General features: G+C 44.1%; 12 protein-coding genes across 24 annotated transcripts; 8 read left to right on the top strand and 4 right to left on the bottom strand.

Annotated features, from left to right (window-relative positions):
* Positions 1 to 7560: 7560 nt before the first annotated feature.
* On the top strand, positions 7561 to 41862 carry cacna2d4b (calcium channel, voltage-dependent, alpha 2/delta subunit 4b). 5 transcript variants are annotated; one of them, XM_077517853.1, is made up of 42 exons: positions 7561 to 7688; positions 7907 to 7986; positions 13714 to 14211; positions 17037 to 17118; positions 17655 to 17771; positions 18424 to 18483; positions 18574 to 18736; positions 19048 to 19179; positions 19935 to 19995; positions 20383 to 20533; positions 20612 to 20686; positions 21134 to 21223; positions 21297 to 21410; positions 22490 to 22568; positions 22635 to 22768; positions 23902 to 23919; positions 24023 to 24100; positions 24693 to 24773; positions 24851 to 24925; positions 25197 to 25283; positions 25371 to 25442; positions 26127 to 26188; positions 26265 to 26332; positions 26412 to 26457; positions 27403 to 27500; positions 27582 to 27672; positions 27737 to 27829; positions 27901 to 28022; positions 28722 to 28790; positions 35190 to 35251; positions 35836 to 35850; positions 35944 to 35988; positions 36496 to 36558; positions 36824 to 36894; positions 37803 to 37881; positions 37981 to 38033; positions 38809 to 38864; positions 39282 to 39302; positions 39415 to 39532; positions 40495 to 40615; positions 40682 to 40759; positions 41303 to 41862. In XM_077517853.1, exons 3-42 carry the CDS (start codon positions 14123 to 14125, stop codon positions 41402 to 41404), a joined length of 3291 nt encoding a protein of 1096 aa, XP_077373979.1. In that variant the 5' UTR covers positions 7561 to 7688; positions 7907 to 7986; positions 13714 to 14122; the 3' UTR covers positions 41405 to 41862. The 5 variants fall into 5 exon arrangements, with proteins under 5 accessions (XP_077373979.1, XP_077373980.1, XP_077373982.1 ...); XM_077517854.1 differs by lacking the exon at positions 23902 to 23919; XM_077517856.1 differs by lacking the exon at positions 39282 to 39302.
* Positions 28605 to 35078, bottom strand: LOC144016571 (leucine-rich repeat and transmembrane domain-containing protein 2-like). 2 transcript variants are annotated; one of them, XM_077517860.1, is made up of 4 exons: positions 34875 to 35078; positions 32330 to 32425; positions 31310 to 31963; positions 28605 to 30674 (listed from the first exon to the last, which is right to left on the bottom strand). In XM_077517860.1, exons 2-4 carry the CDS (start codon positions 32376 to 32378, stop codon positions 30202 to 30204), a joined length of 1176 nt encoding a protein of 391 aa, XP_077373986.1. In that variant the 5' UTR covers positions 32379 to 32425; positions 34875 to 35078; the 3' UTR covers positions 28605 to 30201. The 2 variants fall into 2 exon arrangements, with proteins under 2 accessions (XP_077373986.1, XP_077373985.1); XM_077517859.1 differs by lacking the exon at positions 34875 to 35078 and having other exon boundaries at positions 32330 to 32574.
* Positions 41863 to 41904: 42 nt separating the features above from the next.
* On the top strand, positions 41905 to 55643 carry urahb (urate (5-hydroxyiso-) hydrolase b). The gene is made up of 5 exons (XM_077517861.1): positions 41905 to 42069; positions 53499 to 53593; positions 54489 to 54641; positions 55155 to 55290; positions 55363 to 55643. Exons 2-5 carry the CDS (start codon positions 53553 to 53555, stop codon positions 55450 to 55452), a joined length of 420 nt encoding a protein of 139 aa, XP_077373987.1. The 5' UTR covers positions 41905 to 42069; positions 53499 to 53552; the 3' UTR covers positions 55453 to 55643.
* On the bottom strand, positions 42639 to 51884 carry slc7a10b (solute carrier family 7 member 10b). The gene is made up of 11 exons (XM_077517858.1): positions 51769 to 51884; positions 49879 to 50083; positions 49642 to 49793; positions 47541 to 47666; positions 47287 to 47440; positions 46044 to 46167; positions 45606 to 45709; positions 45444 to 45540; positions 45206 to 45355; positions 44946 to 45123; positions 42639 to 43680 (listed from the first exon to the last, which is right to left on the bottom strand). The coding sequence occupies exons 1-11, from the start codon at positions 51848 to 51850 to the stop codon at positions 43553 to 43555; spliced, it is 1500 nt and encodes a 499-aa protein (XP_077373984.1). The 5' UTR covers positions 51851 to 51884; the 3' UTR covers positions 42639 to 43552.
* A 734-nt stretch (positions 55644 to 56377) lies between the features above and the next one.
* On the top strand, positions 56378 to 64979 carry dus2 (dihydrouridine synthase 2). Its single transcript, XM_077517847.1, has 16 exons — positions 56378 to 56504; positions 58464 to 58594; positions 58668 to 58713; positions 59161 to 59252; positions 59358 to 59401; positions 59535 to 59595; positions 60401 to 60448; positions 60553 to 60618; positions 61503 to 61573; positions 61659 to 61745; positions 62024 to 62192; positions 62895 to 63016; positions 63575 to 63721; positions 63798 to 63885; positions 63986 to 64059; positions 64479 to 64979. The coding sequence occupies exons 2-16, from the start codon at positions 58478 to 58480 to the stop codon at positions 64693 to 64695; spliced, it is 1449 nt and encodes a 482-aa protein (XP_077373973.1). The 5' UTR covers positions 56378 to 56504; positions 58464 to 58477; the 3' UTR covers positions 64696 to 64979.
* A 377-nt stretch (positions 64980 to 65356) lies between these two features.
* On the top strand, positions 65357 to 74450 carry LOC144016564 (nuclear factor of activated T-cells, cytoplasmic 3-like). Of its 4 annotated transcripts, XM_077517844.1 has the most exons (13): positions 65357 to 65383; positions 65722 to 65785; positions 66742 to 67009; positions 67296 to 67619; positions 68717 to 69067; positions 69568 to 69730; positions 70082 to 70287; positions 70867 to 71039; positions 71125 to 71265; positions 71437 to 71492; positions 71601 to 71928; positions 73079 to 73243; positions 73335 to 74450. In XM_077517844.1, exons 1-12 carry the CDS (start codon positions 65372 to 65374, stop codon positions 73192 to 73194), a joined length of 2202 nt encoding a protein of 733 aa, XP_077373970.1. In that variant the 5' UTR covers positions 65357 to 65371; the 3' UTR covers positions 73195 to 73243; positions 73335 to 74450. The 4 variants fall into 4 exon arrangements, with proteins under 4 accessions (XP_077373970.1, XP_077373969.1, XP_077373971.1 ...); XM_077517843.1 differs by lacking the exon at positions 73335 to 74450 and having other exon boundaries at positions 73079 to 73288; XM_077517845.1 differs by lacking the exons at positions 65357 to 65383; positions 73335 to 74450 and having other exon boundaries at positions 65390 to 65785; positions 73079 to 73288.
* Positions 72703 to 75457, bottom strand: pdcd2l (programmed cell death 2-like). Its single transcript, XM_077517848.1, has 2 exons — positions 74941 to 75457; positions 72703 to 74198 (listed from the first exon to the last, which is right to left on the bottom strand). The coding sequence occupies exons 1-2, from the start codon at positions 75386 to 75388 to the stop codon at positions 73564 to 73566; spliced, it is 1083 nt and encodes a 360-aa protein (XP_077373974.1). The 5' UTR covers positions 75389 to 75457; the 3' UTR covers positions 72703 to 73563.
* A 574-nt stretch (positions 75458 to 76031) lies between these two features.
* On the bottom strand, positions 76032 to 79816 carry immp2l (inner mitochondrial membrane peptidase subunit 2). Of its 3 annotated transcripts, none has more exons than XM_077517849.1 (6): positions 79647 to 79816; positions 78742 to 78902; positions 77861 to 77964; positions 77709 to 77774; positions 77146 to 77248; positions 76032 to 76376 (listed from the first exon to the last, which is right to left on the bottom strand). In XM_077517849.1, exons 2-6 carry the CDS (start codon positions 78874 to 78876, stop codon positions 76233 to 76235), a joined length of 552 nt encoding a protein of 183 aa, XP_077373975.1. In that variant the 5' UTR covers positions 78877 to 78902; positions 79647 to 79816; the 3' UTR covers positions 76032 to 76232. The 3 variants fall into 3 exon arrangements, 2 of the variants coding, with proteins under 2 accessions (XP_077373975.1, XP_077373977.1); XM_077517851.1 differs by lacking the exon at positions 79647 to 79816 and adding an exon at positions 78978 to 79639; XR_013282939.1 differs by having other exon boundaries at positions 76355 to 76376; positions 77619 to 77774.
* Positions 79817 to 79921: 105 nt separating this feature from the next.
* znf277 (zinc finger protein 277) lies at positions 79922 to 84655 on the top strand. The gene is made up of 12 exons (XM_077517974.1): positions 79922 to 79949; positions 80785 to 81007; positions 81615 to 81703; positions 81780 to 81862; positions 81946 to 82037; positions 82268 to 82378; positions 82452 to 82584; positions 83588 to 83655; positions 83735 to 83831; positions 83920 to 83962; positions 84039 to 84213; positions 84423 to 84655. Exons 1-12 carry the CDS (start codon positions 79922 to 79924, stop codon positions 84607 to 84609), a joined length of 1329 nt encoding a protein of 442 aa, XP_077374100.1. The 3' UTR covers positions 84610 to 84655.
* A 1045-nt stretch (positions 84656 to 85700) lies between these two features.
* On the top strand, positions 85701 to 103160 carry ankrd27 (ankyrin repeat domain 27 (VPS9 domain)). 3 transcript variants are annotated; one of them, XM_077517839.1, is made up of 28 exons: positions 85701 to 85996; positions 87969 to 88241; positions 89522 to 89632; positions 89709 to 90038; positions 90838 to 90897; positions 93154 to 93204; positions 93287 to 93352; positions 93451 to 93527; positions 94431 to 94552; positions 94686 to 94764; positions 95204 to 95336; positions 96062 to 96142; positions 96205 to 96326; positions 96634 to 96716; positions 97736 to 97851; positions 97976 to 98068; positions 98154 to 98351; positions 98519 to 98584; positions 98673 to 98789; positions 98852 to 98896; positions 99205 to 99312; positions 99863 to 100069; positions 100127 to 100246; positions 100620 to 100793; positions 100875 to 100968; positions 101192 to 101255; positions 101336 to 101399; positions 101604 to 103160. In XM_077517839.1, exons 2-28 carry the CDS (start codon positions 88140 to 88142, stop codon positions 102579 to 102581), a joined length of 3861 nt encoding a protein of 1286 aa, XP_077373965.1. In that variant the 5' UTR covers positions 85701 to 85996; positions 87969 to 88139; the 3' UTR covers positions 102582 to 103160. The 3 variants fall into 3 exon arrangements, with proteins under 3 accessions (XP_077373965.1, XP_077373964.1, XP_077373966.1); XM_077517838.1 differs by having other exon boundaries at positions 93151 to 93204; XM_077517840.1 differs by lacking the exon at positions 98852 to 98896 and having other exon boundaries at positions 93151 to 93204.
* Positions 103161 to 104050: 890 nt separating this feature from the next.
* tmed6 (transmembrane p24 trafficking protein 6) lies at positions 104051 to 107342 on the top strand. The gene is made up of 4 exons (XM_077517842.1): positions 104051 to 104335; positions 104933 to 105059; positions 105543 to 105697; positions 106509 to 107342. Exons 1-4 carry the CDS (start codon positions 104117 to 104119, stop codon positions 106740 to 106742), a joined length of 735 nt encoding a protein of 244 aa, XP_077373968.1. The 5' UTR covers positions 104051 to 104116; the 3' UTR covers positions 106743 to 107342.
* Positions 107343 to 108878: 1536 nt separating this feature from the next.
* Positions 108879 to 114782, top strand: LOC144016561 (uncharacterized). Its single transcript, XM_077517837.1, has 3 exons — positions 108879 to 110227; positions 110654 to 110682; positions 112611 to 114782. The coding sequence occupies exons 1-3, from the start codon at positions 110074 to 110076 to the stop codon at positions 113529 to 113531; spliced, it is 1104 nt and encodes a 367-aa protein (XP_077373963.1). The 5' UTR covers positions 108879 to 110073; the 3' UTR covers positions 113532 to 114782.
* The last annotated feature ends 453 nt before the right edge of the window (positions 114783 to 115235 follow it).

Genomic DNA, 115235 nt, shown 5'->3' with positions numbered 1-115235 from the left:
TGTGCATTTTTCTTTCTTTCCTCTTTTATTATCTGTGCACATTTATAGGCATGTTTCTTTTGATGCTTGTCATGTTGTTGAATAGGAACAATTATGATAGAAATATATATTTCCTTCTACTCCAACATGTCAAATATGGAAATTATTGGTGACAAATTTTCCTTCCTTCCTTTAAATTTGATTTTTATTATAACTTGGTTTTTTTTTGGTTATACTTGTATAATGTATTTATGTTCATGTTCAAAAGCAATAACTTAATCGATCCATTTTTATGTTCATTTTTTGATGGTCTTTGGTTCGAATTGGGGTTGAGGGTGCGAATCCACACCTCTTCCCATTTCAAATATCCATTGAAGTGGAATTTCCACAACGTTTACAAATATGATAAAAAATGATAATAATAATAATAATAATAGAGGCCTCAGTTGTCCTTTTTTGGGGGTTTGTTTTAAATTCTAAACACTTCACAGTGCACTCTCTTGCTTTCCACAAGAAAATGGTGTTGGCTCCCAAAACTACAAAATGTAAAAATAGATTTCAAAACATTTGGAAAGACAAAAGTGCGTGTTGGAAGTGTTTGGATGACGTTTATTTATTTGACATCGTTTAAATGAGAATAAGTTGCAAAATTCATATTATTGTCGCATAGAAAATACAGTTCAATATGAAAAGTCATTGAAGTATTTATTTTTTCCAACGATTGATTCATGTTGAAAGATTTCTACATGTTTGCATTCATGAAAATAATTCAAGCCAATTTTTCAGTTGAAATGTCTCAAATCAAGTTTAGAAAAACAAGAAATTCACAATGCCTTAGATGACGTCACCAAATATCAACGCAACGTGACGCTGATTTCGAAAAGAAAATGGAAAGAGTTGACATTTTTGACCGGGCCTCCGCCTGTGACGTCATCACCACCACGTGCAGGACGGCTGTGAGTTGCTGCCGCTGGGGGGCGCTGCTGAGACTCATTGCGGCGTCTGAACGCTGGCAAAAAAAAAAAATCCCCAAATATTTTTTTTCATTCATTTACAATATCCAAAATTTGGTCTATATTTTCAAAGCAGGAGAACATGATAGTCATATATATATAATATATATATAATATATATATATAATATATATATCAGTGCTTAAGTGGCTCAACGCCATCATTGGCCACAAAATGGCCCCCAGACGCACACTCGAATGTGGAAGAAAGGTGTGTGTGTGTGTGTGTGTGTCATATGACGTCAACAAACGCGTGCGCGCGTGTCATGTCGCGGTGGCGGGTGCTTGCTTGTGTGGTCTGTAACCTTTGAACCCCGCAGGTGACAAGTCTGTCGAGGCTGAGTCAACAGTAGTTCGGTGTTGCCATGGCAACGTGACGCTTGACCCTGTTGATCCTTTTTGAGTCCATCATCTCATTGGACGATTCGCTTCATGGAGCGTTTCGCAACAAACGGGCGCCATTTTGAAAATCAAATCGTTGACAATTTGTGAAATGGGGAAACGGAATTTTTTTTTTTTGTCTTCTGGATGATGAAACGCTGATGATGAAACGATGTTCTGTTACGATGCATCCAGATGTTGTTGCGCGTTGTAATTTCGCTGACTATGAATGAAGATGATGTTAAAACTGATTTAGAATCGATTAGAGACTGTTGAGCAACCAGTTGGCATGATGGTGCGTGGTGGATCCGGGTGGTGTTAGCATAGCATCTTAGCATAGCATGTTGGTGGTATATCCAGATGCCGTACAAAGGAAAAAAAACAAACCTGGATGCCGTTAGCATAGGATGTTAGCATGGCATGTTGGTGGCATTTGCAAATGGCGTGAGCATAGCATGTTAGCATAGGATGTTAGTTGGTGGCGTATCCAGATCACTGATCTGAATATATGACTGGATAGCCGATAGGGCCAATTGTCTTTTGAAGTGGCGAGGCCGCCATTTTGAAGATGGTGCTCGTCCGACCAGTTTCTCATGCGTGTGCTTGTTTCCAAAGTGCAGAGCAGTCGACTCAGTCTTGTCTGTGCCGGTGACCTCCAGTGACCCCTCGCAACATGACATGCGCCTCCACTGGATGCCAGTCACAATTACACGCACGCACGCACGCACGCACGCTCGCTCGCTAGCCGCCTTGCAAAACGCGCTGCGTTGGCAGCTGTTAGATGATTGACAGGTGGGGCAGGTGGGCCCATTTGTGTGTGCATGTGTCCCACCTGTTGACTGCGCATACAAATCAAGCTCGCTCGCTTGCTATCCCCCACCCCCCCGACCTGTGACCCCGTGACCAACTTCCTGTCCCCGTGGGCGTGGTTTGCACCCTCCACATGCACGCGTGCGATAGGAGTGTGTCGTCCCACCGCATGTTGCGTAACAGGAAGTGACCTTCTCACTTCCTGTCAGGTCAGGTCGCAACTACAAGATGGCCGCCAGCATGCCTGGACATTCGGATCCGCGAGGGTCATCTGTGTGTGCGTGTGCATCTGCTGCGTCAGTGGCAGGTGGCGATTGGAATGTTTTCTGTTGCCGCAAGAAGTTGACATGCTCTTTTTTTTTTTTTCTTGAAATGGACACAAAAGCTAGCGGGCTTCTCGACGCGACCACGCCTCACAACAATTGAACATGTCCAGATTGTCCACAACGTCAAAAAACAGTGACGTCCAAAAAACCAAAAAGTGCTGCACATGCACAAGAAAAATGAAAGAGGCGCCACCCCATGGCGCAGTACCACTGCCGATGGTTGCAGCGCGTGTGCGTGCGTGCGTGCGTATGCGTCTCCGGCGGGATTCTCGGGTTGCAGGCCTGCAGACTGGCTGGCACCCTCAAAGTAGCTTCTTCATCCTGGAGACAGCTGTTGTCTCCGTGACGACAGCGCCGGCCAATCAGGGGGCACCCTGTACGCGTGTGCGTGCGTGCGCAGTCAACAGCATTCCTTCAATCCCGCCGAGGCGCGACAAGTCTCAGGCAAGCTTCGGACTCCGTTCAAACTGTCGACCAATCACAATCCCCAAAAACGGCCAGCCGCAAAACCCGAGCGACCAATCTTAAGTTTGTCTCCAGGCTGGCGACCGGCCCGGAGCAGCTCTCCGCTCGCCCCAGGTGGTGGGCGGGGCTTGAGAAGCGGCAGGTGCGAGGATGACAAATGATTGGCCACACAGGAAGTCACCTTGCATTGACTAGCATTTATGTTAGCCTCAATGTTGCTAACACAAGCTAACAAGCCACACACACGTGCACATTGCGTACATGTCGTTACGTGAGTAGTCAGCCAAGAAGAAGTTTGAATGATTGGATGTTGTTGTAAACAAGTAAGTTGTCAGTGACGTCTGACTGCAAAATGTCAAGACAATCCCAGAACCTTCCTGGACTTGCAACTTCTTCTCGTGTTCCTTTTCTAGGCTGCCTTCCTGAAGATACGCTTGGCAAAATTGGAACAAGACTGGAAAAGAGGGCGGAGTCACGCTGACGACAGGACAATGCGAGCGTTGCGTTCACACAGAACGGAAGTTGCCCGTTTTAGCCACACGGAGTTTGGGTTAGCGGCGGCTATCGTGCGGGCAGCCAATCAAGCGGCGCCTTCACACGGTGGACAGGAAGTGAATTTGTCTCGTCTGTCAACATGACGGAGTGACGCGTTCAGAGGCGCCGGCTCAACGTGTCGCAGGCTGCTGGTGGTCCGAGGACAGCTGCGGGCCCGGCCGACCAATCGCGGCCGACCCGGCAGGCCGGTGACCAAAAATACACGCGGGAACTTACGCAAGCTTGGCTGACACGAGACCCCCCCCGAGGGGGCACCGAAAGCGTGCGAGGGGGAAACTCCAGCAGGAGTTAAACGAGCTGTCGTGTGTCCACCTGCCGATCCAAGTGGTCCATTCGTGTCCCAATAATTTTGAGCGGACGCTTGCATTTGCAAATATCTGTCCGTTCTGTTCATAGCACAAGCTAGCGTGCTACGTTAGCATACGTGGAGACATTGGAATGACGGCGAGCGATTTCATCCGGACCGCTGACCTGTATATATGCGTGGATAGCCGCTAGCCCGTGCAAGCTGTTGAAGTCACAGGGCGGCCATCTTGTGACTCCCACCTCACCAGCAGAGTACTGAACAAACTATACGCTATACAGATTTCTATTGTATATTTATTTATAGTAGAGAATTGCACATGATATCGTCACGTGCAATTTGATCAATTATTGATCAATTTTAATTGGTAAACGTATGCATTACTTTTTATTTTTATGACTTACTTTATTACTATTATTATTAAATTGATAAATGATTTGATTGATTTGATCAATTTTATCGTTTACGACATCTTAACATTTCGATGAAGAAGACGAAAGGGCGGCCATCTTGGATTTGTTTCTTGAAGATGAAAAGTCACGGCAGCTTCTTCTTGTCTGTCAACGTTACGTGTTCGGGGGGCCCTCTTTACCCCAAGGACCCCCCACGCGTCCTCGGGTGGACGGGATTGGGATGAGGGAGGAAACTTTTTTTTTTTTTTTTGCATGCGCTACTTTCCAGCCTCCCAAGTCCATGCGAGAGTGGAAAATGCGATTAGACGCAGCTCTTGGACTCAATCCAGCCAGAAGGAAAGCTCTCAGGGACGCGGCGGCATGACACAACAGCGCAAATATTTGCTGGCCGGAGGGAGACAAAAGCGCGGCCACGCTACAGCAACGGCTAGCTAACGGCGAGCGGCAGGTGTTGGAGGGCGCTCAAGTGCTGAAACCTGAAGCGACCGCTCCTCTCGCACGTCGACAGCGGTGCCAAAGAGCCCGACATGAGAGCTCGCTAATAACATGCGCGGCCCTCGCGTCGGCTCGCGCGCTCGTGTACGTTAGCCGGCATACGTGCGCTAACGGTCATTAGCAAGATGTCAGCTCGGGCCAAAGTCGAATGGCAAATTCCACAAAAAGGCAAACCGAATAAAGTCTCCACAGTCAACTATCACGTCTTGAGGCCTCACGACCAAAAGTCCACCAAAAGTCAACGAGCGCCGCTCCTCAGTGAAAAGGGAAGTCAAGTGTCACCTCTTCATTGCGTACGTCAAATAACACAAAGGACATCAACATAATACAGCTTGGCCAATTGATTAGGTACGCCCGGGATTCTCACCAGGAAATGCAACAGGAAGTGACCTGATTTCAACACAGAGTAAAAACAAAAACAAAACAAAAAAGATTTCAACAGGAAGTGGCCTATTTCAACAGGAAGTGACCCGTTTCAACAGGAAGTGATCTGATTTAAACAGGAAGTGTTTTCCCATATTGCCACGGGGCATGATATGGATTATACGGTAAGATGGCCGCCAAGGCACGTCTGCTTGCAGCACTTCCCGACGGTGAATCGATAGTTAATGGGGTCGATGCCACGGACTTGCGACTTCCGGGTTTCCACGCACCAGCGCCGTTTCCGGTCACTGCTGGCCGCGTTCCAACACTTGCACGCCCACCCCCAACCGCATGCTCCCGCCCAGGGCGTCGCAGGGACACACGACGCACTCGCACCCGAAGTGAACATCTCAGACATGATGCGCTTGACACCCTCCCTGAACTTTGACCCCGCCTAACGAAAGGGACGTCCCACGTCCCAATGCTGCTTTCGTTCTGGTGGGGTCTTAAGGGGTCGATGAAGGACACGGACTCTCGGTGATGGGGTCAGTGAGGACAGAGGGGGTTGTTTTTGCAGGGTGGGGCCAGTTAACCCCCCCAAGGGAAGCAGACCAACGTCAAGTGTAAACTTTGATGTTTTTCTTGTACTTTTCCCCAAATGATGTTTGCTTTCGAAATGGGAGCAGTGGGACTTTTGATGCTAGCTCGTTAGCATGAGAACGCTATCTCGCCATCCCTGCTCGTGCACTTTCTGTCCGATGGTTTGCCTGCGAGGGTCTCGTCCGGTCACGGCAGGCGTGGAGAGAAAGTGGGCGAGCGAGGGAAGCCACCACGCCACAGCTGGCGCCCGACACTTTGGCCTTTGAAACACGAGATGGCCGCCAGCCGCCGCCGGATTCGGAACAGCGGCGCGGACCACGAGCAGGACGAGGACTGGAAGGGGGACAAGCAGGAGCCGAGTTCACTGTTGGCCCCTGACAAAGGTTATTTCAGTTCACTAAAACTAACAGAAAACTACAACTAAAATTTAAAAAAAAAAGAATTAAATAACAAAAATTCTTTAAAAAAAACCAAAACTACTGAAGCTACATTTTATATTTACAAATGTAACTAATGATAGCAAAAATGAAATTCGCTTTCATCTAAAAAAAATCAATAAAATAAAAATTAAAAATCTAATAATTTAATACTAAATAATAATATAACATAAAATAAAAATATAAAAATGACTAAAAAATAAATAAAATAAAAATATTAAAATATATTAATAATTTAATAATATATAATTAATTTCATTATTTAATTAAAAATATTGCGTACAAATATTTAAAAAAAATAAATAAAACTAAAACTAAGCATTTATTAAATACCATTACTAAAACTAATAAAAACTAACAGAACCACCCCGAAAACTACTTAATTATTCAATACATTTTTAATAATAATAATAATAATAATAAAATAAAAAAATAAAAATAAAATAATTTAATAATAATTAATTATTTCATTACAAATATGCACAGGTAATACACATTTTTTAAAAACTATTACTGAAACTAACTAAAACTAAATAAAACTACCGTAAGCATTTTCTTAAATAACTAAAACTAATAACTAACTAAATAAAAAAAATCAAAACGAAATCAAAATGAACTCAAATGAAAATGATGATTATTATTATAAATTATTGTTATTTCATGATGATGATGAAGTATTAGTGCAGTTGCAGTAGTAGCAGCACATGTTCCAGTTTATCCTGAAGACTTTGAACTTGTGTCAGCAGGTCCAAAACAAAGTGGACCTCATGCACTTGCAAGAAGTACCAGAGGTCACGCCCACACGCCAAAACTACCCCCCCCCCCCCCCCCCCCCAATGATCCCGTGCAGATGTTGGTCTCAAATGTCATCCATCTAATTGATATGAAACGTGAGGCCAGGAAGCGCTTAAGCCCGTCTGAGCTGTCGGGTTCGCGCGTGAGGCGTTCACGGACCTCACGGTTGACCAATGGATGGAAGAGGAAGACGATCCCGGCCGGGATTTAATAAATTGAAGAAAGTCCTAATCCGGCCATCTGGACCCGCCCATTGTTTGATATTGACCTTGTTGTCTCTTCCATGATTCCTTCGTTTGTTTTGCTTTCATTTGCTGCTGGATCCTTTGCAGATGGACGACGACGACGATGATGATGATGATGATGATGATGATGATGATGATGATGATGATGATGATGGGTCATCTGATCACTTCAGGAACATAATTAGCAAAGGTGTAACGAACTTATGAAAGACTCTTGTTGATTATTTGACAAGCTTTTGAATTTCTAATGTCAATATCCTGCTCCCATATTCCCTCCATGCTTTATTTTTTAGTCATTTTTTATGTTACACGCTTTTATTTTGGCGAACTTCCGGCACTCCAGGAAGTGCGATCCACTAGCGGTGTTTCTACGTCTAACAGAAAGACGCTAACAGGGGCGAGGGAAAAAGAAAAAGAAAAAAGGTCTGTGATTCCAAATGGTTATTAACTGAAACGATGATTTATGGTTGTTGCTGTCTAAGCACCAAGCTGGAATGGGGATATGAAGGTATTTGTGGTGTTTTATTGGCATTTTCCATGACGTCAATTACTTGAGAAAAGGAGTTTTTGTTTGTGTTATTTTCATTTGAAGTGAAGCTAATGCTAATGTTTAATGCTCCTAGCTTAATGTTTTAGCCCTCCTTTTCATATTTATGACTACAATTTGTGTTGAAGGTACATTTGACAATTAGAATTTGACTGTCATTTCTGTTTGTTTGTTTACAGTTCTCGCTCTTGCGGTGTGTCAACAAATGGAACAAGGAAGGAATCAAAGTCTTGAAGGGCTGACACGACCTTTTTGCAAGGTATCAGGTACTCGCCAAGATACATAATAATAATAATAAAAAAAAATGCATTTAAGTAAGTCCTCCTTGTCAGTAGTTTGACACCAAATCAATTGAAAGCAAGAAATGTCTGCTGTCATTTACACAGATGGAAATTTTGGATGAAGTGATTGTTTGATTCGTACCGAAATAGTGCTGATAAAAAAAGGTTAGCATTCAACATTCAAATGTTTTTATGTTTCAAAATAAATGCCAGCAAACGGTACTGAAGCAGTGATTCTATCGCATGCCACTAGAGGGAGCCCATCGTACATTTTGACAATCACTCGTTCGTCCAATCAGATTTCAAAATGGCCACTGATGACATCAGCATGTTTCCCGTCCACTGATTGGTTGGTCACAGCAAAACTTGGATTATTGCAAACATGTTGCTGTTTTCGTCCTCAAATGATTTTTCACACAGTAGTAGTTCATATTTAAAAAACAAAACAAAACACATGACAACATTATGAGACAAGATAAAGATTAAGGCATTAAAAAAAAAAAAAAAGGCCAATTTTTTTTTCTCTGTTGTAAAATTTTGGTTAAGCCAAACCGTCAAAAGTTCTGCCAGCAATTAATTTCTTCATTTTTGTAAGTCACAGTTCTTTTTATTCATGATGTATTTTGTATATTAATTGGCCGATTAATCGTTATTGTAATTTTATCCTGACAAACGTCCCAAGAAAAAAAATCCATATTGGTTGGACCATCTAAAAATGATATTTAATAAAACTTTCAAACCCACCTGCTGCGTTTGGATTTGTTGGAGTGGCGTGTGAGTGTGGGGCTAAACCGGGACCCCCCCCCCCACCGTCATTAGAACCCCCCCTCGTCATTCCGAGCCTTTTCCCCGTAGCGTGATGGATGACTGTATGGCGCTATTTTGAGGCGGGTGGCGCTATGTGACCTTTGGCGACGTATTTGTCTTTAATGCGTCCGAGAGCTGCTTTGGACGTTGCGGAACATTCCGGCTTCTTGACACCCCCACAGGGGGCTCCCGTGGCCGATCCGTGATGGTTGAACGCTTCCTCGGGCTTCTTTGGAGTTTCTCTGTTTGAAAAAAAAAGGAGTGAACGTGAGTCGGGGTGGGAACCTGTGGGTATCTTACGATACAAGATGATATGCCATACAAGGCTCACGATAACGATGATTGCACGATATGATGAGACCGCAATTATCCATATATTGGTCAGGTCTTAAATCCACGATCATCGACGATACAAGTGTGCAAAAGTGAGTCCGTTACTGGACAGATAAATGTCTTCCACAAGTCAAAGTAAGCTCGTGAATCTTCTTCTTCTGTCCATTTCCCCGCCACTCTTATGAGGCGCTCCCCCTAGTGGCCCACCAAGTAATTGCTCAATAAGTCATGAACAATGGAGTCGTTTTAGTGGCTGTATATCAACTACAAATATTGTGATACTTGCGTAGGGTTTTCGATAATCTATCGGGAGACAAAATATCACGATTTATCGCGATATCGATATATCGTCACACTCCTAAACACGAGTCAACGTCTCGCTTCCTCACCTCATTTCTTCTTTTGCGGCTTCCTAATTTGCCGGCAATAACAAGAAGAAGCGTTTGAGCGCATGCCGGCGACGCCGTCCACGTGACGACTTAGCGCCGTTTTTTTTTTTTTTTTTTTTTTTAACAAATGAACGATCTGGTGAGCAAATCTTTTAAAAGATTCAAGTGGTTTGATTTATTGGTTTTGAACATATATGCGTGTGAACCAGTGACGTGTTGTTGTAATGCAGAATTTCAGCTGAGGGGGGCGCTAAACGTGAAGTTGAAGTGAGATATGAGAGGGAGGGTGGAGTCAAACTTTTCTTGTCGTCCAAGAGACAAAAAAGTGGAAAATTGTTTGTGTGATTGCAGATGTGTGTCATAAGATTTTTTTTTTTTTTTTTTTTGTGTTGCTCGAGCGGCCATTTTTTTTTTCTCCACTTGTGACACATTTGTTCACGCAGCTGAAGTGGAGCGCACAATTTCTCCATTCTTGCCCCAGTGAACAGCTGCAGTGTCAGTTACACGCAAGACGGGCCCCACTTCAGGGGGATTATGTGCACCGCCGTGCGTGCGTGCGTGCGTGCGTGCGTGCGTGCGTGCGTGCGTGCGCGTCTCCAGAGACGCGTGAACTCGAAATGTGGGCGACGACGTGGATCACAAAATATCGAGAGGTCTTCTGCTACTTTTTGGGACCTTCATCTTGCGACTTGTAAAATGATCGGATACTTCAAGATTTTTGGATTAGATTTGATTGACAAGATATAGAATACAAACAGCCGCACTTTGTAACACAATTGGGGATGTTGGATGCTATTTTTTTTTTAAACCAGTAGGAGTCTGTTAACTGTCGAGTAGTCTGTGGTCCTGATCGCAAGTACCATAATACTTTTCATACATCAAATTCTCCTCAAAGAAGAATGACAGATCATTTTAAAAATATATATCAATATGTGGCGTTTTTGTCTCATGATCTTTATTTGGCTTTGGGTTAAAAGGATACTTGACTCATTGAGCAATTTTCAGCAGTGAAAAGTTCATATTTTGTCCAGAATTAATTTGATAACGTCATTATTTTGTTTCCATGCGCAATTAATACCTTTTATTAAAAAGGATTTTTTTCTCCTGCTGTCGACTGATGATGACGTCACCTGCGCTGAGGAAGTTGGTCACGGCCCTCTGCTTCCTCAGCACAGGTGATGTCATCATCCGTCGACAACAGGAGAACAAATCGTTTTTAAAGGAATTAATTGCACATGGAAAATAATGAAGTCACTATCGACAAAATATGAACTTTTGACTGCTGAAAATGGTTCAATGATTCAAGTATCCTTTTAAGGTTAGTCAGCATTTTTATTGATTTCTTTTTACTGACAATATGTCGTTGCTAGCATGCACACCTTTTCACACTGCACTCAACCCTTGCACGCGTGTGTGGACTGGTTTGAAAACGGTTCTGCCTGCCAACAAAAGTGTCAAGCAGCTGCATGCATGAAGACCAAGCGGATCGGATTCTGGTACCGATTCTGATGAGAATTTATTCTCTCCTCTGCCACCAATCGGATCAAAAAAGCGCTTTTGGCATTTTTGCTTTACAATCGGCGCCGTTTCGATTCGTCATGTTGTTTTCTTGACTTTGCCCCCCCCAAAAAAAGAAGTTTCTTGCCGACAGTCGATTTGGAATTTGGTTGGCAGCTTCTGACAGGACATGATTGACAGCCACCGGCACATCCGAGCGGTTGGCCGCTGGCGAGCATGTCGTCGCCGGTGAGGCCCGCCGGGTTTTTCCCCCCTCACGGCCTCACCCATTTCCCCGTAATGCCCCCCCCCCCCCGAACCCCCAAGCACCTCCTCCAGATGCCCGCTGCTGTTGACAGTTGACAAACTGCTCCTTAGCGGCGCGTTTGTCAGCGACACAAGCCGCCCATGCAGCGCTTCTCCGAAGGGCCGCGTGCCGTTGCAACAGCTGCCGGCCGGGTCTATGCCGCTAACGACCAACACACACTGGCATCCCTCTCGGGGACCACTTCATGACCCCCCCCATCCAAACCACGCGGGCCAAACGTCTCCTCATTGCAACTGTTGTTCAACGCAGCTTCCATGTTGAACATATCAGGAACATGCACACGTTTGTCTTTGTTTCATCGTGCAGACTTCAAAATGCCTTTCCCAAACCTCAAGCATGAAAACTGATTGGCTGCCCCCCATTCCTTAGCCGAACCTCAACTCTTCTAATATAACCCAATTGAAAGCAAGTCTTGACCCTCAAAAAGTGGTCCAAACTTGTGGGGACCAGCAAAATGTCCCCACAAGTTTCACGTCGGTCCCCACAATGGGAGGTAAAGCTGAGGAAAACACAATGTAGCAAAGACAAACGCAAACTGCAAGAAAACTAAAATCATAACATAAACCAAAATGAAAAACATTGACAATAAAAACACAAATCAAGACAATGTTGACGTTTTGAAAATATTATTGACGCCAATATATTTTTTTCCACAAATGGAGTATTAATTCATTGTGGTCCTTAACTGCTGCATGGATAACTGGTGTGAAAAATGACCCCCCCATCGCCAAAGAAAATTTCTGCTGCTCCACGTCGAACGAAAAACGCCAATAAGCAATTAAATGATTGCTAATAAAAAGTTCGCATGAAATTACTGCCAATCATGTCATGTGAATACAAAACACTTGCAAGTTATTATTGGTCGTGTACCGCAAATAAAAACAAATCCAAAAAGCAACAATCCTCTTTCCAAATATATGTTGACTTGTAGTGGACTGCACAATATAAAAAAAAACAAAAAAAACCTAATTGAACAGAAGAACGGGGAAAATACAAAAACGTGTAGATGAGATCATAATCGTATATCCATAAACTAAAAAAAAGGAATCATTTGGTTGGAGGTGGCAAGAAGACGACATTTTGTCCTGTTTGGCCAAAGTAACGTTTGAATGTGGACTTTGTTGTCCTCTGGCGCCCCCCTGAGGGCAGCACGCGAAATGAAGGAAGGGCGAGTAACCAGGAGAGAAAGAGGGAAGAAAAAAAAACAAAAAAGAACAAGCAGACATCTCCGTCTGAGTTGGAAAAAAAAAAATCAAAAGTCACTTGCACTACGTCACGTGACAAGCTCCCGCGTGTTGCTGCAGCCTTGCTTGCTCCTCCTCCTCCTCGGGCGGTAACAGTTTGATTTTCATTTTTTAGTTCAGAAAGGAAAATAGGATATAGCAGGAAAAACAAATGGGGAGGAAAACGGCCCGCATTTTTGTTTTGGCTTGCCGGAAGTTGTCACTGCGAGCATTTCTCATACTGGCCAGAAGATGGCGACAACGTGGCGTCCGAAAACGATGTTTATTTAGTACGTCTTCTGTCATGATCCATTTATTATTAATATACGTACTCAATTCCACAAACGATAAGTACACACTTGGAGAGAAATGTTGGGCAACTTTTTATTTTATTTTATTTTTTATAAATAACTTGCATGGCTGCTGTGGCCCAAGTAATCAAGCCATTGTTTTACCACTATTCATTCATTGTTACGTCATTTTTTATTCCAGACCCAATGGGTCCATAATCACAAACTAAAGACAAGCAACAGAAAAGAAATGAATAAGAATAATGATGATAAAAACAACCTAATGAACTATATACCAATTCCTTTGCCAGTGATGACTTTCCAAAAAACAATGATGACGTCATTTGATGACCAGGATGCCATAACTGTTTCTACGGGTAAATGTTATTGTGTTAAGTTTTGGCATCTTAACGATGCATTCGGATGAATGGATGACGGAAAGATGACGTTTTTTTTAGCCAAGTTTGGCGTATTTATTGTGGAGCAAAACAAAGCACGTCTGCACTCAACAGAATTCAGTTCAAGGAAAAAGTTAAAGGAAGAGCAAAGAAAAGTGTTTGAGCGCCTCTCAGAGGCACAAGCGCAACATTACACATCACTGAGGACGTCACCTCTCAACATATTGATAGGAATTATTGTAGTGTCCAACGAGTAACAGACTTGATTCTTTTTCACTTCACATGCTTGTCATATGAAATATGAATGCGACACGTGACATGTTGGCGATCAAGCTGATCAAAAAAGACGCGTACGCAGGTGTGTTTGAATGTGAGGGGACATTTTTGGAAAAAAGTGTTTGTGAGGACATATTGCGTGTGCGTGTGTGTAATCCTCTTAGATGAAAGGGAGCGTCTGTCCAATGAGGCGTGGCCATGTCCCGTCTGGTCCCGCCTGGTCCCGCCTGCCGCTTTCCTGCCGTGGAGGAGGGATTTTGTTTTGTTTAATCCAAGTGGATTATGTGGCCAAATTGGGTTGAGCGGCCGCAAAATGTCCAGCGGGACGTCGGCCTCTCGCTGATGTGGGGAGGAGCAAGAAGAAGTTGGAGGAACCCGGAAGAAGATGCCAACGAGTTGATGATGATGATGATGATGATGATGATGATGACGAGGAGGAGGACCTCCAAGAAACAAAACGCCGATGATGAGCAACAAGATGGAGCCCACCTGAGGAGGAAGCGCCATCCGTCCCTTTAATTCCTCCTGAGCAAAAGCCCCCTGGTGGTGGTCGGTGGTCTCCACGCGAGCAAGATGGAGAGCGGCTGCAAAGCGTACCCGATTCTGGGATTCTTCTTTTTGTGGATCGGCGCTCAAGCTCAGATGAAGATTCCGCCAGAAACGTGAGTTGTTGTCGCTTTTTTTCCTTCTTCTTCTGTCCTCATGCCAATGAACGGAAATGGCTTCAAACTGGTTTCTCATGAAATGAAACCCTCAATGAAGGAAAACATCAGAACGGCTTCTCATGTACAGTAGACTGATCTTGATTTTACTGATGTGAACAGTCGCATGAACCTGGTTCAAACCACTTCGATGTTTCATACTGTTTCTGCAGCGGAAGAATACAATTCTAATAGCAATCCGACTGTCATGAAATGAATCTTGAATGAATGAACCAGGTTCAAAACTTGTTCTGATCTAGAGCTCAAATTTCCAAACGATAGATTCAAACTGGTTCTTGCCTGGACCTAAAAGTTGAATGAATAAAATCCTAACCCTAGCCCTGCTGTGACAATCAAGTTGAAACTGGTTCTGATCTCGATCTTCTTGTTGCTACTGTGGATAATTGAAATCCTAATCCTAAACCAATTGTGAGTCATCTAGCTTGAAAGTGGTTCTGATCGAGGTGTTCCTCATTCTTCGGTGACTGAAATAGCTTCCAACTGGTTCAAGACCTGTCGTATGTCCTAATTTTGCTAATGTAAATGAGCGAAACTGGTTCAAATCTGTTTGAGTCCAGATATTAATGTTTCAAAGTGGGCCTGACCTAGATCTTCTGGACTTGAAATGAATGAAACAAGTTCAAACTATTTCAGATTTTGATCTTCACGTTTCAACTGCAAGGATCAAAATCCTGATCCTGTTGGAATATGAAATGATTGCATGAAAAATGTTGAAGAGGTTTGTGATCCCGATCTTCTGGGTGTCTTTTTGTGTTACAACTGTGAATGAAACCTGGTTGAAAATATTTCTGATCTCGAGATTTGTGCTTCGGCTGCGCGCCGAATAAAACCGGTTTAAGATCGGTCTGATCTCGTTTGGACTGAGAACGATTGAACTTCGAACGCTCCCAGTGTGAAACTGATTGTGATTCCGATCTCTCTGTTTGTCCTTATGAGACATCAGCTGAACGTTTCTTTTGTTAGCGCCATCATTTTGTTGTCAGTCAAGGTGACTCTCGAGCGGGATTCGCCGATCCTGGTCCTGGAGAGCCGGAGAGTCCTGCAGGTTTTCAGTCTTTCTAACAACTGATTCCGATAATCGGCTGATCTGCAAGATCTACCGAAGCTTGATAATGATCTTCAGAATCAGGTGATTTTGGGGGGCAACCTGTTTGAGCGTGTCGGATGGGACTGAATCAGAAATCGATAATCTGCGTTGTGACCGACTCGCGTTCGTCATTGAAATTTCAAACGTCACAATGCTAATCATTTCAAGACGCTTTGGTGCGGAGTTTGCCGGCCACTTGCGCCGAGGCGGCTTGGGTGGCAAGACTCCGCCCCTAATGAGGTCAGTGGCCGTGATTTTGGAAGGCTGCGACTGTCCCACATATTTATCCGCCTCTGCCATCGTGTCCATTCGGCCCGCTAATCTGGTTAATCTGCGTGAGTGGCGCCGCCCGCCGCAATCTCGCAGCTTCACAATGTCCCGATCGTGCTCCAGATCGACCAGCCAACGTCGTGACATCTTTCCAATCCAGAATCGACAACAAATATTACACACACACCGTCGGAAAATATGGTGAGAAAATTCCACATGGTGCAGTCCAGCAACTCGTTTTCATTTCGTCAACCAAAACTCAACAAAAAATCATTTCGTCATCGCACGATTTTCACCCGACTGCAACTTGACTAAAACCCTGATTAATAAGTGGGACAAAATCTGTCTGCATTTTCGTCCACTGAATGAAGATGAGATGAAAATGGACTTCACTTAAAGGGAAACTTGACTTATTTCCACATTTTTGCCAGTCAAACATGAATATTTTGCCTATAATCCATTTGATATTGTCATTATTTTTCATGTGCAATTAGTACCTTTCAAAACTTGCTGTCGCCTGAAAATGACATCACAAGGGCTCAGTAACCAATCACAGCTCAGCTTGTGAATGTCACATGAGCAAACCTAGAAAACAGGTGAGCTGTGATTGGTTACCTGAGCACCTTGTGATGTCATTTTCAGTCGACAGCAAGTTCCAAAATGTCTTTTTAAAGGTACTAATTGTACGGGAAAAAGAATGAAAATATCCAATTAATTATAGACAAATATTATTATTTTTATTGCTATAAAGGGCTAAATAAGTGAAGAAACCCACTTGAATAAAAAGTGGACTCAAATCTCTGAACATTTTAGTTGATGAACAAAGATGAGACGAAAAATATTGTTTTGTCAAATCTTGTCTCTGCTAATCTGTCACTGTCAACCTGTCATGTGACACATAGTGACACGCCCCCTTTTCCAATGTACAGCTCGCGAGTGCAACATGCACAAACAAAATGATTTTTTTGCATTTGTAGTTTCTGAACAGTATATGATAAAATATTTCACTTTATTTTCCCGATGATGACTTTGTGTACTTGTTCTGGTTGTAATGTTTCAGTGGGGGGGGGGGCATTGATTGAAGTATTTTCTATTTATCAATAAACTTTGTCCTAATTTTGTCCTTTGTTTAAAAAGGAAACAACACAAAAACACTTCAAGGTTGACATTTGATTGCAAATAAGCAATTCAATTCTTTACAAAAGAAATGATATAACAATATTGAAAAAGTATCGCACGTGCGAGCGCAGGTGCTTGAACGAGCTGGTTGACCTTTTCAGTTGAGTGGAAAAGCACCTGCGGCTAAAAGCCAAACCGTTTGGACTCTGTGGGCGTGACGTCCGCAACCCTGAAACGATTGTGGAGTTGCGCAGATGTGACAAGCGTTTTTGGTGCTCTTGTGTTGCAGCGTGCAGCAGTGGGCGTCCATCTTGTCGTCGCAGCTTCGAGATCTTTCCACCAAATATTCCGGATCGCTTCTTCTGCAGAAGGTACAAGCAATCGGTCGCCATGGCGATCGATCCGAAAGTGAGCCGATGACTGGCGCTCGGTCATGTGACATCTGACTTGGCTGACTTGAGATCAGGTTTCACACAAATCCCCGTTGGCGCAAATCGACTCACGAAAGCCGATTAGCGTGCTTTGTTTAGCGCACTGCTAACTAGTAGGGGGGTGCCAAAAAAAAAAAAAAGGATTCTCATAAGAATCACCATTCTCATTTAGTACAATTCAGAATGGATTTGAAATGGATTTGATTTCAATAATTTGATGTGTGTTGGGAACACTGTTCATGTTGTACCCGATTTGGCCACTTAGGGGCAGTGTGGTTCCACACGTCCTGATCTTTTATGGCAAAAGTTTAGTCGCAAGAGTCAACAACCATCACCACAAAATTCCAAATTGGAGTGAAACATTTGGCGGAAAAATGTGACACGATACGGTGAAGTTACACAAATTGGAGCTTGCGGATGTGGAAGAGGGCCACAGGTGGTGGGGTGTGATGACTTTTGTGTGTGTGTGCGTTCAGAAACTGAAGGATGTGGAGTCCGTCATCAAGATTGTGGACGTGGACGGAAGCGACCTGGTCAAGGATTACGCCGACCAGATAGAACGCATGCTCGGCAGCAAAATGAAGTCTGTCAAGGTGACTCTTTTTTTTTTTTTAAAAATGCGCCCCGGAAAAGCCTCTAGGGGGCATTTATCATCAAGTCTGCCGGAAATTTTGTTGATGATTTTTTTTGTTCCTATTCAATTCCAGTCCTGATATGATTTGTGCCAAAAACATCAAATGGATTCTCATTTAGTACAATTCAGAATCGATTTCAAATGTCCTAAAATCGATTTTATTGAAAAGATTTCATGCTTTCTTGCCCTTGTTTGTGTTACTGGGATCGCTGTTTATGTTGTACCCGATTTGGCCACTTAGGGGCAGTAATGATACACAATGAACTTTGAGCCACATTAGAGAGTAGAAGGAAAAAGTCACCATGAAGTTATGCCGATCAAAGTTTTTTTTTTTTTTCATGTTGGTGAGTAATGTGAAGATATTTCTCTGCATACATTCCTCAAGCGTTTTTGTAGGAATCGTCGCTCTTTTGAGGAATTAAAAGTGCTGCGAGTAGTGCGCTAATTAGCATTAGCCAGTCAGGCTGGAGTGACTTGCTCATCTATAAAATGAAACACAAATCATTTTCAATCCAAAATCGAATCGCAGACCCAAAAATTGGAATCAAATCGAGTTGTGAGCCAAAGACAACCAAAAACGTATTCAGTCTTGTTTTTTTTGTGTCCCGCAGAGGTTAGCCGAGTCGGCGGAAGACGCCGACCTCTACCACGATTTCAACGCTTCCTTAGAGGTGCGTGCGTGCGTGCGTGCGTGCGCGCACATCCAATTGATCATAAATACCGACAAACGATTTGTCGACACGTTTCTTTCTGCCATGCAGTTTGACTACTACAACTCGATGCTGATCAACACGCTGGACGAGGACGGCAACTTCGTGGAGCTGGGCGGCGAATTCCCGCTGGAGGAGAACGAGCACTTCAACAAGATGGCCGTCAACACCCAGCAGAGCACCGTGCAGGTGCCCACCAACGTCTACAACAAAGGTCGCGCCCTCGCTCGCGACGCTCACCTGTATATAGCCCGTAGTCACACGGCGGCCATCTTGCTACTCCCACCTGACCCGTATCAACTCGGAACCTCTGGCTGCCTCACGATAACCGTGATCTATAATGGGATGGGATGGCGACAAACGTTTCTCGGGAGGAGCAATATGGCCGCCCCGTCACCTCAAAAGTCTCGGCCTATTGGCTATCCAGTCATATATATAGATCAGTGACTCACTCGCACGCTCGGGGGTGAAAAGGTCAGAACCCCCCCTGTTGGCTTTCCTCACATGCGTCCGTGCGTCCGTCAGACCCCAACATCGTGAACGCCGTGTACAACTCGGAGGCCCTCAACGACGTCTTCGTGGGCAACTTCCTGAAGGACCCCACCCTCACCTGGCAATACTTCGGCAGCTCCGCCGGATTCTTCAGGATCTACCCCGGTAAACACGACCATATGTTGCCCAAATCATTGATTGATGGATTTTCATTGATTGATTGTCGTCAACAAATGGGCCTGCTTGCATGGAGGACCAAAACTGACAAAATTCAAAATAAATCAACAACATTGAAAATGAAAATGGATATTGAAAAAATATCATTCAAAAATTGTATCCCCCCCCCAAAAAAAATAAATATAAAAGAAAATCCAAAGAACAAAAAAAATAAATACATATATACAAAATACATTTGCATTTCATTTTTGAATGAGATTTTTTATAGCTGTTTTTATTTTCACTTTTAGTCATTTATTTTTTTATTTTTTTGTTTTGAATTTTGGCAGTTTTGGTCCTCTATATGCTTAGATGAAGTAAAAAAAAAAAAGTATAATTAAAATAAAAGAATTAATTTTGACTTTTCATTCTGATGAATTGATGTCATTAAAATGAATCAAAAATAGTCACATAGTGAACGAATTCTGTTTTTTTTTTTTAATATTATCATTAATGGAGTAAATTTAGAGAAGTCGTTTTATCAAAATTAAGCAACAATATAATCACCCAAAAAAATTACATAAAAAAAATGTTTATGAATAATATTTTATTATTATTTTATTATGAATGATGAGTCATAACTAATCAACCAATTGTTAATGAAAACAGATTTGTGTAATACGATTAGCGAAATGAATTGTTCTATTGTTCTGAAATGTTGTCAAATAATGGAATTCTTATAATTAGCGTAATTGTCGTTGCAGGCATCAAATGGACGCCGGACAGCAACGGCGTGGCCGCCTTCGACTGCCGCAACCGAAATTGGTGACTTCTTTTTCTGCTCACTCCAATTCTCATTTGCCTCAAACGTTTTCATGCATTTCAACGTCAAAGCGCGCAGACGCAAGCGGTAAAAGTAGTGCTTTGCCGCCATCCTGTGGCACCAAATTATGAAATACTTTGAAGTGAGCTCCATTTAAAAGTAAGCAGCCACTTTGAGGCATCTTGTTGCCAAGGATCACAGTTGATGCGATTGTGAGGAGTTTCATTTCGACAAAAGTAGTGCTATGCCGCTAACTTATGTCGGCAAATGATTGCCAAAAACAACAGGAAGTTGAGGTGAGATGAAGAGTTTGACAGGCAAAAGTCCATTTTCTTGGCGCCGCTATCCACCGACGACCTTTTCACGTCGTGTGTGCGCGCGTGCGGCAGGTACATCCAGGCGGCCACGTCGCCGAAAGACATCGTCATCATGGTGGACATCAGCGGCAGCATGAAGGGCTTGAAGATGACCATCGCCAAGCACACCATCAACACCATCCTCGACACGCTGGGGGAGAACGACTTTGTCAACGTCATCGCCGTGAGACGCGCACGCACGCACGCACGCACACGCGCTCGTGCATCACCTGTATGTGTGTGTTTGTGTGTTTGTGTGTAGTACACGGATTACGTGCGCTACGTGGAGCCCTGCTTCAAAGGGACTTTGGTCCAAGCTGACCTGGACAACAGGGAGGTGAGGTCTTCATCATCATCTTCATCATCATCATACCAGTGATCATTTCGTTAACAGAACATTTTTCGCATAATTTTTGTCACAGGTTAGGGTTCGGGTGCTCTTTATTTTCGTCAACTAAAACTGTTCTTTTTTTGTTGACTAAAATTGCTCTTTGTTTTCATCGGCTAAATTTGCTCTTTTTTTCGTTGACTAAAATTGCTTTTTATTTCCGTTGACTAAAATTGCTCTTGATTTTCATCTACTAATTGTTTTTTTTTCAGCGACTAAAATTGGATTCAAAGTGAAATACAATCAGTTGACTAAATGATGACTAAAAGTTGAATGAATTTTGTCGTGAGACGAAAACTCAAAGTCAATTGAAATGTCTTTTGTGCAAATGATGACGTCACCATCCGACGCGCGACGTGACGTTTGCCCGTCGGATGTCGCGCGTGCGCGTGTCAGCACTTCAAGCTGCTGGTGGACGAACTTCACGTGAAGGGAGAAGCCAAGCTCAAGAACGCCATGAAAGAATCCTTCAAGATCCTCAATGAGGTTTGCCGTCTGTCACCTCACACCTTTCGCAAGTCGGACATTTTGGTGACGCAAAATGCGTGCGTGTGCGCAGGCGCGCGTGTTGGGTCAGGGCAGCATGTGCAACCAGGCCATCATGCTGATCACCGACGGCGCCATGGAGGACTTCGAGTCCGTCTTCGAGGAGTTCAACTGGCCCGAGCGCAGGGTGAGCCCACCGCCGGCCCCGCCCACTCCAAACTACTCTCCGTTCCGTCAACAAAAAACAAACCAAAATACGGACTCAAACTAGACGAGACTGGACAAAAAGACCTTCATTAATTAATAGTGATGATGATGATAATAATAATAATAAATATCAAAAAATAAAATAATGAACATCTAATAGGGGTGTGAATTGCCTAGTACCTGACGATTCGATTCGTATCACGATTCACAGGTCACGATTCGATTCGATACCGATTAATCCCGATACGAATGGTCACGATTCGATACCGATTAATCCCGATACGAATTTATAAGTCGATTGTTGCGATTTTTTTTCATTCATATTTAGAAAATACTAATCAGTAAGCTTGTAGAGTGTAAGATTTATATGAAAATGTATTATTTATTTATCTGAAATTTCAGTCTTATAGAGGTTGTAATCTGTTTCATGTTTGAACAGCATTAAAATAAAAATATTAAGGCTTAATGTGCCGTTCATATAACATTCTTCCATGCTCAAGGTGTGAATCCTAAAAAAAAAAAAAAAAATCGATTCTGCCGATTATTGAATCGATTCGAGAATCGCGCGATGTAGTATCGCGATATATCGCCGAATCGATTTTTTTTAACACCCCTAACATCTAATATATAAAAAAATACAATAAACATAATGTAAAAATAATAATAATTCATTACATTTGGAAGGTCCTCGAGGATGCTGCACAACAGTTAAAAATTAAATTTAAGCCAAAAGTTTTACAGATGAAATAGAATTATGACTCAAACAAGTAAAATAAAGGTGCAGTGTGGTTTCAAGTGTGTAGGCAATCTTGAATAGGTGCTTTTGAGTTTGTTGAAAATAAATCAAATCAATATATCAAATTGTAAGATAAAGACGATAATGTCTGATTTATAGTTGACTGAAAATGGACTGAATAAAAACAGGATGAGGTTGACAAACGATAAAAAAACAAAACAAAAAACTAACAAGCGTAATTGAAACTGAGACTCAATTTCAAAATGGCGGCTCAAACGAACAACGTTTTTCCGTGACGCGCGTGTGGCGTCCTCCTTTTTCAGGTGCGCGTCTTCACGTATTTGATTGGCCGCGAGATGACCTTCGCGCAGAACACAAAGTGGATCGCCTGCAACAACAAAGGTCAACGAGGCGCTCGCGCGTGTGTGCGAGTTGAGGTTTTAGTGAACGCGCGCGTGCGTTTTGCAGGCTACTACACGCACGTGTCCACGCTGGCGGACGTGCAGGAGAACGTGATGGAATATCTGCACGTGCTCAGTCGGCCCATGGTCATCAACCACGACCACGACATCATCTGGACCGAAGCCTACATGGACACCGTGGTGAGACCCCCGACCCCGACCCCGACCCCGACCCCGACCCCGACCCCTAACCCTTCATAAACGCACTGACCTGTATATATGACTGGATAGACGATAGCCCATCCAGACCAGTGCAAGCTGTTGACGTACAGGGCGGCCATCTTGCTCCTCCCACATCGCAAGCTATAAACTATACGTACACATGAGACATGTACAGATCGGAGGCAGTTCAACCACTATTTTTTAACAAGGACAAAAATCAAATAGTGATAATAATAAATGGATGGTAAGTGCTGCTTTGCTCTTTTTCTTTTATGGCTCATTTCCTAGACCCCAATATTAGATTTGGTAAAGGCATCTTTTGTTGAATTACACTTATTATTCTTCAATTCAAAAATCCAAAGTTGTAAAATGTCTGAAGTCCTATTCTTTATGTTTAATATAGAGATCGACCCATATGTTGTTGTTTTTCAAGGCTGATACCGATACAGATTATTAGTAGTCAAGGAGGCCGATAACCGATATTTCAAGCCGATATTCATTTGCGGTAAAATAGGGGGGGGGCGAAACGTTTTTTTTAAACTATAATGACACATTTGTTTAAAAAAAAATATGACAAAAAAAATGCAGGGGACTTCATTAGGCTAAATTTAAAAAAATAGATAAATAAAAATTAAAAAGCAAGTAAATAGATCCCTAAAGATTTCTACTGTAAATGTTTAAAAAAAAAAAAAAATTAATTCATAAAAAAAGTACGAAATTTAAATAAATAAATTAAAGTTTTATTTATAAAATCAACATAATTTCTTGTTGTATTTATTAAAAATTGTAGTAGGGAGTTCCTATTTTTTATAAAGTGGAATTTTAATTCGACCTATAAATAAAAAGTTCCCTGCATCTCATCACGGATTGACAAATGCATGCGAATGAAGCTCATTTGGTGTGTTTTGTTTTGTTTTGTTTTGTTTGGGTTCGTAAAATGTTTCAAGTTTCAATGTTTATAGAGTTCATGCATGAAAGGTAGGACGTGCTGGTGCGCCTCCGTCCCCCTTCATCTTCATCGTTCATGACCTCATGTTTTTTCATCTTCATCATCATCATCATCATCATCATCATCATCATCATCATCATCCTGTGGACGTCCTCATCGTCAGCTTCCCAAAACCAAGGAGGTAAACGTGCGTGTGCGTGCGTCAGGTTTATTGTTTGTTGACGTTTTCTCCCGTCCAAACAATCCAGCTTGTCGTTTGTCTTGTTGTTTTTGCGACACGTCAGCTGTTCAACACCAAGGCCCAAAGTCTGCTGCTGATGACGTCGGTGGCCATGCCCGTCTTCAGCAAGAAGAAGGAGACGGTCAGTCACTTGCGTCTTTACAGTTAGCTTCTCTTCCTTTTCAACCGATTAGGCTTGCAAATTGGACTTTTAAATGAGAGGAAGCGTTTCAAATTTAGGACGAGGATTTCAATTTAGGGTAACAGTTTCAAACTATGGTTAGGGTTCGTGCTTTTAAAGGGACGGCAACATGAAAACAAATCAACTCTTTGATCGCACACGCTGAAAGTGAGGATGAAATGCAGATTCATGTCAAACAATCCAAACTATCCCTTTCAAATATTGCAGCGTCATCCCTTTCAACTCCAATTTGGCTTTCATATTGGAGTTTTAAACGCGTGTTATTGTTTCAAGTGAGTTTTTCAAACTTTAGTTGAGTTTCAAGTTTGGCTGAGAATTTTGAACGAGGGTTAGAGATTCAAATTGGTGTTTCAAATTAGAGAAAGACTTTCAAAGTTAGGGTTTGTGGATTGAAACCCCAATTTGGTTTTCAAAGAAGGTTTGAAGGTTCTTTTTTGCTTTCAAATTCTGGTTTGGTCTGTGAAAGTAAATCACAATTGAGCTTTTCGAGTGCCAAAGCGTCTCATCCGTATCGTGCTTGTTGCGTGTGCAGCTGTCGCACGGGATCCTCCTGGGCGTGGTCGGCACCGACGTTCCCCTCATGGAGGTCATGAAGCTGGCGCCGCGATACATGGTGAGTCGGCGTCTTCATCCTCGCCGTCGCCTTCGTCATCTTCACGTCTTTCTTCTCGTTGTTTTGCGGCCGCTCAGCTGGGAGCTCACGGTTACACCTTCCTCATCACCAACAACGGCTACATCCTGGCGCACCCCGACCTACGACCCCTGGTGACCGCATCATGCACAATATAGATTATTCATTATTCATCATAGATAGATATATTTTATAAGTTATTTATTTATAATTTATTGAGTAAAAAAGATGAATTTGTCCTGCCTAAAAATAAATAAACATCAAATGTACTTTTGGCTTTTTAGTTGTATGAAAAAGTTCAAATGTCAAATAGTAATAAAAAGGAGGAAAATCGGCCAAATTGTTTCCAAATGATGTGCAAATATTTGAAAAGCAAACGTAAGAAATGCTAACGTTTTTTTGCAGTACAAGGACGGCAAGAAGCTGAAGCCCAAGCCCAACTACAACAGCGTGGATCTGTCCGAGGTGGAGTGGGAGGACGCCGACGAGACGGTAGGTCACCGTGGCGACGGGACGTCACCGTGGCGACGGTGGCGACTGACGGCGCCGCCTGTTTTGTTTGTTTTTGCGCGGCGCCAGCTGCGGACGGCCATGGTGAGGGGCGAGACGGGAAGCCACGCCCTCAACGTCCGTGCATCTGTGGAGAACGGGGTCAGCAATGCCGGCGTCTTGTTGCCACGCCCACCAACACGCCCAAAAACTTCAAATTGAAAAAAAACAAAAACAAAAAACAGGTTCCGTTGGACCAATCTATCCTATCCGCTCGTTATGTGTCCCACAGATCCTTTTTTAACTTTTCATATATTGTAATCACTTTGGATTAATACATTTATCATGCAAAAAGTTATCTATCTAGAGTAGACACTTCCATTTGAAACACTATCTTTTTAATATTTCATACGTTGTAATCATTCATAATTATCTACATTTACAATACAATAAAGTGATTCAATAAACGTATTTCCAAGTTATCTATCTTGACACACATTTCCATTTTTAATCACTAGAATTTGAATATGTCAGATAATAAATTGTAATCACTTACAATGATTAATAAATACATTTACAATACAATAAATTGATGCAATAAACATTTCCAAGTACACTATTTAGACATATTTCCATTTGTAAACACATTATTAAATCCCCAAAGAATAGTGGGACCGCCATTGACTTCACGTTAAATGTTGACGTGTTATTGAACTTTTTTTTTGTTTTTGGGTGTTGTGGCAGCAAGACTTCCATATTCCATATTTACTCAATTGTGTCAAGTGAAAAGCGATGACTCGTCTCGTAACCGATCGATTGGTCATTTGTTGTGTCCGACCTGAACAGAGGCGACCTCTCTTCCTGGCCAACGAATATTTCTACACCAACATCGACGACACGCCCTTCAGGTAAGATTCTTTCGCAGATCCACTAGAGGGCGGCGTGGTGCATCTTAACCATGTGCGTGCGCGTGCGTGCGCGCAGCTTCGGCATGGTGTTGACCCGAGGTCACGGCAAGCTGATGTTCGTGGGAAACGTGTCCGTGGAAGAAGGTAGGCCGGATTACCCACAATGCATTGCAACAACTCCACTCCTGCAGATGGCGCTCACGGTCAATTTTGACCTTTGCAGGGCTGCATGACCTGACCTCTCCTGACCTCAGCATCGCGTCCGAGTGGTACGATTGCAAATCTTTTATTTCCATACATTTATGGATTATTTGTTGAAAGAAATCATTTATTAGTTTCTTCTTCATAAATCATTCAATAAAAATGTTCATAGAAGAAAGAAATGAGTTGAATTCATCCCACTCCAAATGAGATGAAAGCTGTGCTAGCTTGATGCTAACCTGTATGGCAAACTGAATGGCGATGCTAACGCTTAGCTTAGCAAATGCGGTTAGCCTCGCAATTTGCTGTTATCGATCGTAAACATAAAATCACATTGAGCAGGAATTGCTTTTGGCGAAATAGTCTTCTTGCTGTCTTTGCTTTTCTGACTTGTTGTTTTTAGGGACGTAACGATAACAGCAATATGTGATATCGCAATATGATAACTGCCGCAATATATCTTCATGTATTAAAAACAACCACATCTGTTAAGTAAAAAAGTGGGGTTGATTTTAAATTTGTGCAGTTGTCGCACCCTTTGGTGGCTATTTATTGATTTTTTTTTATATTAATTTTCATTAGATATGTTTTGGCCCTTCTATGTTGCGAATCTATGCTAACCGTCAGTTGAATAATAAGTCATATGCTTGTCAATCAAGTCAATATGTGGATGAATTCAATGAGTGCGTGCACTGGCAAGGAAGTGCCTTGATATTTTTATATATCTTATATTTCTATATTTTGATATATCATAATTGTATCCTATTTTTCATTGCTATAATGTACAAAAGTGCAATATTTGTATTGATTTATTTTTTTTTAAACAAAACATTGTGACCTTTTTTTGTCTTGCCAACCTCCCCACAATATCGTGTGATAATTATGGTATTGTGATGTTTGGATATCATTACATGCCTTGTTGTGAAGGCACAAAATGAAAATCATTTTTTTACTATCCGGGCAAAAGTGAAGTCGGATGTTTGTCGTTGCGTTTTTCTTTTTTCTGTCTTGAGGACGTACTGCGAGACGGACATTGACCCCGCCCACCGCAAGTACTCGCAGCTGCAGGCGGCCGTCCGATACCTGCTGGGCAAGGAGCCCGACCTGGAGTGTACGTCGCCGGTGTGCCGCATGCAAAAAACACAAAAAACAAAAACCATTTTTCACCTGCCGTGCGTGTTGCGTTTCCAAGGCGACGAGCTGCTGCTTCAGCAAACCTTGTTTGACGCGGTGGTGACGGCGCCCATGGAGGCTTACTGGAACGCCATCGCGCTGGACGACAGGTCGGCCGTCAGAAAGCGCGCCGGTGGGTTTGCGGACCGCTGACGTGCGCGTGTGCGTCAACAGGGTGGAGCCCGGCGTGGAGACGGCCTTCCTGGGCACGCGCGCCGGCCTGATGCGGATCATGAGATACGCCGGCGCCGAGACGCGCGTGGCAAAGTCGGTGAATTCGTGCGACCGCTCCCCGTCACGCGGCGCGTGATGACCGCGTCCGTTTGTCCACATCGCAGGAAGTTCCTGACGCCCGCTGACAAGGACAACCTGTTCACCATCGACCACTTCCCGCTCTGGTACCGACTGGCCGTCGAGAACACGCCCGGAACTTTCTTCTACTACCCCGTCAATGAAAAAGGTCACTCGTTCCTCTTATTATTATCTATCCATACATCCGTCCATCCGTCCGTCCTTCTGCCCATCTGTCCATCCATACATCCATCTAGCTATCTTAATCAATATTATTATTATGATATATTGTTAATAGCTTTTTATGTGTCTCTTATATCCTTTTTTTGGAATGTTTACTTATTTCATTTTATTATATATATATATTTTTTTATTTCTATATTATTGCTGCTAAAGTTAAAGCGTTAACTAATTGATTGCAAAAACAAAACGATTGCATTAATCATGTATTAACGCAGATTAATCACACTATGAATTTTGAGCCCAGATGATCCTTAATCTGATAGCGGACGGTTACGTTAAAGATTGTGTTTGAGCAATAAACATAACTACGTGCATTAAATAAATGTTTTTGTATGACATTCGGAATATTTTGTTCATGTCAAATTATTATTTTAATTACATTATGCAAATAATGAACGGATTATAAAAAGAAGAGGGTGAGTGTTTGTTTGCAGTGATAAAAAGACGTCCTCATAACAGGAAATGTTGAAAAAAAATAACACATAACAGGTGCACTTGAAAAAAAATGTTGATTAAAAAGCCATTTTTAATCGTGATGAATCCAAATTCAAAGATGTGATGAATCTGATGGAAAAAAATCGATGCAGTATGTATATGAGTTGTGTCCGTTTTTGTCCTTTTGCAGGCGTGAAGTACGCGGTGGGCACCACGTCGGTCACCGTGTCCTCGCAAGGGAAGACGGCCATGGCTGGAGGTCACTTTTTCATTCTTCCTCCTTCAAATTGAAATCAATGCTTCTTTTCTTTTGGGTTTTTTGTTGACACAACTGATATTTTTCAGTTTGTTTTTGTTGTTTGACGAGCTGGGAAAAGACCAAAAACCAAAATGAAGACTACAAATTCAATTGTTGACCAATTGAACACAATTAATTGCTTCCATTGGCAACACGTGATTGAATCCAAAGTGAATATATTAAATGTCATTCATGATGAGTTCATTCAACTTCATCAATATTATTGACTTTGAACTTCATTCAAGTGAAGTTTAATGAAGTCATAGTTTGGATTCTTTTGGGGTTGGGGTTAGGGGGGCCACTCAAACTGCTCCAAAACGTCGACTGCTTCAACTTCATTGGAGGAGAAAACGCATTTTATTGGCTAATCCATTGACGGAGATTCGCTCAGGGTGACAACAAAGACAAATTTACGCAGCGCACACTTCCTGTCCCGCACCTAACGAGTCGTCACTGCAGGTGATGCTGATTGAGGCTATAATAGCTCAATGTGGGCTGCAGGTGGCAGTGTTGCTGTCGGATTAGTTTGGCATGTCGCAGGGTGAAGATGGGAGACGTTGGGACTGGTTGACTACTCGCTAATCCAGGGGTGGGCAAACTGCATCCTGCAGGGGCCAGAGTCCTGCAGGTTTTTCGAGGTTTCCCTCTTCCAACACAATCAACACCATCGCTATCAGGCTTATGCAGGGCTTGCTGATGAGACGAATCAGTCAGCTGTGTTGGAGAAGGGAATCATCCAAAGCCTGCAGGACTCTGGCCCTCGAGGACTCCGCTTGCCCACCCCTGCTATAATCACTGTGTACACTCTAAAAATAGTTCAAAGTAACACAATAATGGATCAAAAATGGAGCGACCCACTTTATGGGTCACCCAAGTAGAGGATTGGTGCATTTTTGCCCATTGTTGGGTTATTTTTCACCCAACTGTTTTTAGAGTGCAGTTGGGTCAAAAAGTAACCCAACAATGGGCAAAAATGGAACCGATAGACTTTATGGGTCGTTTTATACAAAAATGGCCCAATTTTTTTGACCCAAGTCAAGGAGCTGACCAATCTTTTGGAGTTGTTTTACACTAATGGACCAATTTCTTGACTCAAAGTTGGAACAAATTGGCCCAAATGGAGGATCGCTCGTTTTTTGGGTCATTTTTGGAATGTAGGGATTTTCATGAGCTGAAACGATTCCTCAATTTTGTCGGAATCACTACCTTGGGATTTGATTCAGTGGACTATCAGAAGTGTCAAAACCAGGTCCAGAAAGTCAAAGCTCTGCCACAGCTTGGTTGGAACCACAGGTAGGACCAGCTGAGTCGTAAGACAAGTGTGGCAAGGTTTTGACTTTCCGGATCTGGTTTTGATGATGACGATTGTCCGTCAGAAGCTGCTGATGCGGTACCCGTGCACCACGCAGGCCTCTTTGGGCGGCGTCTCCTCCTCCGGCGGTCGCTCGTCTTCGGCGTCTACGGACGGCGCCATGAGCGGCGGTCCGCGCTTCTTCAGCCGCCTCTGGTAGCGCGCCATGAGCGAGGCGTAGATGCAGCCGTAGGCGGCCGCCACCGCCATCATGACGCACACGGTCCCGCAGACCACGCCCGCCACGATCTGCGTTCCCGGAGCCCGTCGGACGCTGGGCGGACGGTAGCGCTGCCGCACGCACTCGTCCGCGCCGCTCGGGCGACCCGGCGGACACGGAGGCCGGCCGGCTTCTCCGGACGGCGACTCCGTGGCGCTGGAGTTCCTGGCGGCGCTCCGCGTGCAGTGGGCGAACATCTCGGCCGGCACCCCGCGCACGTCTCGGCCCAACAAGTTCCTCGGGAGACTGCAAGTCATGGCGTCGACCTGACCGTCTACGAAGAGCAAGGAAGAAACATGGAAGCTTTAAACGTGGGTTTCGACTTTCTGGGGAGTGAGAGGAGAATTTTCCCCAAGGATCAACTCGTAATCCGAACGCCAATTGAACAAAAGCAGCATCAGGCGGACTGTGTTGGAGGGACGGTGAAACGCTTTATTGTGTACTGAACCAAAACCCTGCGATTGGCTGGCAACCAGTTCAGGTTGTATCCCGCCGACTGCCCGAAGCCGGCCGGGTTGGGCTGCAGCACCTTCTGAGGACTAAGCGGTTCAGATAATGGACAGATGAACCAAAACCACCAAATCCCAAACACGAGAACACCAACTGGCAGTCCTCGATGGGTTTAGCGATATTCCGCTGAGCTGTCAACCAACTGAAATGCTGTACTTAGTCCTCGTTTGGCAAAAACCGGTCAGGAACCGGTCACAAGATTGTGAAGATTGCCGTTAAGATTTGGGATTGGATGAGTGAGTGCCCTTCTGCTGCAGGGTTCGCTTGAACAGAAGCTTGGTTGAGTGTGAGGTTTTCAAAAATATTCAATTTGGTATCGGACAAGTTGACTGGTTTTCCCCTAAATGGCGTTAGGATTATGAGGAGGTCCTCAAAACTCAAAACATTTGGAAGGCCTACCTCGGTAGACCATCCACTCCATCCAGTGTTTGAAGGCCCTCATCTTACAGTCGCATTCCCAAGGGTTCCCAGCCAGGACCAGCTGCTTAAGTCCCGTCAGAGGCTCAAAGGTCACCCGCTCCAGGACGGCCAGACGGTTCCTGGCCAGGGACAACCACGACAGCCTCTGGAGTCCGTCCAGCAGGCCCGTCGGCAGCCAGGGGAGGCCGTTGGAAGACAGGTCCAGACCCCGCAGCCGCCACAAACCTTTCAAGACCTCCCTGGTCAGACGCAGGTCCGCCTCATCGCTGGTGTCGGCGGCGGCGGTCAGGCGCGCTCCGAGAAGGTTCGTCGACAGGTTGAGCCAACGCAGGCTGCCCAGATTTGAGAAGGCTCCCGAGGGCAGGCCGGAGAATTGGTTCTGGGAAATGTCCAGGACCTCCAGGCCGGTGAGGTTGCTGAAGTCAACGGACGCCAGGGTGGAGAGGTTGTTCTGGAGGAGGCGCAAGGTCACGCAGCCCTGATCCAGCAGAGGCAGGATGGAGGTCAAGCTGCTCAGGTGCAGACCCGAACAGTCGCTGGCGTTCCCGTGGCAGGTGCACAAGCTGGGACAGCAGCGACCGCAGCCCAGCAGGAGGAGCAGAACCACAACCAGGGTGGGCGCGACGGCACCAACTGAGAAGCAATCACAAGAGTGTCATGGAAAAGTCTTTCTTCACAACTTTTTCGACTTCTGTTTGAATGAAAATTGAAGTACTGAGCAGAAGTCACAACTCCAGTCCTCCAGGGCCCCGTCCTGCATGTTTCCTTCGTCCAAAACAGCTGATTCAAATTGTCCGGATTGTTAACTGGCGTCTGCACAGATCATCGTTTGAATCAGCTGCGTTGGAGGATCGCAAACATGCAGGACGGGGAAACTCCACGACACAAGTTGGTGACCTCTTTACGCAAGCTTTCGGTGCTTGTTGTCACTCGAGGATTTGGACCGTCATCATCATCATCATCATCATCATCTTCATCTTCGCTGTCGTCAATACGCACCAAGAACCTCCTGGTGGTTTTTCTGCGGGTGCCGGTCCATCCGCCTCATTTGGTCCACACGGATCACAGTCGGGAGCGTTTGAGATGAAGACGATCCTGCGGAGCACGCAACAATATTGACAACTTGACATGAGCTTGACGTCCCCCGGCGAGGCCACATGCTAACATGCGTCAATGTGGTGCCATGTTGACAAGTGAAACTTTGGACCTCCTCCCCATTCATTGGCTACTTTCACACTGCAGGCAGACCATCGGGGCCCAATCCAAATTTGGTTTTTTTGGTCAACATTGCAAATCATTTCATGTTTTCGGCTCTTCTTGCGTCGTCTGTTTTGCTAAACACGTTTGTCACCTCTCGGTCGGACGAGCGCCGTCTTAGTGTGCGCGTGTTACATCGGAGACAAATACGATTTGTCCAAATGCCAAAGCGGCCTGGTGGGATTTGAAAACATGGCAATTGTACAGCTGCCGTGAAAAAAAAGCACGCAAGTTTGCATGCTTGACTTGGGTTCAAAGTTCACCATTTGGAACTCGCTGGTCAAGCTACATGCTAACGCTAGCAGCTTGCCCCTTTCCAGCCGAGTGCAAAAAGTTGGCAGCGCTAATCCTGAAATGAATTGAATAATCCTTGCAAGGCTTTTTTTTTTTTTTTTTTTCCATCCGCCACTGAGAGCTGCAGTTGCTCAAAAATCTGCAACGGCCGATTAAAAGCATCATCAGATTAAAAAAAAAAAAAAATCCACTCAGCCGGCCTTCTTGCTCCATTTGGAAGGCGAGCAAGTTGAGTGACGCGGCCCCGAGCGCTTTTCTTTGTGGCCTTTGTCAACACGCCACAAAAGGCTCCAACATGGCCGCCATTGAGCCGCGCCGTCCTCGGAATGCAGACAAAAACGTCTGCCAGGCTCAAAAAGTGCCGGCGGACGTCACGAATCAGCAACCCTCCCCACATATAGGTCGGATGGACGGACGGACGGACGGACGGATGTCACCACAGACACTGCAGATGGATGCGCACTGGATTCCCCCCAAAAATTTGTCTCACTGAGCGGATGATGAAGCCTCACCCGAGTCTCAAACCCGAACTCGACACGACATTGAAAGCACAACTCGCACGTTATTTCTAACGTTTGCATCTTCATCCGACCGAAACGCTCATTTCATCATTTTTTCAAACGCTTGTTAATAATCAGGATTATTCTAAGTTTGGGAATTTTTCATTTGAGTTCGTTTTGATTTCGTTTGTTTTTGGTATTGAGCTGGTTTGAATTACTTTTCTCTTAGTTTTTATTAGTTTGAATCACTTAGTTTTAGTTTAGCTTCAGTATTAGTTTTAGTTTTATTAAAAAAAAAAACTGCATGGGCGCGACGTCATCTGAAGATGTTTTTTATTGGCTGCTGCTCGATGATGTCACGTGCGTGTGACACACTTTCAAACGTACTTAATTTAATCGGGTTCATATCAAAATAAATCGACTTCAAATCACATTTCAAATCATCCATAAAGTCTCATGCATTCAATTCATTACCAAAGACTAAAACAAAGGACATTTTTTTTTGCCATAATTCTAGTTTTAGTTAGTTGTGCAAACATAAAACGTAGTTTCAGTTAGTTTTCATTCTTTAAAAAGCATTTTTGTTTTATTTTATTTTGTTAACAAAATTGTTTTTTTTTTAATTTTTTTTCATTAGTTTTAACTTGTCCAATGCCAAAAAGGTGTCAAAACGTTTTGTAATAATTTGTCCTTCCCTCCCAAAAAATACACAGATACATTTATTTTTTTTAATTGCAAGAACATACAAAAGATTTGACGCAGCTTCTGATGTGAAGAGGTGGCTTATAGCAATTATAGTTATTACCAAAAAAAATGGCCAGCAGGTGGCAACAGAATATAAGAGATCAGCCAGGGCCATGTTGCGACAATCTCTTTTTGTCACTGTTTTCACCAGGAATGTGAATATTGATGAAACTATATTCTAATGCTAATTGTTGCAAAATGGAAACGGATACAAATATACTTTTTTTATGATGAAAGAAGAGACTGTTTTTTATTTTGGTAGCGTGCGTCCATGTTTTTATGGTAATATAACAAAATATTCTGTTGAAAAAAAATCATAATCATACATAAAATGTAGTTTCAGTTTGTTTTTGTTTGTTTTTTTAAAGCATTTTTATTTGATTTCGTTGATGAAATTGTTTTTTGAATTTTAGTTTGAGTTTTTCCGTTACTTTTAGTTGACTAAAATAACCGTGCTCATCACCCAAATTGGAAAGACCAACTCTTGTTTCATTTTAAACCCTCATTTGAAACTGTCGTCATGGCTTCAAATGACACTTTAATACCCCAAAACTTACATTGAAAGCATTTACAGTATTCTTGCTTGAAACCCGAACAGTATTTTGAAAGCCCACTTTGAAGCCCAAAGTCAAGTTTTAAAAGCTTATTTTGAAAGTCTACTTCCAAGCCCAAATCCAAGTTTAACATCCTAATTTGCAACTTAACAATCGTTCGCTACAGACCGATGACATCACACGCTGGACACCCACCATGTGCTGAAGAGCCTCCAAACAGGAAGTGGCCTTCACATCCTCGCCCAGACAGGAAGTGGGTCTCCGGGTGACAGGAAGTGCTCCTCGCCCGCTCCAGTCTTGATTCAATTGCTGCCGCAGCTCAAACATCAGCGCGCTTTTATCGCTTTATTGATGCTCCGCCTCCTTATCCGCATCATCATCATCATCATCCTCCGCTGCCTCACGCACACACAAGCTGCTGCCCGGGGCGAGCGAGCATCATGTGACTGAAGAAAAGAAAGCGAGAGAGCGAGCGAGAGTGCCATTCATTTTGCGTGTTTCTATTTTTAGCCGTGGGCCTGCAGATGTCCTTGGACTTACTGGAGAAGACGTTCTGGGCGATTGCCAAGCAGGTGAGTGCACACGCGCGCACACACTCACAGCTGTTTGTGTGGCAGATGTGCGACAGGCGGAGCTTAATGACAGCTTAAATGAATGAATGAAATGTGCATAAGTTGACATTTTCCTGCTCCTCTTGGTTGCTCGCAGTAAGTTGATCCTCCAAGCCAGAAGGGGGCAGCGTACTCCTATACTTCACTTCTTACAGTGCACCCCAAATTGTCACAGTTTAGGCACATGTGGATTCACCTACTTTGTTTATTTATCTATTGATTTATTTGTTCATTTGTTTATTTTTAGATTTTATTTGAGAAAATACATATTTGAAGTTGATCACCCTTTTTTGAATATCTATATCTATATATTTTTTTTAAATCAGATGTGCTAAACGTTTGTTTGGGGCACTTTTTTGATGTCATCACAAAATGCATTTGTAATTGCCATTTTGAATGTGATGTGTAAATGTTAATTGTCAGTGCTGCCCCCAGAGGCACACTGTGGTACTACATCATCAAAAGTTGACCAACGTGTCATCAACATGTGCTTGATTAATGACGATCATTCATTTCTTTTCCGGTTTGTTTTTCTTCTTTACCAGGCGAGCGACACAGATGTGAGTGTTTCCTGTTTTGTGTCTTTGATGGTGTCCCCAATCCATTGACATCGTTTTGATTGTCGACCTCTTTTGTGTGTGCGTGCGTGTCAGTGTTCAAACGTGGAAGGAGTGTGTCCCCTCAGCTGTGAAAGCGACGTAAGTCACCACGCACGCACGCATCATATGACCGGCCGTATGTCACATGACACACGTCAACGACGTGACGCAGCCTCAAAAAATTTGTCAACTCAAAAAATGTATGAGACGTTTGTGATGGGGTCGTCTGCGGTTCGGATTCAAAGCAACAGGAAAAGACGACGTTAGCATCACATTAGCCAACGCATGAAATTAGCTACAAGGCATTTATGCTAGTAGCATGTTAGCACGTGACGGCGACTCATCCAAAATGAAGCCAAACAAACGACATCACAACAATAACGAAATTTTGACAAGATTCTATTTGATGGTCGAGTCCAATTTCACCAATAATAATAATAATCACAATCTATTATTATGATTATTATGATTATTATTCAGTGATTAGATGGTCCATATTTAATTTCCTGGAGACGGCTCGTAAATTTGTAAATGGCACCCGAATAACGTCTCATGACATGTCACATGACCCGCCCTGACGATGACGACGTGCTGGTTTGCTTTCAGGATCTGAGGTGCTTGTTGGTGGACAATCACGGTTTCATCCTGCTGTCCAAGGAGAGGAAGGAGGTGAGGGGTCAAAGGTCACAGGCCACAAAAAAAGGGGGATTATTTCAAAAACAACATCTGGATGATGAGGGCGGGATTTAGCCAGCTAATCTTTCCCCCTGGATTTAGCCGCACGACCTTCACACTCACCTTCAGCTGACCACGCGCACACACGCACGTGCAGGCAAACGTTATTGACCGCCGCCAACCTATTAAAAGCAATCAATCGATATTTGAGTTTTTGCAGCGCTTTGACGCCACCTGGCCTTTTGTTTTTGTTTTGCAGGTGGGTCGCTTCATGGGCGAGGTGGACGGCGCCGTCATGGCGACGCTCATCAAGATGGGCGTGTACAAAAAGTCAGTTTCCATGGAAACGCAGTTTTTCATTGATTGATTTCTTTTCACTTGACACCGGAAGGATTTCAAATTCTTCATGAATTAAAAAAAAAAACAAAAAAAAACATTTTTGCAGGACTGCAACCTTTTACAATGTATCAAAAAACACAGAATTTTTTTAGATTAAAACCAAAAACATCTCATTGGGAAAATTGTTCATTATTAATAATATAAAGTAATAATAATATTCTAAAATAATTAAAACTTTTTCAAGGGTTCAGAAAACAATTTAGTCAGGAAAGTAAAAAAAAAATGAAAAAAAATTTCAACCTTCCTTAAGTCTTGTTATAATATGTATTTTTTAAATGTTGATATCATTTATTGTTCATCTATGTATTTATTCATTATGACTGTCATGTCTTTTTTTTTTTCCTGTTTAAAACTCATTCACTGCCAGTCATTATAGAAAATTTTTACATTTCCAATACTCACGTGATATTACATTCAATAATTATATATAAACCGAATCTACCAAATAACAGAATAGACTCCCTACTTTTTGTCCCGTCCCGTTCTTTTATAATTGACAGCAGAAAAATGTAGGTTTGCCAAAATACAGCCATTTCTCCCATGGACTCTGAAACTGTGTTTATTTCCTATAAAATGGGGCAATGATGTCATCTACCGGTGGTTGGGCATCAGTAAAGTTGTTTCCAAGTTGGATATTTACAGTGGAGCATGCTCAGATTCGCCCCCATTTAGCACCGCTCTAAAAAATACAATTGACAAGTATACTTGTCAAAGGCAGTGAATGAGTTAAGTGACAGATTTTCCTCATGCATGGAATTTTCTTCATGTCAAATAAATGAATTCCCCTTTTTGCCTTCAAAAGCCAATTTTTTTTTGTGGGCGTTGCGGTTTGTTTTCAGAGTGTCGCTGTTTGACTACCAGGCCATGTGCAAGAACAGCCACCATCACGCCAGCGCCGCTTCCAGGCCTCTGCTCAGCGTCAGTGGGCACGCGTACCTAATCGATTGTCTGACGACGACGACCTTTGACCTTGCGCTTGCTTGACCATGTTGTTTTGGTTTTTATGTGTGTGCGCAGCCTTTCTACGGCCTGGCGGCCATCGTCCGATGGATCTTCTCCAACGCGCTCATGTGAGGAAGCAAAACGTTTTGTTTTTTGTTGCTGATGTTCAATATTTTCAAACAATATGTGTCGATATTTTTGCCATTCGTTGATTTCTGGGAGCCGACCTGCACATTTTGTTTGTGTAAAAAGATTTGTTGTTGGTATATAACAACCTCGTTCAGCATTTTTGGGAGGTTTAAAACATAAATGCATGAGCGAGTATCGATGCCAGTATCAGCCAATGGCAGGCCTCGTTTCAAGTTTCTGATACTCGCTGCCCTCTTGTGGCCGTTTTGCCATCAGGAGCTTAAAAATAAGCAGAATAGAAAATTGCTGTCATTTGAGTGGTCACCATTCAAAAGTTGCTTTCTCATATTATCAATCAATCTTTAAAAAAAAAAAAACTTTAAAATCCTGATGTCATTTATCTGAATTGGTACATGAAAGGGCTATGTCGGTCATTATAAAATGAAAATGAATTTTTTTTTCTATTTTCATTTTGTTTTTTATGTATTTTTTTTTTTCTTTTGGCCCAACTTCGTGTTGGAAAATTTACTTTTTTTATTATTTTTATTTGATTATTTTATTTGTATTTAGGTATATTTATTCATTTGTTTTTGTATTTATTATTATTTTGTTTTATTATAATTTTATTTGTATTTTTTTTACATATATTTTATTTATTTTTATTTTCTATTTTTACTTTTGTTTTGTATGTGTTATTTTTTTTGTTTTGTCCCAACTTGTGTTTAAAAAGTGTTTTGTTTGTTTGTTTGTGTTTGTTTTGTGCGTCTGCCGAAGGTTTGTGTTGGACTTGAACCTGTGCGGTTTGTGGCACTCGGATTACTTTGCGGACGGTAATCATGCTCGATAAATCGTCGTCATCACGTTCCCATCATGCGGCCGCGCCTTGACATGCGAGCTCAACTACTTCTGTGATCACGCTTGTAACTCAAAATTAAAAAAAAAGAAAGTATCACAAATGACGGTTCCATATTGACATGAAGTGAATGTGAAGACGACACACAATCATACTAAATGACTACAAACTAAATTCATCTAAAAAAATAAATAAAAAATCATATGAAATGATGACTCATGTCCCCAAAATATTGAAAAGTTGTCTCGCTCGTATGTCAAGGCAGTGCAGCATTCTGGAAAAAATGGCTCCCTTGTTTGTCCTTTTGTGTATGTCGTGTCATCACTGTCTTCATGTTTTGGCAACTATGACGTCATCATCATCATCATCATCATCATCATCATCATCATGAAAGCCAAGGCCGGATATCACACCAGTGAGTTCATCATTGACATTGTGTGAGAGCGCCACCTGGTGGATTTCGTTGTGCATGTGCGTGCGTTTGCTCACATGCGTGTGCGTGCGTGCGTGCGCGCGTGTGCGTGCAGCTCACAAGCAGAAGAAGGTGGAGGCGGTGGTCCCGTGCGAGACGGCCTACCCGGGCTTCACGTACGACGCGTCCGTCAACGAGGCCAACAGCATCATCAAATGCGGACGATGCCAGAAGTACGCAACAACAACACAAAAACACAAACTCAATGGGATGACTTTGGTTTGGTTGCTTGTTCAAGTCAAAGGACAAAAAGATACAAGTGCAAAAAAAACATGACCGGAAGCTGAAATTGGAATTTCAAATCGTTACTGCCACCTGTGGGCCGAAAATGAAACTGCTTCACGTTGCACACTGCACATGACGTCACAGGAATTCAAAGCCCGAATCCGGTTCAATAACCATCATAAACAACTAAAGTGTTCGACTCATGACATCATCGACACAAAGAAATGATTAGCAGAAAAAGACTTTTTTTTACTTTAGTCAAAATACAGAAAGTATTTGTTGAAAAATATCAAGTACAAAAGTACTCCATTTCAATTTCAAAATCCATTTCAAAAAAGTAAAAGTACTTATCTTAAATATCAATTTAACTGACAAAATATACAAAGAAATGACTAGCAGAGAAAGATGACACAATTTTAGAATCATAATTCTTCTTATTATTATTTTTACAAGACGTGTGTTCTAAAGATGCTTGTTAAAAGTGTCCAATAAATGCTCTTGCGCGTATTTTTGCAGATTTGTGGACAAAAACTCAAAAGGCAATTTTTTTATAACCATTTTGGCCTCCGACATTTTTCATCTTACTTGCTGGGTAAAAACAGCAAAAATACACAAATTATTAAGTATTGTTGTTATTATTTATTTATTATTGTCATTGTTTTTATTATTATTGTATTTTTATTATTTTTGCTTTGATTTATTATTATTATTATGAGTAGTTTTATTATTATTATTGTCATTTTTATTCTAATTATTTCTATTTTATTTAATATTCTGATTTATTATTATTATTATTATTAATAATATTGTCATTATTTATTATTATTATTATTTATTGTGATTATTATTATTATGATGATGATGATGATTATTATGATTAATTATTTTTTATTTATTTTTTTTTGTGCAGGATGTTTGTGGTGCAGCGCGTGCCGGCCAGCAACTTGCTGGTGCTGGTGACGGAGGCCAACTGCGACTGTTCTCGCCAGTACGGCCCAATCCCGCTCGAGCCCAAAGAGATCAAATATATCCTTTCGACGGCCGCCCGACGCCTTCGCGACGGCGACGCCCTTTTCCTTGACGCCGGCCCACATAACGCCACCGTCAAGTGCAACCGCATGAAGTCGCAGAAGGTGCGGCGGCGCCCCGAGTCTTGCCACGCCTACCACCCCAAGGTCAGCCTCCCATTGGTCGGCTCGCATGCTGGGACATTTCATCATTTATCATTTCAAAATTCCTAAGAAAGATTCAAAACGTTCCAACTGAAATGTTTGGGCCGGATGGATGCATGCCGTACGTTAGCATAGCGACTGTTAGCATGCTAGCTAAATAAACGCGAAGGTGTCGTTTTGTGATGTAGCCCCGCCCACAACTATATGTTAGCGATTGTCCAAAGAAGTGAGGCGTGACATGCATCCGTGTTGGCGCTTTCTTTGTTGCCTTGAGATATGAGCAAATTAATTAACGAGTGGGAGCCATTTTTATTTTTTTTTGCTTTGAATGGCAAGTGAAAGTTCGAGTTATGAGCACTTGTATGCTATGTTAGCATAGCGAGCTTGCATATTAGGAAGTGTCTGAAGAAGTGACGCGTGAGATGCATCCGCGTCATTTCATTTCTTTTCAACATTTCAGTCCATTTTGTCATCTTTTCAGCATTGACACGCATCTGCCCTTGTGAAAAATATGCGAGAAAATGTTGTTGTTTTTGTGCGTATCAGGAAAACGCCAAAGATTGCGGCGGCGCATGCGCCGTCTCCCTTTCCATCAGGCTTTTCTGCGCCTGCCTGCTGCTTTCGGGGACCCGCCTCTTCGTGACGTAACAGCAGCAAGGGGCCAATCAGGAGGCAGCCGCGCCGGGGACTGAAGCGGGAAATTAATTTTGAGGCGGGAGGGGGTGAAAAACTGGAGACGATCGGAGGAGGAGCTTCCGGTGGATGTTGACAATAACAGTTAAGAAGCGACTGATGACATTTCATGGGAGCTATGGCGCCCTCTGTTGGATACATTTCTTCATAGCCTTTACGTCTCAAATAGGCTTCATGTTTTACTTTTTTTTTTTTTTTCAAACCCCAAGAATTTATTGGAAAAAAAAACAGGGCTTGACTTCAATAAATTCAATATTTTTTAAAAAATGAAAAAAAAAACAATCGGCCAGTAGGTGCCAAACTATGCAGGATTTGGTCCACTGTCTATTTTTTTTTCTTGTCATCACTTTATGCAAACTATTTTTGAGTAGCTAGAAAATTGCAATCAATAAAAAGAATATATTTATATCATATCAAGTTGAACGTGACTGACGTTCTTCTCTAGCAAACCACGCCCCCACAGCTGCGTCAAGATGCTTGTGCTCGCCATTCAAATGCATCGTCAAATAAATGGAAGCTTCTGGACGAAACAGCGTTGGACGGCCTCACCCCGCCCGGCCAAAAGTGGCCCCAGCTAAAATGTCAGCAGGACAAACAAGCATTCCGACGTTTGCCTCAAGGTAAGAGCCTGGAAAGTAGCTATAATGGGCTAGGCTAAAGCTAGCTACAGCCCGTTAAAAGTTCACTTCCGCTCTACAATCAAATCGTCCACAAAACTGCGCAAAGGAAACCTGCGCAATCTTAATGATTGATGGAAACATGTTTCAGTCAGTGTGCTTTTTTTTTTTTTGCCATCTTTACATCATACTGGCCAAGTTGATCTTTAAGATGGTTATGAATGTTAGCTGGGTCACTTGATGACCTAGTCGGTAGATGACGCTGGGTCTCATGCGAGGTTATTTTAGCTAACGAAACCTAAACAAAATAAATTCAACTAAAATTGAAAAAAAAAAGAAGAAGACGTGTCAATGTATGTTATTTGTAGATGGTTGTTTTAAAATATTTTGAAAATAATATACTGTATATAGAGGGAGTATTCGACTTGACAACGGTGACGCCCAGTCAGCCATTTTGGCTCCTCATCTGTCATAGCCTGTCAAGACGAGATCTGCGTTTTCGCTCAACTATGGAAGGCTTATGAAATAAGATTAAAACAATAAATGTTTAGTACAGGAGGAAACCTGAATATATATTTTTAAATTAAAGAATAAGAAGTGTAATTTAACAAATGATGCCGCTGTCAAATGTAATATTGGGTTGTAAGGAACTGAGGTCCTCAAAGCACCACATAGCATCCACTTGTTATTTATTTATTTATTTACTTGTTAAAAACTAGTGAGCATCCCGCCTCAGCCTTAACTAACTGCCTACGATTTGTATACGTCTCATGTGTACGTACGCCGGATAGTTTAGTCTGCTGGCGAGGTGGGAGTAACAAGATGGCCGCCCTGTCACTGTGACAGCTTGCATGGGCGTGTATTCAGCTATGGGCCATCCAGTCATATATACAGGTCAGTGGCGGTGGCATGTTAGCATTAGCATCAGCAGATGTAAATGAGCCAGTTTCAATTAGCAACATGACATATTGACACAATGTCAGTTTTAGCGAATCTTGTCACTTTCAATTCTTAAAAAAAAATAACAAATTCACATTTGTGAATTAATTCAGACATAATAATTTGGGTTTGTGTGATTTTTCTCATGTCCAATGTGTGCATCCTTAGCTCAATAATGTTGTAAAAAAACAAGGCAATGTGGCTAACGCCGGCGGTGGTTGGCCTAAATTTGTACTTTTGACACAAAATTCACATTTGGCTGCACTTTGACCTTTGACCCTCGTTTTCCTGTAAATGAGAGTTTTCGGTCTAAACTTGGGTGCGATGAGGCCTTTTGCCAGGATGCCGTGTGACTTCCTTCATCTTCCATTTTGAGGAATGACAACAAGTTGCACTTTGTGAACTGGGAAGGAAAACAACATGCAAAAACCAAAAAAAAAGTCGTCCATTTGGCTGACGTCCGTCAATGTCACACGGGGACGCTCCGCCACAACGCAGGATTAGTTTCCTGCAAGGAATCGAAACAAGATGGCGCTTGTGTCGAGTTTTAGGAGCGAGCGGACGAAGCGGACGAGGGATCCGTCGACCAATCGGAAGCCTCGGCCTGCACTTCCATGGGGTCCAACTGAGGAAAGACCACCAAACACAACCGCTGGCCCACCAACGTCGCCGTCTCTGCATAAATTGGAAAAAAAAAAAAAGTATATGTCAATATTTCTAAAAAAAAATATTCATATATATATAGAAGTTCATAAAATGAATTCTATATTCGGCAGGCAATTGAATTTCAGTGTGGTAAAAGCCAGCGTTTCCGTCCACCAGAATGGTTTGACCCAACTTGTCATATGACACCTGTCAATTGCTTGAAAACTTTATTTAAAATTCAGGGAATTATTTCTTTTTGAGGACAAAGCTTCACTATGATTCCAACAGATGACACTTTGTTGATAATGATCCATATGTGCACAAATCTTTATTTATAATTACATTATTTATTAATTGAATTCTTTTTTAAACTTTTTTTTAATTTTTTTAGTTGTATCTATTTTTTAGTTATATATGTATTTCCAAATAGTTTGAGACCTCATAAATACAAATAGGTAAGGATGTCCCGATCACGTGATCGGAAACCGAGTCCCGATTGCGTCATTTTCAGCTGATCGGTATCAGGGTTTTCATTTTTGGCAATTTTGTTTTATTATTATTATTGTTATTGTTATTGTTATTATTATAGGGGCTAGAGAGCAGCAAAATCAGCCAGCGGTAAACATATTGCCAAACAAATTTTTTTTAATATTTTATTATTTTGTGCACTTGTGATGACTTTTTCAGACGAGGGAGATGAGATTGGTGGAAAAGATCGGTTCATTTTGAAGGGATCGGCCGATCACCGATCTTCCAAAATTAAGGAAATCGGAGCCGATAAATCAGCCCCAATCGATCGGTGCACCCCTAATTGTAAAACACTGAACAAAATAGGTGAGCTCATGAACGGCTCCTTTGAAAATAAATCCGATTAATCGACTCACAGCACAAGCACCAAAAGTCCTCCAACAATAACGACCATATTAGTCGTTTTACCACGTACCAAAATACGACCACGAAGTGTTGCATATTGTAGTTTAGCAAAACTAAGATTCGAACCCGGATCTTGTGTGCGTCCATTACTGAGCTAACCGTCCAGAAACAATCTTGGCGTTTGTTTTTAAGTCTTGACATTTGTAGTCAATACTAAAGTAACCACTAGACGAGTCGGGTAAGCACTCGTCCTTGGAACAGACGTCGGGAACGCTCTCGAGTGTTTTTGGGCTATTTAACATGGCCACTAAAACATGCAAGACTCGGTCGTAAATTGTCACTTTTTGAAAACGCGGTCGTATTCGTCGGAGGACCGTCTCGAAGAACAGTAACTTGCTTTTGTTGTCGTCACGGCGACTCACCAACGAAGCGGTCGAGGCACTTTGCTTTGGGCCTCCAGCGCACGCCCAGGAAGTAGACGGGCACGCCGGTGAGCATGATGAGAAGACCCACGCCGCACACCAGCGGCTCCGAGTGCAGGCTGAAGCCCAGCAGCAGCGCCCAGAACGTCAGGTAGCACACGGGCACCAGCAAGCGCACCTGCGGGGAAGGATTGGTTCAGGAGATGAGCCGCCAGCGGAATCCAAACGCGTCCGATATGACGCTCGAGTCGCGATGGGACCTTGATGGGCCGCTCGAGGTCGGGCTTCTTCCAGCGGTAGAAGAGCAAGCCGGCGATGGTGACGCCGTACGACAGGTAGTTGATGAAGGACACGTAGTTGATGAGGTTGTGAGTCTCGCCCATGCACAGGATCACCATGGCGGCCGCGCACTGCGAGCGGCAACAACGGCCGTCAGACGGGGCGGCGAGTGAAAAGCGCGGCGGCGAGTGAAAAGCGCGGCGGCGAGCTCCGACGTACGCAGACCAGCAGAGCCGGGATGGGCGTGCACTTGTCCACGTGGATCATGGCCAGCAGGCCCGGCAGGTGACCTTCCCTGGCGCCGGCGAAACACAGCCTGTCGCCAAGGACGGCCGTCAGCCGGCGCTCGCGTGACGCCGCGCCAACGGGAAGACGGCTCACCTGGAAGAGGTGAACAGGTAGCCGTTGATGCCTCCGAACGTGGACAGCGCCACCGAGACGGGCATGATGACGGAGAAGGTGCCCAGCAGCTTCCCTCCGAACGTCTGAACGAGAAGATGAGGTCAGTGAGGACGCCTCCAAAACGAAAAATGAGCAGTCAGCGACTCGGACCTGCACGGAACAGGATGAGGGTCAGTGAAGACAGAAAAACCAAAAATTGGCAGGATTGTCACTTTATTCGTGGACTTTAGAGGGAGAATCAAGTCGGAATTGTGACTGGAAAACTTTTTCTCTCTCTCTTCACTGGCCCGAATCGTCTTCTGCTCGACCTGCTCATGTTGCCACAAATGTTTGATGAGGATCACGCATGCGGTCCGGCATCATTTCCGTCACTGCGTGTGCAACATGTGAAGTGCTGCGTTAGCATGGACGACTCACGACGGCGACGGCGTTGGACGAAAGCAGCTCGTCCGAAGACATGGCCGAGAAGTAAGCCATGTTGGTGAGCGTGTAGACCAGCGTCACCAGCGGGATGGAGATGTAGATGGCGCGAGGGAGGTTCCTGAACACACCGACCCACAGGAACAGACCGCAAACATCAAACGGACAACGTCTGCGCGGAGGCTGTCGCTCAACCGGGTTGCGATCGGCGACCCGAGCCGAAAGGAGCCAATTGGAATTGGTGGAGATGTTTCTCCTTCTTCGCTTCCAGAATTGGCTGGATTGCAAATCCAGGTCCAGAAAATAAAACGGGGAACTCGAGCCACAGGTGCTCCTACTCAACAGGTGGAGACCAGATTATTGACCTGCCGGTTGGTTGAGTGGAATCACCTGTGGGCTGAAGCCAACCTGTGGCAGGGTTTTTGCTTTCTGGACTTGGATTCCCCAAGCCTACAAATGGAACATGGAAGAAGAACATTTGAGTGATTCCAAACCGTGATTCCATCACCGTCAGCGATGGCTCTCGCGAGACCCGCCTGGCTCAGGTTTTGCTGCCTTTTGCACTGAGCACCAGAGAAATGGCTTTCTGGTTCCGACAGCAGACAACTTGAAAATATTGTGCTGCCTTTACTGCCTTCCAGATGGGGCAGGAGGTCTGGCGGAAGTTGATGACAAAACTGTCCAGCACTTGCCCAAGCATGGAAAAGAGGAGGTCTCAAGTCCAGTCCTCAAGCACCGCAGTCCTGCATGTTTTCGATGTTTCCCTCCTCGATTCAAACTGACAACCATCCTGATTGTTTGGGTTGGCCGTTTGCGGAGCAAAACATGGAAAACATGGAGGACTGCGGCTCTCGAGAACCACAGTTTGAGACCTATGATCTCAAAGATTTACACCAGGGTTCACCAATTCCGGTCCTCGAGGTCCGAGGTCCTGCAGGTTTGAGGTGTTTCCGCTCACGAGCACACCTAATTCTCATAATCAGCTCATCAACATGGCTGATAACGATCCTGATCTTTAGTATCAGGTGTGTTAGTAGGCGGACACATGGACAACCTGCGGGTCTCCGGACCTGGAGGACCAGAATTGTGAACCCTGCTGTCTAAAATCCAGTCGGTCATTCACCACCAGCATGAATAACCCCCAAGAAGGGAAGCTTCCACAGAGCTTTTTGGATGAACGCTAAAACCGCTTCAACTAACACGAGACCCGTTGCCTTCAAGTAACAATGGCGGCCGTCACCTTCGGGGATCCACCACCTCCTCGGTCACATAGTTGAGGAAGTTCCATCCGCTGAAAGCGAAGGAGGCATGCAGGAAGGCCAGCGCCATCTGCCCCACCGAGGGGGTCCGGTCCGTGGAGAAGACCGCCTGAGGAGTCAGCGCTTCAAAGTTCCCTGGAGGGCAACAGGAGAAGAAGTCGGCAATAGATGGTCAGCGGCCGGCGGTCTTCCTGAGGCGAAGACGTGAGCGTGAGCGTGAGGAGAGAAGGTTTACCCTTGAAGATCTGGACCAGACCCACCGTGATGATGAGGCCCAACGCCAACAGCTTGCCCACCGTGAACACGTCCTGGATCCTGGTGGCCATGCGCACGCTGCAGCAGTTCACCCACGTCAGCAGCACTGCAAGTACACACATGCAAACGCGTCCACGAGACTTCCTGTCTGGACTCTCGCATGCAAGCGGCTCTTCCGAGTGTTCCCGGTCCTGCTCGCTCAATGGAGGTTTCTCAGTCAAGTGGGTTTTTTCCGAGGTCATCTGAATCCAGTCCTGCTCTCCCTTGTTCCTGCTTCGCAACTCCCTTTTGGCTCCGTTCAGACTGGCAGCCCAAATCCGATTTTGAGCCCATCCACATTGAAAGCGGAACACAGTCGCAAAGCACCTCAAATCGGGTTTCTGCGGGACGGTTTGAAACCACGTGTGGAGGTGCTTTCATATCCGATTTGAACAGGATGCGATCAGCTCGAAACACTCGGAACGGATTTGGCCGTCTGTGACGTCACTCTACGCCTGCAAAAACCAATATGGCCGCGCTGTCGGGATCCAATCGGTTTGCTGCCCGGCATGCTCGGCAATCAAACGCCTCGATGGCTCCGCTGCCCCGCCCACTCCTCTCCTGCTCAATGAGAAATTTGCCGACAGTTTAGATTACTTGTGCGTGCTCAAGCTGGTCTCGCGACCCCGTCAGTTCTTCACATGCGCAACCGGAAATAGCCAGTTAGTGCGAGGCCGAAGTCATGGAAATCGAGTCGAAGGAAACGGCTTAACGCTTGCAAGGAACGGGAAGTCCGCTAGACCTCCTCCCAAAGACGTCAAACGCGACACGGACTGGGTGGCGCCTCCGTTCCGCGTCGTTGCCACAGCAACCCGTCAGGTGGGTCCATCATGGGATTTGGATACTTGCTCAAAACAGTCGGCCCTAAATATCCGATTTGAGGAGGAATCGGATTTGCCTGCAGTCTGAACGTCCTCGTCCAGACCTCGCGTCACAAACGCTTTCTCACAATCCTTTGGAAATACGTGTTGGCGTTTTCAAGATGGCCTCAACAATATTCCAAATTGCCATTTTGGTGTTCCCGAACGTGAACCTTCTTCCGACCCCAGCTGGAACATCAATCAAAGGATTTCTGTACTCTGCACAACTTGGCCTCACTCCTCCACCCCCTCGCAACATGCTAACTTCCTCCTTCTAATTCCTCATCTTGACTTGCAGCCTTCCTTTGCTCCCTCGTTCCCTTCCTGGACCCCCGACTGGATCCTGGACCCCATCCATCATCGGCCTGTCAGATGTTTCCCGTCAGCCGTGGTCGTCCATCGCGGGTGTTGCGCGGTAGCGGGCGGGTCTCCGTGGTTGGAGGAATGCGCGGCGCTGGCTGGGGTCTCATCCATCAGTGTCACGCGCTCGGCTCTCACGGTGGCCCGGCTCTCCGGCACAAAGAGGCGCTTGTCAGCCCGGCCGGACGGATGGTTTCCGTTGCGAAGGCGCCAACCAAACGTGAGCGGCCGCAAAGCCCGCAAAGCGCCGGCGCTTCCCTCCCACCTTTCGCTGCCGACAAAACTTTTCAGCCGTCCGAGCAGGGACGCCGCGTCTGCAGCTAGCAATTAGCTCGCAATTAGCTAGCAATTAGCTGAGGTGCGGGACTCCAGCCAGGACCAGGAGGCACCTCGGAGACGCTGCCCTTTATTCGCTCCGGGTGGCTCCACATCGCACTTGATGCTACTGAATACCAGAGGTGTCAAATCCAGGTCCAGGAAGTTCAAAAACTAAAAACCTCGCCAGCGTTTGGCATTAGCCACAGGTGCTTCTACTCAACTTGCGTCGTCGACCTGCCGGATGAGTCGAGGCACCAAAAGGTGGCAGGGTTTTTATTTCCTGGACCTGGATTTGAGACTTCGGCTTATTACCCATCCTGCTTTCAACAGCAGCCCAAATTTGCCAGAATGCCTTAAGAGTTCCTTCAAAGTGAAAATTGTGGCCGATGTCGTCTTTCGTGGCAGCCCGATTCTTGCTTGACTGTGACTCGATGGTACAAGATGCTTCAATACCTTACACTCGTCGGGGAGGGGCAACGTCGGTGGCCGAGGCGACTCACTCACGCAGGCAGGCGGCCGACAGCGCTCGCGTGGCGGCGTACGGCGGCGCGCACTCGGCGAAGGCGGGCTGTAGCACGTAGCTGGAGAAGGTGAGCGCGATGACGGCCAGCGTGGTCGGGTACATGATCAGCACGGCGCTCCACAGCAGCAGGAACCTGCGCAGCGCAGGCGTTGGGGAGGGTCGCCATGGAAACCAAGACCAGCAAATCAACAGCATGTGGCGTTGCAAACGCGACTGACCCCAGCAGGCCTCCGAAGATCTCGCTGACGTAGGCGTAGTCGCCGCCCGACTTGGGGATGGCCACGCCCAGCTCGGCGTAGCACAGCGAGCCCAGGGCGGCCACGCCCCCGCCCAGCAGCCACACCAGCAGGGCGGCGCCCACCGAGCCCGAGTGCTCCAGGACGCCCTTGGGCGAGATGAAGATGCCCGAGCCGATGATGTTGCCTGCGGGGGGGAACGATCGGTCACATCCACCGTTTGCAGCGTCCATTTTTATGCTCCAAACTTGTTTGCTGTGTAATAACTCCCACATAATCATTTCCGATTTGAACCGTTCCAATTTCAGCAAGCTTAAAAAATTCACGCTTTCGGCCGTGTATATTTTCACCTTAAATGTCAACTTTTCCACATTCATTCGTTTTCAATGGGACTGAGGCTGGACTTTTGCCCCGCCCACTTCCATACATGCAACTGAGCATCATCATTAGCGGCTCAGTGGCACATTTGGTAAAGTGGAGTGAACAGCAGGTCCCGGGTTCGAATCCCACCTCCGAGTGTACCTTGCAATTATGCTAATACATGGAGACCAACTGACTATCATACTTTTCCATCCAAATGAATGTGGGGTGCTTTCAAATAACACTTTCCATATAAATGTCAACTTTTTTTTACAAATTCACGCCTGCCGGGCTCAAGTGTTCTTTTCATTCATTTATCTTTTGACTACAATTAATACTTTGTCATGTCCACATCATTTATCTTTCACTTGACCTCATAAGCATTCGAGCTATTTGCATTCAGCGTTTCACGCAATTTCTGCAGAAATTGCACTTCGTCGAGTTAGTTTTTGTGTTTTCTACAAATATTTAAATTTGAAGAAACACAAAACACACCCAAAAAATCTGTCAACTTCAAATCTTGTCCTGCTTTTGAATGAAGCTACACGTCACTTTGTAACGCTAACCAATAACGGCAATATCGTTGTGCTATTACGATATTAAAATATATCGTCAAGTCATGATATCAAAAGCAGCACATCTGTTCAAAAAAAAAAAAAAAAAAAAAAAAAAAAAAGTCAGGTTGATTTCCATTTGTGCAGTTGTAGCACCCTCTGGTGGCCAGTTTTTTTTTAGTGCAGTTTAATTTTCACAAGGCATGTTTTGGCCCTTCTATGTCTCAAATCCACATAAATGGTCCAATTTTTTTTATTTATTTTTTTAAGAGCTCAGAATTGTTCATTAATTAACCTGAAAGCTAATTAAAAAATCCCATGACCTTTCACCTTAACCGGATACTTGAGAGTCGTGAAGGTCAGGGGACCAGAGGAAAGATCAAAGGAAAGAAAGATAAGCAAAGTGAACGTAATATGCTTGTGAAGCGAGTCAATATGTGGAGGAACTCAATTATTATTATTAGCAAGTCTATGCCTCAACGTTAAGTTTTATTACAGATTGTATGTTTATATGCATTGCTGTTATGTATAAAAGCAATATTTTTTATTTTTTACAATATTGTGACCTTTTTTTTTTTTGTATTGCCAACCTCCCCACGATCATTAAAAAGAATAAAAAAAATAATGACTAAATAAATACATTAAATGAAATCATAAATTAAAAATAATTCTAATTTAGTAAATAAATAAAATAAAAACTAATTCTAAAATAAATGGATGAATAAATTCAAATAATTGAAAATGAAGTTATGGCGACCTTCCTCGTATCGCGATGTTTGTACGATTGATCGTCGCACCCCTAAAATTTGCACACCCGCCGTCGGTCGATCGGTCGGTCGGTGGTTCCGAGCGCGATCATCCTCGGGATGACGACGGAATCGAGCGCTTTGCTGCTTTGGTCCGCTTGACGCAAACGTTGAGCGGACGAAAACGGCGATCGAGTAAGGCCGATTTTCACCGATGATGATGTTGCAGGCGCTGAGCAGGCCGATCTCCTTCTTGAGGGCGACGCGCTCGCGGACGCGCGTCCTGTCGTCCATGGCGGCGTCCTGGCCGATGCCGATGCCGATGCCGATGCCGATGCCGATGCCGGTCCCGGTCTGGCTGCTGTGCTCTGGTCCGGTCCGGTCCGGTCTGACGCTGTCTCTCGCTCGCCATTCAGACCTCCTGAATGGGCCGCGCCGCTCGCGTTGCGCAACAGCCTCACGCCGCTCGGGCTTGAATGTTAAGTAGTCGCCGTGAGGCCTTCACGGACGTCCCACAATGTTTTGGAATTTTCATTGGAGTTTTGTCTTACTTCGTTTCAGGATCAATTTCAGTTTTATTTGATATATTTACTTTTATTTTATATAGCCTGGATGCAATTTGAATTCCTTGCATAAAAATATAACGATGATAATAATAATAAAAATAAGAATAAAAATCCAAATTGTTTGATATAAAAAAATAAAGTGGTGAAAATAGTTACTTTGCCTGGTAATGAGTTACTTTAATTATGAAGTAATTCAATTACTAACTCAGTTACTTTTTTAAAGCAAGTACTGAGTAACTAGAACTAATGACTTTTTTTTAAAGTAAAGTTCACAACACCAATAATAGTGAACTTTTTTTTTTTTAATCTTATGATTTAAGGAGTGTTTGTTTTATTTTTCCTTCCCTCAAACGTAATCTTGTTTTGTACAGATTATAATTTTGTCATTTTTCATTTGAGTTAGTTTTGATTTTGTTTTGACTTTTTTTTTTTTTCAATGGAGTTAAGTTTTAATTAGTTTTCTGGGTGGTTGTGTTAGTTTTTAGTACGTAATTGTAGTTTTTAAATAAATTTTTAGTTGAGTTTAAGTTAGTTTCAGTATTAGTTTTAGTAAAAAAAAAAAAGTGTATTACTTGTGCGCAATATAAAAATGCAATTCATCTGAAGCAGTGTTCATTTTGACAAGAGATTTTCATTCAGTTTATTGACTAATAAAGTTTTCGTCATCTGATTTGACCCTTGTGAGGAATAAGTGGTCAAGAAAATGGATGGAAGTTTTCGTCATCTGATTTTATTTTAGTTTGAATCCAATTTTAGTCTACGAAAAAAAGCAAATTTAGTCAGCAGAAAAAAGAGCAAATGTAGTCGACTAAATTGACAGTTGAGTCGATATTTTCCTTCAGAATAGATTTCAACTTTTATACAGAAACTGATAACACGCCTATGTAGTAGTTTTTTGTTGTTGTTGGGGGTTTTTTCCCTCCAACCCGCTTTTGCTTCCTTCTGTTTGGATTGTGTGAATTTTGGTCACTCTTTTCATTTTCGTTTTGTCATTGAGGAAATTGTCAGATAATTTTAGTTATCGATGTGTAACGAACGGCTTCGATTGTAGTTTTTGCTTCATTTTCGCTATCTAATATGTCAACACAATTTTCAATCCTTGCAAGCTGATTGGAATCGTGTCATTATTTCAAAAAAGTACAAATGGAAATTTCCATGATTGTGTTTCAAAATTGCCAAACTCGTTTGTCACATCCATTTTTTTTTTTTTTTTGGTGTCATCTTTATTCAATCAGCAGCACAAACAAACGCCGACTTGACGTCAGCTCGGATGAAAAAACATTCCGGCTTTAAAATGAGCAAACATCGATTCATTAAACGGCGTTATCGTTTCGCTTGTTTGTTGACTTTTTTTTTTTTTTTTTTTCCTTTCCCAGTGATTGATTCGGAAGACGACAAACGACCTTTGCCCTCTGTCTTGTTTGCAGTGCATGTTGGGCCGTCCGTCACAAAACTTTCAACTCGCCGGCAGGTAAACGCACTTTTTTTGTTTTTATTCTTCACGTATTTGGATCTTCTGATTGTTTTTCTTTCATGGCTGTCAATTTCTCATGTGCTGATTTCTCACACGTGTTGATTTCGGATTCGACATGGCAGCGAAAGCAATCATAAATGTTGTTATATAAATCTGAAAAATGAAGAACAAATGGCAAAAAAACAATATAAAAATCACTTTTTTTTTTCTTTTTTTTTTTGTGGACTCACAGCCATAAAGATTTGAATGAGCAGCAGAACATTTGACTTGACTACGCACAGAAAAACAAGTCCATTTTTTTATGTAATTGTATTCATGTGGAAAAAGAAAATCTTCAAAAATAGGTGAAAAAATTGTTTTTCATTTTAAATGACATGAAATCGGTCAAACCTGAGTCAGTATGTCGCAATTTGCTATTTTCTGAAGTGGCAAATTTGTGAGGAAAAAAACATTTGTCAATTTGTGAATTTAGAAAGTTTTTGAAAAAGTCGCAAATTTGACACGTTGCGAGTTTGTGGTGTCAGATTTGTGAGAGAAAAAAAACTGAGAAACTTGATTTTTTTTTTCTCGCAATCTGCCACTTTATAAACGGGCAAATTTCTGAATTTGTTTCTCTTTAGAAAGTGGCAAATTTGCCACTTTTTCTTTTTTTTTTCTCGCCATATTGCCCTTGAAAAATAACCCAAATATTTCCGTGGCCCAAATCCGCCGTTGTACTTATTGAAGATTTGGTGTCACAGAACAAAAAGGTGTTACTTTTCCTTTTTTGTGTGCGTGTTGATTTCTTTTGTATTTGTTGAAACGCCAACGGATCCGTTCATCCCAAATTAGCAATCATCGGTTTGGATCATCGCGACGGAACGTTTTGTTTTGTTTGTTTTCCCTTCCACAGGTTGTCGTTGTCGTGGTGTCGGATGACGTCATCGCGCAGCCCGCTGAGCACGCGCGTGCTGAACACCAGCGACGGCGTTCCGGCGACCCGCGTGGCCCTCAGCCTGCATCGAATGGACTCGCGGCTCAAGCTGTGGAAAATGCTCAACGTCGGGTACGCTCGCTCGGCTCCCTCTAGTGGCACGCAAAACAATCACCAAATGAAATGTTACCATAACTTATTGTTTCCATTTCAACAAAGCCATCTATCAATGAAGATGACTTGATTTGACAGCAAATAACGGCTACAACACTGACACTTTTTTTTTTTTTTAAGTTCAATAATTAAAGAGGCACTATTTAGTGACAGAAAAAACAAATAAATCTGTTTTTGGGAGTGAAGAACAAAGTATTGAAAAACGTATTTATACGTCTTTGGGTTTGAATGAGTTAAAGACAAAAAGTCTTCTTGAGGGCTACATTTGATTTTTATCTAGTACACGCTCATTCAGAGATTCTATAAAATAATAATAATAATAATACTTGTTGTTGTTGCTCAATTGCATTGTACATTGTAAATGGAAAAGGAATAAATCCATTTTATTCTTTGTCTCCTCCTGGTATGTGTTCCACTCGAATGACACGTTTCCAAGACCCCATTTTGTTTGTGACGTTTGTGACATTTCAGGACGACGGACGAAGATGGCCGCTGCGCAGACCTGATCAGCCGGGACGCGTTCGTCCCCGGAACGTACAAGTTGCGCTTTGAGACGGGCTCGTACTGGAGCCAGCTGCGACGCGACTCCTTCTATCCCTACGCCGAGGTCACGAAAGGTCGAGCGCGTTTGTTGACGGCCGGCGCCTCGTGGCTGAATCGTGTTTTCCGTGTGCCGCAGGTGGTGTTCACCGTCGCCGATTCCATGCGAAACGTTCACCTGCCGCTGCTCATCGGCCGCTTCTCCTACAGCGCGTACGTGGAAACGTGACGAGGGACACGCTTGCACATCGTGCGCCTTCAGCAATACAATTTGATCGACTGCTATTTGGAGCCATCACAGCAGCGCAAACACAATCGTCCAAATTGCAGACTTTGATCTTGTTAGTTTCGTCACATCTTTTGCAAATGAGCTTGATTGGATGTAAAATTGCACAATTAAATTGTCATTTCCTCTTGTGATTATTCTCCATCGTGAATTTATTTTGAATTTCAAATGTATTTTGTTTGTCAGAAAACAAGCATTCGATATCTTACACAAAATGATATTTCAATCCAAGAAAATACAAAATGTGAAAAGAAAATAGCTGCTTTTTCCGTTGTTGCCAGATGACGTTTTCCCACAGGGATATGAGGTACTTGCGGGTTTTTCCGGGTTTTTCCACACATCAGCTTTGCGACGTGGGCCACCCGCGTCCCAATTCTTGCGTTTTGTGCCACTCGGTCGCACGTTCCCGTCGACGGGTGCGAGTGTTCTACTGTGTGTGTCTCAGGTGTCTAACTGAGACGATTGGGGGGCGCAGGTGTGGGGGTGCGAGTGTTGGCACGCGGCCAGCACTGGCCGGAAACGGCACGGATGTGCGGAACCCGGAAGTACGTGGCATCTACCCCATTCCGCCTTCTACATGTTTAAAAAAAATAATAAAAATGCTGCTTCTCGTTTTCATGACCTTTTCTGGACTGAAAATACATTTTTATGGACTTTCTCAAATTCTTCAAAACAGTTCAAGCAAGCAAAGGTCGACTGGTGACTTACTGAGTCCAATCGCCCTTTTTTTTTTTTTTTTTTTTTTTTTTTTACGGTGTTTCAAAAGACAGACATATCCAGCCACTACTTACAGTGACGATATGTTCTTACTTAGGTTTGATTACTATTTGTTATTAAAAGTTGATTTCGTCCAATGTTTTTTGTTTTTGTAATCGTCGGTCTTGACGCACCAGCGTGATGACGTCACCCGACCAGGAAGTAGAGCAGCACGCGTCAAGCAGCTGCACTGCACGAGCGCGTCACTTTTGCCGAATTTGACATTTTTTCCCATGTCGGTGAGTATTGAAGCACATCTTCATATTCTGTCAACATTGTTTTGTACAATTTGCGCGAGTCTGACGTCACGTCTTGTCGCCGCTGTGCCAGCTGGACGAGCTCAAATTTAAGCCAAAATGTTTGAGCTGCCAAACTCCACTCACGACAGTTCGACTTTTGATTTCGTTTGAACGTCGACTTGCGAGCAGACGAAACACCAAGTGGAGCAAATGTTTTGACGAAGTTATGCCGTGACGCGGTTATTTCGGCATTTGCGTTGTTTGTTTTTTATTTCATCCCTTTGAAATGTGACTGCTGGAAGTTATTTGCCATTGGCAGAAGTCTCATTTACTCATCTGTGGTCAAATGCTTCGACTGTCGGTAAAAAAAAAATAATGTTTTGAAATTGCCGTGTGTAAGTGGGAGCAAACGTTCCTATCATTAAGCACAATTGAACTTTTCAGCAAATTCCCCTGGTGGTGCGTTCAGGGACTCAAGTGGACATGGCCCGAAAGGTGTGACGTCAGCATCCATTTCGGATCCTTTCTGCCGTTTTCGTGTCATTGGGATGAGGATGACAAAAGTTCCTCATTGTTGTGACATGACTCAAGACCACATTTTGAAGGTCTTGGTCTGTAAAATGCTTTGTGACAGCGCGATATAAATAAAGATGACTTGACTTGGCTTGGCTTGACTTGACTTGACTTGCCTCAGACGCAACTCATCCTGGTTTGGCCTGGCCATCCTCGAGTCGGAAGACCAGCGCTAATCTGCTAGTCTTCAACTTTACTAATGTGATAAGAAAACTACTTGGTAAAAAAACAAACAAACAAAAATAGTTTCCAATTTTCAATTCACGTTTTCCAACGTCTCGGGCAACTTTTGGTCTCGGTTAAGGCGGTCTTGAGCGCAATATTACCCATCGGAGCAAGTCTCTTATTGGGAGTGTGAGGATATATTGATATTGTGATTTGTGATAAATACTTTGTCTCCCGATAGATTATCGATACGCCTATGGAAGTATCGCAATATTTGTAGTTATTATACAGCATCTATAACTGCTCCATTGTTGATGCCTTATTGAGCAATTACTTGGCTGGCCACTGGGGGGAGCTCCTCATAAGAGTGGTGGGGAACTGGATGCAAGTCTTCAGGTGAAGAAGAAGACTCATCAGTGCTCTTTTATTTTTTTGCAACACACAATACAACAATAGCAACAAAAGAACATATAGGAAATACTGAAATATTTCCATAAATTGCCTTTTGGTTACGAGAACCTTTAATGGTCTCGATTTCACAACGGAAAACAACAAAATAAGTGTTCCTATATGAAAATTGACATTTATGGATGTAAAATTTAGCCATAAGAATGATGATGAATCATATAAATTTCCTTTTTTTTTTTTTTTTTTTTTTCCATCAGCGCTCTTTGACTTGTGTTTATCTGTCCAGCAACAAACTCACGTTTTCATACGTTTCCATGAAAAATGTGGATGATATCTTCAATTTGAACAGTTTAAAACATATTTTTTCTTCGTTTTTTTTTTTTTTTTAGTACACAATTTCTGAGCAATAATGATTTAATTGCATTTCATATTTAGGCAAGTTAATTTATTAACTTTTGCAATGTTACCCCAAAAAATTGTCAGTTTAGGAGGCACAAATTTGTTGACGGAAAGACATTTTGTATTTGTTTAAAAAAAAAAAAACATGAAAGTAGTCAGTGTGAAGGAGACAGCGGTTTGAAGATCGTGTTTCAGTGATGCTACAAAAAGAACCGATTTTCTCATTGGAAAAAAAAAAGAAGATTTTATCGTGGATTTATTTCTGAGCCGAGCAATCTATGGATAATCGCGGTTATCGTCATATGGTGAGATGATGGTTCTCGTGAGCCTCGTATCGCATATATCGTATCGTGAAGCACCGCCCGTATCTGTGAATTGATCTGGCCGTGCTTTTCGCCGATTTTCGCCGTTCAGGGACCTGAGCGGACATGGCTGGCAGGCTGAGCTTCGCAAACATCACGGCCTTGGCCCCCATGGTGCGGGTGGGCACGCTGCCCATGCGCCTGCTGGCGCTGGACTACGGCGCCGACGTGGTCTACTGCGAGGTGAGCACACAGGTCAGAGGTCGGTCGGTCGAGGGCGGTTTCCCGCCTTCATCTTCTGTTGTTGTTCTCGCAGGAGCTGATTGACATGAAGATGGTGCAATGTCACAGGGTGGAGAATGGTGAGACGGATTATTTGGACTTCACTCACTTGTGGACTCGCGCAACCCTTTTCGCTCACGGCTGTTTTACTGAATTTTTTTTTTTTCAAGACCCACAGAAGATTTTTGTTATATTGCTATGAAGAGATGGAACAGAAAAAAAAGTATATTCATATCCGTTTCCGTTAAAAACTGGATGGGGTTAACTGTGATTTAAAAAAAAAAACTACCAAAAATGAAAAATTCCCAAACTATAACGACCCTGGGATCAAATGGTTGTCCTGACAAAAAAAAAATTTCTTGGACTCAAATTAAGACTAAAATGCTTAATTTGTAGTCGACTAAAAACAAGTAAATAAAAACTTGGGATGAGGTGAACTAACTGTGATAAAAAAAAAAAGAACAAGTGTGACTCAAACTGACGACATTTTCCAAATGAAGACGACTTTTTGTTGTTGTTGTTGTCAGAGGTTCTGCAGACGGTGGATTTTGTGGCACCGGACGAGCGCGTGATGTTCCGGACGTGCGCCAGGGAGAAGCGCAAGGTTGTCTTCCAGATGGTGAGGCGAGACGTGACGTGCGCGTTCCCGTTCCCGTTCCCGTTCCCGTTCCCGTTCCCGTTGACGTCACCGACCCGTTTTTTTTGTTTTTTTTTGCCGCGTCAGGGTACGGCCGACCCGGAGCGAGCGCTCAGCGTGGCCCGACTGGTGTGAGTTCTTCTTCGGCCGTCTTTCTTCAGGCCGGCGTGTCGCCAAAAAGCAAAGGTTTCTCACGTGACTGACACCAATCGGCAAACCTTCCGAAATTCCAAAAAAAAAAAAAAATTTCCGATGGTGTTGCAGGGAAAAGGACGTGGCGGCCATCGACGTGAACATGGGCTGTCCCAAGGAATATTCCACCAAGGTCAGTTGGACCCAAAACGAGATCGTCTCATTTCTCTTGATTGACTGGCAGCCATTTTGAGTGAAGCACTCCCGGTCGCTCTCTGCTGTTTTCCTGGACTTGGAAGACATGGAAGCTACCAAAAGAAAGTTTGGAGTCTCTTCTTTCATCAGGAAAAAAAAAGGACATTTCTATCCGTTTCCATTTTGCAGCAATTAGCATGAGCTAACGTTCATCAATATTGACATTCCTGGTGAAAACATTGATCAAAAGAGCTTGTTGCAACACGACCCTGGTTGATCTCATTTGCTCTGCTGCCACCTGCTGGCCGTTTGTGTAATAACTGCAATTTCTTCAGCCACTCTTTGCAGTTGAGAGGCTGCATCAAAGCCTTCTGTATGCATAAAACAAAAACGTCTAAATACGTCTTTGGGACACTTCAAATAGATCATCCAGGGCCATGTTGCAACAAGATCTTTTTGCCAGCGTTTGTGAATAATGATGAAACGTGGCTATATTCGAATACTAATTGCTGCAAAACAGAAACTGATACAAATAGAATTTTTTTTTTTTTTTTTTCCTGATGAAAGAAGACACTCGAATCTTTCTTTTGATGTTTTAATAGCAATAGAAGACAAAATTTTTGTGACACTTGCAAAATCATTCGAAAGTGGAAAATGGCTGGGAGTGAATGAAATATCAATAAAATAGAAAGCATAAGAATGTCAAATAAAGACAACATGCACTTGACCAATATTCCAAAGATAACACGATAACCGTTTTTGTGGTCATGTTTTGTGACGCTCGTAATGGTTTTGTGTTTCAGGGCGGGATGGGCGCCGCCCTTCTGTCGGATCCCGACAAGATCGAAGCTGTCAGTTTGTTTTGGAGCTTTTCAAAATAAGGCGCTTGGCTTGCCTTGGCTTGGCTTTTGGCTCCGCCCAAGATGTTTTGACGGCCATCTTTGTTTCCCCGCAGATCCTCACCAAGCTGGTCGGGGGCGTGTCCTTGCCGGTCACCTGCAAGATCCGCATCCTGCCGTCGGTAACGATTCTTTTGCATCTTCCGCTCTCGTCATTTACGATCAGTCGCGTGTAATCGGCCATTTCTTTGTATTGTTTTAAAGCATCTGTACTGAAAAATTGGGTATTAGAGTCCGATACGGTTACCAATTTGAAAAAAAAAAAAAAAAAGTACTAATATCATCCAAGCACCATAATATTTTTTTTTAAAGGAAATATGATGATGAGTAGTAGTAGTAGTTGTATATAAGTTGTGTATTTAGTGCATTTAGAAATATTTTTCTTAGGGATGCACGATAATGCTTTTCAATCAATATGATAAAACAATCATTTAGAAAGTGCTGATGTCGATAACCGATAAGCCAATAATTGTTTTGTTTAAAGCTTAGCATTAGCTTAGCATTAGCTTAGCATGCTAACTTAGAATTAGCATTAATATTAGCATCAGCTTAGCACGCTAACTTAGCATTAGCATAGCATTATCTTAGCATGATAACTTAACATTAGCATAGCATTAGCTTAGCATGCTAAATTAGCATTAGCTTAGCATTACCTTAGCATGCTACCATATAATTATCATTAATATTAGCATCAGCTTAGCATGCTAACTTAGCATTAGAAGAGCATTACCTTAGCATGTTAATTAGCATTAGCTTAGAATGCTAATTATATCCCTTGGCATAATGTCCCTGGATACAGTCGGAGGTGGTTACTGAAAATGCATTCTGACGTGATCAATTTCACATTTGAACGTGATCAAGTTTGACTTGCACACTTCAGGCGACTGCCAAAAGTTTGTTTGTTTTTCTTCTATAATACTTGAAAATGATATTTATGAAAAAGACACACGAGCCTACTTATGTCCTGTTTGAACTTTTTGCTTCCTTGTCGCTGTCGCGCTTGCAGCTGGACGACACGGTGACGCTGGCGCGAAGGATCGAGAAGACGGGCGTGGCCGCCATCGCCGTCCACGGCAGGTGAGCCGAAACCGGCGCGTGCGCGCGCGCGCGATTGGCGATGACGTGTTTTTTTTTTTTTTTGCTTTCCGGTGTCGGCGTGCAGGTTGAAGGAGGAGCGACCGCGACATCCCGTCCACTGCGACTACATCGGCGCCGTCGCGCGGGCCGTCTCCATCCCCGTCATCGCCAAGTAAGCGCACGTAAACGAGGACGCGCGTCGTTCGCGCTCGCACGCAAACCTCATATTGGAGGAGTGTCAATTGGATCCGCCATTTTCAAAATGGAGTCTCAGTTTGAGTCCAAGTTCAGTCACATATCAAAACAAATGGTTAGAGTGAAAATGCTCTTTTTTTTTTTTATAAAGTCTGTCCATATCATACAAAAGCTTCCAATTGATCGCATTTACAACACTTTTTTATTTTATTTTAAAAGGTGTCTGCTAAAGTTTTGTAAGTGTGTGTTTTTCAGCGGCGGTTCGCTGGACCTGGTGAAGTGCCACGACGACATCCGAGCGTTCAAGGAGGCGTGCGCGGCCTCGTCCGTCATGTTGGCGCGAGCCGCCATGTGGAATCCGTCCGTCTTTCGCCGCGCAGGACCGCTTCCCCTCCACGACGTCATGACACAATACCTCAAATATGTACGTTCGCTCATCGGCACTTTGCAAAAGAACAACGTTTGGAAACACAGCTGACGTATTTCCCACCTGCTCGAAGCTGCCCAACAAGGTGCCTGATGGAAAAAATACAAACAAATGCAGAAATGCGTTGCCATATTTTTTGTCTGATATCGTCATCACAAACGCAGGCAGGCTTTTATGTATTTAATAAAAAAAATACCACGAATTCGGGGCCATTTCCCCAAGGACCTGTTGCTGGCCAACAAGGTGCCTGATGTAAAATACACAATTCAAGAATTGACAGCAGGGATGCACGATAATGCTATTTTCAACCGTTACCGATAATTTAGAGGTGCCGATGTCGATAACTGGTAAGTAAAATGAACTTGAATGCAAATATGTCTCAACATGTACAAATACATTGAGAGATTGTTTCAAGTTTACGCAATGTTTGAATGTATGTAAAGCTGAATTTTGTATTGATATGAACCAATGCAGCATGTCGATTATTCTCGCCTGATTTCTTGATCTGCTTTTTCTTTATGAAATCAAATTGGTGGCTAATTTTTGGCAAATATCTTTATCATCTGGTTTATCTGTATGATGTCAAATTGAGCGGCAAAAAGTCACATGCGCCAGGAAGTTGACTGACTGAATTGAAACTTGCTTTCGCAACCCCGTCATGTGACATGTTGTCATGTGACGCATTTGTTGCCCGTGCAGGCGCTGCGCTACGACAACCACGCCTTCAACAGCAAGTACTGCTTGTGTCAGATGCTGCGCGACAAAGTGGAGTCGCTTCTGGGCAAACGCGTGCAGGCCGCGCAGAACAACCGAGAACTCAGGTCTCGCGCACGCTCACACGATCCATCGTTGGGGATGACGATCACGATTGTCTCGTGATATTGGGCAGGTCATTAATCCAGCATAATCAAACTAATCACAATATAATCATAATATTGATCAAAAAAATATGAAGAAATATAGATATAATAGAAATAAGTTTCACACGGTCTTTTTCTGGTTAATATTCAAATAAATGTACTTGAAATCACATTTCAAACCATCCAAAAAGGCTCATGCATTCAATTCATTGCCAAAGATGAAAAAAATGTCATTTTTGCTATGATTAGTTAGTTTTGGAAGCAGAAATGTAATTTTAGTTCATTTTCGTTATTTAAAAAAACATTTTTGTTTGTATTTTATTTCGTTACCAAAATGTTTTGGATCTTAATTTTCGTTTCAGTGAACTAAAATAACCTCGGCGTGCACCTGCATGCGTTTGTGTGTTCCAGCCAAGGTCATTTCCGTCAAAACTCAAACTCGGAAAACAATTTTGTTGAAAAGTAGCTTGTATGTTGACAAAAGCAACTGAAGTGATTCGTTGCGCTTGCGCGTTCCAGCGAAGCGTACGGCCTGGACGACGTGTTCGAGGAGACGCAGGCGGAGCTTGAGGCCCGACGCCACGCCCTGCGCAGTCCCGAGTGGCGGCGGGGCGACGTCGTCGCCATGGACGGGGACGTCGCCACCATGGCGCTCAAGTTTCAACGGTGCGTTTGCAGAAAACCAAAAACCTTCGTCATCCAAAAGCATTGAATGACTTTGACGTTTGTTTGCGTGAGGCAGACGTCAATATCCTCCCCAGCTGACGCCCAAGATGTTCCTTCTGGAGTGGAGCCGGCGACAGAAGACGGCGCAGCCCACCTACCACACTGTAAAAACAAACGAGAAAAATCCATTCGCCACATATCAAAGTTTCAATGAGAACGTTCGCAATGGTCACGTCACGTCACGTTTGCCTGCCGTCCGTCCAGGTGCAACGTGCGCAAGATCGAGCGTTCCAGTCGACTGTCACCGTCGACCGCAAGAAGTACAGATCCTCGCTCTGGTCGGTGCACGCAAACGTTTGATCATCACAAATCGCTGAAAGAATCCATCAGAAAAATCTGCAACTTTTTTTTATGTAAATGCAAATTTGATGCTCACAAATCTCAAATCATGGATCATAAAAATGATCAACTTTTTTGCATACATGCAAATTTGATGATCACAAATCTGCGAAATGGATAATAAAAATGGTCAACTTTTTTTTGCATGCATGCAAATTTGATCACAAATCTGTGAAATAATGGACAATAAAAGTGGTCGACTTTTTTTTTTGCGTACACGCAAATTTCATCACAAATCTGCAAAATGGAACATAAAAATTGTGAACTTTTTTTGCGTACAAGCAAATGTGATGCTCACAAATCTGTGAAATAATGGATCCTAAAAATGGTCAACTTTTTTTTTTTTGTCGTCTTTCAGGGAGAAGTCCAAAAAGTTTGCCGAGCAGGCGTCCGCTGTGGTTTGTTTGCGCGCGCTGGGAATTCCGGAAGGTCGCGAGGGCGAGGAAAATGGCGGACGGCAGCAGAAAAGGAAGATGGAGGACGACCGCGACTCGGACGAAGAGAAGAGGAAGAAACGAATGTCGGACGGCGATCGGGAGAGCGACAAAAACGTGGAACCAACACTGCATGCGTGACTTATTTATTTTCATTTCTTTTCCTGTCACACAAACATATATGGACAACTTCCTTATGACTTCAATTTGATTTCCGAAACGGGAAATCGTGTGTGACCGAAAAAGTTTTTTTTTGCGTTTCATTTTGGCTGCAACTTTTTTTGTTGCGCTTTAGCCTGCAATGTGCACCTGTGGCCAACAGAAGGCAGCATCATTTTATTTGGGAAGAAACCCGATAAGTACTCTTATTTTTATGTCCAAATCATGTAACAACATTTGATGAATGTTATGTTGAATTGAAATCATCAAGTTGTCTTGTTTTTCTTCTCTCCCGATTAGCAAAAAGAAGCTAATCATCAAACTCGAGCTACCTTGAACTCTCCGAGTTGAAACAAACTACATGGAAAATATTTAACACTGTTCAAAAGAAACGTGAAGAGAGACTTAAAATATTCTTTTGTTTTTAGGTAATCTATATTTCTTTTCTTTTTTTATTTATTTAAATGTTAACGCTTTAAATCAAATTTTGAGCGGAGAACACGCCCGGTCGATGACGTCACTGCCAGGACAGTTCGCGTCGCGTTCAAACTCATCGGGATTCTGCAAGAATGCCGCGATAAAATACGAGACTAGTCCAAACGTCTGAATGAATATTATTTGGAGCGACAATGTGGACTGTTCTTCACAATTTACATCCATGACATACAAAGTAAGTTGGCTCGTGTGAGCTTAATTATAACATTGTAATTAAATGAATTCCACGGAAATGTGCGCCGACCGAGCCAACTTGAACGCAGCAGCTCATCGCGAGGAGGAGTGCAAATGAACTTGTTGTGTTTGAAGTTAGCGTAACAAAGTCAAGTCGTCCATTTCGTAGTCTCCTCCGACCTCAAATTTGGCGTCACTGCCACGACGAACGACTTGGAAGGTTAGCAGGCTGCTCGGCGTCACGTCTCCAGTTGTCACAAGCGAGCGAGACAGACAGACAGACAGACAAACTTTTGTGTGTGTTTTGGTTGACTTTCGGCTTCGATGTCCTCCGCAAAGTGCGCGGACGAGCTGGACTTCGGACTCGTCTTCGACGAGGAGGACAGCAGCGGACAAAATGAAGGTTAGTCCGGTTCACTTGAGGGTCCTCAACACGTTTGGCTTTCACGTCAAGTGAACGTCAATTTCCTCAAATCGGGCCGGACGTTGGAAACGGTATCGTCGGCGTAATTGAACAAAAAGTCACGACATCCAGTTCAGAACCTGTTCGATTCATTAGTTTTCATTAAAAAATATCATTTTGGGGAATTAATACGTCCTGCTGTGTGAACCGTGTTCGATTCGAGGTCGTAACACGTTGGCCAAGTACCCTTGAAGTTTTTATTTTGAAAGGGGCGAAGAGGAAGCGCGAAGGCCATGTGTCGTGGAAATGACACGTCCAGCTGTCAGCTGTTGAATTCTGCTCCATTTTTAAATTGGGACTTTGGGGGGTTGACTTGTCACTTGTAGTTTGTTGTTGTGATTGTCTTACTTGACTGGTGGATTGCTCAGTCAACTTCATTTTTTTTTAATTTCATTTGTTTATAAAAGAAACAGAATATAAAACAATATTCTTTATTGAATGAAAAGGAGCAGAAAGAAGATGATTCTTGCGGCAATTTTATTTTAAACTGAGCTTGCGATTCGATTGGTTCACAATTCATAGGTCACGATTTGATTTGATACTGATTAATCCCGATGTGCATCTGTAAGTCGATTATTGCAATTTTTTTATTTTATTTTATTTTTATTGTAGCCCGTAGGTAGTATCTTATTTTGAAATGACTTGTTCAGAACCACCAAAAAGCCCATAACGGGACCCAATACGGGTTTTAAACCTCTAATTTAGAAAATACTCATCAGTAAACTTGTACATGTACACGGTAAGATTTACGATGGCCTCAGTTGGTCCAGCGCCAGTTTGTCAACGCACTACTTGTGTCCGATTTGATGACATCACGTTATGCAAATGTGGCTTACCTGCTCAGCCGCAAGTTTGCCATGCAAATGTTGACGAGGTCGCCGTCCGTCTCCTGCCAGGTCTCCATGGTCACACGAGGACCCCGCCGCCGCCGCCGCCGCCGTGGCCCGGGCGGGCCCCTCCCCCCTACGGGCAAGACTTGAGGTGGTCGGCGTACGGCGGGCGGGACGGGAGCCCGCCGGCGTTTCACTGTCCCAGCATCCAGATCACCGCCATCGGCGGCGAGTTGGGCGCGGAGGGCGGCTACCTGCAGGAGGCGTGGCCCAGAGACCAGCTGTACCTCCCCGTCGACCCCTGCTACCGCGATGCCGCCTTCTGCTGCCCGAGGTACGCTCGCATACGCTTCGCCGACATCACCGTTTGTGGATTTGCAGAGTGGGAGATTTTTTTTTTTCCCAGGATTTCCCCTCATTTTTTTGGTGAAAAACTGCATGCTTATCAGTGTTTTTGCAAGATTTAATATATATGAAGGCTTTTTGTCCAGTCTCGTCCAATTTTTGTCAAGTGAAAAATGTGCGTTGATGAAATGAACACTATATACCAAAAAAGAAAAAAAGTTTGAAAATCAGTAAGTTTCTTGCAAGCGTGTGACGTTTGTGCTTTCATGTCGCAGCCCGTGCAGCAGCCCGTCGTCGCGCAGCCGGATGTCGGACGTGTCGTCGTGCGACTCGTGGTCGCACGCCGTCAACCAGGACGTGGACGGCGATCTCCGGGACGCCGCCCTGCTGCTGGCGCTGGGCTGCCCGGGCGGCGGCGGAGCAGAAGGCGGAGCGGGAGGCGGAGCCGCCTTTGGGGTGGAGCTGTGGCAGCGGAAGTACCAGAACTCGCCCAACGCGCCGGCCTCCTTCAGCCCGGCGCTGTCGCCTCGCCAGTCTCCGCAGCACTCGCCCGGCGCCGGCGCCGACGACGCCTGGATCGACCGACGCGCTTCCTCCAGGTCGCCACGGTTACCGCGAACATTGTTCTAACGCTGACTTAATTACGCCGATTCCCAAACACGATGCCGCCGCAAATCATCCAATTTCACTTTAGTGCTCCAAAATGTTCTCGTTTATTTCCAACAAGATTTACCGGCAAATCTTTCTTATCTTTTTTTCCAACAACCGCAAATTTTTTATTACAATTACTCATTCGGGTCTGCATTATACTGCCCCCTCATGGTCAAGGCGGGAACGCCAAGAAGGAGCTGCACAATGAACTGAATTGCAGCATTAAATCGTGATACGCAATCTGATTCATTCTTCACATTCTGTCTGTGAACATTTTGAACAAAATGCAATATTATTTATTATTACACTGATAGTGATGGTACCGATAGACGATTTGCAGTTTCATTTGTTTTATTGCCATTCGGGATGGAACGATATCCAAACCTCACCATATACGATAATTATCACAATGTTGTGGGGAAGTTGGTGATATTAAAAAAGCTCACCAAAAATATTATTTTTATTATAATTGAGTTCCTCCACATATTGACTCACTTCCAAAGAATATTATGTTCCCATTATATGACAGTTGGGATGGATTTGAAACATAGAAGGGCCAAAACATGCCTTGGGAAAATTCAACTGCACTAAAAAACTGGCCACCAGAGGGTGCTACAACTGCACAAATTCAACGATGATATATTGTGGCACTTTTAATATCACGATAACACAATATTGCTGTTGTCATTACATCCCTAATTGTCACAGATTTACATATAAATATTTATGGTAATTGTTAGGTGTTAGTTTTGCTTTATGTACTTAACACGTTTGACAAATCCAAGAATTTGATATGACTTCCATTGTTGGGCGAATACGATTCAATCTTTTGCACGAATTCTCAATCCGACTTGGGGAAAATAAAAAACCAATTTGAGCGTCATGCGTGCAGGTCATCAAACCTGAACATGAAAACGTTTGTGAAAAGATGAAGTCATTCATCCTTTCACATCAGATTGGATGAAAGTTGAAGCCATAAAAATTGATTGAAGCAGACAATGACAACATCTTGATGAAGTGACCATGTCCGTCCGTCCGTCCGCAGACCGTGCTCCCGTCCCACGTCGCCGTGCGGGAAGCGTCGTCACGCCAACGCCGACGCCGACGCCGACGTCGACTCCCGCTCGCCGTCCCCTCAACGCGCGACGCTCGGCGGCGCCCCGGACGACGGTTGGCCAGGACCATCCGTCCGCGAGCCGGACGTCCCGTCCAAGACCAGGAGGACGTCCGGGACGCGACAGGCGGGAGATTCGGCGCCGGAGGAAGCGCGTGGTGGCGGGGCGCCCCCCGCGGGCGAGGAGTCGCGTGACGACGGCGGACTGGCTGAGCTCTTCCTGCAGGTGCCCGCCCACTTCGGCTGGACCGCCCCCAAACTTGGAGCCACGCCCCTTTTCAGGTACATACCGAACTCGTTGGCTCCTGTTCGTGGTTGGACAGGAAGCTGAAACATGGCGGCGCAGGAAGTAGAAACTTGAAACATTTTTTTTATTTTTTTATATATATAACTTTATTGCAATTTACATCAACATGGCAACAGTCAAGTTTTTCTATGCGTGTGAAACTTGAATGTTCAAAAAGGGAGAAAACACCGGAAGGGAGGCAGAAACAGAACAAAACAGGAAGTAGACTTTTTTTTGTTTTTTTTTAACTTTATTGTATAATTTTAAACAAGTTATACAAAGAAGAAGTAGAAACATGACTAGAAAGGAGATAGTAACATGGTGAGCGAAACTAGAAAGATGACAACTGCCAGGAAGGAAGTAGAAACTTGACTAAACAGGAAGTAGTAACACGGTGACAAAGTAGAACGAGAAAGGAAGTAGGAACTTGACCAAACAGGAAGTGGCGGCATGCCAAAAGAGGAAGTGTGGTGATTCCCGGGCCGCTTCCCTTCAGAGCGTCGTCTCCGCCCCCTCTGGACTTTCCTCTCCCGAGCGTCTTCGGGCCCAACCGGCTGAGCGTGGAGGCGGAGCCTCGGCCGTACCACCGCGCCCACTACGAGACGGAGGGCAGCCGAGGGGCCGTCAAGGCCAGCGACGGAGGACACCCCCGAGTCAAGGTGAGAGGACCGCCCACCATCGTCACCGGTTGCCGGGCAGATTTTTGTCATTGCTTGCCTTTTCCCAACGTCACAGTGAAAGGCGGGGCTGCAGTTTGTTGGGTTTTGTTTTGGTGTTTTTCCTCAACGGGTTTTCAAAATAACACAAATCTCACAAAAACCTTGATTGTCAACTGAAAATATTTGAGGTGAAAAACGTAAACGTCACAACAGGCGTTGTCTTTCCAATGAGGTGGCTGGCGGCCATTTTGCTCAGTTGCCGGTTGCTTGCCAAGCTGACAGAAATTGTCGTTGGACTCTTTCATACGACGGCAAGTTAGGCTTAGAAATGTTTTGTTGTTGTGTTGCTAGCTGAGCGGTCCGTGCTGGCGCCCCCCCGCCCCCCTGCTGGTGTTCCTGGGCACGGCGGACGAGCGCGAGGCGCCGCGCCCGCACGCCTTCTACCAAATCCAGCGCGTGACGGGCAAGACGGCGAGCACGGCCTGCCGCGAGACCACGATGGGCGGGACCAAAGTCCTGCAGGTCGCGCTCACGCCCGACGACCACATGAGCGCCACGTGAGTCCGCCTCGACTCGCGCCGCCGTTAAGTCGCATCGTGATCCGATTAGGACTTGTCGTGTTTTGATCCAAATGTGGTCATCGACTTTCATCAAGACGAAAATGTGACATTTCATTTCCTGTTTTGTGTGTGCGGCACGCTTCATTTCAAACAGAAAATCCACATTTGCTCCCAAAAACGTCAAAATACGTTCTATTTCTAATCTTTTAAGGTTCCCGGATTTACATTTTTGTTTTTTTTAATGCTAGAGCATACAGAAGACTTTGACGTCGCCTCTGAGCAGCACGGAACGGTTGAAGCGGTGGTAATCATTACAAAAACGTCCAGCAGGTGGCAGCAGCGTCTGAGATCAATCACGGCCGTGTTGCGACAAGCTCGTTTTGTCGGTTTTCGCCAGGAATGTCAATCATGATGAAAGTTGGCTACATTCTAATGCTAATTGTCGCAAAATGGAAACAGAATAGATTTTTTCCTGACGAAAGAATAGACTTGAATCTTCTGAATATTTTAATAACAGCAGGTTGCTTCCGTCAAAATGGCGGCCAGTCGAAAACGTGTTTTGTTTGCGTTGTTCAGGTTGGACTGCGCGGGCATCCTGAAGTTGCGCAACGCCGACATCGAGTTGAAGAACGGCGAGGCGGAGGCGGGGCGGAAGAACACGCGCGTGCGGGTGGTCTTCCGGGCGGCGCTGGCGCGCTCGGACGGATGGACGCTGTGGCTGCAGACGGCCTCGCGGCCCGTCGAGTGCTGTGAGCGCCGACGTCCGTCCGGCCGTCCGTCCGGCCGGCCGGACGTCGCGCTTTGTTGACGCGGCGCCGTCTCGCCTTTTTGCAGCGCAGCGCTCGGGTCAGGAGCTCCCTCGTGTGGACGACTTTGCGCCCCGCAGCTGCCGGCGGGACGGAGGACGGCGACTCGTCATCCGAGGATCCAACTTGTCCTCTCGCTCCAAAGTGCTCTTCCTACAGAAAAGTCCCGGTGAGCGTTCCGCCGCCGTTTTAGGTTTGGGTTTTTTTCTTGTTCTTTTTTTTTTGTGGCGGTATATATTAGTTTGAATTTGGGGTCTGGCGGGTTGATTGTTCAAACAAGGACGCAAGTCAAGTATGATCTCACCGAGGGGCGTGTCCTAACTCACTCCCTTGCTGGCAGATGGGCGTGTCCTTTGGGAGACGGACGCGCCGCTCGTGCCTGAAACCAGCAGCAGTGTAAGTGGCGCTCAAAAAATCGGACGGACGAGCCGTCACCTGACGATGACCTCATCGGACGACTGTCACCTGATGATGACGTCATTGTGTTTTTTTTGTGTGTGTCAGTCGAGCCTGACGGCGCTGATTCCGGCGTACGAGCGCGACGCCGGCGTTCCGGCGCACGTGCTTTTCTACGTGTCCAACGGCAAAAGACGACGAAGCGCTCTGCAGAGTTTCACGTACCTGCCGGCGGCGCCCCCGGAGTCCAACACGCACCTCCTCGAACGGGAGCCCTGGGAGGCGGGGCCGGCCAGCGGCCACGGCGGGCGCCTCCGTCAGCGCACCGGCGAGCCGCCGTGGCACGTCGGGACGGATGCCAAACAGGAAGCGGAGGACGACGACGGCGATCTGGCGCCTTTTCTGCCCGAACTGCAGGAGATCACGCTGGACGACGGTAACACCACATCGTGCTCCTTCGATTAGGGATAGGCCGATATTTGTCATTTTGACAAATATCGGCCTTTTCAACACATCTGGAGGCCGACTGATAAAGTTGGCATCTCACCAAGCGACAAATTTAACACATTTTGGATTTTTTTTTCCCAATATTTGTAACATGTTCACACTTGTGTTTTACTTGTTTTTGAACAATAGGAAAAAAAATAACATGTAAAAAGATTTTTTTAATTTTTTAAAAATATTAAAAGAAATTTTTTTTAAATCAAAACAACAATTTGCATTTGCATGCAATTGTCTCTCGGTGAGATACACGGTAGTGATAAACCGATATGGTTTTTGTTCAAGGCCGATACCAATACAGATGATTAGTGGTCAAGGAGGCCGATAATCGATATTTCAAGCCAATATTCAATTGCAGGAAAGAAAAAAAAAGTTTTTTCAACTATATTGACAGATTTGTTTAACAAATAGTAACAAAATTTCCAGGGCCATTAGCATGTTTTAGGCTCAATTCAAATCAATAAAAATTCAAACGCAAGTAAATAGATCCCAGAAGATTTCTACTGTCACTAAAGTTTTCTAAAATTTCAACTTCATTTCTTGACTTATTGATTTTATTTTTGTGTTTGGAGTTCCTATTTTTTATGAATGCCAATAATCGGTCTATCTCGAATACAGGGAACTTTTCATTTCTGGATTGATTCAAATTTTCACTTTATCAAAAAAAACAAACATACTTGTTGTGAACCCGCAACACTTTTTATTTAAAAAAAAATGTCAGAACAATTTTGAGAAATGATGTTGACATTTTGGACAACTTTATTTCCAGTAATAAAGTTTTGGGAACTATTTACTTACGTTTCTGATGACCCGGGAAGCTCCCTGCAACCTTTTTTTTTTTTTTTTTAAAACAATTATTAAACCCATTTATCAATTCTTTCTATATCTAAAATTCACAAAAAAAGTACATTTAGAAAAAAAATGACGCCACTATTTTCTCTTGTAATGCAAATGAATATCGGCTGGAAAGAATCGGTTATCGGCCTCCTTGACAACTAATAATCTGTATCGTCCTTGACAAATGTTGAAGTTATTGATCACGTTATTGATCACGTGAAATTGTTTTTTCCACCTTTTGCGCGCAGTCAACGAGATCATCGGCAGGGACGCGTGCGACCCGAGTGGCGCCGGCGACCCGTCGGACTTGTCCCGCCGCAACGACTGGGACTGCCAGCTCGCTGACTCCGCCCTTCGCTTCTAGCCAAACGCGGCCAACGTTTCCATTGGCCGCTTTTTCTACTCCACTTCCTGTTTGTGTGCCGTCTTCACACATTAAAAGCATCTTTTCATAACCACGTGTGCATGAAATGAATGACAATTTTCCATTCTTCTCTTTTCCAGTATCGGCTGCCGTCACGATACCTTCAAATAAGTCCAAATATCGAGCCGATGCCGATACCAACTCGTCCGTCACTTTTACAAACAAGGTTCTTCATGTTAACATTCAAAAGAAAATAACGAGCAGTTTGTCGAGTCAAATTTAGTTTTATCGACCTCGATAATTAAATTAGAATCGTTATTTATTCATTAATAATGAAAATGCCTGATTATTAATAACTTGACGCGTGCGTCATTTGAAGAGGTGTTGGTCGGGGTCCATCTGGACGACGCACCACTCGGGGATGGCTGGCCGCTCTTCTGACGACGGCGGCGGCCAGCAGCTGCGAGCGCAAGTGTACACCAGGACGGTCCCGAAGTCCGGCGGCGACCGCTCGCCGTCCGCCGCCGTGTCCTTCCACGTCAGCAGACCGACCATGGCCGGCATCAGCTGCATCTCGAAGGTACGCGGGCCCCCGCAGGACGCGCACGCCGTCGCCGCCGCCGTCGGCCGGCCGCTCGCGGGCTCCGAGATGAAGATCGGCGTCCCGCCGCGACAGTAGCGCAAGATCTGCCGCGGACACGCGCCGATCCTTTTGCGGAACCTGGCGAAGGAGCGGTCGCCGTGACGCGCTCGGCTCTTCTCGTACTTCTCGCCGCCGTCGGCGTCCGGCCGTCCCGCGGAGACGGCGACCGCTCCCTCCCGCCTCTCGTAGTCCCTCAGCAGCTGCTCGGCGTGCGAGCGCTCGTCCTCGCCATCCTCGTCTTCGTCCCGCTCGTCCAGCACGCTGATGAAGAACGGTCGCAGGACGGGGACGTCCGGCGGAGGCTCGGCCAGGTGGAGGACGGACAGTCGGACGCTGATGACGTCATCCGCAGGAGGAGGAGCTACAACCGCATTTGTCACAAGTTTTGTGGTTGGCAAAACAAACCAAAAAAATCTGAGGTATGAAAGTACAGCTGAAAAAAATAGCATCTAAAACAATTGTGTAAAAAGTCCACATCTCCAAATGTATTCAGTGAAAAACAAACAAAATCCATAGAATCATAGCATAGCATCTAAAAAATAACCTTAATATTTAAAAAAAAAAAAAAAAACTCCCCAAACCAACACTTAATTTCACTTGTGAGCAATTGTGCCACCTGGTGGCCAGTGTGCGTGTTTTTTGTTTTTTTTTCTCCTCTTCTCCCCCCCTCAGGCCAGCACGTGATCTGGTGACGCAGGAAGATTTTGGACGCCAAACATTTGCCAAGGACGCATGTGAGTGACACGACACCAAACTCGAATTGAAAATTTCAGCCAGTCAGCATGTCATCAGGAAGAAATGTTTTTGTTTACAATTTGTTATCAACATCGTGTGTTCAATGAAAATTTGGATCAAAAGGATTACAGGTATTGCTGAGTGAATACTGTAATCTTTAAAAAAAAAAAAAATGGTATCAAAGAATCACTGACGTCATTTTTTAACTAATAAAAAACGTCTTTTTAAAAAACACATACTAAAAATGTTAATATTTGTTTTCAGCACCAATCAAATTTAAATTCGTCAACTATCAAACGAGTATGAGTGCAATTTGTTTTTTCATGGGTGACGCAGTCGTAAACAAACTTTTTGCGTCGCCTCGTTACCTTTGTTGTGTTCCTCCGGGACGGGCGGGGCGATTTGGTCCTCGTCCTCCATGCCCCAATCATCGGCGGAGCCGCACCAGTCACTAGCCGACATCGCTGCGTCGTTGGTCGGCTCGGGCCGACCGGCCGTCCGCGCCGCCTCTCCGCCGCCGTCGACGCTCAGCAGGCACTGAGAGCGGAGCGCCGTCCAGCTCTCGTGCCGGCCGGCGCACTCGGCGGCCGGGCAGGCGAACAGCTGGAGGGTGCGGTGGTAGGGCGACTCCTCCAGGGGGCAGTAGACCTGCACCACGTGCACCAGCGGGGCCGAGCAGCGGCCGCAGCGGGGGAAGGCGCGCGCCACGCCCGGTACGACGTCCGGGAGGCCGCCCACCTTGTTGGTGAGGAACGACGTGCGGTACTTGGACTCGTCCAGCTCGCCGTCGCAAACGCCCAGAAGCGAACACGACATCGTCGGCACGCGCACAACTTGTTAGCTCGCGAGCCCAAACAGGAAGATGACGTTTCTTCGCTTGGCGCTCACTGCTGCGAAACGTACACTGGCGCCATCTACAGTACACGAGCGGCATAGATGGAAGTACAGGAGCGCGAGTATGCTACTTGCTATTTGAATTTCATTTTTTTTTTTTGGAAGGGCGAAATCAAACTTTAAAATAAAAATAAGTCTTAAAAAAATTCAACATAATATAAAAAAAAAAGAAGAAGTAGAAATTCATTATTAAAATGTAAAATCCTTAATGTATTACATATTAATAAATTATATAATTAATTTATTATTAGATATTAGCAATCAATTATTATTTATATTGTTTATTATTAATATTAAAGTTATGGTTTTGTTTTTGGAAGAGTGAGCAGTCAAATTTTAAAATAAAAATATGTATAAAAAATTCAACATATATAAAAAAAATCCATCCATCTTTAAAAAAACAAAACAATGGTCAATCAATTTTCAAATATCTCACAAAAAAATGAAAAACTTTAAAAAAAAAAATAAAAATAGCATAAAGAAGTTAACATTTCAAAATTTCAGTGACAAAAAAAGTTAGTAAAATTCCGCGGGGGGAATCCCAGACCCAATTTCTGATTGCTCATCAAATCAACTTGATTTATTGGTAATAAAAGTGGTCTAGAAAATGGATGGAAGTCAACATGATGATGAAACATGATTTTTCCTTCCCATCCTGATAAAAACACAAGTGGCGATTGTTGTCCCAAATGATGACATCACTGTCACGTCACGTGACAACAGAGCCTCCCGCCAGCAGGAGGCGCTCCAAGTAGACTGCGCGCGTTCAGCCCTCTTCGTCGTCACCATCGCGCCGGTCGTGGCTGGCCAGCGGCGCTCGGTTTGGCGGCAGATCGGCTCGGATGCGCTGCCAGCGGCCCGGCGGCCAAATGATGTGCGACGCGCGGCCGTGCAGCAGAGCCAGCGACACCTACGCGCGACACGCACGAAAAACACAACACACACACCTCAGTCACGTCGACATCGCTGCACTTACCATCATGACCTTTGACCCTCCCGTTCGGATTTCCACTCTCCTGTATATATGGACTGGATAGGCGAGAGGCCATACGCGCCAGTGCAAGCCGTTGAAGTCGCAGGGCGGCCATCTTGCTACTCCCACCGCAACACTTACTGTCTAAACTATACGCTATACGTACACATGCGACATAAGCAGTTCGGTCGGATAAGGCCGGAGACGGATTGGTCACTATTTATTAACAAGTTAATAATAAAATAAGAAGAAATAAATGGACAGTAAGTGCTGCTTAGTTTCACAAACCTAATGACAATCATGTTTCTGGATCAGGCAGGGTGTGTGCAATTACGCAAAAGTGAAAAAAAAAAAAAAAAAAGATAATACACGTTTCACCACCCCCCCATATCGCGATTGGTCATTATGTGTGAATTTCTGTTTATAAATTTCGAAGCGATGCCTTCCAGGGTGTAGTACCATGTTGTGCCACAACAGTACGAGTGGCAGCAGTGAGCTCTCCCGGTGGAAGGCCCGCAAACGCGCAAAACTTAATTGATTCTTCCCACAGTAGCAAGACGCAATAGCGTATATTTCACCCGAAACTCGATTTACAAGCGACTTCCAAACTCTTAAGTGCCGATTCAAGGAGAACGATTGACCTAATTGGAGACACTAGTTGACTTTGGAAGGCGAACGGGAGGATTCGTGTGGCAGCTCCGCTTACCGGGCCAAAAGTGTTGCTGTCCAGACTGTGGCCGTGGTGGTCCCCCTCGATCCACAGGTGACCGTCAGGAACGCGCACGTGCCGCTTCTTGTAGTTTAGAGTCCTGCCATGCGAACGGAAAAAAAAAAAAAAAAAAGAAGTCGACTCGCCGTGATTGGTTTTGTTTTCGGGCGTTCAAAAATCAATTTTGTATACGAGATCGTTACACGGCCATTTATTTTTTTGCAAAACTCCTTTTAACATTATCAAAAAAAATGTTACATGGTGAATTTATTGAAAATGAAAAATATTCTGAAAATGATTTCAAACACAAACCTTTTGGAAATCATGTCAAAAAATATTCAACATTTGTTTACAGTTTATTCGTTGTAAATAAAATTTAAAAATGACAAAAAATAGTGCATTTCACAAACGTTGGCCCCGCCCCCTTCCGCATGCGGCTTTTGACATGAAGACTTTTCCCACTAACTTGCCGTTCAAATGCGAATCATGCTAACTAGCTTAGCATGGCAGGAAATGAAAGGCGTGTGCGTGTGTGTGTTTCCCTCCCGCACGGCGAGCACCTGATGAAGTCTCCCTCCAGGCCGATGACGCGCTTGATGATCTTCTGCTGGGGATTCCGGGGAGACCTGAAACGACGATGACGACAGCTTGCAGACAAGTCCGTCCTCCCGGGAAGACAACGTCACGTACGTCACGTTTGTCGCGGACTCACATGATGGAAACGATGTCTCCTCTCTGGACGCGGTAATTTCGAACGCTCCAGCGGTTCAGCAGGACCACGTCGCACTCGGACGCTCCTTCCGGGTTCAGGGACGGCTGCCGACAGCAAAACAAACGGGCACAATTATTTTTGTTACACTGATGTTTGGGAGTGTGACGATTATATCCATGTGGCGATAAATCGTCATACTTTGTCTCTCGGTACGCCTGCGCAAGTACGGCAATATTTGTCGTTAATATACAGCCACTAGAACGGCTCCATTGTTGATGACTTATTGAGCAATTACTTGATGGGCCACTAGGGGGAGCGCCTCATAAGAGTGGCAGGGAAATGGACGCACGTCTTCAGGCAAAGAAGACTTCAACGCACTTTGACCTGTGGAAGACATTTACCTGTCGAGCAACTCACTCACAAAAATGTGGATTATATCTTCAATTTTAACATTTGAAAACATATTTTATGTTTGGACTTTCTGAAGCACAATTTCTGAGGAATATTAATCTTGATTTTATTGCCTTTAATATGAAAGTCATTTGATTTCTTTACTTTTGCAATGTTACACAAAAAAATGGTGTCACGGAACCATGTGACTAACTGACATGTTGCGGGACGATAGTGTTTACGAAAGAAACTCATTTGCTGACAGAAAGTTGCCAACGTTAAGAAGATATTTGTATATTTGAAGAAGACGCCAGTTTGAATATTGTGCTTCAGTCAGAGTACAAAAAGAAACAATTTTTTCATTGAAAAAAAGCTTCCGTTTATGTCTTGAGTAGTTTTATCGTGGATTTATTAATGACCTGACCAATATATTGATAATTGTGATATTGTATCGTGAGGTTTCCAGCCCTACTGATGTTTGTTTGCGTCACCTGCATGGACGCGCCCTCCACCCTGGCCACGTACGCCAAGCGGTCCAGGACGGTGACGGTGACGGGCACGGCCACGAAGAAGCCGCCGACGAAGGCGCGCAGGTAGCGCCGCCCCCATCCGGACCCCCGAGACATGCTCACCGGGCGCCACAGGCGGGAAGCTGCGCAGGAAATGACATCACAGTCAGGCCCAAGCGCATGAATAATGTTTGGGCCGTTTCCCTCTTCCGACACACCTCAATCAAATGCGCAGGATCGTCATCGGGTTTCTGCAAGATGGGCTGGTCCTTTGAAGCAGGTGTGTTGGAGGAGGGAAACATCGAAAGCATGCGGCTCTGCAGCCCGCGAGGACATATGGAAATCTCTCTTCACAGCAAATCCACAACAAGCAGAACACAAACAAAAAAATGGTGGACAAATATAGACAGTATACTATGCTACAGTATTCGCAAAAGACAGCCTGGTTTCATTCTATTTCCTCCAAATATTCATAAGCTACTTTTAAAATAATTTCACAGCCCACTTTTAATTTTTACATTTAAGAATATGAACCATTACTAGTTAACATTTCATTAATTACAATAAATAAGCTTAGGACAAATGTTTGACTTTTGTTGTGCGTGCGTTTTTAAATAAACTTATGTGACAGTTTTGACCTCAAAATCACGAACGTCTGCATTGTGTCCCAGGAGGAGCTAACAGGTTAGCCACGTGGCTAACGAGAGCAGATGGAGATTTCTTAAACACATCCAAATAATATGGAGTAAGATACGGATAGCTGAAAGCGACGCAGATGTCATTTTGCTCTCAGACAACTTTAACGGCGAAAGAAAATCTGAGACGGCAAGTAAATAAAACAACTAGTATGAGCTCCACTATGCTAATGCTAATGCTAACACACTCACCAGCATGAGCCCCGGCTTCCTGATGCCGCGGGGGACGTCCACTCAGGGTCCTACACCACTCCTGTTTTACACTTTTCCCCTGTCTTTTAATAAAAAATTAAGTTCATGTATTTACATTTTATATTAATCATTAGTTGAAATAGACTATTATTTATTAAATAATATTTAATTTATTTTAAATGACAAATCTCGTCAAATTGGCAGTCGGGTGACGTATTAAATCGTGGACACTGATTGGTCAAGCCTGTTGCAGTTTGGTCATGTGGTGCAACAAGATGGCTGCCATCGACAGCTGCGATGACGGTTTGTTCAACTTTTTAAAGTCCTTTTAGGCATCTTTTCGAGTTTTCCTGTGTTTTTTTTTTTTATTAGAAGAAAGTCAACTGGTGAAATAGTTGTGTAGCGAAACCACTGAGAGACACCTTTCTGCATCGCTTGTCTTTTCGACGTCTTGAGCTGCTTGTGCTAGGATAAGCTAACTGTTTAGCAATCTGTTATTTTTTTGACTGCAAACAATAGCGAAATATGGGCAGCTTATTTTTTTTATTTTTTTTTGCCGAATCATGTAACTATGCCATACCGTACAGTTCGTTGAATACGTATTTGTTTGGTAGCCCTTATTGTGCTTGGAGAATCTCACTTGACTTTCCTGGATAAATAAAGATGAAATATGTATTTTAAATCTTAAAAAAAAAAAAAGACAAGCACTTCGAGAAAAAAGAGACATACATTTTCCATGTTAAGTGTTCAGCAATAATAATAATAATACCTAAAAACTTTATTCCATTAGTCCTTTCTATTGCTGTACCAGTGTTGCTTCAACATCAATATTCCTACAGCTAAAAATCACAAATCTGTTTTTACTGATGTTTATAGACAATCTGTTGGCATTGAACCACTTCATAATTTTCTGAAACTCTTTTCTTCTTCTCTATTACTTGTAATACATTATGTATATTTTTCCCAAAATGAAACAAAGTGGTGTCTTCTGCAAATAAAATACATTTTAACAATTTTGAAACAGTTGTAATATCATTCACATAAAGAAGAAAAAATACTGACCCCAGAACTGATCCCTGGGGCACCATAACTGTGTGTAAGTAACAGAAGAGAATGCATCCGTATTTCATGTTCTCAGGTGAGGGCCACATCCTGGAGCCGCTGTGTTTCCCAGAGCAGCCCGAAGCGGAAGCGCCTTATTATGCCGGCGCGTGCCGCGACGACGGCGGCGCCGAAACGCTGTCGTGTCTCTTCTGCTCCGAGTCGCATCCTGTCGCGCACAAGGACCAGCTCCTCAAGCATCTCCTGCTCAGCCACAAGTTGGTCATCGCCGATGTCAAACTCATCGCGGACCTCCCCAAGTAAGTCTCGCAAGCAAAATAGTGTGCGCATGAGGATCAAGGTTATTTTAGTGAAATCAAACTCATAAAAAAAAAAATATTTTTTTTAAAATTCAAAGAACAATTTCATTAACGAAATAAAATAAAAATGAAATTGCTTTTTAAAAAATGAAAACTAACTGAAACTACATTTTATGTTTACAAAACTACCCAATTATAGTGAAAATGTCCTTGGTTTTAGTCTTTGGTCATTTAATTGAGTGCATGAGCCTTAGGGGATGGTTTGAAATGTGATTTGAAGTCGATTTATTTTGATATGAACCGCCGAAATAAGGACGTTTGGAAGTGTGTCACACAGAAGCGACGACATCGAGCAGCAGCCAATAGAAAAGCGCCTTCACATGACAGCGCTCCTAATAGTGTTTTTTTTTCTGAAATATTGCGCGCAAGTCATACACATAAAAAAACCCAACTAATACTGAAACTAACTCAAATGAAGTATTTATCAAATAACTCAAACTTCTAAAAACAGAACCAGACTGAAAACTAGTTCAAAATGTTGTCGATGTGCTGTTTTCGCAATATCCTAATGGCTTCAGATGTCATATTTGTATCATGTCGCGTGCAGGTACCTGCTGTACTGGAAAGGCCGATTGTTGGAGCAGCCGGTCGGCGATTTCTGCAGCGAGATCAAGACCAACTCCACCGGGCCTGCGGGTGAGTGCGCGGAAAGGTGCGTTTGTGGTTGGTGCGCGCGACGCCGCGTGATCGGCGTCCAAAATGACCCGTGCAGAGAAACAGGAGCGTTACTTCCTGCTGTGCGACGTCCTTCCGGAAGACCGCGCCCTGCGAGAGAAGCTGCAGCGCAAACGTCTGGTGAGAAACGCCAGCGGGACAGGACGACGTTTGGCTTTTTGGAAAACAATTTTCATGGCTTCCCGTCATTTCGGGTTTGTCAGGAGGAGGTGCTGGAGCAGCAGCAGAAGGAGCGAGACGATCGCAGCTTCCGTCGCGTTTGCGTCTTCTGCAACGACGAGTTTGCCGGGAACAGGTCAGAGGTCGGGTGACGCCATCCCGCCGGCGAACCACGACAATGAAACACGCTCAGTTACAATGACAAACGTTTATTTTTGGCATAAAAAATGGCTCAGTATCACATTTTTTTTTGCAGACGTGCTACTATTTTGAACGGATAACAAATAATGTGAGGTTTTTTTGTTTGGATTTTTGTGGCGGTTCCGGTATGGAGGCATCTGATGCAGGTTTAGACGTTGTTCCCAGGTGCCATCTGCTGAACCACATGGCTCGCGAGCACGCCTTCAACATCGGCCTCCCCGACAACATCGTCTACTGCGAGCAGCTGCTGGACACGCTGCAGGACAAAATGGCCAAGTGCGTCCGTCTGTCGGACATTTTTGTTTTCCCGTTTTTTGTCCCGCTTTCATGGTGCGCCCGCCGGTGTCAGCCTGCAGTGTTTGTACTGCGAGAAGACGTTCAAGGACAAGATGACGCTGAAGGATCACATGAGGAAGAAAGCGCACCGCCGCATCAACGCCAGCAATCGGCACTACGACCGATTCTACATCATCAACTATCTGGTAGCGCTCGCTTACTTCACTCGTTTGCTGCCAAAAACGGATAAATATGTTTTACTTTCAAATGTATGAAGTGTCCCAAAGACATATTTCTACTTAAAAAAAAAATAATAATGTATTGGTCTGGAAAAAAGTCAATTATCATCAATTTATGTTTGGTGCATTTTTGCACTCTCAATTTGGCAACAGTAGAGAGATGGAAATTTTTTTTGGGATGAGTTAAACCATTTGTGATCTTCGGGCGGTGCACACGATCCAGCCTGTTTTCCGTGTCTCCCTATTTCCAACACAGGTGATTCCAATGACAGCTCATTCGCAAGCGGCTGGATCGTGGGCCCTGCCCAAAGTTGTTGTTATTATTATTATTATTATAGGTTTGGAATTTTTCATTTGAGTTTGTTTTTTTAATCGAGTTAGTTTTAATTTGTTTTCAGGGTGGTTCTGTTAGTTTGAGTTATTTCAGAAATGCTGAGTTTTTGTTTAGTTCGAGTTAGTTTCAGTATTAGTTTTTGTTTTTTTTAATGTTTATGACTTGTGCGCAATATTTAAAAAATCAGCATGCGAGTGACATCATCTTTTGGTGCTTTTCTATTGGCTGCTGCAAGATGACATCACTTTTGTGCGACACGCCTTCAAACATCTTTAATACGGTTAATATCAAAAATAAATCGACTTAATATCAGATTTCAAATCGTCCCCAATTTAAGGCTCACGTATTAAATGAATTGCCAAAGACTAAATCGAAGGACATTTTTGCTGTCATTATAGTTTTTGTTTTGTAAACATCAAATATCGTTTGAGTTTTTGTTTTTATTTGAATGAAAATTGTTTTAAATCTTCGTTTGAGTTTTTCCTTAGTTTTAGTTAACTGAAATAACCTTGGCCCCGCCCAAGGACCAGGTTTGACAAACACGGAGCGAAACGAAACGAAAAAATGCCTCCAAAGTGTATTGATCATGTGATGATGATGATGATGATGATGATGATGATGTGACGCGTGCGGCAGGAGCTGGGGAAGACGTGGGAGGAAGTGCAGAGCGAGGACGACCGCGAGCTGCCGGACGACAAAGACGAGTAAGCGGACAGGTCGCCGTTGGCTCGCTTCATCCGTCTGACGCCGTTTGTCCGTCCGTCCGTCCGTCTGTCTGTCCAGCGACTGGTCCGACTGGCGCGCTTGCCCCATGTCGGCCGTCTGCTTGTTCTGCGACCATCGGCGCCACACCATGGACGACGTCTACGCTCACATGAAGGTTTGAACTTTCCGCTCACAACTTCAGCTCGGATCCGTCCTGACGATTTTTTTGTTTTTTTTGTGCGTGTTTGTTTGCTGCCAAGCAGGAAGTCCACGACTTTGATCTGCCGCGTCTGAGGGCGGAGCTCAGTAAGTGGGCGGCCGTCATTCGCTGTGGCGGCCTCACGCCTGCGCGTCTAAACGCGCTCCTCCTCCCCCCGCTCAGATTTGAGCTTCTACCAGCAGGTGAAGCTGGTCAACTTCATCCGGCGGCAGATCCATCAGAACCGCTGCCACGCCTGCCAGGACAAGTTCGGCTGCAGGGCCGACGTCCTGCGACATCTGCGCCAGCGACGGCACGCCATGACGCTGCCGCCCCCGCGCACGTGGAACCAACCGCAGTCAGTCAACAACAAATGAACGCCGTCACTAATAGTTGCCTTCACATTTTAATTGCATGTTCCGCGCTGTCCATTTAAAAGAATTCTTAGTCCAGTTCGTTCATCAATTAATTGACAGCAATCAACAGATGAATGGATGATTTGCAAAAGTTGATGAATGAGCGAGTCGGATACCCGCGAAGTCGAGCTGACGTTTGTCGCTGCGTCAGGTATTACTTCCCCACCTACGAGAACGACGGGCTGTTGTGCGCGCTGCCCGACAGCGACGGCGACGGCGAGGATGGCGACGGGCGAGCGGGAGAAGACGGCGTCCCCGTCATTGCCGAGGACGTGATGGACGCCAGGATCGTCAAGGAGAACAGCGTCCTCAGGAATCTGCTCAGAAACAACACCTGAACGAAATCCCCCACACCACCTTTTTTTTTTTTTTTTTGATGACGTCAATAAACAAATGCATTTCATTTTGTCTCATTATTTTATACAGGGAGTCCTCGAGTTACGTCAGAATTCCGTTCCTATGCTAGCGATGTAACATGAATTTAGACTGAAGTCGAATTTCCCCATTCAAGTCAATATTTACATTAAAAAATGTAAATACATTCAAATAAGATGCTGTCCGACTTTGTTCGTCGGTGTCTCGCCTTTCTGCGATCTTTAATGACGTCTAGCTTGGTTTCCATGGTAACTGCTGTTCTTTTGGCTGGACCGACATCGTCGATAGAAGAAGTCACTTTCTTCTTCTTTGGGGACGGGATGTGGGGGGAGGGGAAAAAAAAAAGAAGGCGAAAAAGACAAAAGATACTCCCACAAGTGCACTAGCTAGCACATAGCTAAGGGCTAATAAATAGCGGACGAGGGGAAAAACATGGCGGGCGAGTAGCCAAAATGGCGTACGGAGCCAAAATGGCGGAGCGGGTGTAACCGTTGTAAAGTAAAAAACGTGTGAAAGTTAAAATGTACAAAAAAGTAATTTTACATGAATAACGTCATTTGTAAAAATAAAAATGCTGTATGCAATGTTTCACTTTAAATGTATTGCATAAGGTCAATCAGAAAAAAACAGTCAAATGAAGTGAAGATCGGAGAATGAATGAATGAAAAAATGAGGCAGACATGTTTTACTTCTCTCTGCCCCTTTGGAGGACCAAAACTGCCAAAATGCAAAATGAATAAATGACTAAAAGTGAAAAAAATAAAATAAAATAGAGAATTCAACAATTAAATACAAATGTATTTATTTATGTATATTTTTTGTTCTTTTTATTTCCACTATATACATATATATGTTTCGAATTATATTTTTTATATTCGTTTTTATTTTCACTTGTAGTCATTTATGTATTTATTTAGTCAATAAATGAAATGCCTTGAATGGGAAATTACAAATGGTCGCAAGACATTGTCTATAGAATAGATATTTGTATGGAAGAAAACACTTGCCCCCGCCCCCAATATTTGTATGAAAGAAACTTGTAGTCCGCATGCAGGCCGACAGAGGGTGCTATTTGTCCATCTAGTCAGCGCTTGTCAATGCGCGTCAAGTGCTGCTCGGCTCGCTCGCTTGATTGATTCGATACGTTTACGGAACATGTTTTGGTTCTCGAGCCTCCTCAGGTCAGGACAACAATAATGGTTGTCACTCAGCGAGAGGGGACTGCGTGCGACTCGTTCGCCGCTACTGTGCTCCGACTACGCGGCTAACGGAGCTGCGAGCGAGCGAGCCGCACCGGCAGTGACGTGACGCGCTAGCAAGACGCCGGATGAGGCGAAGACGTCGAACAAGGTAACGAGCCGACAACATTCCTTCCTTCTTCTGTCTGTGTCGTCGTCTGCCGAACCCAATACGAGCATCACGCGTTGCTAGCTGGATGCTAACGACGGCGGTTTTGTTGTTCGCTGCCGCTGATCAAGCTAATTGTGCGCACTTCCGGGCCCGGTTCGGATTGGCTGAGTCACAGCAGCCGATACACAACAAACAAACAAACAAACAAACAACAAAACAAATATCATGTCGTCCAAAATGCAAAATTCAACATTACAAAGCAACTCCGCGTCGTCCTTTTAGATTTCACTTCATCTGCCTGCTCAGCTCTCAACAAGCTGCTGGCCTGACAGACAAGACAATTACACATCAACTTATGGCTGTGCAATCAATCCAATGATCAATTGCCATTTCAATTATTACACTCCACAATTACAAAATCAGCATCATCGTAAAAAACATTATTTAGTAATTTTTCAGTTGTTTAAATTTAGACATCAGCATTTTTTATTTTTTAATTCATGTATTTATTTTTGGTGCGGTGGGGAAAATGTCAAAGTCAAGTTGGTTTGAATTACTGCTGTGCATTGAATCAATATTCAATTGCAATTGCAATTTTTACACTATAATTATGAAATCAGCATAATCGTAAAAAAAAAGAAGATTAATACTTATTTTTTTAGTTGTTTAAATTTATACATTTGCACATTTCTTTTTTTTTTAATTTAAAATACAAATGTAATATATTTTGTTTCGTCCAAAAGAAACTTGCATAGTTATGTTTCAAGTTCGTATTTTATTTTGTCTTAATATGTTTTTGTTTGCTTTTTACGTTCAAACATTTTCTTGTTTTGTAAAAAAAAAAAAAGATTGTTGTACAGTACCTATTCCATTCCAACTTCAAGTTTTTGCCAACATAAATAAAGAAATATTATTACAAATATATATTATGAATTCTGTTTTGGTCCAAAAGGAATAATATATAATTATAGTCTTTCTATTTTTTATTTGTTCTTAATAGCTTTAAATGCTTCAAAATGTTCTTGTTTTTGCACCAAAAAGAAAAAATTGTTTGAATAATCGTGATTTCAATTATTGCCAAAATAATTGGGATTATTATTATTATTTGTTTCCATAATTGAGCAGCCCTAGTTTGTACGTTGAATGGGGAATTTATTCAAAATGGAAAATGAAGGCGCTTTATATCTTTTTTTTGCGCGCCCAGTGAAAACAAAAACAAATGGGGCCTTTTAATTGAAGGCATCCTGTGAGGTCACCAAGAGGTCACGTGACTTCCACGGATGTCATGGCGAGCGAGCGAGCGAGCGTGTCCCGTCACGAGGGGGCGGGACATTCCGGCGGTGGCGTCACATGATCTCATTTGACACTTTGATCCCAAGTGAGGAGCCGGAAGCGAACTCGGTCGGCTTGTTGCGGGTTCACGATGAAGTTGATGTGCGACGAGGTGAGCGCGCGCACTTTTTGCTTGACTTCCTGTTTCCTGCTTCCTCTTTGTGTTGCTGAGATGTGTGTGAAAAAAAAAAAGTTTCATTCATTTATTGAAGCTTTTCTTGCATCGTCATGTTCAGCGGAAACCAAAAAATCGAAATATTATATGCTAAAAGGGTTTTTTTTTCGAACCCGTTTGGGCTTTCGATCAGGTGATGTTGAATATTTTGTCAACTGTTTGCTTGTCAAGACGTCTTTGGTGATGACCGACGCAAATAAACTTGACTAAAAAAGGAGAGATGAAAATTTGGAATCATAATTAATCGCAAATTTAATTTTTATTCAAAATGTAAAGTCAAATATTTTTTCCTAAGTTTGTTCACGGAAAAGTGGAAAAATGTTAACTCGAAACACAGCTGCATTTTTTAGTCATTGATTTCATACTAATTCCTAAAATTGAGTGAAAATGAAAAAGATGTACTGTAAAAAAAAAAAGGAGTGTGAGGATATTGATCTGTGTTGGTGATGTTTTTTCTGCCACTAGATGGCATCCTTGCATTTGTAAGCCATTGGCGAGAGCCCAGCACATGAAGTCCTTCTCGAAACGTTCGAAAGGTCGAAAAGTGACGCTCCCCCACCCGGATTTCAGCTCCCCCACCCGGATTTCAGCCCCCCCAGCCGGATTTCAGCCCCCCCACCCGGATTTCAGCCCCCCATGGCGCTGTACGACGAGGACGTGGCCAGGAATCCGTTCTTCGCGGCGCTGGAGAAGCTCCGACCGGACCTGTGCGAGCGCGTGGCCCAAATGCGCGGCATCGTAAGAACTTCTCGGCTTCCTTCCACTCTTTCCACCATTTGCAGCAGGCAAAAGTTCACATTTTGTCCACAATGAACATGGTCGCTCGCGTCAGTAATTGTCATGCACAATCAATACCTTTCAAAAGTCAGTTTTCCACTTGCTGATGATGACATCAGCGGTGCTGAGGAAGTAGCTAACAAACGATCGCGGCTCGGTGAATGTGCTTAACCTCGGTTAGGAGGTTGGCCAAGTGGGAGGGGCTTAAAATGGAGACGAGCCCCAGCGGCCTTCCCGTTGTGAGGACGTCCAACGCATCCGCTCATCCAGCGCATCCGTTCGTCCAACGCATCCGCTCGTCCAGCGCATCCGCTCGTCCAACGCATCCGCTCGTCCAACGCATCCCACGAGCAAGGCACGTTGCCGCTGGGCGCTTGAACGTCACTTTGCTTGTGATTTCCAGGGTGGTTTGCGCGACTAACTCGTTAATTGTCCTCATTTCCTCGCCGGCTTTGAAGACTGGAGTTGAAAGGCGCCGCTCGTTTCGTGACGATCCGATCGCCAACTTGGCGCAACTTGAAAGAACGCGTCAACGTGACACGGAAGCGCTTCACATCACCGAGCTTCAAAGTTACGGCCAGAGATGTTTTTGTTGTTTTTTGCTTTGTTTTTTTTGCTGTTTGTTGACGGTTGGACTGCTGGCCTGGGAAAAAAAACATTTGCACGCATGCTAAATCTCATGTCGTGTCACACAAGCGTCTCGTTTAACTGATTGACTGGCGGCCATTTTGACTGAAGCAATCCCCTTCTTTTACTGGATTTGGACCCATTTTGCAAGGCCCACACGATATTGCGTTCGATTGCTATCAAAACATAGATCCTACCAAAAGAAAGATGAAAGTCTCTTCTTCCATCGGGGAAAAAAAAAAAAAAGTACGTTTGTATCTGTTTGTGTTTTGCACCAATTAGCATTAGAATATAGCGACGTTTCATCAATATTGACATTCCTGGTGAAAACATTGACAAAAAAAGAGCTTGCTGCAACATGGCCCTGGTGGATCTCTTATATTCTGCTGCCACCTGCTGGCTATTTGTGTAATAACTAGCGTTTCTTCAACCGTTCTTTGCAGTTGAGAGGCTGCATCAAAGCGCTAGCGTAAAAAACGTCTAAATATGTCTTTGGGACACGTAAAGCATTTAAAAATAGAAGTTATTTCTACATTTTTGGGAGCAAATGAATGTTTTGTTTGTAGCGGTAAAGTGGACTTTTATCTCCATTAGCTTGTGGTTCCGTGCAACAGGTTCTGGTTCCGTGCTGTGGCAGTCTCGAGGGCAGCAGGCTGTCGCAAGTTCACTTTGACAGTTACGTGCTTCATCCCGTGGACGACGGATACCAGACGGCAGATGGCAAGGTTGCTACTTTGCTACCGTTAAAGCTAACAACAATCCACTCTTCATCCTCAACATGGTTTGTCCTTTTCCCGGCAGGAGGTCCGGATCCAGGACAGGCAGGTCCTGTTGGGCTCCGGCTTCCCGCCGCCGGTCTCGGTGGCCATCTTGTTTGAGGAAACCTTCTACAACTCCAGGGAGGAGAGCTTCAGCATCCTGTGCGTGGGCGGGCCCGTGGACGGTGGCGAGCCGGCGACGGCGTCCTCGACGGCGACGGCGCCCTCCTCGGCGCCCTCCTCGTACCACCTGCGGAACCTGGAAGAGGTGGAGCAGTTCCTGGGCCGCCACCGCCACAAGCTGGACAAACTGGTGGCAAACTTCTGCCAGGCCTTCAAGCGGCACGAGCGCAAGGGACTCCGGCAACACATAGTAGGACGACCGAATCCCTTCACCAGTCGCCTTCAGTCCGCGAAGGATTTCTGTCGGCTTGCACGACAATGCGATTTTCGACCAATACCGATCGAGCAAACATTTGCCGATAATGAACTTGAATACCAAAATATTACTACATGTACAAATACTTTGAAACATTGTGTCAACTTTACGCAGTCTTTCAATGTTCGTAAAGCAGCAGAATTTTAGTGACCAACATGGCATGTCGATTATGTCTATTATTATCAACAGATTTCTTTATTATTGCTTTATCTGTCTGAATTGGTCGATAATTGCCGATCATTATCGATATTATCGTGCATCCTATATGGAAGATATTCCCAGAAGCAGCAATGCTGCAAAGTAGGCAAAACTTGTTTCTCTTACTTGGTGCATTCGTAAAAGTATGAATATTGATATTTAGAATTGAATCCAATACAGTTAAAAAAAAAAATGGCTCGCCTTGTGATATTGATTAAAAAATAATAATAATAATAAAGGCTTCATTTTGCTGTATGTATATTTTATCTATACTGGTAATAAATAAATAATCAGGGAAAAAAAAACTTTTTTAGAAAATTTAGCCTACTGGGGCTGCATAGAACTTATTATTGTCAAAAAATTTTCTTTGTTTTTGTTGATTTCTCATTGGTGTTTTTTTTTACTTTTTTTGTAGAAATTTGGTGACAGTAAGTCACAAATGATTTTGATGCGATGCGTCACGTGACATGTGGGAAATGTCACATGAAATGTTTGTCCGGCAGATGGTGATGATTATTTTTGTTGTTGTTGTCAGGACTCAGTCCACGGCCTGTACACGCGGTGTCTTCAGTGTGTGCTGCGAGACGCTCACTTGGTAAGTACAAAAAAAAAAGACTTAACTCATTCAAACCCAAAAACGTATTTATACGTTTTTTTTGTTTTTTCCCTCTATGGTACTGCATACACAAGGCTTTGATGCAGCTTCTGACCTGAAGAGGTCGCTTAAAGTAGTGGTAGTTATGACAAAAAAAGGCCAGCAGGTGGCAGCAGAGTATAAGAGATTAACCAGGGCCATGTTGCAACAAGCTCTTTTTTGTTTCAACAGGTTTGTGAATAATGATGAAACTTTGCTATATTCTAATGCTAGTTTCTGCAAAATGAAATTTTTGACTCGTAAAAGAAGAGACTAATGTTTCTTTTGGTCGGTTCCATGTTTTTTTCGCAATAGAAGAGAATTTTGTGTGGGGCTTACAAAATGAGTCCAAATCGAGTTTCTTCAGCGAAAACAGCTGGACGTGAATGAGTTGACTCCAAATGAGTTAACGGGCTCTGCCATGTTGACAATCGTCGCCGTGGCAACCTTGCGATGCCGCGCAAACAAGTTGCTCTCGACTCATGTGATTAAAAATCATGTGAGGCTTCTTCATCATCATTTCATATGATCCTTTTCATAATTGAGTCTGAAATTGATCATGTGGGTCCAAACAGGATGTTGGCGAGATAACGCTCCGGAAAACAACTTTTTGTTGTTGTTTGCTTTTATTTTTTCATTCTTTCTGTGACGTTGTCGCGTTGAAGTCACGAGATGTGAAGCCAACTTGACTCGACTGATTTCTCATGTCAAGCTTCTGTACATTTTTGCAACTTTCAAATTGTTCAATGAATTAGCCAAAGTTCTCAAAAAGTTTGCGAGGGGGAATTAAAAAAAAAAAAATCATTGGCCGTGCAGGTGGTAAACGTCTTCTTTTTTCTTTTTTTTTTTTTTTGGCAGCGCAATCCTAAAGTCGGAATTTCCTGACGACGCGATTCCCAAACATTTGCGCTGTTGTATTGACGGGGAGCGGCAAAAAAATCTATTTGATAAATCGTGTACACGGATTGTCGGGGTTATTAGGGATGTAACGATATTCAAGCATCACGATACGATATCATCACGATCTGATCATTATCACGATATTGTGGGGAGGTTGGCGATACAAAAAAAAGTCACAATATTGTCAAAAAAAACAAAAAAGCCACACAATATTCTGCTTTTGTACATGACAGCAATGCTTAGAAACAAGCTACAATAAGACTTCATATTGAGGCACTTATTAATAATAATTGAGTTCCTCCACATATTGACATATTCCGTTTATCTGAATATTAGCATGGATTTTAAACATAGAAGGGCCAAAATTTCAATATTGATTTTTTTATTATATATATTATTATTATTATATATTTTTTATTTATATTTATATTTGTATTTTATTTATTATTAATTTTTATTAATGATTTAATTCTGAAAATTAAACTGCACTAAAAAAAATATGAACCGCACAAATGGAAATCAACCTGACTTTTTTTTTTTTTTTTTAAAGATGTGCTGCTTTTAATATCGTGACATGACGACGACGATATTTTGTGGCCGTTTCAATATTGCGATATCACCATATTGCTGTTATCGTTACACCCCTGCAGGTGCCTCACGATACGATACGATACGATACGATACGATATGCGATACAAGGCTCACGATTATGATGATCTGACGATATAACGATGCTGCAATTATCAATGGAGTAATTAAAGTAATAATTCAGTTACAGGGTCAATTGTTTTATTTTAGAAATTGTGACACAATTTTTACTTTGGGTAACATTGTAAAAGTAAAAAAAATAAAATGACTTAAATATGAAATACAATTAAATCAATCTTAAAATATGTTTTCAAATATTATAATTGAAGATATGATATAGATTTTTCATGGAAAGGTGTGCAAAAGTGTGCGAGTTGCTGGACAGAAAAACACAAGTCAAAATAAGCTGATGAGTTTTCTTCTTCACTTCTTCATTTCCCGCCACTCTTACGAGGCGCTCCCCCTAGTGGCCCGCCAAGTCATTGCTCAATAAGTCATCAACAATGGGGCCGTTATACTGGCTGTATATTAACGACAAATATCCTCATACTTGTGTAGACAAAGTATCACCATTTATCGCCGTTTACCGATATAATCATCACACTGCTAAATTGTGACGTCGTGTTTAAATTTGCTGATCCATTCGAGGATATGACACCCGATGTTGAAAATGCATGCGAAATCTCGTTGTCATGACGATGATGATGATGTCACGGTTTTGTCCAGAAGGTGCCGGCCAAGCAGGAGCTCCAAATGACTCTTCTGAAAGAAGCCGTGGAGGTAAACCAAGAAGAAGAAACTCTCGTCAGGTTCTTCTGTTTTTGTTTTGTTTTTCTAACGTTTTCCATTTCTTCCACGTCAGGTGTACGTCCATCACGGCATCCACTCGCTCATTTTCAACCTGGTGGGCACGCTGGAAGCTAGCCAGGTGGGCGGAGCCTAACTCTGTCAATCAAACGCACCCCCCGGACGGACGGACGGACGCCTGACGTTTTGTTTGTCGCTTGCTTGCGTGCGTCCCGACAGGACGCCGCCTTCAACAAGATGACCAGAAGTCTTCACGAGCTGCAGCACAAAGACGTCGGCGTCAAAGCGCACTTCAGGTGAGATGGGGCGGCAACATACTAGCATTTTGTGTTTTTTGTTGTTGTTTTCAAAAGTCAACATTTGCTCCCAAAAACGTATAAATACGTTTGATTTTAAATGTTGGAAGTGTCCCAAAAACGTGTTTTTTGTTTAGTTTTTTATGCTCGAGCATACAGGAAGCTTTGATGCAGCCTCTCAACTGCAAAGAACGCTTGAAGCAATGGTAGTTATTTACACAAACAGCCAGCAGGTGGCAGCAGAGTATAAGAGATCAGCCATGGTGCTGGTGCAATTGGCCTTTCCGTTGTTGTTATCACTTCCATGTTGTTGCTCAGCATGGATTTGTTGACGATTAGAAGCAGGCAGCGGCGTTGCGACGCACGATTAGATTGAACGTGAAATAAAGTCAGTCAAATACCAACATTTGATGGAGGCGGGACTGAACACTGCAGCTTTCGACCTCGTCAAATGAGTGCTGTGCCCTGTTACTTGTTTTTTTTGAAGACTTTAGATTCATGAAATGTTTGCGATTGTGAACGCCATAAACGATGAATGCAATCCGTGACGTCATCGCAGCGGCACGGTAACGACAAGGCGTCCATATGTCACGTGACCTGCATTTGACCAATCACAGCGTAGTCGTTCTTCAACCAGTTGACCAAACGCTCGGTCAATACGCTGCTGATTTTTTTGCAGTTTTCGGCACGTAAAACTGCTGACCCGAGCGATATATCGATAATCGGTCTCAGATGTACTTTGGATTTTTGTTTTCCTTTCACAAATTGTTGACAAAAATCCTTTTTTGTCAACCGAAAGCCGTGACAGATTCCTCACGCATGACTCCAACGTTTGCATGCAGCACGGATGTTCGGATGCTAACGTGCTAACAAATGCTAACGGGCGCTCGCGCTTTCTTCCAGCGTCAACTTGCCCCGCGCCAAACGGGAGCTGAGTCAACTCAACCGGCAGACGTCGCCGCTGCTCAAGCTGCTGTGCCTGCGCAGGGTGGCCTTGAGCGCCACCCGCGCGGCGCCCTCCGCAGGTAACAAGCGGTAGTCACCTCGCAGCAGCCAAGACCAAAAGACGACGTTGCTCACGTGCCGCTCCGCTTTTTTCCAAACTAATACTGAAACTAAGCAAACCTCGAGTCCAACTTGTTGACGTTTGTTGCGCAGTCATCATGGAGGCGGTGTGCGCCGACGACCTGCTGTCTGTCATCCTCTACCTGCTGGTCAACGTGGAAATCCCCAACTGGTGAGTCGCCTTTTCATTTTTACATCCATGAATCGAAAAAAAAAATAAAAATTAAACATTTAAAAGAATTTTTTTTTTTTTTTTTTTTAAGGTTGAACCTAAGTTGAATTTGAGTGGATTGAAATGTTCCTTGTTCTTTATCCTTCCTGTTGCTGATGCATGTCGGGCCAGCCGCCATCTTAAATAAATAATATTTCAATAAATTCATCAACGCTCTTTTATTTATTTAGCGATTTTGACGTGGATTGTTTTGTTACAAATGTGAGACATGAATTCAAGAGACCACAAACGAGTCCGGCAACAATAAGTGGAACCAAATTTTGGTTCCGGGCGTCCAAGTGGCGCAAATATGGTTTCAAAATGATTCAAAAAGCTTCCACGCATGCATTTTTTTCAGTCCTATGCACCCGCAGGTCATGACCTCTGCATGCGTTTGCAGGATGGCCAACCTGAGCTACATGCGGAACTTCAGCTTCAGTCAGTCCAGCCAAGACGAGCTGAGTTACTGCCTGAGCACCTTCGAGGCGGCCGCCGAGTACATCAAGCTGGGGAAGCTGCGACACGCGCTCGCCGTGCGTACGCCAAACGCGCGTGTGCGAGGCCTGCGCAATCCGTCAATAATTATTACGCTCCGCAATCAGCAGCATCATTCCAAAAATATAGATTTGTACTCATTTTTGAGGTGGTGCAAATCTATACATTTAAACAGCTCAAAAATCAGTATTAATCATCTTTTTTTGATGTCTTTCATTTCATTTAAAAAGAAATGATGCAAATTAATCTTTTCATTTATTTTATTTTTAAAAAAATGGTGGAAAATGCATACATTTAAACAACTCAAAAATCTGTATTATTTATTTTATTTTATTTCAAAAATAGTGCAAATGCATAAATGTTAACATCTATTAAATTTTAAAATGACACATTTAATACATTTTGTTTCATCCAAAAGGAACTTGCATAATTAGTATTTCAAAGAATGAGATTTGTCTTAACATGTTTTTTTTTTTAATGTTTAAGTATTTTCTTGTTTTTTTACCCAAAAAAAAGTCATCCAACTTCAAGTTTTTGCAACATAAATAATCAATATTCTAAAGATATTTTATTATCAATTCTGTTTGGTCCAAAAGGAAGTTAAATACAGTAATAATTTCTTATTTCTACTACATTTTTTCAACATTTGATTGTTTTGTCCCCCAAAAAGAAATAGTTGATTGAATGATTGTGATTTGAATTCTGGCCAACGATTTTTTTGTGTTCCATAATGGAGCCTGCGTGACGTGCGTGTTGTGTTCAGGGTCGCGTCGACGCCGACGACAAGCCACCAATGAAGGCGGAGCTCGCCAGCGCCTCGACGCCCATCGGCCGCTTGTTGGAGGTCAGTGGCTCAGTTGCCTTTCCCACCTTTGACCTCCCCCTCACTGGCGTGCGTTTGCGCAGCACGTCGCCAACGGCGACGAGGCGGAGGTGGCGCGTCTGCTGAGCCAAGGCGAGAACCAAGAGGACGCGGCGCCGTGTCACCCCTTGTGCTCGTGTGACCTCTGCGACCTCCGGCTGGCCGGGTCAGTCGCTCGCTCGCTCAACTCAAATCCAAAGCGGCGCTTCGGCGCCATCTCCGGGCATGTGCGGGTCACTGCGCCGCTTGTCGGAGCTGAATTTGACCAACAAGCTGCTTTCAAAACATCTGGTGAAAGGTGGAAAGTGTTCTCCACACTGCCCCCTCTCCATTTCCAGTGGTACTGCAAGTGGCCAGGAAAGCAGAAGAAGTGGCCTCCGAAATGTCACGCCGAATAAATGTTCCCGATTTTGGGGATGCGATTGGTCGCTTGTTGGATGACTGCTCTCTCTTTTTGTTTGTTTTTCTTTCAGGAAGTTGAACGAGCCGTCGGCGGTGACGGCGTCCTCCCGAGACGAGCGCGGTTACACGCCGCTGCACGTCGCCGCCGTCTGCGGTCAGTTGCTTCCTTTTTGGTTGGCTCTTTCTGGTTTGAATGGGGCGGGGCAACTTGGCTGTAAAATGAGAGGTGCTACTTTCCTGTTTTGCAAGGTCACAAATCCACTTGGTGCAACTCTTTTGGTTTCTGGTCCAAAAAATCTTTCAAGAAAACGGAAGCAAATCACAAAAGGGGGAAGAAAAAACGAAGTAAAATATCCGTTTTGACCGTGTCATTTGCTGTTCACCTTTTGGATTGACAAAAAAGGAGATTTGGAATTTTATGCAAAAAATCAATCAATAAAGAAATCATCTTCTGAGGAAATATTGCTGTCAAGGCTGTTCTAGTGAACTAAAACAAACGAAAAAACTCAAACAATTTCATTCAAAAAATCAAATAAAAACGAAAACTAATGAAAAGACTAATATTCCAAAAATAATTTCATTAACAAAATAAAATCCAAACTAACAAAAAAAAGCTCAAACTAAAATTCAAAAAACAATTTTAACAAAATAAAAATGACAATTAATGAAAAAACTTCACAAAAATTCAATTTTGTTCATAAAATTAGTGAATTGAAACTACATTTAATGTTTCCAAAACTACCTAAAACAAACTATAATTTTTGCAAAAATGTTCTTTGTTTTGGTCTTTGGTCATTAATTTAGTGGATAAGCATTTAGGGATGATTTTAAATATGATTTGAAGTCCATTTATTTGGATATGAACTGGAAAAAGGACAATTGAAAATGAAAGTGATGTCATCGAGCGGCAGCCAATAGAAAAGCACCAAACTCCTATGGTGTTTTTGTTTAGTTTTTTGAAATATTGTGCACATTAAAAAGAAAAAAGAAAACTAAAGCTAATACTGAAACTAACTCAAAAATTAAGCATTTATGAAATAACTCCTAAAAACTAACAGAAGCAGATAGAAAAGAAAGTAAAACCAAACTGAAAAGTCCAATGAAACTTGCAAAACTATAATAAGTAGATCACGTGACGTGACGTGACGTCATGTGACACGTATGTGTTTGTAGGTCAGGCGCAGCTGATCGACCTGCTGGCGTCGAAAGGCGCGCCGGTCAACGCCAGCGATGACCACACGCTGACGCCGCTGCACCTGGCCTGTCGAAAGGGATATCAGGGAGTCACGGTAACCTTGCAAAAGTCACACCTGAGTCGTATGATTGTTGCGCAACACTTCCAGGACCCAAAACGCTCGCAAGAAAATCTGTATTGGACGTCAGCAACGTTGTGTGTCGTGCATGCGCGTGCAGCTGCTGCTGCTGCATTACAAGGCGGACGCGGACGCTCGGGACAACAACGGCAACACGCCGCTGCACCTGGCGTGCATGTACGGCCACGACGATGTGAGTCACATGACAATCGGCCGCGCCTGACAATTCACAACACAAGTTTGACAAGTTCGATGGCGCCATTTTGCTTTGCGGTCAGTGCGTGAAGGCGCTGGTGTACTACGACTCGCAGACGTGCCGCCTGGACGCGGCCAACGAGAAGGGCGACACGCCGCTGCACGTGGCGTCGCGCTGGGGCTACCAGGCCATCGTCGGCGTGCTGCTGGAGAACGGCGCCAGCGCGGGCGCGCTCAACAAGGACGCGCGCACGCCCGCCCACTGCGCCCTCAACTCCAAGGCGAGTGCGACGGCCCCGCCTCCAAAACGGTTTTCCGGCGGCGCTGCGAGTTGAGCAAATCACAAAATGAAAACCGCGCTCAGACTTTTGCGATTGGCACGCTCGATGTTCCGCCGAAGAGGATTTTTTTCTTTTCTTTTGAGTGGCCGCGCTGGTTTGGTGCGCAGGTGCTGACGCTGCTGCGGAAGGACGAGGAGCAACGCTGCGGGAACGGCGGCGGCGGCGGCGCTCGCGTGAGGACGCCGCACGAGTCGCACGTGCGACGCCTTCACATCGCTTGATTCTTTTTCTTTTTGCCGTCTTGGCCCCGCCCCCTCTCAGTCCCCCGCACGAGTTTCCCCTCAGATGAGCGGCCGTCGGTCGTCCACGTCGAGCGGCGCCTCGTCGTCGCCGGGCCGCGAGCGCCCGCCCGAGAGAGCGCCGGTGCAACGTCGCCAGGTGACGACGCCGTCGTCGCTTTGTTGTTGCCGTGGTAACGGTTGCTGACGTGTGATTGACAGGTGGAGAAGCTGCTGCGGGCCGTGGCGGACGCAGACGTGCAAATGGTGATGCCGTTCTTTTTTTTAACTCTCTCTTGTTCATCTCGACTTTTCTCTCAATCGACTCATAACCACTTTGATGATATTTCTCCATGCAATATGCATATCGCAAAGACGTGTAATAAGTTTGGCATCATCGCCCTCTTAACTGTTTGTCTGCCAGGCTCGGCAATTCCCGAAGCCTACAAACAGACCGTATAGCGCCGCCGTCGGGAATTCCCGGAAACGACGCTTTTAATGGGAATTTAGCGAGTAAATCCTTGGCCGGCGGCCGTCTCACTTTTCAACAGCGCGTGTGTGTGTGCGTGTTTCAGGTGCGTTACCTGCTGGAGTGGACGGACGAGGACGAGGCGGACGCGTCGGACGAGACGTCTCTGTGCCATCCTCTGTGTCAGTGCGCCACGTGCGCGCCGGCGCACAAGGTCAAACCATAAAATGCAAACATCATCCGTCACCACAGCAGAATTATTATCACCATATGATATGGAGGACCAAAACTGACAAGATAAAATTCAAAAGAAATACATGACGAAATAAATAAATAAATAGATGGGAAAAACTACATATATATAATATATAATAATTATATGATTAATTATTTCATTCTTAATTAATTAATTATTAATACTACTAGGGATGTAACAATATCCAAACATCACAATACGATATGATCACAATATGAAGATTATGATATGATATGGATGACCAAAACACAATAAATAAATAAATGGCTAAAAGTGAAAATAAAAAAAGATATTAAAAAGTGATTAATTAAATACAAATGCATTCATGTACATATATATTTTTTGTTGTTTTTATTTCCATATAATTTTTGAATGATATTTTTTCATATCTGTTTTCGCTTGCAGCCATTTATTTATTTATTTATTTCCAATTTCGCTTCTCCATACTATAATTATCAATCGCAATATTGTAAAAATACTAATCGTGCGCGCGCGTGTTGTTTTTCAGGCGCGCGCGGCCCCGTTTGGCGGCGTTGGCGGCGCGCTGTGCGTGACGAGCGCCAACGCGGACGGCGTGACTCCGCTGCACGTGTCGTGCATGTGCGGCCACGCCGAGCTGACGTCGCTCCTCCTCCGCCACGGCGCCGACGCGGACGCGCGCACCCACCGCAAGGCCACGCCCCTTCACCTGGCCAGCCAGAACAACCACCTGCAGGTGGGCGTGGCCTACATCATGGCGGGGGGGGGCATTGACGGCCGTTGACCTTTGCAGGTGGTGAAGTTGCTGCTGGAGTGCAACGCCAAGCTCAACAAGAAGGATCGCTACGGCAACACGGCCTTGATACACGCCTGTCTCCACGGCAACCTGGACGCCGCGGCCGCGCTCGTTCAGGTGGGCGTCGACGTGCGAACAAATGTTGAACAAATGTTGCGTTGGTCATCGAGCATATTGCTCATCTGACCGCTCGCGTGAATTTGAAACGTATAGAAGGGCCAAAACATGCCTTGTGAAAATGAAAGTGCACGAAAAAAAACGAGCCACCAGAGGAAAATCCACCCAACTTTTTTGAACAGATGCGCAGCTTTTAATGTCGTGATATGACAACAACGATATCTTGTGGCACTTTGAATATTCCGATATTGCCGTTACATCCCGAATCGTAATCCTTTGCGATGGGAAGGAGTCGGTCAGCGTGCGCACACGTCGACGACACGCGGTCGTGCGTCTCGTCCTTCGCTGTGGTGACGTGTGTTGTTGTGTTCAGAGCGAAGCGCTGGTGAACGTCGGCAACCGGCAGGGCAACACGGCGCTGCACTGCGCCGTGCGGGCCGCTCACCTGCCGCTCGTCGATTTGCTGCTCAAGGCCGGCGCCTCGCCGCACCTGCGCAACAAGAAGCACAGGACGCCGCTGGACGCCGCCCACCAGCAAGGCGGAAAGGTGAGCGCACCGAGAGAACCCCGCCCCCTTCACGTGCAAGCGGGCGTGTCCGCATCAAACGTTGCTGCTGTCGTCATCCAGAACGCGGAAATCGTGCGCTCGCTGCAGAAAGCGTCGGGACTCTCTCCGGACGACGAGCCCATCAAGCTGCTCTCCGTGCCCAAAGGCACTCTGGGTAATCGCCACACAAAACTCACGTCACCTTTTCACTCTCGTCCGTCCTCAAGTTTTTTTCTCTCATTTTCCATTTTCACTACACGTTTTAAAACCGTAATAATCACAATGTCATCTTTTCTTTTCTTTTCTTTTTTGTTGTTTTTGTCCATCGATGTCGCAATGAAACGAAAATCTTGCGGGAAAAACATGACTTGATTCTTCCTTTTTGTGTGTGCGTGCAGCTCACAACTTTGTTCAGCGTCTGAAACTCAACGACGCCGCTCGCCACAAGTCGGCCGCCGGCAGGTCGTCGCCTCGTCTTCGTCCTCATCTTCCTCATCATCATCCGCATCGCTGACGTGTCTTTCTGCTCGTCTTTTCTTCAGGATTCAGCAGATGAAGAAAACGTCGCGCAGTCCAAGCGCTCGCCCGGCGACGCCCACCGAGCAGGTCGGCCGCGTCGATTACACGCACACACAAACGACACGGGTGGCAGGTCGTCACTCCCGCTTCAACTTTACAGGACACAAAAAAGACCACAAACAGAATTCAAGCACAAACGTCTGCTAGCTAGCTTAATGCTAACTTCAAATGCCACACGTGAGCTAACGGAAATTAGCACTGATGTTAGCGTGCGTGCGTGCGTGCGTGCAGGCGAGTCCCGACGTGAGGAGGCAGCGGCTGCAACGCGGCGGGACGGTGGACGTCGGCGGCGGCCCGTCGGCCAACGCCAAGGGGCGGGGCCTGGCCCGCTGGCACACGCTGGACTCGGGAGAGGACGCGCGAACGTGGACGAGGCGTCGCCGCAGCGACGCCACGCACGAGGGCCCCGCCTTTGCGATGACGTCATCGGACGGACGTCGCGACGTCGCGAGCGCCCCGCAACGGGCGAACGCCAAATACTCGCCTCGCGTCCAAGACGCGCCCGTTTCTGGTGACGCGTCTGACATCAGAGACGGAAACCTCACGGGGGACACGCCCCTTTCCAGTGCAAAACTCAATACCAGGCAAATGCTGCACATACAAGACACGCCCCATGTCACGTGCAACACCAAAGACACATCCCTCCACTGTGACATGTCCCACAGCAATGACAAAACCTGCACTCAGGACACGCCCCTTTCAAGTGATGCACCCCACACTCAACACAAGCTTATTTCAGGTGACATGCATGACATCAAAGACACGAGCTTCTCTAGTGCCCCTCAAGCAGAACCGCCCCTCTCCCGTGACGCGTCCCATAGCGAAGACACACCCCACGATTCAAGTCATATCGCCTACATCCAAGACACGACCATCTCTGGTCACACTGCCAACATCAAAGACACACCCCTTTCTGGGGACGCGCCAAACTCCAGCGACATACGCCACATCCAAGACACGGCCACTTGGGATGACGCCGCCATCAAAGACACACCCCTCACTTGTGACACGCCCCTTTCCGGGGACGCGCCAAACTCCAGCGACATGCGCCACATCCAAGACACGGGCATTTCGGATGACGCCGCCATCAAAGACACGCCCCTCAATTGTGACACGCACCTTTCCGGGGTCGTGCCAAACTGCGGCGACATGTGCCACATCCAAGACATTTCCAGAATCTCGTCTGACATCAAAGACACGGCGCAGTGACGCGCTCGACTCTTGCGCTCACGTTTCACTCGCTCGCCCACCTCAACATTTGGAAGCGTGCGCCACGCGTGACGTCCACAAACAGGAAGTTGCGAAATAGTTGTGCGAGCTGCCTCCCCGTCGGTCCATCGAGTCGAGTCGATGTTTATTTGCGCTTCACGGCAGAAGGGGGCGCTCTCACAAATCGGGACCTTTGCAGACTTTGTAGCCAACAGGACAAAAAAGGGATGGCGACGTCTTCTGTACGTCCTTCCTCGTCTTCGTCTTCTTCATTTTGTTTCCTTGCTAACTTCCTGGTGCCTTATTTGATTGACGCCGGCCTCAAAAATAATAATAATAATAATAATAATAATAATCTTGACAAGTGAAAGCCAAGGTGTTAAATCCACTCAGTACTGCAAAATTATGGATTACTTTGTTTAAAAAAGTGTTAGAAGTTGTGATAACAGACTGTAATGTACTTAAGTACAAAAAAAAAAAAAAAAAAAAAAACATTTTTGAGAAGTTGTTTGCACACGAAGAAGTTTTCTTGCGGTCGTCTCGTGTTTGGACTGCAAATAAAAATCATCTTGCATGTGACGTGTCCATCATGGGAAGCATTTTTGATGAGTTCTTTGTTTTTTTTTAACGTGAAAATCAAAAGTTTGATTGATTGATTGACTGGCTGATCAAAGTATTAGTACTCGGTTACTTGACAGTTGGGAGTAAAAGTATTGTTTGTGTTTGTGTTGCAATTGAGCGGCTGTCGGCCCTCCCAGACGGTTTAATCATTTGCTCAGCACGCGGCGCCGCAGAATCTTTATTGCGCATTTTTTATTTTATTTCATTATTTTATTATTGATTTATTATTTATTATTAATTTATTGTGTGTATGCCCAGAATGTGCATTTTTTTTAAATTTTATTTCATTATTTTATTTTTTAATATTATTATTATTCATTATTTTATTATATGTATATATACAGAATGTGTATTGCGCATTTTTATTTTATTTCTTTTTTTTATTTTATTATATTTATTATTATATTCATTATTTTATTTTAGATTTATGATGTATTATTTATTTTTATTTTATGTATATGAGCAGAATGTGTATTGCACATTTTTATTTTATTTCAATATTTTATTCATTATATTATTTAGCATTATTTCATTATGTACGTGCGTGAAATTTGTATTGCGCGTTTTTATTTAATTTTAATTATATAAATATTAATTTTATGTATTATATTAATATTTATTATTAATCTTTATTTTACTATTATATTTATTTATTTATTATATTAATGTTATTATTATTCATTTGACTGTGTATATGCGCAGAATGTGTATTGATTGATCTACTGATCCAAGTATTAGTAGTCAGTGATACTTGAGTGAGTTGTGAGTAAAAGAGTAGTTTGTGTTTGCGTTGCGGTTTGTGCGTCTGTGGGGCCGCTCGGCCTTCCCACGCGGTTTAATCATTTGCCCGCCACGCACAAGCGGGCGGACGACCGGTCGGAACCGGGCGAGCGTCTTCAATCCGGCCGTCGGACATGACTCGGCACGCGCTCGGCCGCTTCCTGCTTCCAGCGTTGCTTTGGGCCTCGGGGGCCCGCGGGGGCCCCCTGAGCGGCCCCCGCCCCAACATGACGGACCAGGAGCTGTTCTGGGGGTCCGACCAGTACGACTTCGCGCTGGTTCTGCCCGCCGCCGGCATGGATTGCTTCTGGCACTTTGCCCACCACGGCGAGAAGTTCTACCTCAGCTTCATGGTCAGACGCCCGACGGAAGGACGGACAGACGGACGCTGTCCTGCCTCCACGCTAGAAACTTCTGTCCGCTACTAGTTCCACTTGCGCCATACGTCGAAGTAGGAGTCCTCGAGTTGCGTTGGAGTTCTGTTTACGTGAGCGATGTAACCCGAATTTCCCCACTGTCCGACTGAAGTCTTCGCCGATGTTCGTCGGCGTCTCAACTTTCTGTGATCGTTTTATGAAGTCTATCTTCGTTTCCATGGTAACTGCTTTTCTTTTGGCTGGACCAACATTGATAGAAGACGCCGCTTTCTTCTTCTTTGGGTCTATCATATGGTGGAGAGAAAAAAAAGAAAGTGAAAAGCCAAATATACTCCAAGTGCACAAGCGCTAGCTAGCACTAGCAAAGGGCTAAATAGCAGACGAGGGGTAAACACTGCGGGCGAAATGGCGGGCAAGGAGCCAAAATGGCGGACCAGGCCGAACCGTTGTAAAATGGAAACGCCTTAAGTCGAGGACACTAGTGTACTCGTATGCCGTAAGTGGCGCTAGTAGTGATGGATGGGGAACAAAAATCAAGCAAGTTTGTTTTTTGTGGGTGTTGTTTGAATCCAGGTGCAGCGGGTGACGGGCGTGGGCCACGACCGCCACCTGTCGGTCACGGTCAACGCTCCTGACGGCCTCCTGCTCTCCACCGTGGACGACGCCGACGGCCAAGTCGAGCTGGACGCCCGTCAGACGGGTACGTCACAACCAAGGTTGTTTTGGTTCAAACTCATGGGAAAAAATACAATTCAACAAACAATTTGCTTCACGAAATAAAAGTAACGAAAGTGCTTTTTAAAAAACGAAGACTAACTGAAACTACATTTTATGTTTACAAAACTAACTATAATTATAGCAAAAATGTCCTTCCTTTTAGTCTTTGGTAATTAATTTAGTGCATGAGCATTTTGGGATTATTTTAAATATGATTTTAAGTCGATTTCTTTTGCTATGAACCGGAAAAAGGACGTTTGAAAGTGTCACAAAAAGTGACGTCATTTAGCAGCAGCCAATAGAAAAGCACCTTCACATAACATCGATCCTATGGGGCTCCCACAGGGAAGGCACTCGCAATTGCCTCCAGGGGGCGCCAGAATCCACCAAAAACTTCTTATTCATTCTTTTGACATGTTTGCATTTCTTTCTTTGTTTTTTTGGTGTGTGTGTGTGTGCGCTTCAGGCTTCTACCAGATGTGCTTCAGCAACTTCCACAACCGCTTCGGCAGCATGCAAGTGTCCCTCAGCTTCGGCGTTTACTACGAGCGCACACAACAAAAAGTTCAACCACACGACGACGACGCCAAGAAGCTCAACGACACGCTGAGTATCATCGAGGTTCGCCGTCGCAAACACTTTTTTTTTTTTTTTTTTATAGGCTGGGCTGAAAATGACAACGTTGGCGATTGGTTTCTGATCGTCACAAAATCCCAATTAGACTTCTCCAGATGAATCCAAATCTAGGCATAGTCCAACTTTTTAACATGTAGGGGGCAGTCTGCACTTGACGTGGCCAACTCAGTTTTCAGCAGCTAACAAGATGGCGTCCACATGGCATGTGACCAGCAGTGGACCAATCACAGCGCGGAGTACTACGTGGTGATTGGTCAACTGCTGGTCACATGACACGTGGACGCCATCTCGTTAGCTGCTGAACCAGAATTTGCCCTTTTTTTCTTTATTGTTTAACTTCAATTGTGCAGCACGAATTGACAAACTACATTGTTAAACATTATAAATAGAGAACACAAAATATAAACAAACTTAAACTAAAGAAATAAAGAGAGAAAAGGGGGAGGGTCGGTTAGGGGATATCAGCAAGATTAAATTGTTTGACCAAAGTGCATAATTTCACTGCATTTTTTTTTCTTCATATATTTCAAGGACAAAAATAATGACACAATTGTTACCCTGCTGAAAGAGTTGTCCGAACTCTATCGACAGCAAAAATGTTGATTCTGTCGAATAAAAAAAATAAAATAAAATAATAATAATAATAATAAAAATTTTAAACATTAAAAAAAAATTTAAAAGTAATTTTAATTCTTTTTTTAAAATAAAAATAATATATATATATATATATTTTTTAAACGCAAAGTTGAAAGGGAGGCGTGGCAACTTTGGTTTTCCGTCGTGTTGCTTTTTGCAGGCGTCGACGCGGCGCGTGGAAAACGCCGCCTTCCACATGTTCCGCCACTACAACGCGGGTCGCCTGCGCCGCGGGGCCGACCGCTTCCTGCTGGCGTCCAAGCGGCGCCGTGTGGGCTTCTGCTCGGCCGCATTGGCCCTTCTCATCGTGCTGTCCGGATATCTGCAACTGCGCTTCCTCGAGAGCCTCTTCGGCACGACGCCGCGCCACGACGGCGAGCCGTGCGCCTGCTGATGACCTCATGACCTCTTCGCTTCGCTCGCCAACATTCCCCTCCAAAATTCACGCCTGCTTCTTCTTCTTTTTTTTTTTTAAATGTCCATTTTTGTCTCAGAAGTTGTGACAATATGGAGGACCAAAAGTGCCAAAATTCAAAATAAATAAATGACTAAAAGTGAAAATAAAAATGGATATAAAAAAACATATAATTCGAAAACTATATCCAAAAAAATATATATAAATGGAAATAAAAAGAGCACAATTTTTTGTATGTATATGTACGTTTGTATTTAATTTTTGATTTATATTTTTTATATTCGTTTTTATTTTCACTTTTATTTAGTCATTTATTTATTAATGTAGTCATAAATAAATGACTCAAAATTGAAAATGAAATGTATTTATTCAGTCAAGTAGTGGGTGCACAAATAGTTTCTTGTGCCATCCAGTGGAAAACAATTGCATTGTTCTCGCTTGTCACTGGCAACGACATTTTTGTTGGAAATCATTTTTGGACCAAAAATAAGTCATGAGCTTTTGCCAATATGGAGGACCAAAACTGCCAAAATTCGAAATAAATACATGACTAAATAAATGACTAAAAGTGAAAATAAAAACGGGTATAGAAAAATATAATTCAAAAATGAAATACAAATATTTATTTATTTATATTTTCTCTTTTTATTTCCATTTATATTTATTTTTTTGGATATAATTTTGGAATTATCTATTTTTTTCCATCCATTTTTATTTTCACTTTTAGTCATTTATTTAGTTATTTATTTATTTTGAATTTTGGCAGTTTTGGTCTTCCATATTGGCAAAAGCTCATGACTTATTTTTGGTTTAAAAATAATGAAACAATTGACGATGTTGCATGATCAGTTTATGTCCTGAGTAGTTGTATGGTAGATTTCCGTGGATTTATGACCTGACCAATATATTGCTCCTCATCGTATCGTGAGTAAATCGTTGCCTTGTATCGCATATCGTATCATATCGTATCGTATCGTGAGGTACCCGGCGGTACTCATAGGAAGTGTGTGAAAAACGGCAATAAAGGAAGAGTGCAGCGGCGCTTCTTCCTTTTTGGCGACGTGCGATGGGAATTTACCCCCGGAGACGACTCGGGCCCCGGAGGGGAAATCCTCCCGTGTCTCCGGTGAGCAGAACCATGGAGAAAACGGTCACACCTGTTCACACCGTCAGCCAAAACGAAAAGCAGATGAGATGGCGACCATCCCGCTTGCCAACTTTCAAGTCCTGAAGGCGTTGACGGATGCACTCGTCAGACCGCTTGCTGTTTTTGCTGAAGCAGGAGGTGGGCGGGACTCGTTTCTCCAGGTGGCGGGAAACTCGCGCACTCCGTGAGAAAGGTGAGCTTGTCTGACGTCTCTCACGTTTTCCTCCAGTTTTCTTTTGTCCTCCTTCTCAATGCCGGAATTTGATTTGCAGCTTTGGCAGTCGACTTGTGTGATATTGGAGACATGAATTTTGAATGTTGAGACGCTTCGTGCATTTCTCGCTGGGAAGATGTTTGTGCTTTTCCTCCCTTCCAGTAAGAACAAAGACGAAATTTTCACCCGTGGCCGTGATTGGTTGAAATAAACGTGTAGAATGACGCATGGTGCAATCAGCTCGAATATCGCGCAGAACGTCCCGCCCGCCTTTCCCGAGCGAATGATTGTGGCGAGATCCCAGATGGATCTTGCGGCGAACTCCCTTGAGTGACGCGCAAAACCGATCTGGCTCTTGCCAGGTGAGACAAACGCACCAACGAGACACAAACAATCACCAGCATGGAAAACTTGGAGCAGCTGGGTTGAGTTTTTGCGTTTGCAGACTTTATCCAGCGACTCGTCTTGAAACTTGACTTGGATTTGGAATCTGAAGACTTGTCTTGGACCTGTGGGTCAAAGACTTGAGACTCGACTTGGACTTGTTCTTCAAGACTTGTGCCCGCATCTTTTTTTGCTCTGGCTCCTCCCTCCTCGCTGGCAAGCTTCCCATCTTGGTCCTGTGCCAGTTTTTTGTTTTTGTTTTGAAACCAGGTTCTTACCTAAGATCTCGGAGCGCCCACTGAGCCTGACGACCTTCCTGTCCTGTCCTGTCCTGTCCTGTCCTGTCCTGTCCTGTCCTGTCCTGTCCTGTCCTGTCCTGTCCTGTCCTGTCAGCCTCTGTTCATTGTTTCGTGGACGCTTTAAGCCTGTTAAACGTCATTTATTTGGTTGCTCTGCACCTGCGCATGTGCAATGACAACAAATTGGCTTCAGATTCTGGAAGTCGACGGGAAGGCAATCCCAGTTTTTTTTGTGGGGCTGCTTAGTTGTCGCCTGAGAGAACGAGACGTGTTGGAAGCATCGCAACAAAAGCGAGGGCGGATTAGTAAGGAAGCGCTCACCGCGACTGCCGTTTCGCAAGCGTCTCATATCGTGGCTGTTGAGGCAGTAAGCCGAGACTTGTTTAGGCCGCCGATTCTTTTGCGCTGTAAAAAGTGAGCAAAGGGTGTGTTGAGGAAACGCCTTTGATCAGCACGCATCAGGCTGCAACTTTGGCTTTGGATTGACGCGACCTGCGCTGAGCAGGGCGGGAATGTCGATCGTCAGGTGAGTTGAGAGTTTTGGCTTCAACTTTTCCTCCACCACATCAACCGATGCAGCGTCGGCATCCGTCTGTCGTTTCCTTCCCCGTTACGCCTCTTTTGGCTCGCCAAAACACACTGACGACAATATGACAATTCCAAGAGTTAATTGGTCGATGTTCGACATCCCACTGAGTACTTTTCTTGTTTAGCAATCTTGGAATCATAACAGTCTGTGCCAACACGAGAAACAACGTTTCTTGCGGCAATCTTTTCTCTGGAGAAGGAATGAGCAAAGACAGAATAGAATGTTTTCTGTTGAAGATCATCATGGCTTGATGAAGCAAAAGTGAAGTCAACAGACCGGAACCTCTCATAAATATGATGAGCACAATCGTCTAACCCTGACTGAAAAGCAATCCAACTTTGGCAATGCAGACCAAACTCTGACCTCTATTGGGGGTCCAGTTCCTATCAGCCACTCATCCTACTGATATGGGTGTTTTGGGGCACCCGGTCCCAAGAAACGTCAAAGCGACCCGTACTCATATGGACTGGCGTTTTGGGGAGAAAACGTCAAAGTTTGTAAATTTGTTAAAGTCCTGGAACTCATACAGACGGTGTTTTGGGGAGAAAACGTCAATGTTCGTAAATTCTGAAAAGTACCAGTGCTCATACGTAAAAACGCGTCATCCAGGACCCCGCTGAGGGTCACACATTGGATGGTGACGATCATCTTCACCCGCATCGCGTGACAACTTTGTTATGAAAGCGTTGTCACGGAAGTACTCGTCAGACCGCAAGGTTGTTTTTTTGGTGGGGCTTGGTCCGACGGGTTCTTCCAGGTACACTCGACGAGTTCAATCGCTGCTGTGGCCGTCGTCGTCGTCGTGTTTGGTCCTGCACAAGATCGAGGAAGGTGAGCTGGTCTGATTTTCACGTCTTTTTCATGTCGTTTTTCATCGCAAATCCCCCCCAAAAAATCACATTAGCCTGTTAGCTAGCTTAGAGATGCTAAATTGTCCCCGGGCGGGAATGCGTGTTTGTCCCGAGGTGGGACGTCTACTCGATTGGCTGGCGACCGCTCCCTAATCTGTCCAAAACGATCGAATGGATGCTTTTTTTGGTTTTGTTTTTGTTGCTATTTTTCAAAATTGGGATGGTTGAAATAAGCTGACAAAATGTGGAAGGGTTAGCTACAACTGTAAAAAGAAAAAGTGTCAATGTCCTGAAAGATGAAAATATTTCCGGATGGATTTTCAACCCTCACAAACTTTGTTATGTCCTTCAAAGTTTTTTGTTTTTGGTTTTCATGTCTTGACAGTCCGCTTGCTTGTTATTGCAGACATGTGCGACACAGTCCAAGCGGTGGCGGTGAGTACACGACATCATCTTTCGATTTCATTTGTGTGCGTGCGTGGTTAGGACAAAAAAAAAAAAAGAAGTTTCAAATCATTTGGACATGGCGCTCGTTGTTTCGAATTGAAGCATGTTGTTGATGTCACAAGTAAACATGAATATGAATCAATGAAATCTTCTTCCAACCAACATCACAGCCAGCAACGACTCGCTGGCAACTCCAGAGAGTCTCTGACATCCAATTCACACCGACTCCGGAACGGACGCGGCGCGTTTTCCGTACGGCTTCCGCATGCACTTTTAAAATGACAATTACGCCGCGTGCCTTGCGTTTCCGCAAATCTGCAGCCTATTGACCACAAGATGGCGCTGGAGAGTTGAGTTCACGAGATAACAACCGCGTATATCGAGTCCGATTTTGTAAATAATAGCCACGCTTGCCTGTTGTCTATGGAAGCCCAAAAGTGTCAAAATTCAATCAATAAAAAGGCCTTTTTGATAAATAACAGACAATGATGTAATATGGCCATTAAATTGTAAAATGAGGCGTTAGTATTATTATGAAGTGTTCATACTGTTCTTTAATATGTATATTATATTATATTATTATATTTTATTTTGATTAAATATTCATAATGATTATTTTAACAAGGTCATACTTTTTCAAAATAATGACATCTAATTTATTTTCAAGGTTTTATAAGATGAGAAAACGTGGTTTTACAAAGTCAGTTTTTATTTCCTAATGTCCTTTTTTCCACAATGGTCTTATTTGACAAAATGGCGTTTGACAGCCCGACTTGCCTGTCAATCAAAGTCAGTGGGTGGGACCACTTGTTTGAGCCGAGATCACCATGACGACTACGCCGTAGCCTGACGCAGACGTTTAACAAGGCCTTTACGTTATGATCCGATTCTAAACGACTACAAAACAACAACAAAAACTTGTGAAAGTGACTTCTCTTCCGTGTCCACGCTTTAGCAAGCCTGTGACCGCTGCGGCTCCTCATCAGGCGCTAAACTGCCCGCGCGTGAATCGATACTGCAAGTGCTGCTGCTCATGTCTGTAGAAGGGACTCAGCCAATCACGTAACTGGCTCCGCCTCATGTCATTTGATTGACAGGCAAGTCATTCAGCTGTCAAACGCCATTTTGTCAAAGAAGACCATTGTGGAAAAGGACATTAGGAAATAAAAACTGACTTTGTAAAACAACGTTTTCTTATCTTATAAACCTTGAAAATTAATTATATGTCATTATTCTTAAAAAAGTATGACGTTGTTAAAATAATCATAATGAAACATATAACCAAAATAAAATATTTGTTACATATTAAAGAATAGAATAACACTTTTCATAATAATACTAACACCTCATTTTAAAATTTAATGGCAATATTACATCATTGTCTGTTATTTATTTACACGATAGTCGTTTCAAAATGACCTTTTTATTTATTGAATTTTGACACTTTTGGGCTTCCATAGTTGTCACATCCGTTTGCTTTTTGGACATGATTTCTGGGACTTCTACCATGGCAAAGTACGTTTTGTGTTTAAATAGTGTTATTTTGTTACGTTTCATTTATTATGAGCCGACTCATGTCATGTTATGTAGTTAGCTAACTTCCCTCCCCCTCCCAAAAAAAAAAAAAAAAAAAAAAAAAAAACTTGGCAAACGGTTTTATTTTGAAATATACTGGATTAACCTTGATGCGAGACGCTTGACTTCCTGTCCGGCTCGTGTCATTTCTTCAGCTTCATGAAAATCCGCATTGGTCTATTGGTGGATAATTGCCGATAATTATCGTTCATCCCTTCATGAAAGCCACCTGTTGATGTTATTCATTTTTACTCCTCCCACAAAACAAAACTTTTGAGTGGGAAGCGAACAAACATATTAACAGGCGTCAAAGTTGACGCGTGCGCGTATTTGTTTGCCAGGAGGGCGCCGAGTTGATTCTCGGGCTGTGCCAGGGAGTCTACAAGCTGGTCAAGTCGGCCAACAAGTCCACCAAAGCCCGCTGCCGGCCGGTCTACGAGCGCGTGCAGGACTTGGAGAGGATGGTCCTCAACATCAAGCAGCGGCCCGAGAACGCCTCGCCACAAGTCAGGGACGCCCTCGTCAAACTGTCCAAAAGTCTCTCCGACGCCACCGACCTGATCGGCAAGGTGTACAAAGCCAACGCCATGGCCACCTTCTTCAAGGCGGGCTCCACCGACTCCAAGTTCCAGGAGGTCAGCCAGAAGCTGAACGCCGACATGCAGACGCTGACGGTGGCGCTGCAGATCAGCCACGGCGACACCTTGCGCGACGGCCTGAGGGCCATCATGGCCGAGCACAGGGCGGCGGGCGGCGCCGCCGCGGCGCCGGCGCGGGAGCCTGTCGACGAGGGCTTGCCGGCCAACGTTGAGAACCTGCTGGCCACCGTGTTCGCCAACACGCCCGCCAACATGGCCGCCAACCAGCCGCCTGCCGCTTCACAACAGGTGCCCGTTGTTTTGCCGGCTGCCCGCCCCGCACCGGCGCCGGCGCTGGTGTCGCCGGCGCCGGTGTCGCCGGTGCTGGTGTCGCCGACGCTCATGTCGCCGGCCCCCATGTCGCCGGCCCCCATGTCGCCGGCGCTCATGTCGCCGGCCCCGGCGACATCAACCCCAATGTGGAACTACTCTGCCCCGGTGACATCAAGCCCGATGTGGAACTACCCACTAGTGCCGGCAGCTCCTCAGATGCCGTCCGCCCTTTTTTACCAGCAATTGGCCACCAGCATGATGTCACCCAGCAGTCTAGAAGAGGAGCTGGGCTTGCTGTATTATGAAAATATGGCACAGATTCTTAACTTCTGGTCGCAACGTCGCTTTTGACACAAGCCAGCAACATAAACTCAAACTCAGCAGAGACGTTTTTTTGTTGTTGTTGTTGTTGTTGTTTTTTCAAGGCTCCCCAATTGATTTGCTTTCGCTTTTTTTTAACTCATTAGCTCCCAAAAACGTATAAATACGTCATATTTTAAATGTTTTAAGTGTCCCAAAGACGTACTTATACATTTTTTATGCCAGAGCATAGAGAAGTCTTTGATGCAGTCTCTCTACTGCAGAAAATGGTTGAGTGGCAGCAGAGTATAAGAGATCAACCACGCCATGTTAAAACAAGCTGATTTCCCCACAGTTCCAAGCAGAATTGTGAAAAACGATGAAACTTAGCTATGTTCTATTGCTAATTGTTGCACAGCGGAAACAGGAAGTAATATACTTTTTTTCCCTGATAAAAGAAGAGACTCTAATCTCTCTTTTGGTAGGTTCCATATTTTTATAGCAACAGAATATAATATTTCGCAGGCCTTGAAAAATCTGTCAAAATCCAGGAAAACACTTAAGTGAAAATGGTTGTGAGTGAATGAGTTAATATACAGGGAACAAGGTTATTTTAATTAACTAAAAAAAAAAAAAAAAATTTAATTTAAAAAACAATTTCGTTAATGAAATAAAATAAAACCAAAAATGCTTTTAAAAAACAAACAAACTGAAACTACTTTTGATGTTTACAAAACGAACTAAAACTCACTATAATGATAGCAAAAATGTCCTTTGTTTTAGTCTTTGGTACAGAATTTCATTCATGAGCCTTCGGGGATGATTTGAAATGTGATTTCAAGTCGATTTATTTTGGATATGAACCGGAACAAGGACGTTTGAAAGTGTGTCCCACAGAAGTGACGTCATCTCGCAGAAGCCAATCGAAAAGCACCAAAAGATGATGTCACTCCCATCGTAATTTTGAAAATATTGCGCACAAGTAATAAACTAATACTGAAACTAGCTTTAGTTAGTGTGTCATCCGAGAAAAGAGTTCTAATGACTGCAACACATGAAAGCTGTTATTAAAAAATGGAATCATCTAGGTCCTAATACGGACCCCTGGGGAACACCACAAGCAATGGCAAGTCTTCCCAGATATCTGCTGCCCCATTTGAACATATTGTAACCTTCCTTTGAAATAACTTCTTCTAATCCAGTCTCCAGCAACTCCTCGAATCCCTTAAATTGTTCAAATGTATTATAGGATAGTTCATTGTATCACAGACTATTTTGAGATCAATAAAGACCCCAACTGCATTTTTTTGTGTCGAGTGCATTAGTCATTTCTTCAGTTGCATCAATTATTGACCGCATGACCTTCATGTACGAGTTGATGTTTTTTTGTTTTTTTTGTAATAACAGAAAATGTTCACTAGATTATTGAGGTGATTGTTTCACACTTTCATTTAAAGTCAGCGGGACAAAGTGAAAGCATGAAGCGACCGGTTGATGAAAAAACAAAACAAAGTTGCCAAAGCAAACAAACAAATCTTTCCAGGAAGTCATCGTGCGTTCTTTTGCTAGCGGCGGTTTTAGCACCATTGATGTGTGTCTGTGTTGTGTACGTGTGCGAGTTTGTTTGTAAGTTGTCCACATTTCAAAGTCTACACTGTTTTGGATCTACTGTGGACCAGAAATATTTGAATCTTTTCATGCCTGTTTGATCACATAATGCAAATTTTTGGTTTGCCGGGACTTAGCTAACGAGCG

This window comes from Festucalex cinctus, chromosome 3 (genome assembly GCF_051991245.1).
Source record: "Festucalex cinctus isolate MCC-2025b chromosome 3, RoL_Fcin_1.0, whole genome shotgun sequence".
Classification (NCBI taxonomy): domain Eukaryota; kingdom Metazoa; phylum Chordata; class Actinopteri; order Syngnathiformes; family Syngnathidae; genus Festucalex; species Festucalex cinctus.
The sequence above is the reverse complement of the archived record's forward strand: the minus strand, read 5'-3'. Positions and strand labels throughout refer to the sequence as shown.

Excerpts from the sequence above, each read along its gene's own strand:
- slc7a10b (XM_077517858.1), bottom strand. The coding sequence starts at position 51,850 with ATGGACGACAGGACGCGCGTCCGCGAGCGCGTCGCCCTCAAGAAGGAG. Across the intron at positions 45,356-45,443 it reads TCCCGGCTCTGCTGGTCTGC|TGCGCGGCCGCCATGGTGAT; the intron begins GTACGTCGGAGC and ends TGCCGCTCGCAG. Across the intron at positions 45,124-45,205 it reads ACCTCGAGCGGCCCATCAAG|GTGCGCTTGCTGGTGCCCGT; the intron begins GTCCCATCGCGA and ends CCTTCCCCGCAG.
- urahb (XM_077517861.1), top strand. The coding sequence starts at position 53,553 with ATGTTGGGCCGTCCGTCACAAAACTTTCAACTCGCCGGCAG. Across the intron at positions 53,594-54,488 it reads AACTTTCAACTCGCCGGCAG|GTTGTCGTTGTCGTGGTGTC; the intron begins GTAAACGCACTT and ends TCCCTTCCACAG. Across the intron at positions 54,642-55,154 it reads TGGAAAATGCTCAACGTCGG|GACGACGGACGAAGATGGCC; the intron begins GTACGCTCGCTC and ends GTGACATTTCAG.
- tmed6 (XM_077517842.1), top strand. The coding sequence starts at position 104,117 with ATGACTCGGCACGCGCTCGGCCGCTTCCTGCTTCCAGCGTTGCTTTGG. Across the intron at positions 105,060-105,542 it reads GCTGGACGCCCGTCAGACGG|GCTTCTACCAGATGTGCTTC; the intron begins GTACGTCACAAC and ends TGTGCGCTTCAG. Across the intron at positions 105,698-106,508 it reads ACACGCTGAGTATCATCGAG|GCGTCGACGCGGCGCGTGGA; the intron begins GTTCGCCGTCGC and ends TGCTTTTTGCAG.
- cacna2d4b (XM_077517852.1), top strand. The coding sequence starts at position 14,123 with ATGGAGAGCGGCTGCAAAGCGTACCCGATTCTGGGATTCTTCTTTTTG. Across the intron at positions 18,484-18,573 it reads ATTTCAACGCTTCCTTAGAG|TTTGACTACTACAACTCGAT; the intron begins GTGCGTGCGTGC and ends TCTGCCATGCAG. Across the intron at positions 35,989-36,495 it reads CCCTCAGCTGTGAAAGCGAC|GATCTGAGGTGCTTGTTGGT; the intron begins GTAAGTCACCAC and ends GTTTGCTTTCAG.
- LOC144016564 (XM_077517845.1), top strand. The coding sequence starts at position 65,707 with ATGTCCTCCGCAAAGTGCGCGGACGAGCTGGACTTCGGACTCGTCTTC. Across the intron at positions 65,786-66,741 it reads CAGCAGCGGACAAAATGAAG|GTCTCCATGGTCACACGAGG; the intron begins GTTAGTCCGGTT and ends GTCTCCTGCCAG. Across the intron at positions 71,040-71,124 it reads CTCGCGGCCCGTCGAGTGCT|CGCAGCGCTCGGGTCAGGAG; the intron begins GTGAGCGCCGAC and ends GCCTTTTTGCAG.
- ankrd27 (XM_077517838.1), top strand. The coding sequence starts at position 88,140 with ATGGCGCTGTACGACGAGGACGTGGCCAGGAATCCGTTCTTCGCGGCG. Across the intron at positions 90,039-90,837 it reads AGGGACTCCGGCAACACATA|GACTCAGTCCACGGCCTGTA; the intron begins GTAGGACGACCG and ends TGTTGTTGTCAG. Across the intron at positions 93,205-93,286 it reads TTCTGAAAGAAGCCGTGGAG|GTGTACGTCCATCACGGCAT; the intron begins GTAAACCAAGAA and ends CTTCCACGTCAG.
- znf277 (XM_077517974.1), top strand. The coding sequence starts at position 79,922 with ATGGCTGCCATCGACAGCTGCGATGACG. Across the intron at positions 81,704-81,779 it reads CAACTCCACCGGGCCTGCGG|AGAAACAGGAGCGTTACTTC; the intron begins GTGAGTGCGCGG and ends TGACCCGTGCAG. Across the intron at positions 82,038-82,267 it reads GACGAGTTTGCCGGGAACAG|GTGCCATCTGCTGAACCACA; the intron begins GTCAGAGGTCGG and ends CGTTGTTCCCAG.
- immp2l (XM_077517849.1), bottom strand. The coding sequence starts at position 78,876 with ATGTCTCGGGGGTCCGGATGGGGGCGGCGCTACCTGCGCGCCTTCGTC. Across the intron at positions 77,965-78,741 it reads TGGAGGGCGCGTCCATGCAG|CCGTCCCTGAACCCGGAAGG; the intron begins GTGACGCAAACA and ends TGCTGTCGGCAG. Across the intron at positions 76,377-77,145 it reads ACAGCAACACTTTTGGCCCG|GTGTCGCTGGCTCTGCTGCA; the intron begins GTAAGCGGAGCT and ends TGTCGCGCGTAG.
- LOC144016561 (XM_077517837.1), top strand. The coding sequence starts at position 110,074 with ATGAAAGCGTTGTCACGGAAGTACTCGTCAGACCGCAAGGTTGTTTTT. Across the intron at positions 110,228-110,653 it reads CCTGCACAAGATCGAGGAAG|ACATGTGCGACACAGTCCAA; the intron begins GTGAGCTGGTCT and ends TTGTTATTGCAG. Across the intron at positions 110,683-112,610 it reads ACACAGTCCAAGCGGTGGCG|GAGGGCGCCGAGTTGATTCT; the intron begins GTGAGTACACGA and ends TTTGTTTGCCAG.
- LOC144016571 (XM_077517859.1), bottom strand. The coding sequence starts at position 32,552 with ATGAATGGGGAGGAGGTCCAAAGTTTCACTTGTCAACATGGCACCACA. Across the intron at positions 31,964-32,329 it reads AAACCACCAGGAGGTTCTTG|TTGGTGCCGTCGCGCCCACC; the intron begins GTGCGTATTGAC and ends ATTGCTTCTCAG. Across the intron at positions 30,675-31,309 it reads GGAGTGGATGGTCTACCGAG|ACGGTCAGGTCGACGCCATG; the intron begins GTAGGCCTTCCA and ends TGCTCTTCGTAG.
- pdcd2l (XM_077517848.1), bottom strand. The coding sequence starts at position 75,388 with ATGTCGTGTTCGCTTCTGGGCGTTTGCGACGGCGAGCTGGACGAGTCC. Across the intron at positions 74,199-74,940 it reads CCCGGAGGAACACAACAAAG|CTCCTCCTCCTGCGGATGAC; the intron begins GTAACGAGGCGA and ends ATGCGGTTGTAG.
- dus2 (XM_077517847.1), top strand. The coding sequence starts at position 58,478 with ATGGCTGGCAGGCTGAGCTTCGCAAACATCACGGCCTTGGCCCCCATG. Across the intron at positions 59,402-59,534 it reads CTCAGCGTGGCCCGACTGGT|GGAAAAGGACGTGGCGGCCA; the intron begins GTGAGTTCTTCT and ends ATGGTGTTGCAG. Across the intron at positions 60,449-60,552 it reads ATCCCGACAAGATCGAAGCT|ATCCTCACCAAGCTGGTCGG; the intron begins GTCAGTTTGTTT and ends GTTTCCCCGCAG.